The following is a 144,179-nucleotide window of genomic DNA, read 5'->3' on the forward strand; positions in this document are numbered from 1 at the left end:
ATGCGATGCTTTGGCTGGGGGCCTAGTTACGAGTGTATCTTGTATTGGGGTAACACGTGAGCACTTTAGATTGTAGTCTAGTGGTTTAGGAAGTCTAGTTGAGTGTGCGGGTTGTGGCTCGTACGGCGAGGTTTCAAGTGATTGCCCTCTTCAGTGCATGCTGATAGAGTTTTGGTAGTTTGGGAACAACTACAAACTTAGGTTTGTTTTGGGGAGCTCCAATTGGTGTCACGGTGAGATGCTGTGGCAAAGTTATTCCTACGTGTGGACTATCAAGTGGTGGCCTATAGTCGGAGGGGCGAGTAGAGACTCGTGCAACAAAGATCGATCATTGATCTCACCTGAAGGGTATAGAAACGATAGACGTCTAATGCAAGTGCTGGAAGTGGAGAAGAAAGGAAAAAGGGAGAAGAATACTAACCCGAGTTTTAATGTTGAGATGTTGTATTTATTAGTGTTTTTGTTTGGTTTTATTTACATGAACTCACCCTATCTGCGTGTGTGGCGATGATCATGTAACTTGTTACATGGGAGTAGATGTTGATGCAGGCTGACGCATAGAGACGGAGTAGGGATCTCTTGGGAATTTATCACTGTTTTATTTTGTTGGACTATGGATCTATTGTAATAGTTTTTATGGACAATTATATTTGTAATACGATATTGCCGCGAATTAATTTTTTATCTTTTTTGGCGCGTTGAAACTTGAGGATTTAAATATTTCTCGCGTTTTGGGAAATTGTTGAATAATAAATGAGATTGTTTTTATTAAAATTTATTTTTGTTTATTTTAATAAGCAATTTCCGGTAAGGACGTTACGTGGACCAACTGAATTTAGGATGAATATGTTGGAGATTATAGATCTAAGTTTGGGCTGTAAGCTGTTCAGAGTGCTTGAAATTATGTACTGCGTGAGGTACTGGTGTGGCACCTGGGAGAGAGGGAGGTTCTAGTGCGAGTGGCGCCTGGCAGAGATGGAGGTTCCGCCAGGCATAGCGTTAGAAGTAGAGGACTATTGGAGTGCGTGTGCCTAGCGATGGAGATTTTCTGCCAGGCGGTACCTATAGCTTTGAGTGGTTCTGAGGCACTTGGCGCCTGGCGGTACGCGTCCCCCGCCAGGCGGTCAGGAAGCGAGTTGCGCGTAGCGTCACGTGTCCCCTGCCAGGTGATTTTGCTATTGTATCTTCAGGTGGTTGATTCTGTATGCGTGATCTACAAGGCTTTTGGTGATGCTCCAAAGGTGGGGTTGTTGGTGTTCCTTGAGTTGTGGCTCAAAACGTATCCCTTGAGTTGTGGCTCGGGATGGGGGTTAAAGCACGTGGTATTCCTTGAGTTGTGGCTTAGAATAGAATCTCATGTGTTGTGGCTCGGGAAGGCGGATGAACACGAGGAACTCTTGAGTTGTGGCTCGAGTTGGCGAGTGATGCCGGTGTGAGTGTGCTAGTTGTGGCCAGTACAGATGGGTCCAGATAGATTGCCCTCCTCAATAGTTGACTAACGAGTTTGGTAGTCTTGGGACGTTACGAACTATGTTCGTATTTGGGAACTCCACCTGGCGTTACGGTGTATGATTTGTAACATGGTTTCCCGCACGTGCTATATCGCTTGTGGCCAATAGGTTTGGCAGCAAGTCATCTTGAAGTAATCATTAGAAGATGTAGAACACGAATAACCTGGTTGTGGCCAGGTGGTATGAATCAAAGGAAGGGAAGTCCTTTGGAATGTTTGTGTAGTTTATATTGACATGTGGTATATGTGTATATATATTTGTATATGTTTTATCTGTTAAGCTCACCCTATCTTTTTGTGTTTGCCGATGATCGTGTACGCGGTACACGTGGACAGATGATGTTGATGCAAGTGGTTCTAGTGAGACTTAGCCACGCAGCAAGGATAGCATGGGAGCTATAGATATATCTTTTGTTTTGGGACCTATAGATATATCTTATGAGAGGTTTTTTTTTATTATTTTCCTTTTATAAACTATGGATTTTGGAATTTTATTTGGAAATAATAAAGTTTTAAATTTCCGGTGCTTTATGGGAAATGAGGTATTATTAATTGCAATGTAATTATTGTTTTATCTATTTTATTTATTTTAAATCCATAATATCCTGACAGAATGTTACAGAGATGATGAATTCAAGTGGATTAGAGTGTGAAGCTTGTCTTTTTTACTTTAAGGGGATTAAAGGTGAAAGTGAGATGATTTAGAGTAAATTTTGTTGAAGTTTTTGAGTGATTTGATGGATATGATAAAATAAAAATTATATTTAAATCAAGAAAAAATAAGATTACCGAATTGTCCTTTATTTTAAATATGATTAGCAATTATCATTATCAAAGTTTGATTTGTTGTAGAAAAAAATATTAATATGTATAAATGAAAATAACATATTTCATTAAAAAATATTTATAAAATAATGTAATAAAAAAATTTATAATTAATAATTACTTTTTAAACCTTATTTTATTAGAACTTTAAAGTTTTCGTTATTAATTATTTTTGTAGAAATAATTTCAAAAGGCATATTTTTACATCATTTTCCTAATTAAGCTGTAAAATAAATTGCGGACATAATAGTAATCTTTACATCACCCTCAAATCATTGCATAACAAAGATGATTGAAAAATAGAGGAATTTCTATCTTCCTTCCCCTCTCTCTGTCAATTGGAAGGAGAGGGAGATGATCAATTCAAGTGGATTAGAGTGTGAATTTTGTGTTGTTCACTTTAAGTAGATTCAAGTTGAAAGAGGGTGGTTTTAGAGTAAAATTTGTTAAAGTTTGTGAGTGACTTGATGGTGTGATAGATTAAAAATTATATTTAAATCAAGGAAAAATAAGATTACCAAATTGTGCTTTATTTTAAAGATGGTTAAAAATTATCATTGTATAAGTTTGATTTGTGGTAGAAAAAATAATATTATGTAAAAATGAAAATAAAATATTTTAATAAAAAACTATTTATAAAATAATGTAATAAAAAAATCTATAATTAATAATTACTTTTTAAACCTTATTTTTGAACAATTTTCAAATTTTTGTTATTAATTATTTTTGTAAAAATAATTTCAAATGCCATATTTTTACATCATTTTCATAATTAAGCTGAAAAATAAATTGCGGACATAATTGTAAACTTCATATCACCCTCAAACCATTGCATAACAGAGATGATTGGAAAGTAGAAAAATTTCCATCTTCCTTCCCCTTTCGCTCCCTCAAGGTTGATTGGAGGGAGAGGGAAATGGTGAATTCAAAGGGATTAGAGGATGGTTTTAGAGTAAAGTTTGTTAAAGTTTGTGAGGGATTTGATGGTGTCATAGATTAAAAATTATATTTAAATCAAGGAAAAATAAGATTACCAAATTGTGCTTTATGTTAAAAATGGTTAAAAATTATCATTGTATATGTTTGATTTGTGGTAGAAAAAATATTATTATGTATAAATGAAAATAAATTATTTTAATAAAAAAATATTTATAAAATAATGTAATAAAAAATTTATAATTTATAATTACTTTTTAAACCTTATTTTTGAACAATTTTCAAATTTTCGTTGCTAATTATTTTTGTAAAAATAATTTCAAAAATCATATTTTTACATCATTTTTATAATTAAGCTGAAAAATAAATTGCAGACATAATTGTAATCTTTATATCAACCTCAAACCATTGCATATTAGATATGATTGAAAAATTGTAAAATTTTCATCTTCCTTCCCCTCTCTCCGTCAAGGTTGATTGGAGGGAGAGGAAGATGATGAATTCAAGTGGATTAGAGTGTGAAGTTTGTGTTGTTCACTTTAAGTGGAATAAAGGTGAAAGAGGGAAGATTTAGAGTAAACTTTGTTGAAGTTTGTGAGTGATTTGATGGATGTGCTAGATTAAAAATTATATTTAAATCATAAAAAAACAAGATTACCAAATTGTACTTTATTTTAAAAATAATTTAAATTTATCATTATATAAGTTTTATTTATCCAAGAAAAAATATGAAAATGTATAAATGAAAGTAAAATATTTTAATAAAAAAATATTTAAAAGATAATGTAATAAAAAAGTTTATAATTAATAATTACTTTTTAAACCTTATTTTAGAACAATTTTCACATTTTCGTTATTAATTATTTTTGAAAAATAATTTTAAAATCCATATTTTTACATCATTTTCATAATTTAGTTGAAAAATAAATTGCAGATATAATTGTAATCTTGATATCACCCTCAAACCATGACATAACATAGATGATTTAAAAATAGAAGAATTTCCCTCTTCCATCCCCCTCTTTTTCACTCAAGGTTAATTGGAGACAGAGGGAGAGGATGGCTTCAAGTGGATTACACTGTGAAGTTTGTGTTGTTCACTTTAAGTGGACTAAAGTCAAAAGTGGTGGAGTTAGAGTAAAGTTTGTTAAAGTTGATGAGTGATTTATTGGATGTGATAGATTAAAAATTATATTTAAATCAAAGAAAAACAAGATGACCAAATTATCCTTTATTTTAAAACTAATTAAAAATTATGATTATATAACTTTGATTTGTCGTAGAAAAAATATTAATATGTATAATTGAAAGTAATATATTTTAATAAAATAATATAATAAAAAATTGTATAATTAATAATTACTTTTTAAACCTTATCTTAGAACAATTTTTTAAATTTTTGTTATTAATTATTTTTGTAAAATAATTTCAAAAGCCATATTTTTACATCATTTTCATAATTAAGCTGAAAAATAAATTGCAGACATAATTGTGATCTTGATATCACACTCAAACCATTGCATAACATAAATGATTGAAAAATAGAGAAATTTTTTCTCTTTCTTCCCATCTCTCTCCCTCAACGTTGATTGGAGGGAGTGGGAGAGAATGAATACAAGTGGATTAGAGTGTGAAACTTGTCTTGTCCAATTTAAGGGTGTACCACACCTAGCCAATTCGACCAAATAATAATAACAAACGTCCACCATACCTACACTCGAAGTTATTCAGGAAATCGGCCCAAGCTAACCTAATCCTAACTGGCCTAAACCGATACCGTAGGACACTAAGTACCAGCCCAAGACCATGCATCAAGCGATAGCGGCACGAGCCGCTGAGGAGGTAATCGGCCTACGCCGACCACCTCGGTACGCTTAATGGAACCAAGGCACTCCCAAGATTCAGCAAGCCCATAATAACCAGACTAAGGGCCTGAGCTAAGGCCCAGACCCACCTATGGCCCAAGCCAAGGTCCCTCAACCCATCCCACTCACTTCCCCTCCACCCAACCAGGGCACACCGCGACCTCTACCCCTGCCGCTACCCTCCCCACCACCTAGGTCCACTACAATATACCCACCACCCTACACACTACCCATGCCCCACCTTACAACACACACTACCTCCCTGCAACCCACATCCCACTCACAACTTCACCTCCACCTTTCCCACTCTTATCGACAATCCCATTGCCCCCATCCACTACCACCACACCAACCCAGACGCCGCAACCCCTTCACCGACTTCATTGCCAACACCCCCCTTCCCGCCCAGTGGGAACCCTTCACACTGGACCGCTACACTGGTGAAACCGACCCCGACGAACACCTTAAAGTCTACATCACCCATGTTGCCCTGTACACCTCCCAAGACACAGTCTTCTGCAAAGCCTTTCCCACCACCCTCAAAGGCCCTGCTCTCGAATGGTTCACAACCCTCCCACCTTACTCAATCGACAACTTCGACGCCCTCTCACACATGTTCTCAACCCATTTCGCTGGCAGCCGCCCACATCAAACTACTACAATCTCCCTCCTAGGCATCAGGCAAGAACAAGGTGAGCCGCTCAGGGCATTTATCGATCATTTCAGTAAGGCAACCCTTCGCACCCCACACCTCAACCAGGAAATGATCCTCCAATGTATGGCCCTTACCCTCCAACCCGGCCCCTTCGCCAACAATGTCTACCTTCACCCACTTGCCTTTATGCACGAGCTCAAGTTGCGTGCTGCCGACTATGTTCGCATGGAGGAAATGCAGACCCTCCACACCAATTTCTGCAATGACTATGCAGCCACCACCGCCAACCCCACCCCACCCCACCACCCCTCCCCCCCGTCTTGATCCCAAACTACGAGAGCCCCGCCAACCCCGCTTTACTAGATATGCTCCCCTTAATGTCCCTAGATCCCGCCTCCTTGATGAGGCCTTACAAGCTGACCTCATCCCGCCACCACGCAAGATGACCACTCCCCCCAATACTGATATGACCAAATATTACCGCTACCACCGCAATCATGTCCACACTACAGAGGACTACAAAGCACTCCAGGATAAAATTGAAGAACTGGTTTGTGCCGGTCACTTTCACCGCTTCATCCGCGGAGATGATCATCCCTCTCGAGCCCGTCACCCTCCTCGATCTGACCATAGACGCCCTCCTCGATCTGACCACAGACGCCCTACCCAACCCACTAACCAGGACCCTCAACCGGCTCGCACCGATGTTACCCCTGTCGACCCTTCCCTATGGGGCACTATCAACACCATCTCTGGTGGTTTCGCTAGTGGAGGATCCACCTCTTCTGCAAGAAAGAAACACCTTCGCCGTATCCAATCCATCAACCATATTACCCATTCCCATCACAAACGCTGCATGCCTCCCATCACCTTCACGGACGACGACTTCCATGACCTCGATCACCAACAAGACGACCCCATGGTCATCACTGTTGAAATCGAAAACTACACAGTCAAGAAAGTCCTTGTCGACTAGGGCAGCTTCGTTGACATCCTCTCCTAGGTAACATATCAAAAACTCCAACTCCCAAACACTGCCATGGTCCCGTATGATGAACCAATCTATGGCTTTTCTGGAGAACAAGTTTCCACCCCAGCTACATTGACCTTCACACCGTATTTCGTGACGGAGCCCAAACTAAAACCATTCCCATCCGCTTCCTCATCGTTGACGTACCCACATCCTATAATGTCCTCCTTGGTCGTCCCTCGCTCAACACCCTCGGTGCCGTCGTCTCCACTCCTCACCTGGCCATGAAATTCCTTTCCCCTTCTGGCAACATTCTCACCGTCCATTGCGACCAACGCCTTGCACGCGAATGCTACATGGCCAGCCTACGCCCACAACTCCGAATCCAGCAAACCAACCACATCGAGCGACCACCTGGCTCCGGGATCGCAATATCGGGCGAAGATCTAGACCTAGAGTGGGTCGAGATGTTCATCTCGAACCTGTTGAAGAAACCTCCCCCCTGGATCTTCCGAATGGCCACTCCATTAACCTAGGCACCGGATTAAACTCTGACGAGCGTGCCATCATCACACCTGTTCTAGTCGGCAACATGGACCTTTTCGCTTGGTCAGCTACTGACTTACTTGGAGTAGAGCCTCTGGTAGCATCCCACAAGTTATCCATCTACAAAGAAGTCCGCTATATCTCTTAGAAAAAATGCAAACTCGGTGAGGAATGAAGCCTAGTGGCAAAGGCTGAGGCCGATAATTTACTGAGCGCAGGATTCATTGAAGAAGCTCAATACACCACTTGGCTTTCTAATGTAGTCTTGGCGAAGAAAGCCAACGATAAGTGGCGGATGTGTGTCGATTACACAAATCTAAACAAAGCCTGTCCTCGAGATGCCTACCCCTTACCCAACATTGACCGACTTGTTGACGGCGCGACGGGAAATAAAGTACTCAATTTCCTGGATGTATATTCCGGTTACAATCAAATCCCCATGACCGCATCCGACATGAACAAGACCTTCTTCATCACAAACGACGCCAGAGCAACCTACCAACGGTTGATGGACAAAGTTTTCAGTCATTTGATGGGTCAATGTGTCGAAGTATACGTCGATGACATGGTTGTCAAATCTCCAAGCCATCACCAACACGTGCAGGACCTCTCAGCAATCTTCTCCGCATTACGCCAATACAACCTTCGCCTCAACCCCGACAAGTGTGTATTCGGTGTCGATCGCGGTAAATTCTTCGGATTCATGCTAACCCAACGCGGCATAGAGCCCAACCCTGAAAAGTGCAAAGCGATTATCGATATGCGTAGTCCCACCAACATCAAAGAAGTTTAACACCTCATAGGCCGCCTTACAGCCATTTCCAACTTCATGCCCAAACTAGCTGAACAAACCCAACCCATAATACAACTTCTCAAAAAATCCGCCAAGTTCACGTGGACTAATGACTGTGAACAAATTTTCCAAAAGCTGAAAACCACCCTTACCTCACCACCTATCCTCCACGAGCCGGATACTCATCAACCCCTGCTGGTTTACATCACAGCCACATATCACACCGTTAGCGTCGTGCTTGTTCAAGATGTAGGCGGCACGCAACATCCTATTTACTTTGTCAACAGAACACTGCAAGATCCTGAAACTAGATACCAAATGATGGAAAAGTTGTCCCTATCCTTGGTGCACGCAGCTCGCCACCTGCGTCCATACTTCCAAAACCACTACATCACCGTCAAAACCGATTACTCGATCCAGAAGATATTGCAAAAACCAGACCTGGCAGGACGAATGTCATCTTGGGCCGTTGAGTTGTCCGAATTTAACATTTGTTATGACCTCATGGCCCCATAAAAGCCCAAGGCCTCCAAGACTTCGTTAATGACCTCCAACAAACACACACAGAGGACCAATGCATACTTCATGTAGATGGTTCTTCAAATCCGAAAGGTGCTGGCGTTGACATCGTGTTAGAAGGCCCCAATGATATCCTCATTGAGAAATCCCTCCACTTCGCCTTCAAAACATCCAACAACCAAGCTGAATATGAAGCCATCCTCGCCGGCCTTTCCCTGGCCCACGAAGTTGGCGTCAAATCTTTAACGTGCAAAACCGACTCCAAGCTTACTGTGGGCCACCTGAATGACGAATTCCAAATCAAGGACCCCACCCTTTTACAATATTACCATCTAGTCTGTGTGGTCATTCAATCCGCTTTTGACCATGTCCGCATCGAACATATCCCCAGGACCAACAACATCAGAGCCGACATCCCATCCAAATTAGCCAATACCAAATTAAAAAGTCGTCACCGATCCTTATTGCAACAAACACTATCCATACCTTCCATCATAAATACTTGCCACAACCTAACCCACACCATAGCTGACAACCTCACCCATCCCCAAGCCCACAACTGGACCACCCCTTATATCCAATATCTCCAAACCGACAACCCCCCACCAAATGCTGACAAAACTTGGTTGGCTAAGGCCGCCAGATATACCATGATAGGCGATGATCTTTACAAACGCGGATATGGCCAATCGCTTCTCAAATGTGTCGCTGCAGAACAAGTGATGAAGGATTGACCCCAACCAAGGATGAAGGCACATGCTTAAGAAGACTAAGCATGTTTAGAAAGGAAGTTCACTAATCCTTCATCCCTTTCATTTGTGTTAGTTAGTTTTTATTCCCAAAGTTGACTTAGTTGAATCAACTTTAGTTGACTTGTTGACCTTTGACTAGGTTTGACTTGTTGACTATAGTTGACTTGACTTAAGCTAGCATGCTAATCTATGTTTATTTGCTTTGTAGGTTAATTAGGAGTAAGAAAGCAATGCTAGGTGGCGCATAGTGATTGGGGAGCATAAATGATGTGGATGAGAGAGTAAAGCAAAGGCATAAAGCATAAAGTAAAAGGCATAAAACAAGTGTACCAATGTACCTTTGTTCTCCTTTGTTTTTAGCACACTTTGGCCAATTTTTGGAGACATATGAGACACATTCTTTGTCTCCTTTTGTGCTAGAACGAAATTAGCCTCGCACACACCATAGTTGGCTCTTTTGTCTCTCATTTTTGTAACCTTATTTGACCTAGTTTCTAGAAGCTAGGGTTAGGTTTTTGTAGAGACATCCTTAGGTATCTTTTATTTGCTTAGAGGCCCCTAAACTCTTCTATATAAGGGGTGCTCCTAGACATGTAAAAGGTTGTTGAACATTTTGATGTAAAAACACTCTTGTGTTTCAACCATTTGTGAGAGTTTCCTCCCTTGGGAGTGAATACTTTTAAGCCTTATCTTGCATGGCAAGTGGCGCACACATCCACTCATCTTCAAGGTTGTCATGGCTTCTAGCCTAGCCTTGTAGTGGCGTGCTTCTCACATTTCTTACCATTTCTTTCCTTTTCATTTTATGTTTTCTTCTTCCTTGAATTCTTCTTGGTTTTCTATGGTTTATGTGATTTCCATTTCCTTTTTGTTTTGAATCAATCCATCATCTTCTTCTCTTGAGCTTTGTGAAAGGAACTTTCACATCTAGATAGCTTGCTATCTTAATGTCCAGTGGGGATTTCACTTAGCCTTCTTAATCAACTCACACCATATTCAATAATCTTAAAAAGAAACAACATAATCCTTCATCAACAAGCGCAGTACATCATTAAGGAGTTGCATGAAGGCATTTGCGGCTACCATTCCGACGCACGCACTATGGCTACCAGAATCCTTCGCGTCAGTTACTTCTAGCCAACCATAGAAGCGAAATGCCAGGACTTCGTCAAAAAATGCAAACCATGTCAAAAACAGGGCAACCTCATCCACCAGAAACAAGAACAACTTCATTCTATACTATCCCCGTGGCCCTTCGCTAAATGGGGGATGGATATCCTCGACCCCTTCTCCCCCAGCAAGGGCCAGGTAAAATTCTTAATAGTAGTCGTTGATTATTTCACCAAGTGGATAGAAGCCAAACCACTGACCACTATCACAGCTCAACAAGTCCAGCAATTTGTTTGGAAAGATATTATATGCCGATATGGTGTTCCACATACCATCATCACCGACAATGGCCAACAATTTATAGATAAGGAACTAGCCAAATTCTACACTGGTCTGGGCATCAAACACATAACCAGTTCTGTGGAACACCCACAAACCAATAGAGAGATAGAGGCGGCCAACAAAGTTATCCTAGTAGAACTATGCAAGCGGTTAGACAGCGCCAAAAGACGATGGCCTGAAGAACTGGTAGAAGTACTATGGGCTTATAGGTGCACCCCTCAGTCAACAACAAACGAGTCCCCATTCAGCCTAGTATACGGTGCAGACGACATGATACCCGTCGAAATTGGCAAACCATCCCTGCACCGAGAACTATATGACCCAACCCACAATCATCAAAACATGGCCGCTCACCTCGACGTCCTACCCGAGCTTAGAGAAAAAGCTCAGAGACGCAACTTAGTCACCAAATAAAGAGCTGCTAGAAAGTATAACGCCAACCTATGCCCATGATCGTTCATAAGAGGAGACTTAGTGTGGAGAATAGCCAACAGTGCAAGAAAGAAGGATGGCAAGTTCTCCGCCAATTGGGACGGCCCATACCGAATACATGAAGACGCTGGAGGAGGAGCATATCGCCTGGAGCATTTATCTGGGGAAGAAATACCCAATACATGGAATGTGTCTCATCTCAAGTTCTACTTTAGTTAAAAACATTTATTGTATCGCACCAAAACACTTGTAACCCTGGGTGTACTCTTTTTTCTCACCTGCTCTTTTTTCCCTTAGGAGGGTTTTGGCCGGGGAGGTTTTAACGAGGCACCCCAGAATCAATGAATAATACAAAGGGTTCCCAACTTTACGACCATTCTTTACTTCATTTCTCATATTCGTTTAAGTTCCCCACCCTTACCACAAGTAAGCGGCCTGGGTCGAACACCCTTAACTTGTTGGTTAATTCGTTTAAGTTCCCCACCCTTAACACAAGTAAGCGGCTTGGGTCGAACACTCTTAACTTGTTGGTTAATTCATTTAAGTTCCCCACCCTTACCACAAGTAAGCGGCCTGGGTCAAACACCCTTAACTTGTTGGTTAATTCGTTTAAGTTCCCCACATTTACCACAAGTAAGCGGCCTGGGGTCGAACACCCTTAACTTGTTGGTTAATTCGTTTAAGTTCCCCACCCTTACCACAAGTAAGCGGCCTGGGTCGAACACCCTTAACTCGTTGGTTAATTCGTTTAAGTTCCCCACCCTTACCACAAGTAAGCGGCCTAGGTCGAATACCCTTAACTTAATGGTTAATTCGTTTAAGTTCCCCACCCTTACCACAAGTAAGTGGCCTTGGTCGAATACCCTTAACATCTTGGTTAATTTTTTTTAAGTTCCCCACCCTTACCACAAGTAAGCGACCTGGGTCGAAAACCCTTAACTTGTTGGTTAACTCGTTTAAGTTCCCCTCCCTTACCACAAGTAAGCGGCCTGGGTCGAACAGCCTTAACAAACAACTAAATTCGCCAAACATAACATCAATACTATTGACATCCGACAAATAAGATAGCATACTTAAAGTGTTAATCATATTAAAATAAAAGCAAAGAAATGTACGAAGTGCCACAGATATAATGTACCAATTATTACAAAGATAGGCTCAATAACGATTTCGAATCATAAAAGATAAAATTCCTATTCTTCTGTGTCGTTTCCCCCCTCCACGGCAACCTCCATCTCCTTCTCTTCCTCAATCGCTCCCTTCTCTGCCTCTCCATCTGGACTACTCTCGTTCTCATTGATAAGCTGCCCATCAACCACATCCTTATTAACATCAAATCTTGAATCAGCTGCATCAACATCCTGGTGAAAGAAGGTTGCCTGCCGCAAACCCTTCTGGAAACCGTTAATATGCTCTTGGATGATGCAACCCTTCAAGTCATCAAGCTCCCCTTCAACACCATCATACTTCTCCTTCAGCTCGTCATAGTCCGCCTCCAGATCTGATATCCTCTTATTAAGTTTTCCCTCCGAATCCAAGCAACAAACTTTCCAAGTTCCCAACCTTTTCCTCTCCTCCTCCCAACTTTCCCTCTCCTTCTTCCAAGTGGCCCTCTCTTCCTCAAACTTATCAACTTTTCCATGCAATTCCTCCACCTTTTCCCTACCTCCCTCTTTCACTTCTCGTCGGTACAAAGACCCAACCCGGCGACTTAGTATCAATGCTTTGCTTCCAAATTCAACCATGGTCCTTACAAGATGATCCGTCTCCATACCGTCGATAGAGTTGATGATTGTCTCTGGAAGATTGATAGCAATATCTTTCCTAACAGACGTTTCTGGCAACTCAATCAAACCAGACTCTGGCCCTTTTGTCCCACTGGATGACCCCGCCCCAAGCAATGCCGCCCTGGACTTCTTTACATCTTTACCCTTGTCGGGTCTAGCCGGCAACTCGGCCTTTCTCTTAGTGTTGCCGTGCACGTGCACCTCAACCAGCGACTCCTGCAAGTTGGGAACATCAGTGTTCCCGGCTGTTTTGGCCTTCGCGGCCATCTCATTTCTCAACGCTTGGAAAAGTGCCAAGTTTTTCTCTCCAGATTAAGCTATGTGCCCTACAACAACGCATCAAGACCTGGTTAAGTCAACATAGAAGCATTAATACAGTTTAAGTAATAAACAGATACCTTCAATATCAATAATCGGGTGAATCGAATTATAAACTCTAACTAGACCCTTAGTGGGCAACTTATTAGAAAACTTCATCAAGACCTTCACCACCTCCTTATCCACCGCCGACAACTCATCAGTGCCCATGTCCTTATATCGAGAAGGGCTTCCCGTCCAGCTAAGCGGGAACTTTGTGCTCCGATCTACATTTAGGAAATGGGACCTGCCCTCCTCTTTCACCACAACTTTAAAGTATCCGTCCTTGAAATGCTTGAAAGACTAAGAGAACGGGTCCAATCTGCTGATGCTAGGGCGACTCACCAAAGATAGCCAAGTCTACCTATACTCCTCCTGGACTCCATACTCTCACTATTGGACGAAGACAACGACACACTATCACTACTAGACATACTTTTTTTGTGAAAAGCTGACGGCAGGAACTAGGAACTAGTCGGACAAGTATAACACACAAAAGATCTCTGATTGTGAAATTTTCGCAAATAAACCAACAAGCATGCACCTATCGTAAAATCCACATTTATAGGTGTGAATCCCAAACGATAAAACCTCTTCCCGCCAAAATCACAATCCATACCAATCGACACAATTATCTCAAAAGCCATGAGTATCAGAAACGACGGCGCAAAAACCCCTCTTTGATTTGACCTTTGACACCCCTTCACTTACTACCTACTTTTTCCTATCTCCAGCCTTAACATTGTTCATCACACTTAAAGTCTGAGAGACTGATGTACCACACCTAACCGGCCTCGTTGGCATATCTACACATATCATCTTTCACTGACATACCTGTATCGGTAAAGGCTGGGAGACTGGTGTACCACACCTAGCCAATTCGACCAAATAACAATAACAAACGTCCACCATACCTACACGCGAAGTTATTCAGGAAATCGTCCCAGGCTGACCTAATCCTAACAGGCCTAAACCGGTACCCTAGGACACTAAGTACCAACCCAAGACCATGCATCAAGCGATAGCGGCACGAGCCGCTAAGGAGGTAATCGGCCTATGTCGACCACCTCAGTACGCTTAATGGAACCAAGGCACTCCCAAGATTCAGCAAGCCCATAAAAATCAAACTAAGGGCCTAGGCTAAGGCCTAGACCCATCTATGGCCCAAGCCAAGGTCCGACCCATGAAATGGTCAGACATTAATAATCTATAAATACACATGGACCCCACAAATTAAAGGTATGCATTCATTACTCCATTAATCACCTGATTTGACTTTTGAGAGCTTTGGCTGACTTAAGCTTCGGAGTCCCTTCTGCAAGTAACCCCTCCTAGGTCCAAGCCGATATATACAAAAAGGGGATAAGCCAATGGAGGAGATAGCGGATATGGGTAAGGTGGTACTTGTGCCTACCTGATCTTATTTGTCCCTTCTGCAGGAACAAAGGGGATTAAAGTGTGTATATTTAGAGTAAATTTTATTGAAGTTTGTGAGTGATTTGATGGATGTGATAGATTAAAAATTATATTTAAATCAAGAAAAAACAAGATTACCAAATTGTCCTTTATTTTAAATATAATTAAAAATTATCATTATATAAGTATGATTTGTTGTAGAAAAAATACTAATATGTATAAATGAAAATAACATATTTCATTAAAAAATATTTATAAAATAATGTAATAAAAAAATATATAATTAATAATTACTTTTTAAACCTTATTTTATAAGAATTTTCAAATTTTCGTTATTAATTATTTTTGTAAATATAATTTCAAAAGCCATATTTTTTCATCATTTTCATAATTAAGCTAAAAAATAAATTGCGGACATAATTGTAAAATTTATATCACCCTCAAACCATTGCATAACAGAGATGATTGAAAAATAGAGGAATTTCCATTTTCCTTTCTCTCTCTCCATCAAGGTTGATTGGACAGACATGGAGATGATGAATTCAAGTGAATTAGTGTATGAAGTTTGTGTTGTTCACTTTTGTGATTTAAAGGTGAAAAAGGGTGGATTTGGATTAAAGTTTTTTAAAGTTGTAAGTGATTTGATGGATGTGATAAATTAAAAACTGTATTTAAATCAAGGAAAAACAAGATTACTAGAGTGTCCTTTATTTAAAAAAATGATTAAAAATTATCATTGTATAAGTTTGATTTGTTGTAGAAAAAATATGAATATGTATAAATGAAAATAAAATATTTTATTAAAAAAAATAATCTACTATAAATATAAGAACCCAAACTGGTAGGGATATTACCCAAATACCCATACTTAATTTTTTGACAGCTGTCCAAATAGATGGGTTTTAAGTCATTTCCATTTTTATTGTTCCGTTTATATCCATTATCTTATTTGAACAGTTGTACTCAGTCATGGTCTTTTTGTCATTGTATTGGTGGCATTGCTGCTTTACTAATGTACCCCTGCTTTAGTTTTGAAGAAGTGCATCTTTAATGGCAATTTTGTCTTTTCCAGAATTTTGTGATATGACGCAAAAGCAGAGACTACAGTTGATAGACGTAATTGGGCTCTCAATTCAAATGTATGAGAAAAGAGTTTCAAATGCAAATGGTTCATTCTCGCTCTTTTCCCCATTATTTCTTCTCTCTGTTTCGTGGCTCTATATATCCCTTTTTCTTTCTTCTCTACCAGAACCTAGATGAAAAACTTGATGAACAACAATCTGTACTTCCTAAAACTTACGAGGTTTCCATTGAAAGATTTAGAGGTCACAAAACGGTTAGATGTTTCTTTACCCCATTTCTTCCAACACTATCATGGTTTTTTGATTATTTGCTTTTTTATTATGGTTTTTCGATTGTGGTTTTACTTGGTGTCTACATTTTCGATTATAGTTTTACTTGGTGTTTACATTTTCGATTATGGTTTTATTTGATGTTTACCGTCTTAGGGTTTGTGGTTTTGTTGGTATATTTTTTAGGGTTTTAATCTATTATTGTACATTCTTCTTCTACTCCTATTTTACGTATGTTGTGTTGTGTTTGTAAGTATTTTTGTTACGTTTTCGGTGCAGGGCTTTATTCATCCAAGAATAATACAATGGTAGTGTTACCGAAAAAGGTATTTTTTTAGCATTTGAGGTTTTATTTTCTTAATATATCTTATGCTTTTAATTTTTATTGTCAATTTTAGTTGGTATGTGGTATATACTTACAGTTTTGAAGGGTTTACAAATCAGAAGCTGCGAAAATAAGTTCAGACATTCACCATTGAAGCATTCGCAGAATTGTAGTTGACAAGTTGAGGTTATAAGGTTAGATGTTCTTTTAACCCCATTTACTTGAACTACTACCATGGTTTTTTTATTATGATCTCTGGATTAGTTGTGATTTATGGTTGAAATGCTAAATAAATATTAGTTTTTGGTATTTTGGTTGTTACAATTGGTGTTTTTCTATTTTTTGGTTTGTGATCTTTTGATATGTTTTTCATAGTTTAGGGTTTGTTAAGGTTCCTTAACATATTTTTTTTTTTAACCTTTTGATAATTTGTGCTTTGTGGTTATATGCTTGATAAAGCTTTTTTCTTTTGTATTTTGGTTCTTATGATAGGAGTTGAATATTGATTACCCAAAACAAGTTAAATCGTTTTTTTATAATGTTTGCTATTGTGTCATTATTTGTCGGATTCTGTTTGTGATGTTTTGGGATTTTTTGGGATTCTGTTTTAAGTTGTGGCAAAAACCATATATCTTTAAAATATTTTTGATTGAGAAATTGTTTTCTTAGTGTACGAATCAATTGGTTATTCATTAAAAAATATGTCTTTAAGTGTAATATTTTTCTAGGTTGTTTAAGTGTTTTTTGTTTAAATTGTTTTTTCTAACTATCTTTAAGTGTATTTGGTTATGTTTCTTGATTATTTATGTTTATTTACCATTTAACTTTTTTTTTCTAGGGGTCTCTAAGTAGCAAGGAAGCCTACAAAATAGGGTAAGATTTTTGCATTTCGGAAACCAATATTACATGCTTATTACTTAATGCAAGTATATTGCACTTGTATTTGAAATGATATTACATATATGTATTTCACTGCAGTTGTCTTTCATATTACTTATATGTATACTATTTTTATCTCTTATTTTAATAGTAACAATCCTAACTGAAAGTTTACCTTTTAATGACAGAAATATGGTAGTTTTCTATCAGAAGATGTATATTCATATATTGCTACAAAAGCCTAACAAACACCCCCACTGAGTTCTTATGCCAAACTTTTGACTGCCAGTAACATGAGAATACATGGTGCCTTTGCTGTTCCACACAGCACAACAAAAAAACTCTTTCCTCCATTGATATGACTTTAGCTATTTATATAAAATTGTGCAAATACCTTGTGGTTTTAAGGCAAAAAATGATAAAATTGTTTGGGTTTTCGTAAACAACTATCATGTTTGCAAATACCTTTTGTCGTTCATTTTGGTTTGTATGTGTTATGAATTTATATTCATGTAGAACTTTGTGGATTCTACTTCTATATTATTGTGATTTTTTTCTTTATCTTTTTTATATTGGACTTTGTTGAAAAAGATCCAATACTATTGGTACCTTTCCCCAAAAAGGTGATATTTAGGGTTTGTGATTTTGTTTCAATTTTTTTGTATGTACTAATGATGTATGCAGGTGTTGTTTATGGTTACATCGGTGTTCGTTTGAAGTTTGTGTCGGTAACATAATTTTCATTGGATTCATTAACTGCATGTTGCTTCATTCTTTTTGAAATGTTGCATACATAGATATATCTTATAATTTTGATGGTCTTTTGAAGTTCTATAATGCTAACGTGTTATTTCATTGTGGTTGATTTCATTGTTATTAGGCTTAAGAAGATCCTTTTAGAGTTAATATGGACAACATCCTAGAAGAAAAAGATCCTAAATTTGATGCTATGCTTGGTCAAATGGTTAGTAGAATTAAATCAAAGCCTGGGAAAGCCTGAGATGGGTGAGGTAAGTTTAAATCAAATTGGTTTTTACTCTTTCAATATAATATAAGTTGATGTAGAAATGTCATTATGTTGTATGTATTAATGGATAACTCAAACATTTCAAATTGTTTTATTCTTCACTTTTTTTCTATGAAATTCTTCTAATGTTGGATGTTGAGTATCATTAAAGTTTGTCATTGTATCCAAAGTACAAAAATGATACTATTGGCAATAAACACCAAGGAAACCCAATTTTCTATATTGGTGTTTTCATCTGCGGTAAAAAAAAAAAAAGGAAATCTGCCAACATAATCCTTCCTACAGTTTTTTCCTTATTTTTCTTGAGGACAATATCTATCTTCATGGGGAACTTTGAGGTTCACGTAGGTATGAAAAGGTTTCATGTGCAGTTGTTCCATTAAATGCCTTAAATTTATACGGGATTACTATTCAAAATATAATCTGGTGGGTGATTATCAACTTAATACATGGAAGTTTGGGGTTTTCTTCTCACCTTGCCAGTGATATTTAATGTATGAACAATTAGTTTATTTTGCCTATAGTTTTGTAAATGTGTAAACATCCCTTTACAATTAGTGTATATGAGAAATTTAATTAGCTAGGTGCCTTAGTTTCAAACACTAAAAATGTTTTGCAGAACATTTATTCATTGATAATTCTTTTAAAACCCTAGCAGATTTATCTTGTGATTTGTTATAGGGTTTAACTATTCTTGGTGAAATTTCAGGGAATACAATTCTTCTGCCCAATATTAAACATCAATGTTAAAATGTTTCTGTTTAAAAAAAAATTGGTTTACCTTCATGTTTTGATCTCTTCAAGATAAGATTTCTTTAACATTTTATTAGAATTTATTTTTAACTGTCGTTGAGCATGCGTTATAGGCTTCAAGCTAAGGCATACATTATCATGATGTACCTTTGGTATGGCTCAACTATTTTCTTTGTTGTATCCTGGATAAAAAAAAATAAGGAAGACATCTACCTGAGGCTAATAACAGAAGAAAACCATTACATGTTTATCTGTGGAGTGAACATTGATCTTGATTTTATTTAATTTAAGACTATATCTTGCTTGGATTAATAATGTGCTTTATGTGTTTAATAAAACATGTCTCTTTCCTTTTCCTTTGTACATGTTGAAACAATTAAGAAGACATGAGAGTATGTGACTCAACTGACAAGGGTTGAAAGGGTCACGATATTTTTTGCTTCCATTATTTCTTATATTGGTTGACCAAATTTGCCTTTCATGTATAATAACTTCTACTTACATTTATGTTTTGTGCCTTGCAGGTGTGTGCACTTTGATCAAAGTTTGTTTCATGATAAACAAGTGCTTGCTTGAACTTTAATAGTTTTTATTAATGTTTTTTTACATTTTCTTTTCAATTATATTTTGGGACTGATTTCTAATTTTGAAGTAGTATTTAAATGTTTTTCATTTGTTTCTTATTACTTATCTTTTTTTAAAGTTAAAGTTAAATCTCAAACATGTTTGCAATAATTAAGCTACACGCTTGTATAAAAGTATTGATAAGCAACCATATACAGAATTCAACGTTGATTTATTCTTATAAATAGAATTATAATGATTCTTATAAATACACACATGTATAAAAGTATTATTATTATTACTATTGTTTTTATTATTAATATTATTGTTATTCTATTATTATTATTGTTTCGTACAAGATCTCTTATCCATAATATGTCTACATTTTATTTTGGCAATAATAGGTGCATACGTATTTCATCTTATTATAACTTTCTAAATTTTATTTTTGTGATTTCGTATTGTCAATTCATTTTAAATATTGGTTTAAGTTTTATTATAACCATGTTTTTGTTAACAAATTTTAACATTAATTTCGTTTTTTATTTTACGGGATCCATAATGCATAATATACTTAAATTTTATTTTAGCAACTATCCATGTATACACATTTCATTTTAATATAATATACAACTTAAAAGTTTAATTATAAATTTTAATTATAAAAAATATTGTTTTATTACACGTAATTAATATTATTAGTATTAATATGATTAGGATTAATAAATATTTATTATTATTATTATTATTATTATTATTTTGTGGGACATTCATAATCCACTTAATATCAACATCATTCTACTATTGGTATTATTATTATTATTATTAATTTTATTGTTATATTTTTTTTACAGGATCCATAATACACAATCTACACATCCTACTATTCAATATTGTAATTATTTTTATTTTTAATATTACTATTATTCTATTATTATTATTATTATTATTATTATTGTTGTTGTTATTATTATTGTTTCGTAGATCTTTTATTCATAATATGTCTACATTTTATTTTGGTAATAATTACCTATTTCATCTTAACTACCATAAATTTTCGTATTATATGAGATTTGTTTTTGCAAATTTTTTAAAAGAAATTGCAAAAAAATATTTTTTTCTGCCATTTTTTCAAAGAATCTAAATTGACAGATAATTTCTTTGTAGATAATTATTTCCTACACTTTTATATAATTCGCAAGTATTTTTTTCAATTTTTGTTGCGAAAAGTGTTTTATACAAAATATTTTACACTAAAATTGGTAGTAATTTCTTGCAATTTTTTTTTCACAACAAAATTTTTAAGTGTTTCATATAAAAAAAATTCAAAACAAAATTGGCAAGAAATATGAATTTTTTTTAGTATTGCTTATTATAACTTTTAAAATTCTAAATGGTTATTACATGTTACACTATCTTACATATTTTATATATATATATATATATATATATATATATATATATATATATATATATATATATATATATATATATATATTATATTGATTATAATAATTTATATACATTTAACTCCATATTCGTATGATTTCATATCGCCAATTCATTTTAAATATTAATTTAAGTTTTACCTCCATGCTTTTGTTAACAAATTTTAACATTAACTTCGTTTTGTATTTTACGAGATCCATAATACACATTATACTTACATTTTATTTGAACTACGATGCATGCATACGCATTTCATTTTCGTGTAATATATAACTCAAAAATTTAATTATAAATTTTAATCATATAAAACTATAGTTTCACTACACGTAATTAATAATATATTACTATTATTAGTATTAATAAGTATTTATTATTATTATTATTATTATTATTATTATTATTATTATGTATTATTATGATTATTTTGTGAGACATTCATAATCCACTTAATATCGACATTATTTCATTATTTAGTATTGTTATTATTTTTATTATTAATATTATTGTTATTCTACTATTATTATTTTTTTTTACTGATCCATAACCCTATATGTTCATGTTATTCTACTATTTTGTATTATAATTATTTTTGTTATTAGTATTAATATTTTATTATTATTATAATAATAATAATTATTATTATTATATTTTCATACGGGATCTCTTATTCATAATATATCTACGTTTTATTTTAGCAATAATGCGTGGGTATGTATTTCATATTATCATAATTTGCTAAACTCTAGATGAGTATTAAATGTCACACAATCTTACATTTTATATATATATATATATATATATATATATATATATATTTTTTTTTTTTTGTTTTGAGTAGAATAATTTATGTTTAACTACATATTTTTATAATCCCATATCACCAATTCATTTTAAATATTGGTTTAAGTTTGATGTCCATGCTTTGTTAACAAATTTTAACGTCAACTTCATTTTGTATTTAACGGGATTTGTAATGCATAATATACTTACATTTTTTTAACAACAAAATGATTCGTTTATACGCATTTCATTTTAATATAATATATAATTAGACATAGTTATACATAATTATAATACTTAAATATAATTATATAATTAAATTATTTATTTAAATAAATTAATAATTACAGTAATATTTTTAAAACAAATTAAAAGGAAAAAAAATTCTAACCACACAATAATAACTAATTAAAAATATTATTAAAAACTCAAATATCTTAACACGTTCTACCATTTCATCAATTAATGTTGTTTTTTACATCAACCAAACTAAATCAAGAAAATACTATAAATAATTACTAAGATCAATTCAAAATATTCAATCCGCTACATTTATTACATTAATTTTAAATAAATATTAAATTATTATTGTTATAAAAATATACACAAAAATTAATTTAACTTTCTTATAATTTTAAATTTAAATATTATATTTATAATAAAATATAATAATAACACGTAATCAAATTACACAATTTTTTTAAATATATTAAATATTTATTACTCTTCTTCACATAATTAAAAAAAAAACATCAACCCCGTGCGTAGGCACGAGTCAAGATCTAGTGTAATAAGAAATTTTATAATTAATAATTACTTTTTAAACCTTATTTTAGAACATTTTTCACATTTTCGTTATTAATTATTTTTAAAAAATAATTTTAAAACCACATATTTTTACATCATTTTCATAATTAAGCTGATAAAAAAATTGCGGACATAATTGTAATCTTGATATCACCCTCCAGCCATGACATAACAAAGATGATTTAAAAATAGAAGAATTTCTCTCTTCCTTCCCCTCTTTCTCCTTCAAAGTTGATTGGAGGGAGAGGGATAGGATGACATCAAGTGGATTAATCGGTGAAGTTTGTATTGTTCACCTTAAGTGGATTAAAGGTGGAAGTGGGTGGATTTAGAGTAAAGTTTATTAAAGTTGGTGAGTGATTTATTGGATGTGATAGATTAAAAATTATATTTAAATCAAAGAAAAACAAGATGACCAAATTATCCTTTATTTTAAAAATAATTAAAAATTATGATTATATAAGTTTGATTTGTCGTAGAAAAAATATTAAAATGTATAATTGAAAGTAACATATTTTAATAAAAAAATATCTATAAAATAATATAATAACAAAATTTATAATTAATAATTACTTTTTAAACCTTATTTTATAACAATTTTCAAATTTTCGTAATTAATTATTTTTGTAAAAATAATTACAAAAGTCATATTTTTACATCATTTTCGTAATTAAGTTGAAAAATAAATTGCGGACATAATTGTAATCTTGATATCACCCTCAAACCATTGCATAATGATTGAAAAATAGAGGAATTTCCTTCTTCCTTCCCCTCTCTCTCACTCCCTCAAAGTTGATTGGAGGGAGAGGGTGAGGATGAATTCAAGTGGATTAGAGTGTGAAGCTTGTCTTGTTCACATTAAGGGGATTAAAGGTGAAAGTGAGTGGATGTAGAAGAAATTTTGTTGAAGTTTGTGAGTGATTTTATAAATGTGATAGATTAAAAAATATATTTAAATGAAGGAAAAACAAGAATACCAAATTGTCCGTTATTTTAAAAATAATTAAAAATTATCATTATATAAGTTTTATTTGTCGTAGAAAACATATTAACATGTATAAATGAAAGTAACATATTTGGATAAAAAAATATTTATAAAAAAACGTAATAAAAAATTTTATAATTAATAATTACTTTCTAAACCTTATTTTATAAAAATTTTCAAATTTTCATTATTAATTATTTTTTTAAAAATAATTTCAAAAGCCATATTTTTACATCATTTTCGTTATTAAGCTTAAAAATAAATTGCGGACATAATTGTAATCTTGATATCACCCTCAAACCAATGAATAACATAAGATGATTGAAAAATAGAGAAAATTCCATCTTCCTTACCCTCTCTCTTCCTCAACGTTGATTGGATGCAGAGAGATGGTGAATTCAAGTGGATTAGAGTGTGAAGCTTGTGTTGTTCACTTTAAGGGGATTAAAGGTGAAAGTGATTTGATTTAGAGTAAAGTTTGTTGAAGTTTGTGAGTGATTTGATGGATGTGATAGATTAAAAATTATATTTAAATCAAGAAAAAACAAGATTACCAAATTGTTCTTTATTTTAAATATGATTAAAAATTATCACTATCTAAGTTTTATTTGTTGTAGAAAAAATATTAATGTGTATAAATGAAAATGACATATTTTATTAAAAAAATATTTATGAAATAATGTAATAAAATATTTTATAATTGATAATTACTTTTTAAATCTTATTTTATAACAATTTTCAAATTTTTGTTATTAATTATTTTTGTAAAATTAAGTTCAAAAACCATATTTTTACATCATTTTCATAATTAAGTTGAAAAATAAATTGCGGACATAATTGTAATATTGATATCAGCTTTAAACCATTGCATAACAGATATGATTGAAAAATAGAGGAATTTCCATTTTCCTTCCCTTCTCTCCGTCAAGGTTATTTACAGGGAGAGGGACAAGATGATATCAAGTGGATTACGGTGTGAAACTTGTCTTGTTCACTTTAAAGAATTAAAGGTGAAAGTGAGTGAATTTAGAGTAACTTTTGTTGAAGCTTGTGAGTGATTTGATGGATGTGATAGATTAAAAATTATATTTAAATCAAGAAAAAACAAGATTTCCAAATTGTCCTTTATTTTAAATATGATTAAAAATTATCATTCTATAAGTTTGATTTGCCGTAGAAACAATATTAATATGTATAAATGAACAATAACATATGTCATTAAAAAAAATAGTTATAAAATCATGTAATAAAAAATTTGATAATTAATAATTATTTTTTAAACCTTATTTTATAACAATTTTAAAATTTTCGTAATTAAATGTTTTTGTAAAAATAATTTCAAAAGCCATATTTTTACATCATTTTCATAATTAAGCTGAAATATAAATTGTGGACATAATTATTAGCATGATATCACCCTCAAACCATTGCAGAACATAGATGATTAAAAAATAGATGAATTTCCCATTTCCTTTCCCTCTCTTTCCCTCAAGGTTATTTGGAGGGAGAGGGACAGGATAATATCAAGTGGATTACAGTGTGAAGTTTGTGTTGTTCACTTTAAGGTGATTTAACGTGGTTTTAGAGTAAAGTTTGTTAAACTTTACGAGTGATTTGTTGGTTTGATAAATTAAAAATTATATTTAAGTCAAGCACAAACAAGATTACCAAATTTGTCCATTATTTTAAAAATAATTGAAAATTATCATTATATAAGTTTGATTTATCGTAGAAAAAATATTAAAATTTATAAATGAAAGTAAGATAGTTTAATAAAAAAATATTTTTAAAATAGTGTCATAAAAAATTTAATAATTTAAAATTACTTTTTAAACCTTATTTTATAACAATTTTCAAAATTATGTTATTATCTATTTTTGTAAAAATAATTTTAAAATCCATGTTTTTACATCATTTTCACAATTAAGTTGGAAAAAAATGGGGCTATAATTGTAATCTTGATATCACCCTCAAAACATGGCATAACCGAGATGATTGAAAAAGATGGGAATTTCTCGCTTCCTTCCCCACTCTCTCCCTCAAGGTTGATTAGAGAGAGAGGGAGAGGATGACATCAAGTGGATTATGGTGTGAAGTTTGTGTTATTCACTTTAAGTGGATTAAAGGTGATAGTGGGTGGATTAAGAGTAAAGTTTGTTAAAGTTTGTGAGTGATTTGATGGATATGATAGATTAAAAATTATATTTAAATCAAGAAAAAACAAGATTACCAAATTGTTCTTTATTTTAAATATGATTAAAAATTATCACTATCTAAGTTTTATTTGTTGTAGAAAAAAATATTAATGTGTATAAATGAAAATGACATATTTTATTAAAAAAATATTTATGAAATAATGTAATAAAATATTTTATAATTGATAATTACTTTTTAAATCTTATTTTATAACAATTTTCAAATTTTTGTTATTAATTATTTTTGTAAAATTAATTTCAAAAACCATATTTTTACATCATTTTCATAATTAAGTTGAAAAATAAATTGCGGACATAATTGTAATATTGATATCAGCTTTAAACCATTGCATAACAGAGATGATTGAAAAATAGAGGAATTTCCATTTTCCTTCCCTTCTCTCCGTCAAGGTTATTTACAGGGAGAGGGACAAGATGATATCAAGTGGATTACGGTGTGAAACTTGTCTTGTTCACTTTAAAGAATTAAAGGTGAAAGTGAGTGAATTTAGAGTAACTTTTGTTGAAGCTTGTGAGTGATTTGATGGATGTGATAGATTAAAAATTATATTTAAATCAAGAAAAAACAAGATTTCCAAATTGTCCTTTATTTTAAATATGATTAAAAATTATCATTCTATAAGTTTGATTTGCCGTAGAAACAATATTAATATGTATAAATGAACAATATCATATGTCATTAAAAAAAATAGTTATAAAATCATGTAATAGAAAATTTGATAATTAATAATTATTTTTTAAACCTTATTTTATAACAATTTTAAAATTTTCGTATTTAAATGTTTTTGTAAAAATAATTTCAAAAGCCATATTTTTACATCATTTTCATAATTAAGCTGAAATATAAATTGTGGACATAATTATTAGCATGATATCACCCTCAAACCATTGCAGAACATAGATGATTAAAAAATAGATGAATTTCCCTCTTCCTTTCCCTCTCTTTCCCTCAAGGTTATTTGGAGGGAGAGGGACAGGATAATATCAAGTGGATTACAGTGTGAAGTTTGTGTTGTTCACTTTAAGGTGATTTAACGTGGTTTTAGAGTAAAGTTTGTTAAACTTTACGAGTGATTTGTTGGTTTGATAAATTAAAAATTATATTTAAGTCAAGCACAATCAAGATTACCAAATTTGTCCATTATTTTAAAAATAATTGAAAATTATCATTATATAAGTTTGATTTATCGTAGAAAAAATATTAAAATTTATAAATGAAAGTAAGATAGTTTAATAAAAAAATATTTTTAAAATAGTGTCATAAAAAATTTAATAATTTAAAATTACTTTTTAAACCTTATTTTATAACAATTTTCAAAATTATGTTATTATCTATTTTTGTAAAAATAATTTTAAAATCCATGTTTTTACATCATTTTCACAATTAAGCTGGAAAAAAATGGGGCCATAATTGTAATCTTGATATCACCCTCAAAACATGGCATAACCGAGATGATTGAAAAAGATGGGAATTTCTCGGTTCCTTCCCCACTCTCTCCCTCAAGGTTGATTAGAGAGAGAGGGAGAGGATGACATCAAGTGGATTATGGTGTGAAGTTTGTGTTATTCACTTTAAGTGGATTAAAGGTGATAGTGGGTGGATTAAGAGTAAAGTTTGTTAAAGTTTGTGAGTGATTTGATGGATATGATAGATTAAAAATTATATTTAAATCAAGGAAAAACAAGATTTCCAAATTGTACTTTAATTTAAAAATAATTAAAAACTATCATTATATAACTTTGATTTGTCGTAGAAAAAATGTTAAAATATATAAATCAAAATAACATATTTTATTAAAAAAATAATTTTAAAATAATGTAATAAAAAAATTTATAATGGATAATTACTTTTTAAACCTTATTTTAGAACAATTTTCAAATTTTCGTTATTAATTATTTTTGTAAAAAGAAATTGAAAAGCCATAATTTTACGTCATTCTCATAATTAAGCTAAGAAATAAATTGCGGACGTAATTGTAATCTTGATATCACCCTGAAACCATGGCATAACATAGATGATGGAAAAGACGGGAATTTCCCTCTTCCTACCCCTCTCTCACCCAAGGTTGATTGGAGAGAGGGGGAGAGGATGACATCAAGTGGATTTTAGTGTGAAGTTTGTGTTGTTCACTTTAAGTGGATTAAAGGTGAAAGTGGGTGGACTTAGAGTAAAGTTTGTTAAAGTCTCCGAGTAATTTGATGGATATGATAGATTAAAAATTATATTTAAATCAAGGAAAAACAAGATTACCAAATTGTTCTTTATTTTGAAAATAATTAAAAATTATCATTATATAAGTTTGATTTACCGTAGAAAAAATATTAAAATGTATAAATAAATGAAAGTAACATAATTTAATAAAAAAATATTTATAAAATAATGTAATAAAAAATTTTATAATTAATAATTTTTTTTAAACTTTATTTTAGAACAATTTTCAAATTTTCGTTATTGATTATTTTTGTAAAAATAATTTCAAAAGCCATATTTTTACATCATTTTCATAATTAATTTAAAAATAAATTGCGAACATAATTATAATTCTGATATCACCCTCAAACCATTGCATAACATAGATGACTGAAAAATAGAGGAATTTCCCTCTTCCTTCCTCTCTCTCCCTCGACGTTGATTGGAGGGAGAGGAAAAGGATGGATTCAAGTGGATTAGGGTGTGAAGCTTGTCTTCTTCAATTTAATGGGATTAAAGGTGAAAGTGAGTGGATTTAGAGTAAGGTTTATTGAAGTTTTGAGTGATTCAATGGATATGATAGATTAAAAATTATATTTAAGTCAAGAAAAAACAAGGTTACCAAATTTTCCTTTATTTTAAATATGATTAAAATTATCATTATAAAAGTTTGATTTGTTGTAGAAAAAATATTAATATGTATGAATGAAAATAAAATAGTTTATTAAAAAATATTTATAAAATAATTTATTTAAAAAATTTGTAATTTATAATTACTTTTTAAACCTTATTTTGTAACAATTTTAAAATTTTCATTATTAATTATTTTTGTAAAAATAATTTCAAAAGCCATATTTTTACATCATTTTCATAATTAAGCTGAAAAATAAATAACGGACATAATTGTAATCTTGATATCACCCTCAAATCATTGCATAACAGAGATGATTGAAAAATAGTGGAATTTCCATCTTCCTTCCCCTCTCTCGGTCAAGGTTGATTGGAGGGGGAGGGAGGTGATGAATTCAAGTGGATTAGAGTGTGAAGTTTGTGTTCTTCATTTTAAGTGGATTAAAGGTGAAAGAGAGTGGATTTAGAGTAAAGTTTGTTAAAGTTTGTGAGTGATTCGATGGATGTGATAGATTAAAAATTATATTTAAATCAAGAAAAAATAAGGTTACCAAATTTTCCTTTATTTTAAAAATAATTTAAAACTATTATTATATATGTTTTAAATATTAAAATGTGTAAATGAAAGTAACATAATTTAATAAAAAAATATTTATAAAATAACGTAATAAAAAAATTTCTAATTAATTATTTTTTAAACCTTATTTTAGAACAATTTTCAAATTTTCGTTATCAATTATTTTTGTAAAAATAATTTTAAAAGCCATTTATTTCTAAACATGCTTAGTCTTCTTAAGCATGTGCCTCCTTCCTTGGTTGGGGTCAATCCTTTATCATCTTGTTCACTTTAAGGGGATTAAAGGTCAAAGAGGGCAGATTTAGAGTAATGTTGGTTGAAGTTTGTGAGTGATTTCATGGATGTGATAAATTAAAAATTATATTTAAATCAAGAAAATACGAGATTACCAAATTGTGCTTTATTTTAAATATGATTAAATTATCATTATATAAGTTTGATTTGTTGTAGAAAAAATAGTAATATGTATAAATGAAAATAAAATATTTCATTAAAAAAATATTTATAAAATAATGTAATAAAAAATTTCATAAGTTATTATTACTTTTTAAACCTTATTTTAGAACAATTTTAAAATTTTCGTTATTAATTATTTTTGTAAAAAGAATTTGAAAAGTCATATTTTTACATCATTTTCGTAATTGAGCTGAAAAATAAATTGCGAACATAATTGTAATCTTGATATCACCCTCAAACCATTGCATAACAGAGATGATTGGAAAATAGAGGAATTTTCATCTTCCTTCACCTCTCTCTTTGTCAAAGTTGATGGGAGGGAGAGGGAAATGACGAATATAAGTGGCTTAGAGTGTGAAGGTTGTCTTTTTCACTTTAAGGAGATTAAAGGTGAAAGAGGCTGGATTTAGAAAATATGTATGAATGAAAATAAAATATTTTATTAAAAAAATATTTATAAAAAAATATAATAAAACAATTTAAAATTAATAATTACTTTTTAAACCTTATTTTAGAAAAATTTTCAAATTTTCGTTATTAATAATTTTTGTAAAAATAATTTAAAAAGCCATATTTTTACATCATTTTCATAATGAAGCTGAAAAATAAATTGCGGACATAATTGTAATCTTGATATCACCCTCAAACCATTGCATAACAATGATGATTGCAAAATAGAGGAAGTTTCATCTTCTTTCACCTCTCTTTGTCAAACTTGATGGGGAGGAGAGGGAGATGATGGATTCAAGTGGATTAGAGTGTGAAGCTTATCTTTTTCACTTTAAGGGGATTAAAGGTGAAAGAGGTTGGATTTAGAGTAAAATTTGATAAAGTGTGTGAGTGATTTGATGGATGTGTTAAATTAGAAATTATATTTAAATCAAGGAAAAACAAGATTACCAAATTGTCCTTTATTTTAAATATGATTAGAAATTATCATTATATAATTTGATTTGTTGTAGAAAAAAAATTAATATGCACAAATCAAAATAACGTATTTCATTAAAACAATATTTATAAAATAATGTAATAAAAAAATTTAAAATTAATAATTATTTTTTAAATCTTATTTTATAACAATTTTAAATTTTTGTTATGAGTTATTATTGTAAAAATAATTTCAAAAGCCATATTTTTACATAATTTTCATAATTATGCTGAAAAATAAATTGTGGATATAATTGTAATCTTGATATCACGCTCATATCATTGCATAACAGATATGACTCAAAAATCGAGGAATTTTCATCTTCCTTCCCATCTTTCATTGTCGAGGTTGATTGGAGGGAAAGGGGATGATGAATTTAAGTGGATTAGAGTGTGAAGTTTGTTTTGTTACTTTAAGTGGATTAAAGGTTAAAGAGGGTGGATTTAGAGTAAAGTTTGTTAAAGTTTGTGAGTGATTTGATAGATGTGATAGATTATAAATTATATTTAAATCAAGGAAAAACAACATTACCAAATTGTCCTTTATTTTAAAAATGATTAAAAATTATCATTGTATTAGTTTGATTTGTTGTAGAAAAAAATATTAATATGTATGAATGAAAATAAAATATTTTATTAAAAAATATTTATAAAAAAATGTAATAAAACATTTTATAATTAATAATTACTTTTTAAACCTTATTTTAGAACAATTTTCAAATTGTCATTATTTATTATTTTTGTCAAAATAATTTCAAAAGCCATATTTTTACATCATTTTCATAATTAAGCTGCAAAATAAATTGCGGACATAATTGTAATCTTGATATCACCCTCAAACCATTGCATAACAATGATGATTGCAAAATAGAGGAAGTTTCATCTTCCTTCACCTCTCTCTGTCAAAGTTGATGGGAAGGAGAGGGAGATGATGGATTCAAGTGGATTAGAGTGTGAAGCTTGTCTTTTTCACTTTAAGGGGATTAAAGGTGAAAGAGGTTGGATTTAGTGTAAAATTTGATAAAGTTTGTTAGTGATTTGATGGATGTGTTAAATTAGAAATTATATTTAAATGAAGGAAAAACAAGATTACCAAATTGTCCTTTATTTTAAACATGATTAGAAATTATCATTATATAATTTGATTTGTTGTAGAAAAAATATTAATATGCACAAATCAAAATAACGTATTTCATTAAAACAATATTTATAAAATAATGTAATAAAAAATTTTAAAATTAATAATTACTTTTTAAATCTTATTTTATAACAATTTTAAATTTTCGTTATAAGTTAATAGTGTAAAAATAATTTCAAAAGCCATATTTTTACATCATTTTCATAATTAAGCTGAAATATAAATTGCAGATATAATTGTAATCTTGATATCACCCTCAAATCATTGCATAACATATATGTCTCAAAAATCGAGGAATTTCCATCTTCCTTCCCATCTCTCACTACCAGGGTTGATTAGAGGTAGAGGGGATGATGAATTCAAGTGGATCAGAGTGTGAAGTTTGTGTTGTTACTTTAAGTGGATTAAAGGTGAAAGAGGGTGAATTTAAAGTAAAGTTTGTTAAAGTTTGTGAGTGATTTGATGGATGTGATAGATTAAAAATTATATTTAAATCAAGACAAAAGAAGATTACAAAATTGTCCTTTATTTTAAAAATGATTAAAAATTATTATTGTATAAATTTGATTTGTTGTAGAAAAAAATATTAATATGTATGAATGAAAATAAAATATTTTATTAAAAAAATATTTATAAAAAAATGTAATAAAACATTTTATAATTAATAATTACTTTTTAAACCTTATTTTAGAACAATTTTCAAATTTTTGTTATTTATTATTTTTGTAAAAATAATTTCAAAAGCCATATTTTTACATCATTTTCATAATTAAGCTGAAAAATAAATTGCGGACATAATTGTAATCTTGATATCCTTCTCAAACCATTGCATAACAATGATGATTGCAAAATAGAGGAAGTTTCATCTTCCTTCGCCTCTCTCTGTCAAAGTTGATGGGAAGGAGAGGGAGATGATGGATTCAAGTGGATTAGAGTGTGAAGCTTGTCTTTTTCACTTTAAGGGGATTAAAGGTGAAAGAGGTTGGATTTAGTGTAAAATTTGATAAAGTTTGTGAGTGATTTGATGGATGTGTTAAATTAGAAATTATATTTAAATGAAGGAAAAACAAGATTACCAAATTGTCCTTTATTTTAAACATGATTAGAAATTATCATTATATAATTTGATTTGTTGTAGAAAAAATATTAATATGCACAAATCATAATAACGTATTTCATTAAAACAATATTTATAAAATAATGTAATAAAAAATTTTAAAATTAATAATTACTTTTTAAATCTTATTTTATAACAAATTTAAATTTTCGTTATGAGGTATTAGTGTAAAAATAATTTCAAAAGCCATATTTTTACATCATTTTCATAATTCAGCTGAAAAATAAATTGTAGATATAATTGTAATCTTGATATCACCCTCAAATCATTGCATAACATATATGTCTCAAAAATTGAGGAATTTCCATCTTCCTTCCCATCTCTCACTGCCGAGGTTGATTAGAGGTAGAGGGGATGATGAATTCAAGTGGATCAGAGTGTGAAGTTTGTGTTGTTACTTTAAGTGGATTAAAGGTGAAAGAGGGTGAATTTAAAGTAAAGTTTGTTAAAGTTTGTGAGTGATTTGATGGATGTGATAGATTAAAAATTATATTTAAATCAAGACAAAAGAAGATTACAAAATTGTCCTTTATTTTAAAAATGATTAAAAATTATCATTGTATAAATTTGATTTGTTGTAGAAAAAAAATATTAATATATATGAATGAAAATAAAATATTTTATTAAAAAAATATTTATAAAAAAAGTAATAAAACATTTTATAATTAATAATTACCTTTTAAACCTTATTTTATAACAATTTTCAAATTTTCGTTATTAATTATTTTTGTAAAAGTAATTTGAAAAGTCATATTTTTACATCATTTTCATAATTAAGTTGGAAAATAAATTGCGGACATAATTGTAATCTTGATATCACCCTCAAACCAAGACATAACAATGATGATTGTAAAATAGTGGAATTTCCATCTTCCTTCCCCTCTCTCCGTCAAGGTTGATTGGAAGGAGGGGGAGATGATCAATTCAAGTGGATTAGAGTGTGAATGTTGTATTGTTCACTTTAAATAGATTAAAGGTAAAAGAGGGTAGTTTTAGAGTAAACTTTGTTAAATTTTGTGAGTGATTTGATGGTATGATACATTCAAAATTATATTTAAATCAAGGAAAAACAAGATTACCAAATTGTGCTTTATTTTAAAAATGATAAAAAATTATCATTGTATAAATTTGATTTGTTGTAGAAAAAAATATTAATATGTATAAATGAAAATAAAATAGTTTATTAAAAAATATTTATAAGATAGTGTAATAAAAAAATTTATAATTAATAATTACTTTTTAAACCTTATTCTATAACAATTTTAAAATATTTGTTATTAATTATTTTTGTAAAAGTAATTTGAAAAGTCATATTTTTACATCATTTTCATAATTAAGTTGGAAAATAAATTGCGGACATAATTGTAATCTTGATATCACCCTCAAACCAAGACATAACAGAGATGATTTAAAAATAGAAGAATTTTTCTCTTCCTTCCACTCTCTCTCCCTCAAGGTTGATTGGATAGAGAGGGAGAGGATGATGATGAAGGATTGACCCCAACCAAGGATGGAGGCACATGCTTAAGAAGACTAAGCATGTTTAGAAAGGAAGTTCACTAATCCTTCATCCCTTTCATTTGTGTTTGTTATTTTTGATTCCCTAAGTTGACTTAGTTGAATTAACTTAAGTTGACTTGTTGACCTTTGACTAGGTTTCACATGTTGACTATAGTGGACTTGACTTAAGCCAACATGCTAATCCATGTTTATTTGCTTTGTAGGTTAATTAGGAGTAAGAAAGCAATGTTAGGTGGCACATGGTGATTGGGGAGCATAAATGATGTGGAAGAGAGAGTAAAGCAAAGGCATAAAGCATAAAGTAAAAGGCATAAAATAAGTGTACATATGTACCTTTGGTCTCCTTTGTTTTTAGCACACTTTGGCCACTTTTTGGAGACATATGAGACACATTCTTTGTCTCCTTTTGTGCTAGAACGAAATTAGCCTTGCACACACCATAGTTAGCTCTTTTGTCTCTCATTTTTGTAAACCTTATTTGACCTAGTTTCTAGAAGCTAGGGTTAGGTTTTTGTAGAGACATCCTTAGGTATATTTTATTTTCTTAGAGGCCCTTAAACTCTTCTATATAAGGGGTGCTCCTAGACATGTAAAAGGGTTGAACATTTTGAAAAACACTCTTGTGTCTCAACCATTTGTGAGAGTTTCCTCCCTAGGGAGTGAATACTTTTAAGCCTTATCTTGCATAGCAAGTGGCGGCACACATCCACTCATCTTCAAGGTTGCCATGGCTTTTAGCCTAGCCTTGTAGTGGCGTGCTTCTCACATTTTTATCATTTCTTTCCTTTCCATTTTATGTTTTCTTCTTCTTTTAATTGGTCTTGGTTTTCTATGGTTTATGTGCTTTCCATTTCCTTTTCATTTTGAATCAATACATCATCTTCTTCTTTTGAGCTTTGTGAAAGGAACCTTCACATCTAGATAGCATACTATCTTAATGTCTAGTGGGGATTTCACTTAGTTTTCTTAATCAACTCACTCCATATTCAATAATCTTAAAAAGAATCAAAGATAATCCTTCATCATTTGGTATCTAGAGCCTGGGTTATCTTGAATATGGTGTTTTTCATGTGCTAACCTTGTCTTGTTGTAGGTATCTTTGTATGGTTCGAATCCACTTCCATTACACACAAAAAGTAGTGTTGGCAGAAAACGTGACCAATTTAAAACATTAACCTTCACCAGCTTATCGGTCCAAAAATTACATTTTTGGTGTCAAAAGAAAGCTTTTTGAGTCTAGTTTCCAGAAAAAAGAACCAAACCATTTGGAGTTTTGTGGAGAAAGTTATGATCAAATTAGTGAGCAAAGGTCAGATCTGCCAAGAATACGTGAATCAGCGTTTTCAGGTTCTGTTGTGGCAGTTTGGCTACGGTTTTTACACCTCTTTAAGCTCCTAAATGTGGTTAGATAACATTCTTTGGATGCTTAGTCTTTGAATCTCAAATCCATGAGTTTAAATGCATGATAGCTACATGTTTGTATCTTTGTGTATGTCATGTTGTCTTTAAATGTGCCTAACTTTTGTTTGAGTCATGTCATATGTTAACTTGAAGTTTTCTTATTCTTGTTTTTCCAAGTATTTGAATCTTGCTTTCACTTTATGTCTTGCTTGATGTATGCTCCATGAAATTGATTTTGGCCAAAAACTTGAGGAACTAAGTGTCCAAGCCACCTAAAACTCTTTCTCACCATTTTATGAAACTAGTTGTGAAAGAAAAAAATTTTGCACCAATTTTTGCCTAAAAACCGAGAGCAACCTTGCTCCTTGGTGAACTAAAAGTGTGTTTTTCACTAGGTGTTATGCTACTAGTTTTCATACTTGAGAATTGGGTGATATTGGCTAATTAGCTCCATGCTTTAACTTGGTTATGATCTTTCTTGGTGTATGCATGATTTAAGACTTGAAGATGCTTGTCAAGTGCTTTCCATAAAGTCTTTAAAATGTGTTTTTCTTGTTTTAGTCTTGTTAAAAGTTTTGTCTCAAACTTTTCTTCTATAGAGTTTAGCTTTCCTTGTTTTTGTGCTTTTCTTGCTTGTCACTAGGTGTTCTTTGTTTTGTCTTAATAGTTTTCTTTTCTTGAAACTCTTGGGATGTTGTGGCCGAATCACTTGTCTTGCATTTGAAAGGTTTTGAACAAGTTTTTAAAAGTGTTTGCTTCACTCCTTTGGTGGATTTTGAGTGCTAGCCTTGCCTTGTTACTTTGGGAGAGTGATCTAAACACTTGGGTTACATTTGGTCTTGGTTTTCATGTTGTCTAAGCCTAATTCATTTATTTTGTCTTGGCTTTGAGTGTTTTGTTGTAGGAATCATGGCAAGTTCATCAAATGCACCTACTCTAAACAAAAACAATAACATTGATGAGATTGCTTCGGGATTTGGAGTTGTCTAGGAAGGAGTCCTTTGAACAATTGAGAAAAGAAAAGGAGCAAAGTGACCTAAGAATCCAAGAGCACATTCAAAGGCTTGAAGCTAAAGAGCAAGAAAGAGAGGCTAGGAAAAGAGGGCATTCTAGGCGCAATCCATCACAAGATAAGCAAACTCCAAAGATTCCTAGGTTCAAAGGAGAAAATGACCCAAATATCTACATTGAGTGGGAACCAAAAGTGGACCAAATTTTTACCATTCATGTAGTTAGTGATCAAAAGCAAGTAGATTTGGTAGTCTTAGAGTTTGAGGATTATACAATGACTTGGTGGCCTCAATTATGTATGGACAATATTAACCAAGAGTCACTCGCGACTTCTTACAAGGACCTTAAAAATTTGATGCGCGCTAGATTTGTTCCTTCCTACTATAGGAGGGAGACTCTTTTGAACCTCCAAATGCTTCAACAAGGGTCCATGTGTGTGGATGAATATTACAAGTTAATGGAGTCCATACTTCTAAAAGTAGGACTCCAATTTGAAAGTGAAGAGGAAAAGGTAGCTAGATTTGTGAGGGGGTTAAGGAGGGACATACAAGATTTAGTAGAGTTATATGAGTACTCCTTTCTTAACAAAGTTTTACATTTGGCCATCAAAGTTGAAACTCAATTGAAAAAGAAAAAAGAGGCCAAGAGGAGTGGTTCATACAATGACTACTATTCTAGTACTTGGAAAGGTAAAGAAAGAAAACATGATAAATCACCACCCAAGAGTTCGCAAGACCCACCTCCTAAGACTAATTCGTCTAGGCCTTCTAATGAAACTCCTAATTCTTCTCAAGGTACAAGGACAAGTTCTATAAAATGTTTTAAGTGTTTGGGATATGGGCACATAGCTTCAAATTTTTCTACCAAAAGAACCATGGCCTTAAACCTTAAAATAGAAGTAGAGAGTGAACATTCTTCTCCCCCTTCCCCTAAAAGTACTTCTTCCCTCACTTCTTCTTCAAGTGAAAACTATCCCTCATGCCAAGCCCTACAAGCTATAATAGCTTAAGGAAGAAGACATTAAAGTAACTCAACAAGTCCTCATTAACTTTTTAATTGTGAGATTTTAAAGATGAGGTGTTATGTGATGTTGTGCCTTTGGAAGCAACTCATATTTTGCTAGGTAGGCCATGGAAATTTGATAGAAAAGTCTTTTATGATGGCCATGCTAATACCTATGCTTTCTTCTTCCAAGGAAAGAAGTTCACACTCCTACCTCACTCACCCAATCAAGCAAATGAAGACCAAAATAAAGTGAAAGATAAGAGAAAAGATGAAAAAGAAAAAGAGCAAGTTACCTCCAAAGTGTTACTTGCCTCCAAAAAAAGATTTCCAAAGCAAGATGGACATCACCATTCTTCCTTCTCTTCCAAGGCTCAAAAGGAAGACCCAATGCGCAAGCATGAGAGGAAGAATGGTCTAGAAAAGAGGGATGGCCTAACCAAAGCTAAGGGTAATACCCTTACCAAGGATGGAACAAGAGCTCATAAAAGGGAGGTGTAAATCCTGTTAAAATGGATCTGTCTAAACACCTTAACCACAAAGGGATCCGAATTGATTAATGAGTTTTTCACTTATTTAATGTGAATCTTGAAGGAGTCTTTAAGGTTTAAAACTCAATTAATCAATTTCGCAGTTCTGGGTTAATGGACTGTTTAAATCAATCAAGAAAGATTAAGAGAGAGAAGAAAGAATCAAGACACACAATTTATACTGGTTCAATTCAATGCGAATCTACATCCAGTCTTCTCCTAAGTAACACACTTAGGAGGATTCCACTAAATAGAAAGGTTCCAAGAATTACAAGCACACCTATGTAATTCTAACCCCCAAAACCCAAGAACTTGATTCAACAATCAAGAACTCCCCTTAGGAGCAATGCATCCACACAATTGCACCTAGGTCCACACTTAAACACTGAAGCAACTGTAATCAGAAAATACAGAAAACAAAAAAAGAAACGAATACACCTCAGCTGTGCAGATTTGACTTGATGCTCCTTGAATCAAGCAAGATCCATCATGGTAGAATCAACCATCAATTCTTCTTGGATCTGTACTTGAGTTATCTTGCAGAATCTTCTGAAACTTTGTGTCTCTCAGATGGCTCTATCTCAGATGATGACTGCGTGATCTTTCTAATTTTTCCAGACCCAAAACAGATTCCAAAACAACTTTTATACAAAGGTTTTTGCTGTCACTAATTCGATTAGCAATTTACCTAATCGATTATCGTGAGTATACTTTCACTTACTTTGTACCATACTCACAGCTAATGCATTAGTTAAAAAACTAATCATATGCAGAATTACACAGCAGGCCTGAAATACATTTGATAAAGAGAAGCTAATTGCCTAATGCATATCCTAACTGAACCAAGCTATGTTTTATCCTAGATCAGTAGACATCATCAAAAATGTTCTTCATTTATGGATGAAAGGCTCCCCCTTCCAACAATCTCCCCCTTTTTGATGATGTCCAAAACATGGACTGTGATAAGCCTACCTGCAGCACATTAAGCAAACAACAACAGCAGTACAGGCACACAAAGCAAACAACTGCATAGGCATATAACAAATATCATTTTCATTACATACTCCCCCTACCAATAAACCATCAATATATCAAATTCTCCCCCTTTTTGGACATTAGCAAAAAAATCAGACAGATTTAGGATGCAATACAGGACAACAGGAAAATTGTATCTAAACAGCGCAGCAATGTAAGAGATGCAGCAAGAGATAATGCATAACAACCAGGATAACAACCAGAATGCATAACAATTTCGCATAATGGATTAGCGAGTTCCTTTTGAGAAATTAAGTAGCAACTATGTGATGCAGAACTTAACACAGACTAAGCTTCAGACAGAACACGATAATGGATTAAGGCCAAGGTTAGGCAAGCAGCTACACAGTTTGAACACAGTAGGCATACAAAGTATGACAATACCAACAACGCAGCATGTGAAATCAGTAGCGCGGGTTAACATCAGAGTGCAGACAGCCATAAATCAAATCAACAATTAAGAATTGCAATATCAGTTTAAATCAGTTGCAATATCACAATAGAAGAGGAACTTTTCACCTTGGCAATGCCTAAAATTTGACCTTTGTTATTAACACCTCTTGTAACATGACCAATAATTGGCTTTGTAAGATATCCTGCAGAAGTTCTTCACATCTCCTTTCATGTGTCTTGAGCATCCATTACATAAAAGCTACATTGTTTTCCTTGCATCAAGACACACCTGAAACAAAGATTAAAGAGAAGATGCAGGTACCCAATTGAACTTGGGTCCTTTCATGTTAGTGGTTTAAGGTGTTCCTTTAGGTACCCATTTGTACTCTCCTTTAGGAACCCCACAATTTTTAAAGTAGCAGGAATTAGAAAAATGGCCAGGTTCAGAACAGTAAGTGCAGATAATAGAGGATGGTTTACTGATGTTGAGGAAATTTCTACACGATAATCGATTAGAGTTGCCATTGTAACCAATTCCCTCTTTATTCAGCACACTCCTTTGAGATCCTAGTACAGCATCTAGGTTGGATCTTCCTAGGGTAAATTTTGAGAGAGTTTTCATCAAATACTCTATCTTTTCTAGCTGTCCTGGGTAGTGCTCACATCTGGACCTAGGATGCTTTTCAGATTTTTCTAATTTCTCCAAGCAAGTTATTAGATTCCCATTTTCCTCTTCTAACTGTTTTATCCTACCCTCAAGCCATTTAATCTCTCCTTTACGCTTGCTATTTGACTTTTGCAGTTTTGTAGCTTCCTTATGCAGTTCACTAAATGCATCAAGCAGTTCATAGTAATTATTTTCCTCATGTTCAGATGTGAAACTACTCACACTGCTTTTGGATGATTCTGCTTTAGCCATCAGACACAGATTATTTTCCTCTTCAGTGCTGTCATCAGATTCACTGGATGTGCTGGAATCATTTTCTTCCCAGGCAATGTAGGCTTTCTTTTTCTTCAGGTGCTTCTCTACCTCATTTTTCTCTTCCAGTTTCTGCTTCATCTTCAGCACAGGGCAATCTGCCTTGATGTGTCCTGTCTTGCCACACTCATAGCAGGTTTGAGTTCCAGATCTGGACTGCTTCTTGTTTCCTGCATGACTGTTATTAGTTTTATTCTTATACTTCAGAAATTTTGAGAACTTTTTCACCATTAGTCTCAAGGCTTCACTGTCAGAGTTGTAATCATCATTAGAGTCATCTACAGTTTCTGCTTTCTTCAGTTTTGCTGCAGATTTTACAGCACTCTTCAAGGCTATTGTGTGCCTCTTTTCTCCATCCTCTTCTTCCTTGAGTCTTCCAAGCTCTAATTCATGTTCCTCAATTTTCCAAAGAGAGTGGCTATGCTCATGCTAGTGAGATCTCTAGATTCAGAAATTGCTGTCACTTTGGGCTGCCATGTCCTATTTAAGCTCTTCAAAATTTTGATATTGAGTTCCTCTTTGTCAAAGGTCTTGCCAAGAGCTAGGAGGTGATTTACTATATGTGTAAATCTTTTCTGCACATCACAAATGCTTTCTCCAGCCTTCATTCTGAACATCTCATACTCTTGAATGAGAGTATTCTTTCTTGCCCTTTTGACTTCATTCGTGCCCTCATGGGTTACTTCCAAGACATCCCACATTTCTTTGGCTGATTCACACACAGATACCCTATAAAATTCATCCAAAGTTAGTGCAGAAGATATAATATTTTTGGCTCTAACATCATAGTGTGCCCTCTTATTCTCATCAGGGGTCCATTGTGAGAATTCTTTAGGAAAAGTCTCTTCATCCACTATTTTAATTGGTTTAAAAGGTCCATTTACCACTGCATCCCATACCCCTTTATCTACGGATTCAAGAAAGATTTTCATTCGAATTTTCCAGAAGGGATAGTTTTCCCCAGCAAACAGAGGGGGCCTATTAATGGATGCCCCTTCAGCAAAGGTTTGAGATGTATTAGACATAACAGGATCTTTCAAATCGATTAGCGTGCGATTAACCAGCTCTGGTGCCAATTGTTAAAATGGATCTGTCTAAACACCTTAACCACAAAAGGATCCGAATTGATTAATGAGTTTTTCACTTACTTAATGTGAATCTTGAAGGAATCTTTAAGGTTTAAAACTCAATTAATCAATTTCGCAGTTCTGGGTTAATGGACTGTTTAAATCAATCAAGAAAGATTAAGAGAGAGAAGAAAGAATCAAGACACACAATTTATACTGGTTCGATTCAATGCGAATCTACATCCAGTCTTCTCCTAAGTAACACACTTAGCAAGATTCCACTAAACAGAAAGGTTCCAAGAATTACAAGCACACCTATGTAATTCTAACCCCCAAAACCCAAGAACTTGATTCAACAATCAAGAACTCCCCTTAGGAGCAATGCATCCACACAATTGCACCTAGGTCCACACTTAAACACTGAAGCAACTGTAATCAGAAAATACAGAAAACAAAAAAAGAAACGAATACACCTCAGCTGTGCAGATTTGACTTGATGCACCTTGAATCAAGCAAGATCCATCATGGTAGAATCAACCATCAATTCTTCTTGGATCTGTACTTGAGTTATCTTGTAGAATCTTCTGAAACTTTGTGTCTCTCAGATGGCTCTATCTCAGATGAAGACTGCGTGATCTTTCTAATTTTTCCAGACCCAAAACAGATTCCAAAACAGTTTTCATACAAAGCTTTTTGCTGTCACTAATTCGATTAGCAATTTACCTAATCGATTATCGTGAGTATACTTTCACTTACTTTGTACCATACTCACAGCTAATTCATTAGTTAAAAAACTATTCATATGCAGAATTACACAGCAGGCCTGAAATACATTTGATAAAGAGAAGCTAATTGCCTAATGCATATCCTAACTGAACCAAGCTATGTTTTATCCTAGATCAGTAGACATCATCAAAACTGTTCTTCATTTATGGATGAAAGGCTCCCCCTTCCAACAAATCCTCCCCCAAATCAAGTCAAGCTCTATCTACAAAGGCTTAAAGAAATTGTGGTCAAATTCTCTCCAAGGAGGGAAGGATAATGAAGGATTGACTCCAACCAAGGATTAAGGCACATGCTTAAGAAGACTAAGCATGTTTAGAAAGGAAGTTCACTAATCCTTCATCCCTTTCATTTGTGTTTGTTATTTTTGATTCCCAAACTTGACTTACCTGAATCAACTTTAATTGACTTGTTGACCTTTGACTAGGTTTGACTTGTTGACTATAGTTGACTTTACTTAAGCCAACATGCTAATCTATGTTTATTTGCTTTGTAGGTTAATTAGGAGTAAGAAAGCAATGCTAGGTGATTCATGAAGGATTGACCCCAACCAAGGATGGAGGCACATGCTTAAGAAGACTAAGCATGTTTAGAAAGTGTACCTATGTACCTTTGGTCTTCTTTGTTTTTAGCACCGTTTGGCCACTTTTTGGAGACATATGAGACACATTCTTTGTCTCCTTTTATGCTAGAACGAAATTAGCCTTGCACACACCATAGTTAGCTCTTTTGTCTTTCGTTTTTTGTAACCTTATTTGACCTAGTTTCTAGAAGCTAGGGTTAGGATTTTGTAGAGACATCCTTAGGTATCTTTTATTTGCTTAGAGGCCCCTAAACTCTTCTATATAAGGGATGCTCCTAGACATGTAAAAGGGTTAAACAATTTGAAGTAAAAACACTCTTATGTCATAACCATTTGTGTGAGTTTCCTCCCTTGGGAATGAATACTTTTAAGCCTTATCTTGCATAGCAAGTGGCGGCACACATCCACTTATCTTCAAGGTTGCCATGGCTTCTAGCCTAGCCTTATAGTGGCGTGCTTGTCACATTTTACCATTTATTTCCTATCCATTTTATGTTTTCTTCTTCATTTAATTGTTCTTGGTTTTCTATGGTTTAGGTGCCTTCCATTTCCTTTTTGTTTTGAATCAATCCATCATCTTCTTCTCTTGAGCTTTATGAAAGGAACCTTCACATCTAGATAGCATGCTATCTTAATGTCCAGTGGGGATTTCACATAGCTTTCTTAATCAACTCACACTATATTCAATAATCTTAAAAGAAAACAACATAATCCTTCATCAATGGTGCATGGTGATTGGGGAGCATAAATGATGTGGAGGAGAGAGCAAAGCAAAGGCATAAAGCATAAAGTAAAAGGCATAAAACAAGTGTACCTATGTACCTATGGTCTCCTTTGTTTTTTGCACACTTTGCCCACTTTTTGGAGACATATAAGACATTCTGTCTCTTTTTTGTGCTAGAACGAAATTAGCCTTGTACACACCATAGTTAGCTCTTTTGTCTCTCATTTTTGTAACCTTATTTGACCTAGTTTCTAGAAGCTAGGGTTAGGTTTTTGTAGAGACATCCTTAGGTATATTTTATTTGCTTAGAGGCCCCTAAACTTTTCTATATAAGGGGTGCTCCTAGACACGTAAAAGGGTAGAACATTTTAAAGTAAAAACATTCTTGTGTCTCAACCATTTGTGAGAGTTTCCTCCCTAGGGAGTGAATACTTTTAAACCTTATCTTGCATAACAAGTGGCGGCACACATCCACTCATCTTCAAGGTAGCCTTGTAGTGGCGTGCTTCTCACATTTTTACCATTTCTTTCCTTCCATTATATGTTTTCTTCTTCCTCTAATTGTTCTTGGTTTTCTATGGTTTATATGCTTTCCATTTCCTTTTTGTTTGAATCAAGCCATCATCTTTTTCTCTTGAGCTTTGTGAAAGGAACATTCACATCTAGATACCATGTTATCTTAATGTCCTCTGGGGATTTCACTTAGTTTTCTTAATCAACTCACACCATATTTAATAATCTTAAAACGAAACAAGATAATCCTTCATCAGATTTGATGGATGTGATAGATTAACAATTATATTTCAATCATAAAAAAACAAGGTTACCAAATTATACTTTATTTTAATAATAATTAAAAATTATCATTATATAAGTTTGATTTATCGTAGAAAAAATATGAAAATGTATAAATCAAAGTAACATATTTTAATATAAAAATATTTAAAAAGATAATGTAATAAAAAAATTTATAATTAAAAATTACTTTTTAAACCTTATTTTATAACAATTTTCAAATTTTCGTTATTAATTATTTTTCTAAAAATAATTTAAAAAGTCATATTTTTACATTATTTTAATAATTAAGCTGAAAAATAAATTGAGGACATAATTGTAATCTTGATATCACCCTCAAACCAAGACATAACAGAGATGATTTAAGAATAAAAGAATTTCCCTCTTCCTTCCGCTCTCTCTCCCTCAAGGTTGATTGAATGGAGAGGGAGAGGATGAGATCAAGTGGATTACAGTGTGAAGTTTGTGTTGTTCACTTTAAGTGGATTAAAGGTGAAAGTGAGTGGATTAAGAGTATACTTTGTTAAAGTTTGTGAGTGATTTGATGGATGTGATAGATTAAAAATTATATTTTAATCATAAAAAAACAAAATTACCAAATTATACTTTATTTTAAGAATAATTAAAAATTATCATTATATAAGTTTGATTTATCGTAGAAAAAATATGAAAATGTATAAATAAAAGTAACATATTTTAATATAAAAATATTTAAAAATATAATGTAATAAAAAAATTTATAATTAAAAATTACTTTTTAAACCTTATTTTATAACAATTTTCAAATTTTCGTTATTAATTATTTTTCTAAAAATAATTTAAAAAGTCATATTTTTACATTATTTTAATAATTAAGCTGAAAAATAAATTGAGGACATAATTGTAATCTTGATATCACCCTCAAACCAAGACATAACAGAGATGATTTAAGAATAAAAGAATTTCCCTCTTCCTTCCGTTCTCTCTCCCTCAAGGTTGATTGAATGGAGAGGGAGAGGATGAGATCAAGTGGATTACAGTGTGAAGTTTGTGTTGTTCACTTTAAGTGGATTAAAGGTGAAAGTGGGTGGATTAAGAGTATACTTTGTTAAAGTTTGTGAGTGATTTGATGGATGTGATAGATTAAAAATTATATTTTAATCATAAAAAAACAAAATTACCAAATTATACTTTATTTTAAGAATAATTAAAAATTATCATTATATAAGTTTATTTATCGTAGAAAAAAAAATGAAAATGTATAAATGAAAGTAACATATTTTAATAAAAAAAATTTAAAAGATAATGTAATAAAAAAAATTTATAATTAAAAATTACATTTTAAACCTTGATTTATAACAATTTTCAAATTTTCTTTGTTAATTATTTTTCTAACAATAATTTAAAAAGTCATATTTTTACATCATTTTAATAATTAAGCTGAAAAATAAATTGAGGACATAATTGTAATCTTGATATCACCCTCAAACCAAGACATAACAGAGATCATTTAAAAATAGAAGAATTCTCCTCTTCCTTCCGCTCTCTCTCCCTCAAGGTTGATTGAATGGAGAGGGAGAGGATGAGATCAAGTGGATTACAGTGTGAAGTTTGTGTTGTTCACTTTAAGTGGATTAAAGGTGAAAGTGGGTGGATTAAGAGTATATTTTGTTAAAGTTTGTGAGTGATTTGATGGATGTGATAGATTAAAAATTATATTTAAATCATAAAAAAACAAAATTACCAAATTATACTTTATTTTAAAAATAATTAAAAATTATCATTATATAAGTTTGATTTATCGTAGAAAAAATATGAAAATGTATAAATGAAAGTAACATATTTTCACAAAAAATATTTCAAAGATAATGTAATAAAAAAATTTATAATTAAAAATTACTTTTTAAACCTTGATTTATAACAATTTTCAAATTTTCGTTATTAATTATTTTTCTAAAAATAATTTAAAAAGTCATAATTTTACATCATTTTAATAATTAAGCTGAAAAATAAATTGAGGACATAATTGTACTCTTGATATCACCCTCAAACCAAGACATAACATAAATGATTTAAAAATAAAAGAATTACCCTCTTCCTTCCCCTCTCTCCCCCTCAAGGTTGATTGAATGAATAGGAACAGGATGAGATCAAGTGGATTACATTGTGAAGTTCGTGTTGTTCACTTTAAGTGGATTAAAGGTGAAAGTGGGTAGATTTAAAGTAAAGTTTGTTGAAGTTTGCGTGTGATTTGATGGATGTGATAGATTAAAAATTATTATTATATAAGTTTAATTTATCGTAGAAAAAATATGAAAATATATAAATGAAAGTAACATATTTTAAATAAAAAATATTTAAAAGATAATGTAATAAAAAAATTTCTAATTAAAATATACTTTTTAAACATTATTCTATAAAAATTTTCTAATTTTTATTATTTTTATATCGTTTTCATAATTATGCTAAAAAATAAATTGCGTACATAATTATAATCTTTATATCACCCTCAAACCATTGTATAACATACATGATTGAAAAATAGAGGAATTTCTCTCTTCCTTCCCACTCTCTCCCCCTCATCATTTAGTGGAGGCAGAGGGATAGGATGAATTCAAGTGGATTAGAGTGTGAAGCGTGTCTTGTTCACTTTAAGGGGATTAAAGGTAAAGGTGAGTGAATTTAAAGTAAAGTTTGATGAAGTTTGCGAGTGATTTCATGGATGTGATAGATTAAAAATTAAATTTAAATTAAAAATAATTTTGATTAAAAATTATACCAAATTATACTTTATTTTAAAAATAATTAAAAATTATCATCAATATATAAGTTTCATTTATCGTAGAAAAAAATATGAAAAGGTATAAATGAAAGTGTTAAGTTGTGAGTTGGAGTGGCTTACAGTGTTAAGTTTGTGTTGTTCAATTTAAGTGGACTAAAGATGAAAGTGGGTGGATTAAGAGTAAAGTTTGTTAAAATTTGTGAGTGAGTTTATGGATGTGATAGATTAGAAATTATATTTAAATCATAAAAAAAAAGATTACCAAATTGTACTTTATTTTAAAAATAATTAAAAATTATCATTATATAAGTTTGATTTATCGTAGAAAAAATATGAAAATGTATAAATGAAAGTAACATATTTCAATAAAAAAATATTTAAAAGATAATGTAATAAAAAAATTTATAATTAAAATATACTTTTTAAACATTATTCTACAAAAACTTTCTAATTTATGTTATTTTTATATCGTTTTCATAATTATGCTAAAAAATAAATTGCGTACATAATTATAATCTTGATATCACCCTCAAGCCATTGCATAACATACATGATTGAAAAATAGAGGAATTTCCCTCTTCCTTCCCTCTCTCCCCTTATCATTTAGTGGAGGGAGAGGGATAGGATGAATTCAAGTGGATTAGAGTGTGAAGCTTGTCTTGTTCACTTTAAGGGGATTAAAGGTGAAGGTGAGTGGATTTAAAGTAAAGTTTGATGAAGTTTACGAGTGATGTCATGGATGCGATAGATTAAAAATTATATTTAAATCATAAAAAAAAATACCAAATTATACTTTATTTTAAAAATAATTAAAAATTATCATTATATAGGTTTGATTTATCGTAGAAAAAAAATATGAAAATGTATAAATGATAGTAACATATTTTAATAAAAAAATATTTAAAAGATCATGAAATAAAAAATTTTATAATGAAAAATTACTTTTTAAACCTTACTTTATAACAATTTTAAAATTTTCGTAATTTATTATTTTTCTAAAAATAATTTAAAAAGTCAAAATTTTACATCATTTTAATAATTAAGGTGAAAAATAAATTGAGGACATAATTGTAATCTTGATATCACCCTCAAACCAAGACATAACATAGATGATTTAAAAATAAAAGAATTACCCTCTTCCTTCACCTCTCTCCCTCATGGTTGATGGAATGGAGAGGAACAGGATGAGATCAAGTGGATTACAGTGTGATGTTTGTGTTGTTCAATTTAAGTGGATTAAAGGTGAAAGTGGGTGGATTAAGAGTAAAGTTTGTTAAAATCTGTGAGTGAGTTGATGGATGTGATAGATTAGAAATTATATTTAAATCATAAAAAAACAAGATTACCAAATTGTACTTTATTTTAAAAATAATTAAAAATTATCATTATATAAATTTGATTTATCGTAGAAAAAATATGAAAATGTATAAATGAAAGTAACATATTTCAATAAAAAAATATATAAAAGATAATGTAATAAAACAATTTATAATTAAAATATACTTTTTAAACATTATTCTACAAAAAAATTCTAATTTATGTTATTTTTATATCGTTTTCATAATTATGCTAAAAAATAAATTGTGTACATAATTATAATAATCTTGATATCACCCTCAAGCCATTGCATAACATACATGATTGAAAAATAGAGGAATTTCCCTCTTCCTTCCCTCTCTCCCCTTATCATTTAGTGGAGGGAGAGGGATATGATGAATTCAAGTGGATTAGAGTGTGGATTAAGAGTAAAGTTTGTTAAAATTTGTGAGTGAGTTGATGGATGTGATAGATTAGAAATTATATTTAAATCATAAAAAAACAAGATTACCAAATTGTACTTTATTTTAAAAATAATTAAAAAATATCGTTATATAAGTTTGATTTATTATAGAAAAAATATGAAAATGTATAAATGAAAGTAACATATTTCAATAAAAAAATATTTAAAAGATAATGTAATAAAAAAATTTATAATTAAAATATACTTTTTAAACATTATTCTACAAAAACTTTCTAATTTATGTTATTTTTATATTGTTTTCATAATTATGCTAAAAAATAAATTGCGTACATAATTATAATCTTGATATCACCCTCAAGCCATTGCATAACATACATGATTGAAAAATAGAGGAATTTCCCTCTTCCTTCCCTCTCTCCCCTTATCATTTAGTGGAGGGAGAGGGATAGGATGAATTCAAGTGGATTAGAGTGTGAAGCTTGTCTTGTTCACTTTAAGGGGATTAAAGGTGAAGGTGAGTGGATTTAAAGTAAAGTTTGATGAAGTTTACGAGTGATGTCATGGATGCGATAGATTAAAAATTATATTTAAATCATAAAAAAAATTACCAAATTATACTTTATTTTAAAAATAATTAAAAATTATCATTATATAGGTTTGATTTATCGTAGAAAAAAAATATGAAAATGTATAAATGATAGTAACATATTTTAATAAAAAAATATTTAAAAGATCATGAAATAAAAAATTTTATAATGAAAAATTACTTTTTAAACCTTACTTTATAACAATTTTAAAATTTTCGTAATTTATTATTTTTCTAAAAATAATTTAAAAAGTCAAAATTTTACATCATTTTAATAATTAAGGTGAAAAATAAATTGAGGACATAATTGTAATCTTGATATCACCCTCAAACCAAGACATAACATAGATGATTTAAAAATAAAAGAATTACCCTCTTCCTTCACCTCTCTCCCTCATGGTTGATGGAATGGAGAGGAACAGGATGAGATCAAGTGGATTACAGTGTGATGTTTGTGTTGTTCAATTTAAGTGGATTAAAGGTGAAAGTGGGTGGATTAAGAGTAAAGTTTGTTAAAATTTGTGAGTGAGTTGATGGATGTGATAGATTAGAAATTATATTTAAATCATAAAAAAACAAGATTACCAAATTGTACTTTATTTTAAAAATAATTAAAAATTATCATTATATAAATTTGATTTATCGTAGAAAAAATATGAAAATGTATAAATGAAAGTAACATATTTCAATAAAAAAAATATATAAAAGATAATGTAATAAAAAAATTTATAATTAAAATATACTTTTTAAACATTATTCTACAAAAACTTTCTAATTTATGTTATTTTTATATCGTTTTCATAATTATGCTAAAAAATAAATTGCGTACATAATTATAATAATCTTGATATCACCTTCAAGCCATTGCATAACATACATGATTGAAAAATAGAGGAATTTCCCTCTTCCTTCCCTCTCTCCCCTTATCATTTAGTGGAGGGAGAGGGATATGATGAATTCAAGTTGATTAGAGTGTGGATTAAGAGTAAAGTTTGTTAAAATTTGTGAGTGAGTTGATGGATGTGATAGATTAGAAATTATATTTAAATCATAAAAAAACAAGATTACCAAATTGTACTTTATTTTAAAAATAATTAAAAAATATCGTTATATAAGTTTGATTTATCATAGAAAAAATATGAAAATGTATAAATGAAAGTAACATATTTTAATAAAAAAATATTTAAAAGATAATGTAATAAAAAAATTTTTAATTAAAATATACTTTTTAAACATTATTCTATAACACTTTTCTAATTTTTGTTATTTTAATATCGTTTTCATAATTATGCTAAAAAATAAATTGCGTACATAATTGTAATCTTGATATCACCCTCAAACCATTGCATAACATACATGATTGAAAAATAGAGGAATTTCACTCTTCCTTCCCTCTCTCCCCCTTATCTTTTAGTGGAGGGAGAGGGATAGGATGAATTCAAGTGGATTAGAATGTGAAGCTTGTCTTTTTCACTTTAAGGGGATTAAAGGTGAAGGTGAGTGGATTTAAAGTAAAGTTTGATGAAGTTTACGAGTGATTTCATGGATGCGATAGATTAAAAATTATATTTAAATCATAAAAAAACAAAATTACAAAATTATACTTTATTTTAAAAATAATTAAAAATTATCATCATTATATAAGTTTAATTTATCGTATAAAAAATATTAAAATGTATAAGTGAAAGTAACATATTTTAATAAAAAAATATTTAAAAGATAATGTAATAAAAAATTTTATAATTAAAAATTAATTTTTAAACCTTACTTTATAACAATTTTAAAATTTTCGTTATTAATTATTTTTCAAAAAATAATTTAAAAAGTCATAATTTTACATCATTTTAATAATTAAGCTGAAAAATAAATTGAGGACATAATTGTAATCTTGATATGACCCTCAAACCAAGACATAACAGAGATGATTTGAAAATAAAAGAATTTCCTTTTTCCTTCCCCTCTCTCCTTCAAGGTTGATTGAATCGAGAGGAACATGATGAGATGGAGTGGCTTACAGTGTGATGTTTGTGTTGTTCAATTTAAGTGGATTAAAGATGAAAGTGGGTGGATTAAGAGTAAAGTTTGTTAAAATTTGTGAGTGAGTTGATGGATGTGATAGATTAGAAATTATATTTAAATCATCAAAAAACAAGATTACGAAATTGTACTTTATTTTAAAAATAATTAAAAAATATCATTATATAAGTTTGATTTATCATAGAAAAAATATGAAAATGTATAAATGAAAGTAACATATTTTAATAAAAAAATATTTAAAAGATAATGTAATAAAAAAAAATTAATTAAAATATACTTCTTAAACATTATTCTATAACAATTTTCTAATTTTTGTTATTTTAATATTGTTTTCATAATTATGCTAAAAAATAAATTGCGTACATAATTGTAATCTTGATATCACCCTCAAACCATTGCATAACAAACATGATTGAAAAATAGAGGAATTTCCCTCTTCCTTCCCTCTCTCCATCTCATCATTTAGTGGAGGGAGAGGGATAGGATGAATTCAAGTGGATTAGAGTGTGAAGCTTGTCTTGTTCACTTTAATGGGATTAAATCTGAAGGTGAGTGGATTTAATGTAAAGTTTGATGAAGTTTGCGAGTGATTTGATGGATGTGATAGATTAAAAATTATATTTAAATCATAAAAAAACAAAATTACCAAATTATACTTTATTTTAAAAATAATTAAAAATTATCATCATTATATAAGTTTGATTTATCGTAGAAAAAAATATGAAAATGTATAAATAAAAGTAACATATTTTAATAAAAAAATATTTAAAAGATAATGTAATAAAAAAATTTATAATTAAAAATTAATTTTTAAACCTTACTTTATAACAATTTTGAAATTTTCGTAATTAATTATTTTTCTAAAAATAATTTAAAAAGTCATAATTTTACATCATTTTAATAATTAAGCTGAAAAATAAATTGAGGACATAATTGTAATCTTGATATCACCCTCAAACCAAGACATAACAGAGATGATTTAAAAATAAAAGAATTACCCTCTTCCTTCACCTCCCTCTCCCTCAAGGTTGATTGAATGGAGAGGAACTGGATGAGATCAAGTGGATTACAGTGTGATGTTTGTGTTGTTAAATTTAAGTGGATTAAAGGTGAAAGTGGGTGGATTAAGAGTAAAGTTTGTTAAAATTTGTGAGTGAGTTGATGGATGTGATAGATTAGAAATTATATTTAAATCATAAAAAAACAAGATTACCAAATTGTACTTTATTTTAAAAATAATTAAAAAATATCATTTTATAAATTTGATTTATCATAGAAAAAATATGAAAATGTATAAATGAAAGTAACATATTTTAATAAAAAAATATTTAAAAGATAATGTAATAAAAAAAATTTTAATTAATATATACTTTTTAAACAATATTCTATAACAATTTTCTAATTTTTGTTATTTTAATATCGTTTCCATAATTATGCTAAAAAATAAATTTCGTACATAATTGTAATCTTGATATCACCCTCAAACCATTGCATAACATACATGATTGAAAAATAGAGAAATTTCCCTCTTCCTTCCATCTCTCCCCCTCATCATTTAGTGGAGGGAGAGGGATAGGATGAATTCAAGTGGATTAGAGTGTGAAGCTTGTCTTGTTCACTTTAAGGGGATTAAAGGTGAAGGTGAGGGGATTTAAAGTAAAGTTTGATGAAGTTTGCGAGTGATTTGATGGATGCGATAGATTAAAAATGATATTTAAATCATAAAAAAACAAAATTACCAAATTATACTTTATTTTAAAAATAATTAAAAATTATCATTATATAAGTTTGATTTATCGTAGAAAAAAAATACGAAAATGTATAAATGAAAGTAACATATTTTAATAAAAAAATATTTAAAAGATAATGAAATAAAAATTTTTATAACTAAAAATTAACTTTTAAACCTCACTTTATAACAATTTTAAAATTTTCGTTATTAATTATATTTCTAAAAATAATTTAAAAAGTCATAATTTTACATCATTTTTATAATTAAGATGAAAAATAAATTGAGGACATAATTGTAATCTTGATATCTCCCTCAAACCAAGACATAAGAGAGATGATTTAAAAATAAAAGAATTACCCTATTCCTTCACCTCTCTCCATCAAGGTTGATTGAATGGAGAGCAACAGGATGAGATCAAGTGGATTACAGTGTGATGTTTGTGTTGTTCAATTTAAGTGGATTAAAGGTGAAAGTGGGTGGATTAAGAGTAAAGTTTGTTAAAATTTGTGAGTGAGTTTGTGGATGTGATAGATTAGAAATTATATTTAAATCATAAAAAAACAAGATTACCAAATTGTTCTTTATTTTAAAAATAATTAAAAAATATCATATATAAGTTTGATTTATCATAGAAAAAATATGAAAATGTATAAATGAAAGTAACATATTTTAATAAAAAAAATATTTAAAAGAGAATGTAATAAAAAAATTTATAATAAAAAATTACTTTTTAAACCTTATTTTATAACAATTTTAAAATTTTCGTTATTTATTATTTTTTTTTAAAATACTTGAAAGAGTCATATTTTTACATCATTTTAATAATTAAGCTGAAAAATAAATTGCGGACATAATTATAATCTTGATATCACCCTCAAACCGAGACATAACAGAGATGATTTGAAAATAAGAGAATTTCCCTCTCCCTTCCCCCCTCTCCCCCTCAAGGTTGATTGAATAGAGAGGGAGAGGATGACATTAAGTGGATTACAGTGTGAAGTTTATGTTGTTCACTTTAAGCTAATTAAAGGTGAAAGTTGGTGGAATTAGAGTAAAGTTTGTTGAAGTTTGTGAGTGATTTGATGGATGTGATAGATTAAAAATTATATTTAAATCATAAAAAAACAAGATTACCCAATTATACTTTATTTTAAAAATAATTAAAAATTATCATTATATAAGTTTGATTTATCGTAGAAAAAATATGAAAATAATAAATGAAAGTAACATATTTTAATAAAAAAATATTTAAAAGATAATGTAAGAAAAAAATTTATAATTAAAAATTAATTTTTAAACCTCATTTTATAACAATTTTCAAATTTTCTTTATTAATTATTTTTGTAAAAGTAATTTGAAAAGTCATATTTTTATATTATTTTCATAATAAAGTTAACAAAAAATAAATTGCGGACATAATTGTAATATTGATATCACCCTCAAACGAAGACATAATAGAGATGATTTAAAAATAGAAGAATTTCCCTCTTCCTTCCCCTCTCTCCCCCTCACGGTTGATCGGATGGAAATGGAGAGCATGACATCAAGTGGATTAGAGTGTGAAGTTTGTGTTGTTCACTTTAAGTGGATTAAAGGTGAAAGTGGTTGGATTTAGGGTAAAGTTTGTTAAAGTTTGTGTGTGATTTGATGGATGTGATAGATAAAACTTATTTTTAAATCATAGAAAAACAAGATTACCAAATTGTAGTTTATTTTAATAATAATTAAAATTTATCATTATATAAGTTTGATTTGTCGAAGAAAAAGTATGAAAATGTATAAATGAAAGTAACATATTTTAATAAAAAATATTTAAAAGATAATGTAATAAAAAATTTATAATTATTTTTCTAATTATTTTCTAATAAAACAAATAAATCATATTTTCTAATTTTCTAATAAAACAATTTTCTAATATGAAAATTTGTAATAAAACAATTTTCTAATTTTCATTATTAATTATTTTTGTAAAAATAATTTAAAACGTCATATTTTTAAATCATTTTAATAATTAAGCTGAAAAATAAATGTCGGACATAATTGCAATCTTGATATCACCCTCAAAGCAAGACATAACAGAGATGATTTGAAAATAAAAGAATTTTCCTCTTCCTTCTCCTCTCTCCCCCTCAAGGTTGATTGGATATAGATCGAAAGGATGACATCAAGTGGATTACAGTGTGAAATTTGTGTTGTTCACTTTAAGTGGATTAAAGGTGAAAGTGGTTGGATTTAGAGTAAAGTTTGTTAAAGTTTGTGAGTGATTTGATGGATGTCACTACACCATTTTTTGCTTTAGACAACACTAAACTTACCAACACATAAAAAAATGTTACCTAAAAACATAAAAGGCAACAATTTTATAGATGTGGTTTAAAAAAATATCAATGACCACACTTCTTTATAAATGTGGCTTAAAAATTATCAAAGACCACACTTTTTTACTAATGTGGTTTAAAATAATATCAATGACCACATTTTTTTACATATGTGGCTTAAAAATGATCAAAGACCACACTTTTTACAATGTGGCTTAAAAATTATCAAAGACCACACTTTTTTTACAAATATGGTTTATAAATTGTGTACATAATTGTAATTTTGATATCACCCTCAAACCATTGCATAACAAACATGATTAAAAAATAGAGGAATTTCCCACTTCCTTCCCTCTCTCTCCCTCATCGTTGATTGAAGGGAGATGGATAGGATGAAGCTTGTTTGTTCACTTTAAGGGATTAAAGCTGAAAGTGAGTGGATTTAAAGTAAAGTTTGTTGAAGTTTGCGAGTGATTTGATGGATGTGATAGATTAAAAATTATATTTAAATTATAAAAAAACAAGATTACCAAATTATACTTTATTTTAAAAATAATTAAAAATTATCATTATATAAGTTTGGATTATCGTAGAAAAAAAAATATGAAAATGTATAAATGAAAGTAACATATTTTAATAAAAAACTATTTAAAAGATAATGTAATAAAAAAATTATAAATAAAAATTACTTTTTAAACCTTATTTTATAACAATTTTCAAATTTTCGTTATTAATTATTTTTGTAAACATAATTGAAAAAGGCATATTTTTACATCATTTTAACAATTAAGCTGAAAAATAAATTGAGGACATAATTGTCATCTTGATATCACCCTCAAACCAAGACATAACAAAGATGATTTAAAAATAAAAGAATTTCCCTCTTCCTCCCCTCTCTCCCTCAAGGTTGATTGGATAGAGAGGGAGAGGATGACATCAAGTGCATTACCGTGTGAAGTTTGTGTTGTTCACTTTAAGTGGATTAAAGGTGAAAGTGGGTGGATTAAGAGTAAAGTTTGTTAAAATTCGTGAGTGATTTGATGGATATGATAGATTAAAAATTATATTTAAATCATAAAAAAACAAGATTTCCAAATTGTAGTTTATTTTAAAAATAATTAAAAAATATCATTATATAAGTTTTATTTATTGTAGAAAAAATATGAAAATGTATAAATGAAAGTAACATATTTTAATAAAAAATATTTAAAAGATAATGTAATAAAAAAATTTATAATTAAAAATTACTTTTTAAGCCTTATTTTATAACAAGTTTTAAATTTTCGTTATTTTTACATCTTTTTCATAATTATGCTAAAAAATAAACTGCGGACATAATTGTAATCTTGATATCACCCTCAAGCCAAGACAAAACAGAGATGATTTAAAAATAAAAGAATTTCCCTCTTCCTTCCACTCTCTCACTCAAGGTTGATTGGATGGAGTGGGAGAGGATGACATCAAATGGATAACAGTGTGAAGTTTGTGTTGTTCACTTTAAGTGGATTAAAGGTGAAAGTGGGTGGATTAAGAGTAAAGTTTTTTAAAATTTTTGAATGATTTGATGGATGTGATAGATGTAAAATTATATTTAAATCATAAAAAAATGTTATCAAATTGTACTTTATTTTAAAAATAATTAAAAAATATCACTATATAAGTTTGATTTATCATAGAATAAATATGAAAATGTATAAATTTAAAGTAACATATTTTAATAAAAAAATATTTAAAAGATAATGTAATAAAAAAATTTCTAATTAAAATATACTTTTCAAACCTTATTTTATAAAAATTTTCAAATTGTCGGTATTAATTATTTTTGTAAAAATAATTTAAAAAGTCATATTTTTACATCATTTTAGTAATTAATCTGAAAAATAAATTGCGGACATAATTGTAATCTTGATATCACCGTCAAACGAAAACATAATAGAGATTATTTAAAAATAGAAGAAAATATCTCTTCCTTCCCCTCCCTCTCCCTCAAGGTTGATCGGATGGAGAGGGAGAGGATGACATCAAGTGGATTAGAGTGTGAAGTTTGTGTTTTTCACTTTAAGTGAATTAAAGGTGAAAGTGAGTGGATTTAGAGTAAAGTTTGTTAAAGTTTGTGAGTGATTTGATGGATGTGATAGATAAAAAATTATATTTAAATCATAAAAAACAAGATTACCAAATTGCAGTTTATTTTAAAAATAATTCAAAATTTATCATTATATAAGTTTGATTTATCGTAAAAAAATATGAAAATGTATAAACGAAAGTAACATATTTTAATAAAAAAATATTTAAAAGATAATGTAATAAAAATTTTATAATTAAAAATTAATTTTTAAACCTTATTTTATAACAATTTCAAATTTTCGTTCTTAATTATTTTTGTAAAAGTAATTTGAAAAGTCATATTTTTACACCATTTTAATAATTAAGTTGACAAAACATAAATTGCGGATATAATTGTAATATTGATATCACCCTCAAACCAAGATATAACAGATTTGATTTAAAAATAGAAGAATTTCTCTCTTCCTTCCACTCTCTCCCTCAAGGTTTATTGGATGGAGAGGGAGAGGATGACAACAAGTGGATAACAGTGTGAAGTTTGTGTTGTTCACTTTAAGTGGATTAAAGGTGAAAGTGGGTGGATTAAGAGTAAAGTTTGTTAAAATTTGTGAGAGATTTGATGGATGTGATAGATTAAAAATTATATTTAAATCATAAAAAAACAAGATTACCAAGTTGTACTTTATTTTAAAAGTAATTAAAAAATATCATTATATAAGTTTGATTTATCGTAGAAAAAATATGAAAATGTATAAATGAAAGTAACATATTTTCATAAAAAACTATTTATAAGATAATGTAATAGAAAAATTTCTAATTAAAATATACTTTTTTAACCTTATTTTATAACAATTTAAAAATTTTCGGTATTAATTATTTTTGTAAAAATAATTTAAAAAGTCATATTTTTACATCAATTTCATAATTAAGCTGAAAAATAAATTGCGGACATAATTGTAATCTTGATATCACCCTCAAACCAAGACATAACAGATTTGATTTAAAAATAAAAGAATTTCCCTCTTCCTTCCCCTCTCTCCCTCAAGGTTGATCGGATGGAAAGGGAGAGGATGACATCAAGTGGATTAGAGTGTGAAGTTTGTGTTTTTCACTTTAAGTGGATTAAAGGTGAAAGTGGGTGGATTTAGAGTACAGTTTGTTAAAATTTGTGAGTGATTTATGGATGTGATAGATTAAAAATTATATTTAAATCATAAAAAAACAAGATTACCAAATTGTGCTTTATTTCAAAAATAATTATAAATTAATATTATATAAGTTTGATTTATCGTAGAAAAAATATGAAAATGTATACATGAAAGTAACATATTTTAATAGAAAAAGATTTAAAAGATAATGTAATAAAAAGTTTTATAATTAAAAATTACTTTTTAATCCTTATCTTATAACAATTTTCATATTTTCGTTATTAATTATTTTTGTAAAAGTAATTTGAAAATTCATATTTTTAAATCATTTTCATAATGAAACTAAATAATAAATTGCGGACATAATTATAATCTTGATATCAGCCTCAAACCAAGACATAACAGAAATGATTTAAAAATAGAAGAATTTCTCTCTCCTTTCCCCACTCTCACCCTCAAGGTTGATCGGATGGAATGGTAAAGGAAGAGATCAAGTGGATTACAGTGTGAAGTTTGTGTTGTTCACTTTAAGTGGATTAAAGGTGAAACTGGGTGGATTAGTTGTAAGTTTGTTAAAGTTTGTGAGTGAGTTGATGGATGTGATAGATTAAAAATTATATTTAAATCAAAGAAAAACAAGGTTATCAAATTGTACTTTATTTTATAAATAATTAAAGATTATTATTATATAAGTTTGATTTATAGTAAAAAAATATATGAAAATATATAAATGAAAGCAACATATTTTAATAAAAAAATATTTAAAAGATAATAAAATAAAAAATGATAATTAAAAATTATTTTTTAAACATTATTTTATAACAATTTTCAAATTTTCGTTATTTTTACATCGTTTTCATAATGATGCTAAAAAATAAAGTGCTACATAATTGTAATATTGATATCACCCTCAAATCATTGCATAACAAACATGATTGAAAAATAGAGGAATTTCCCTCTTTCTACCCTCTTTCTCCCTCATCGTTGATTGGAGGTGGAGAGATAGGATGAATTCAAGTGGATTAGAGTATGAAGCTTGGATGAAGGCATCTTAAAGCAGACAAAAATCCTATGCTGATCAGAGGAGAAGACCTTTGGAGTTTGTAGTGGGAGATCATGTTTTCTTAAGGATTACCCCAACCACTGATGTGGGGACGGCTATTCGCTCAAGGAAGCTATCTCCTAAGTTCATCGGTCCATATCAGATCCTGAGGAAGATTGGACCAGTGGCTTATGAGATCGCCTTACCTCTTCAGTTATCCAACCTTCACTCCGTATTCCACGTCTCTCAGCTCAGAAAATATGTGTTTGATCCCTCTCATGTGCTCGAAGCAGAAGATCTACAGGTTAGAGGAGATCTCTCAGTGGAGGTTCAGTCGGTTAGTCTTGGTGATAGTCAGACAAGGCAGCGCAAGGGAAAGTTGGTCAGTCTAGTCTAGGTCATCTGGGATAAGAGAATGGGGGATTCCACGTGGGAACTTGAAGAGGAAATGAAGGAATCATATCTACACCTATTCTCCGGTGAGTCTTAATTTTCGGGACAAAAATTTTTGTTGTTGGGGAGATTGTGAGAACCTAATTTCTTTTTTCAGCCCTTTAATCTCTCTTCTCTCTCTACCAACCACACCACAGAACAACACTACATTTCACTGCACCTTTCTCCCTCTCCTCTTCCTCTACCTTCTCTCTACCAAAAATCTGAATTTCTCTCCCTCTGCTGCAGAATCCAGACCTGAGGCTGGTTCAGGACCTCTCCTCTCAACTACAATTCCTTTTCCTCCATGTAAGTTACTCCCAACCTTTACATCCCTCTTTAATTCGAAATTTGTAGAACCCCATTCCTGCTGAGTTAATTTGGGAACCATTCTCATACTTTGAACCTGCATTTCTAGCTCACTAAGTGGTACAACTGAAGTGCTCTTGGCTGGGAGGATTCTAGCTAGTAGAAATATATAGAGGTAAGGGAAGCTAACCACTCTTCTTAATTTGAATAGAAAGTTCGTAGATGAGCTTGAATTACACATTTGATTAATGAATTGGTGTTTGAATTACATGATTTGGTGAATAATTGATTTGTGATTGAGAAAGACTGATCTGCTGCATGTGGAAACAGGTTCGTGACCTGGTATTTTCGCCTAGGCGAGTTACTCTCGCCTGAACGAAAACACCAGGAGACGCACCTCTGTTCCTGTGCGAAGTCTCGCCTAGGCGAGCTGGAGTCACCGTAGCGAGAGATGAGCTCGTCTAGGCGAACCAGCCTAGCCTGAGCGAGAGTTCGCCCATGTTTTCTCTTTTTGCCACTGTTAGTGTCTCGCCTAGGCGAGACTAGCTCGCTTGAGCGAGATGAACTCTCGCCTAGGCTAGACTTTTTAGCCTGAGCGAAAGCTACTGCAGTAGTAGTGCTCTAATTCTATTTTCATTAGTGGAAATGTATGTTTTAATGAATCATTATGCAACTTAAGCCCTGTGTGGTTGGAATGCTACCATTGATGTATTGTATGATTAAATTGAATTAATACAAATTATGAGAAGATGAGGTTGAAATGGAATTTCAAGGGAAATCCAAGTGAAATGGTAGTGTGTGTAAGGATGTAAGGAATCGATAATGGTTGGTATCCTAGAACTCCAATAATCATTCAAGCTCAGATAGAGCAGAATGGATTATGTCGTGAGGAGTATAAGGAGGTCCTCATCGTTGGACTTGATCCAGTCCTAGATGTAAAGGGGACTTACCCTGGGAACGGTCAGGTGAATACTCCATGTGTCCAGACTCTGCAGAGTCTGGGAACCGTTACAAGTGCACGCCACCAAGAGTTCCAACGTCACTTACACAATCCGGATATCGAGTCTAGAACTTATAATTGAATTATATGCTATGAATGATCTTTCTAACTGTGAAGTATATCAATGTTTCTCATTTCAGTTAGCTTACCCTTCTTGTTTGTGTTTTCTTGCTTTGTATATTATCCTTTTGCAATGATCACCTATGGTGGGTGTGAGCAGAGCAGAAACCAGAAGGAGTTGAAGCCTTGCTGGGAGTGTTCGCTATAGTCATAGGTTACTGCTGTACGTTTTGGAGTTTGTGTAGTTTAGTATCTTTTCTACCTACTCTTACCTTATATATATATATATATATATATATATATATATATGTATATACATATGTATATATGTATATACATATATATATATATATATATATATATGTATATATGTATATATGTATATATGTATATATATATATATATGTGTATATATGTGTATATATGTATAAATGTATATATGTATATATATATATACATATATACATATATACACACACACACATATATATATATATATATATACATACATATATATATATATATATATATATATATATATATATATATATATATATGTAGTAGTGTGGAGGACTGTACTAGATTCATATACTATGTGTGTATGCCCGTTATCCCTATTATCTACTATGTTTAATCATGATATAATGTTTTATTTGATAGTGTGAGGAACTATTAAATGGCATGTTACAATGGATGTGTTAGATTAAAACTTATATTTAAATAATAAAAAAACAAGATTACCAAATTGTAGTTTATTTTAAAAATAATTAGAAATTATTATTATATAAGTTTGATTTATCGTATAAAAAATATGAAAATGTATAAATGAAAATAACATATTTTAATAAAAAATATTTAAAAGATAATGTAATAGAAAATTTTATAATTAAAAATTACTTTTTAGACCTTATTTCATAACAATTTTAAAATTTTCGTGAACACTTATTTTTGTAAATATAATTCGAAAATTCATATTTTTACATTATTTTGATAATTAAGCTGAAAAATAAATTGCACACATCATTGTAATTTTGATATCACCCTCAAACCAAGACATAACAGACATGATTTAAAAATATAAGAATTTCCCTCTTCCTTCCCCTTTCTCTCCCTCAAGGTTCATTGGATGGAGAGAGAGGATGACATCAAGTGGATTACAGTGTGAAGTTTGTGTTGTTCACTTTAAGTCAATTAAAGGTGAAACTGGGTGGACTAAGAGTAAAGTTTGTTCAAGTTTGTGAGTGATTTGATGGATGTGATAGATTAAAACTTATATTTAAATCATAAAAAAACAAGATTACCAAATTGTACTTTATTTTAAAAATAATTAAATATTATTATTATATCAATTTGTTTATCGTAGAAAAAATATGAAAATGTATAAATAAAAATAACATATTCTAATAAAAAAAATATTGAAAAGATAATGTAATAAAACCTTATTTTATAACAATTTTAAAATTTTCGTGATTAATTATTTTTGTAAAAATAATTTGAAAATTCATATTTTTACATCATTTTCATAATTAAGTTGAAAAATAAATTGTGGACATCATTGGAATCTTGATATCACCTTCAAACCAAGACATAACCGACATGATTTAAAAATAGAAGAATTTCCCTTTTCCTTCCCCTCTATCTCCCTCAAGGTTGATTGGATGGAGAGGAAGAGGATGACATCAAGTGGATTACAGTGTTAAATTTGTGTTGTTCACTTTAAATGGATTAAAGGTGAAACTGGGTGGATTAAGAGTAAAGTTTTTTCAAGTTTGTGAGTGATTTGATGGATGTGATAGATTAAAACTTATATTTAAATCATAAAAAAACAAGATATCCAAATTATCGTAGAAAAAAATATTAAAATGTATAAATGAAAGTAACATATTTTAATAAAAAAATATTTAAAAGATAATGTAATAAATAATTTTATAATTAAAAATTAACTTTTAAACCTTATTTTATAATAATTTTAAAATTTTCGTGATTAATTATATTTGTAAAAATAATTTGAAAGTCATATTTTTACACCATTTTCACAATTAAGTTGAAAAATAAATTGCAGACATAATTGTAATCTTCATATCACCCTCAAACCAAGACATAACAGAGATAATTTAAAAATAGAAGAATTTCCCTCTTCCTTCCCCTCTTTCACTCAAGGTTGATTGGATGGAGAGGGAGAGGATGACATCAACTAGATTACAGTGTGAAGTTTGTGTTGTTCACTTTTAGTAGATTAAAGGTGAAAGTGGGTGGATTAAGAGTTAAGTTTGTGAGTGATTTGATGGATGTGATAGATTAAAACCTATATTTAAATCATAAAAAAATAAGATTACCAAATTGTACTTTATTTTAAAAATAATTAAAAATCATTACTATATAAGTTTGATTTATCGTAGAAAAAATATGAAAATGTATAAATGAAAATAACAGATTCTAATACAAAAATATTTAAAAGAAAATGTAATAGAAAATTTTATAGTTAAAAATTACTTTTTAAGCCTTATTTTATAACAATTTTAAAATTTTCGTGATTAATTATTTTTGTAAAAATAATTTGAAAATTCATATTTTTACATCATTTTCATAATTAAGTTGAAAAATAAATTGTGGACATCATTGGAATCTTGATATCACCTTCAAACCAAGACATAACCGACATGATTTAAAAATAGAAGAATTTCCCTTTTCCTTCCCCTCTATCTCCCTCAAGGTTGATTGGATGGAGAGGGAGAGGATGACATCAAGTGGATTACAGTGTTAAATTTGTGTTGTTCACTTTAAATGGATTAAAGGTGAAACTGGGTGGATTAAGAGTAAAGTTTTTTCAAGTTTGTGAGTGATTTGATGGATGTGATAGATTAAAACTTATATTTAAATCATAAAAAAACAAGATATCCAAATTATCGTAGAAAAAAATATTAAAATGTATAAATGAAAGTAACATATTTTAATAAAAAAATATTTAAAAGATAATGTAATAAATAATTTTATAATTAAAAATTAACTTTTAAACCTTATTTTATAATAATTTTAAAATTTTCGTGATTAATTATATTTGTAAAAATAATTTGAAAGTCATATTTTTACACCATTTTCACAATTAAGCTGAAAAATAAATTGCGGACATAATTGTAATCTTCATATCACCCTCAAACCAAGACATAACAGAGATAATTTAAAAATAGAAGAATTTCCCTCTTCCTTCCCCTCTTTCACTCAAGGTTGATTGGATGGAGAGGGAGAGGATGACATCAACTAGATTACAGTGTGAAGTTTGTGTTGTTCACTTTTAGTAGATTAAAGGTGAAAGTGGGTGGATTAAGAGTGAAGTTTGTGAGTGATTTGATGGATGTGATAGATTAAAACCTATATTTAAATCATAAAAAAATAAGATTACCAAATTGTACTTTATTTTAAAAATAATTAAAAATCATTACTATATAAGTTTGATGTATCGTAGAAAAAATATGAAAATAACAGATTTTAATACAAAAATATTTAAAAGAAAATGTAATAGAAAATTTTATAGTTAAAAATTACTTTTTAAGCCTTATTTTATAACAATTTTAAAATTTTCGTGATTAATTATTTTTGTAAAAATAATTTGAAAATTCATATTTTTACATCATTTTCATAATTAAGTTGAAAAATAAATTGTGGACATCATTGGAATCTTGATATCACCTTCAAACCAAGACATAACCGACATGATTTAAAAATAGAAGAATTTCCCTTTTCCTTCCCCTCTATCTCCCTCAAGGTTGATTGGATGGAGAGGGAGAGGATGACATCAAGTGGATTACAGTGTTAAATTTGTGTTGTTCACTTTAAATGGATTAAAGGTGAAACTGGGTGGATTAAGAGTAAAGTTTTTTCAAGTTTGTGAGTGATTTGATGGATGTGATAGATTAAAACTTATATTTAAATCATAAAAAAACAAGATATCCAAATTATCGTAGAAAAAAATATTAAAATGTATAAATGAAAGTAACATATTTTAATAAAAAAATATTTAAAAGATAATGTAATAAATAATTTTATAATTAAAAATTAACTTTTAAACCTTATTTTATAATAATTTTAAAATTTTCGTGATTAATTATATTTGTAAAAATAATTTGAAAGTCATATTTTTACACCATTTTCACAATTAAGCTGAAAAATAAATTGCGGACATAATTGTAATCTTCATATCACCCTCAAACCAAGACATAACAGAGATAATTTAAAAATAGAAGAATTTCCCTCTTCCTTCCCCTCTTTCACTCAAGGTTGATTGGATGGAGAGGGAGAGGATGACATCAACTAGATTACAGTGTGAAGTTTGTGTTGTTCACTTTTAGTAGATTAAAGGTGAAAGTGGGTGGATTAAGAGTGAAGTTTGTGAGTGATTTGATGGATGTGATAGATTAAAACCTATATTTAAATCATAAAAAAATAAGATTACCAAATTGTACTTTCTTTTAAAAATAATTAAAAATCATTACTATATAAGTTTGATTTATCGTAGAAAAAATATGAAAATAACAGATTTTAATACAAAAATATTTAAAAGAAAATGTAATAGAAAATTTTATAGTTAAAAATTACTTTTTAAGCCTTATTTTATAACAATTTTAAAATTTTCGTGATTAATTATTTTTGTAAAAATAATTTGAAAATTCATATTTTTACATCATTTTCATAATTAAGTTGAAAAATAAATTGTGGACATCATTGGAATCTTGATATCACCTTCAAACCAAGACATAACCGACATGATTTAAAAATAGAAGAATTTCCCTTTTCCTTCCCCTCTATCTCCCTCAAGGTTGATTGGATGGAGAGGGAGAGGATGACATCAAGTGGATTACAGTGTTAAATTTGTGTTGTTCACTTTAAATGGATTAAAGGTGAAACTGGGTGGATTAAGAGTAAAGTTTTTTCAAGTTTGTGAGTGATTTGATGGATGTGATAGATTAAAACTTATATTTAAATCATAAAAAAACAAGATATCCAAATTATCGTAGAAAAAAATATTAAAATGTATAAATGAAAGTAACATATTTTAATAAAAAAATATTTAAAAGATAATGTAATAAATAATTTTATAATTAAAAATTAACTTTTAAACCTTATTTTATAATAATTTTAAAATTTTCGTGATTAATTATATTTGTAAAAATAATTTGAAAGTCATATTTTTACACCATTTTCACAATTAAGCTGAAAAATAAATTGCGGACATAATTGTAATCTTCATATCACCCTCAAACCAAGACATAACAGAGATAATTTAAAAATAGAAGAATTTCCCTCTTCCTTCCCCTCTTTCACTCAAGGTTGATTGGATGGAGAGGGAGAGGATGACATCAACTAGATTACAGTGTGAAGTTTGTGTTGTTCACTTTTAGTAGATTAAAGGTGAAAGTGGGTGGATTAAGAGTGAAGTTTGTGAGTGATTTGATGGATGTGATAGATTAAAACCTATATTTAAATCATAAAAAAATAAGATTACCAAATTGTACTTTATTTTAAAAATAATTAAAAATCATTACTATATAAGTTTGATGTATCGTAGAAAAAATATGAAAATAACAGATTTTAATACAAAAATATTTAAAAGAAAATGTAATAGAAAATTTTATAGTTAAAAATTACTTTTTAAGCCTTATTTTATAACAATTTTAAAATTTTCGTGATTAATTATTTTTGTAAAAATAATTTGAAAATTCATATTTTTACATCATTTTCATAATTAAGTTGAAAAATAAATTGTGGACATCATTGGAATCTTGATATCACCTTCAAACCAAGACATAACCGACATGATTTAAAAATAGAAGAATTTCCCTTTTCCTTCCCCTCTATCTCCCTCAAGGTTGATTGGATGGAGAGGGAGAGGATGACATCAAGTGGATTACAGTGTTAAATTTGTGTTGTTCACTTTAAATGGATTAAAGGTGAAACTGGGTGGATTAAGAGTAAAGTTTTTTCAAGTTTGTGAGTGATTTGATGGATGTGATAGATTAAAACTTATATTTAAATCATAAAAAAACAAGATATCCAAATTATCGTAGAAAAAAATATTAAAATGTATAAATGAAAGTAACATATTTTAATAAAAAAATATTTAAAAGATAATGTAATAAATAATTTTATAATTAAAAATTAACTTTTAAACCTTATTTTATAATAATTTTAAAATTTTCGTGATTAATTATATTTGTAAAAATAATTTGAAAGTCATATTTTTACACCATTTTCACAATTAAGCTGAAAAATAAATTGCGGACATAATTGTAATCTTCATATCACCCTCAAACCAAGACATAACAGAGATAATTTAAAAATAGAAGAATTTCCCTCTTCCTTCCCCTCTTTCACTCAAGGTTGATTGGATGGAGAGGGAGAGGATGACATCAACTAGATTACAGTGTGAAGTTTGTGTTGTTCACTTTTAGTAGATTAAAGGTGAAAGTGGGTGGATTAAGAGTGAAGTTTGTGAGTGATTTGATGGATGTGATAGATTAAAACCTATATTTAAATCATAAAAAAATAAGATTACCAAATTGTACTTTCTTTTAAAAATAATTAAAAATCATTACTATATAAGTTTGATTTATCGTAGAAAAAATATGAAAATAACAGATTTTAATACAAAAATATTTAAAAGAAAATGTAATAGAAAATTTTATAGTTAAAAATTACTTTTTAAGCCTTATTTTATAACAATTTTAAAATTTTCGTGATTAATTATTTTTGTAAAAATAATTTGAAAATTCATATTTTTACATCATTTTCATAATTAAGTTGAAAAATAAATTGTGGACATCATTGGAATCTTGATATCACCTTCAAACCAAGACATAACCGACATGATTTAAAAATAGAAGAATTTCCCTTTTCCTTCCCCTCTATCTCCCTCAAGGTTGATTGGATGGAGAGGGAGATGATGACATCAAGTGGATTACAGTGTTAAATTTGTGTTGTTCACTTTAAATGGATTAAAGGTGAAACTGGGTGGATTAAGAGTAAAGTTTTTTCAAGTTTGTGAGTGATTTGATGGATGTGATAGATTAAAACTTATATTTAAATCATAAAAATACAAGATTAACAAATTGTACTTTATTTTAAAAATAATTAAAAATTATCATTATATAAGTTTGATTTATGGTAGAAAAAATATGAAAATGTATAATTGAAAGTAACATAGTTTAATAAAAAATATTTAAAAGATAATTTAATAAAAAAATTTATAATTAAAAATTACTTTTTAAACCTTATTTTATAAGAATTTTTAAATTTTCGTTATTAATTATTTTTGTAAAAGTAATTTGAAAAGTTATATTTTTACATCATTTTCATAATTAAACTGAAAAATAATGCAGACATAATTGGAATCTTGATATCACCCTCAAACCAAGACATCAGAGAGATGATTTAAAAACATATGAATATCCCTCTTCCTTACCCTCTCCCTCCACCAAGGTTGATTGGAGAGAGAGGGAGATGATGAATTCAAGTGGAGTAGAGTGTGAAGTTTGTGTTGTTCACTTTAAGTGGATTAAAGGTGAAAGCGGGTTGATTTAAAGTAAAGTTTGTTAATATTTGTGAGTGATTTGATGGATGTGATAGATTAAATATTATATTGAAATCAAAGAAAAACACGATTACCAAATTGTACTTTATTTTGAGAATAATTAAAAATTATCATTATATATGTTTGATTTATCCTAGAAAAAATATGAAAATGTATAAATGAAAGTAACATATTTTAATTGTTGAAAGGGGGAGCCTTTCATCCATAAATGAAGATCAATTTTGATGATGTCTACTGATCTAGGATAAAACATAGCTTGGTCCAGTTACGATATGCATTAGGCAATTAGCTTCTCTTTATCAAATGTTTTTCAGGCCTGTTGTGTAATTCTGCATATGATTAGTTCTTTAACTAATGGATTAGTTGTGAGTATTGTACAAAGTAAGTGAAAATATACTCACGATAATCGATTAGGTAAATTGCTAATTGAATTAGTGACAGCAAAAACCTTTGTATAAAAGCTGTTTTGGAATCTGTTTTGGGTCTGGAATTTTAGAGAGATCACGCAGTCTTCATCTGAAAGAGAGCCATCTGAGAGACACAAAAGCTTCAGAAGATTCTGCAATAACTCAAGTACATATCCAAGAAGAATTGAGGGTTGATTCTACCAAGATGGATCTTGCTTGATTCAAGGAGCATCAAGTCAAATCTGCACAACTTAGGTGTATTCGTTTCTTGTTTTGTTTTCTGTATTTTTGATTACAGTTGCTTCAGTGTTTGAAGTGTGGACCTAGGTGCAATTGTGTGGATGCATTGCTCCTAGGGGGAGTTCTTGATTGTTGAATCAAGTTCTTGGGTTTTGGGGGTTAGAATTATATAGGTGTGCTTGTAATTCTTGAATCCTATCTGTTTAGTGGAATCCTCCTAAGTGTGTTACTTAGGAGAAGACTGGATGTAGATTCGTCCTGAATCGAACCAGTATAAATTGTGTGTCTTGCTTCTTTCTTCTCTCTCATAATCTTTCTTGATTGATTTAAACAGTCCATTAACCCAGAACTGTGAAATTGATTAATTGAGCTTTAAAACCTAAAGATTCATTCAAGATTCATCTTAAACAAGATAAAAGCCTATTAATCAATTCAGATCCCTTTGTGGTTAAGATAATTAGACAGATCTGATTTTGACAATTGGCACCAGAGCTGGCTAATCGCACGATAAGCGATTAGAAAGATCCTGATATGTCTAATACATCTCAAACCTTTGCTGAAGGGGCATCCATCAACAGGCCACCTCTGTTTGCTGGTGAAAACTACCCTTTTTGGAAAATTAGAATGAAAATTTTTCTTGAATCAGTGGACAAAGGGGTCTGGGATGCTGTAGTTAATGGACCTTTTCAACCCATTAAAGTTGTGGAAGGCAAAACTGTTCTTAAAGAGTTCTCACAGTGGACTCTTGATGAAAATAAAAGGGCACACTATGATGTTAGAGCCAAAAATATTATATCCTCTGCACTAACTTTGGATGAATTTTACAGGGTATCTGTGTGTGAATCCGCCAAAGAGATGTGGGATGTTTTGGAGGTCACCCATGAGGGCACGGATGAGGTAAAAAGAGCAAGGAAGAACACTCTCATTCAAGAGTATGAGATGTTCAGGATGAAGTCTGGAGAAAGCATTTGTGATGTGCAGAAAAGATTTACACATATAGTAAATCACCTCCTAGCTCTTGGCAAGACTTTTGACAAAGAGGAACTCAATATCAAAATTTTGAAGAGCTTAAATAGGATATGGCAGCCCAAAGTCACTGCAATTTCAGAATCCAGAGATCTCACTAGCATGAACATGGCCACACTCTTTGGGAAACTAAGGGAACATGAACTAGAGCTTGGAAGACTCAAGGAAGAAGAGGATGCAGAAAAGAGGCACACAATAGCCTTGAAGAGTGCTGTAAAATATGCAGCAAAACTGAAGAAAGCAGAATCTGCAGATGACTCTAATGATGATTATAACTTTGACAGTGAAGCTTTGACACTAATGGTAAAGGGGTTCTCAAAATTTCTAAAGCACAAGAACAAATCTAACAGTAATTCTGCAGAAATTAAAAGATCTTCTAGGAAACAAGAAAAACATGTTCCAACCTGCTATGAGTGTGGAAAAATGGGACACATCAAACCTGAATGCCCTGCCCTCAAGCTGAAGCAAAAACTAGAAGAGAAAGGTGAGGCAGACAAGCACAAGAAGAAAAGGAAAGCTTACAATAGTGACTCTAGCTCATCCAGTGAATCTGATGGAAGCATTGAGGAAGAGACCAACCTCTGTCTTATGGCTGGAACAAGCTCTTCTAAGAGCAGTGTGAGTAGTTTCAACTCCAATGATGATGAAAATAACTACTATGAATTACTTGATGCTTTTAATGAATTGCATAAGGAAGCCACAAAATTGCAAAAGTCAAATAATAAGCGTAGAGGAGAAATTAAATGGCTTGAAGGTAGAGTAAAACAACTAGAAGAGGAAAATGAAAATTTGATAACAAGTCTTGAAAAACTAGAGAAATCTAAGAAACACTCTAGGTCCAAAGATGACATAAGCTCTCCCCAATGTGAAAAATGCCCAAGACAGCTAGAAAAGATAGATTACCTAATGAAAACTCTCTCAAAATTCACTTTGGGAAGATCAAACCTTGATGTAGTGTTAGGATCTCAAAAGAGTGTGCTTAATAAAGAGGGAATAGGTTACAGTGGCAAATCTAATCTATTAGGCACCAGAAGTTTTCTAGATATGAGTAAACCAACATCTGTCATTTGCTCCTACTGTTCTGAACTTGGTCATTTTTCTAATTCCTGCTACTTTAAAAATTGTGGGGTTCCTAAAGGAGAGTACAGATGGGTACCTAAAGGAACACCTCAAACCACTAACATGAAAGGACCCAAGTTCAATTGGGTACCTGCATCTTCTCTTTAATCTTTGTTTCAGGTGTGTCTTGATGCAAGGAAAACAATGTAGCTTTTATATAATGGATGCTCAAGACACATGAAAGGAGATGTGAAGAACTTCTGCAGGATATCTTACAAAGCCAATTATTGGTCATGTTACAAGAGGTAAAAATAACAAAGGTCAATTTTTTATCCATCACATTGGTCTTGGTTTTTATTTGCTCTATACTTCTATAAATGTCTGCACTCTGATGTTAACCTGTGCTATTGATTTCACCTGCTGCGTTGTTAGTATTGTCAAACTTTGTATGCCTACTGTGTTCAAACTATGTAGCTGCTTGCCTAACCTTGGCCTTAATCCATTATCGTGTTCTGTCTGAAGATTAGTCTGTGTTAAGTTCTGCTTCACATAGTTGCTACTTAATTTCTCAAAAGGAGCCCGCTAATCCATTATGCGAAATTGTTATGCATTCTGGTTGTTATCCTGGTTGTTATGCATTATCTCCTGCTGCATCTCTTACATTGTTGCGCTGTTTAGATACAATTTTCCTGTTGTCCTGTATTGCATCCTAAATCTGTCTGATTTTTTTGCTAATGTCCAAAAAGGGGGAGAATTTGATATATTGATGGTTTATTGGTAGGGGGAGTATGTAATGAAAATGATATCTGTTATATGCCTATGCTGTTGTTTGCTTTGTGTGTCTGTACTGCTGTTGTTGTTTGCTTAATGTGCTGCAGGCAGGCCTATCATAGTCCATGTTTTGGACATCATCAAAAAGGGGGAGATTGTTGAAAGGGGGAGCCTTTCATCCATAAATGAAGATCAATTTTGATGATGTCTACTGATCTAGGATAAAACATAGCTTGGTCCAGTTAGGATATGCATTAGGCAATTAGCTTCTCTTTATCAAATGTTTTTCAGGCCTGCTGTGTAATTCTGCATATGATTAGTTCTTTAACTAATGGATTAGTTGTGAGTATTGTACAAAGTAAGTGAAAATATACTCACGATAATCGATTAGGTAAATTGCTAATTGAATTAGTGACAGCAAAAACCTTTGTATAAAAGCTGTTTTGGAATCTGTTTTGGGTCTGGAATTTTAGAGAGATCACGCAGTCTTCATCTGAAAGAGAGCCATCTGAGAGACACAAAAGCTTTAGAAGATTCTGCAATAACTCAAGTACAGATCCAAGAAGAATTGAGGGTTGATTCTACCAAGATGGATCTTGCTTGATTCAAGGAGCATCAAGTCAAATCTGCACAACTTAGGTGTATTCGTTTCTTGTTTTGTTTTCTGTATTTTTGATTACAGTTGCTTCAGTGTTTGAAGTGTGGACCTAGGTGCAATTGTGTGGATGCATTGCTCCTAGGGGGAGTTCTTGATTGTTGAATCAAGTTCTTGGGTTTTGGGGGTTAGAATTATATAGGTGTGCTTGTAATTCTTGAATCCTATCTGTTTAGTGGAATCCTCCTAAGTGTGTTATTTAGGAGAAGACTAGATGTAGATTCGCCCTGAATCGAACCAGTATAAATTGTGTGTCTTGCTTCTTTCTTCTCTCTCATAATCTTTCTTGATTGATTTAAACAGTCAATTACCCCAGAACTATGAAATTGATTAATTGAGCTTTAAAATCTAAAGATTCATTCAAGATTCATCTTAAACAAGATAAAAGCCTATTAATCAATTCAGATCCCTTTGTGGTTAAGATAATTAGACAGATCTGATTTTAACATTAATAAAAAAATATTTAAAAGATAATGTAACAAAAAATTTTATAATTAAAAATTACTTTTTAAACCATCTTTTATAACAATTTACAAATTTTCGATATTTTTACATCATTTTCATAATTATGCTAAAAACAATTGCGGAGATTATTGTAATCTTGATATCACCGCCGAACCATTGCATAACAGACATGATTGAAAAATAGAACAATTTCTCTCTTCCTTCCCCCCTCTCTCCCTCATCGTTGATTGGAGGGAGAGGGTTACGGTGAATTTAAGTGGATTGGAGTGTGAAGTTTGTCTTGTTCACTTTAAGGGGATTAAATGTGAAAGTGAGTGAATTTATAGTAAAGTTTGTGAGTGATTTGATGGATGTGATAGATTAAAAATTATATTTCAATGATAAAAAGACAAGATTACCAAATTGTACTTTATCTTAAAAATAATTAAAAAAATTTATTATATAAGATTGATTTATCGTAGAAAAAATATGAAAATGTATAATTGAAAGTAACATAGTTTAATAAAAAAATATTTAAAAGATAATTTAATAAAAAAATTTATAATTAAAAATTACTTTTTAAACCTTATTTTATAAGAATTTTTAAATTTTCGTTATTAATTATTTTTGTAAAAGTAATTTGAAAAGTCATATTTTTACATCATTTTCATAATTAAACTGAAAAATAATGCAGACATAATTGGAATCTTGATATCACCCTCAAACCAAGACATCATAGACATGATTTAAAAACAGAAGAATATCCCTCTTCCTTACCCTCTCCCTCCACCAAGGTTGATTGGAGAGAGAGGGAGATGATGAATTCAAGTGGAGTAGAGTGTGAAGTTTGTGTTGTTCACTTTAAGTGGATTAAAGGTGAAAGCGAGTTGATTTAAAGTAAAGTTTGTTAATATTTGTGAGTGATTTGATGGATGTGATAGATTAAATATTATATTGAAATCAAAGAAAAACACGATTACCATATTGTACTTTATTTTGAAAATAATTAAAAATTATCATTATATATGTTTGATTTATCGTAGAAAAAATATGAAAATGTATAAATGAAAGTAACATATTTTAATAAAAAAATATTTAAAAGATAATGTAACAAAAAATTTTATAATTAAAAATTACTTTTTAAACCTTATTTTATAACAATTTACAAATTTTCGATATTTTTACATCATTTTCATAATTATGCTAAAAACAATTGCGGAGATTATTGTAATCTTGATATCACCGCCGAACCATTGCATAACAGACATGATTGAAAAATAGAACAATTTCTCTCTTCCTCCCCCCCTCTCTCCCTCATCGTTGATTGGAGGGAGAGGGTTACGGTGAATTAAGTGGATTGGAGTGTGAAGTTTGTCTTGTTCACTTTAAGGGGATTAAATGTGAAAGTGAGTGAATTTAGAGTAAAGTTTGTGAGTGTTTTGATGGATGTGATAGATTAAAAATTATATTTCAATGATAAAAAGACAAGATTACCAAATTGTACTTTATCTTAAAAATAATTAAAAAAATTTATTATATAAGTTTGATTTATCGTAGAAAAAATATGAAAATGTATAATTGAAAGTAACATAGTTTAATAAAAAAATATTTAAAAGATAATTTAATAAAAAAATTTATAATTAAAAATTACTTTTTAAACCTTATTTTATAAGAATTTTTTAATTTTTGTTATTAATTATTTTTGTAAAAGTAATTTGAAAAGTCATATTTTTACATCATTTTCATAATTAAACTGAAAAATAATGCAGACATAATTGGAATCTTGATATCACCCTCAAACCAAGACATCATAGACATGATTTAAAAACAGAAGAATATCCCTCTTCCTTACCCTCTCCCTCCACCAAGGTTGATTGGAGAGAGAGGGAGATGATGAATTCAAGTGGAGTAGAGTGTGAAGTTTGTGTTGTTCACTTTAAGTGGATTAAAGGTGAAAGCGGGTTGATTTAAAGTAAAGTTCGTTAATATTTGTGAGTGATTTGATGGATGTGATAGATTAAATATTATATTGAAATCAAAGAAAAACACGATTACCAAATTGTACTTTATTTTGAAAATAATTAAAAATTATCATTATATATGTTTGATTTATCGTAGAAAAAATATGAAAATGTATAAATGAAAGTAACATATTTTAATAAAAAACTATTTAAAAGATAATGTAACAAAAAATTTTATAATTAAATATTACTTATTAAACCTTATTTTATAAGAATTTACAAATTTTCGATATTTTTACATCATTTTCATAATTATGCTAAAAACAATTGCGGAGATTATTGTAATCTTGATATCATCGCCGAACCATTGCATAACAGACATGATTGAAAAATAGAACAATTTCTCTCTTCCTCCCCCCCTCTCTCCCTCATCGTTGATTGGAGGGAGAGGGTTACGGTGAATTAAGTGGATTGGAGTGTGAAGTTTGTCTTGTTCACTTTAAGGGGATTAAATGTGAAAGTGAGTGAATTTAGAGTAAAGTTTGTGAGTGATTTGATGGATGTGATAGATTAAAAATTATATTTCAATGATAAAAAGACAAGATTACCAAATTGTATTTTATCTTAAAAATAATTAAAAAATTTTATTATATAAGTTTGATTTATCGTAGAAAAAATATGAAAATGTATAATTGAAAGTAACATAGTTTAATAAAAAAATATTTAAAAGATAATTTAATAAAAAAATTTATAATTAAAAATTACTTTTTAAACCTTATTTTATAAGAATTTTTAAATTTTTGTTATTAATTATTTTTGTAAAAGTAATTTGAAAAGTCATATTTTTACATCATTTTCATAATTAAACTGAAAAATAATGCAGACATAATTGGAATCTTGATATCACCCTCAAACCAAGACATCATAGAGATGATTTAAAAACAGAAGAATATCCCTCTTCCTTACCCTCTCCCTCCACCAAGGTTGATTGGAGAGAGAGGGAGATGATGAATTCAAGTGGAGTAGAGTGTGAAGTTTGTGTTGTTCACTTTAAGTGGATTAAAGGTGAAAGCGGGTTGATTTAAAGTAAAGTTCGTTAATATTTGTGAGTGATTTGATGGATGTGATAGATTAAATATTATATTGAAATCAAAGAAAAACACGATTACCAAATTGTACTTTATTTTGAAAATAATTAAAAATTATCATTATATATGTTTGATTTATCGTAGAAAAAATATGAAAATGTATAAATGAAAGTAACATATTTTAATAAAAAACTATTTAAAAGATAATGTAACAAAAAATTTTATAATTAAATATTACTTATTAAACCTTATTTTATAACAATTTACAAATTTTCGATATTTTTACATCATTTTCATAATTATGCTAAAAACAATTGCGGAGATTATTGTAATCTTGATATCACCGCCGAATCATTGCATAACAGACATGATTGAAAAATAGAACAATTTCTCTCTTCCTTCCCCCCTCTCTCCCTCATCGTTGATTGGAGGGAGAGGGTTACGGTGAATTAAGTGGATTGGAGTGTGAAGTTTGTCTTGTTCACTTTAAGGGGATTAAATGTGAAAGTGAGTGAATTTAGAGTAAAGTTTGTGAGTGATTTGATGGATGTGATAGATTAAAAATTATATTTCAATGATAAAAAGACAAGATTACCAAATTGTATTTTATCTTAAAAATAATTAAAAAATTTTATTACATAAGTTTGATTTATCGTAGAAAAAATATGAAAATGTATAATTGAAAGTAACATAGTTTAATAAAAAAATATTTAAAAGATAATTTAATAAAAAAATTTATAATTAAAATTACTTTTTAAACCTTATTTTATAAGAATTTTTAAATTTTCGTTGTTAATTATTTTTGTAAAAGTAATTTGAAAAGTCATATTTTTACATCATTTTCATAATTAAACTGAAAAATAAATTGCGGACATAATTGGAATCTTGATATCACCCTCAAACCAAGACATCATAGAGATGATTTAAAAACAGAAGAATATCCCTCTTCCTTACCCTCTCCCTCCACCAAGGTTGATTGGAGGGAGAGGGAGATGATGAATTCAAGTGGAGTAGAGTGTGAAGTTTGTGTTGTTCACTTTAAGTGGATTAAAGGTGAAAGCGGGTTGATTTAAAGGAAAGTTTGTTAATATTTGTGAGTGATTTGATGGATGTGATAGATTAAATATTATATTGAAATCAAAGAAAAACACGATTACCAAATTGTACTTTATTTTGAAAATAATTAAAAATTATCATTATATATGTTTGATTTATCGTAGAAAAAATATGAAAATGTATAAATGAAAGAAACATATTTTAATAAAAAAATACTTAAAAGATAATGTAACAAAAAATTTTATAATTAAAAATTACTTTTGAAACCTTATTTTATAACAATTTACAAATTTTGATATTTTTACATCATTTTCATAATTATGCTAAAAATAATTGCGGAGATTATTGTAATTTTGATATCACCGCCGAACCATTGCATAACAGACATGATTGAAAAATAGAACAACTTCTCTCTTCCTTCCCCCCTCTCTCCCTCATCGTTGATTGGAGGGAGAGGGTTACGGTGAATTTAAGTGGATTGGAGTGTGAAGTTTGTCTTGTTCACTTTAAGGGGATTAAATGTGAAAGTGAGTGAATTTAGAGTAAAGTTTGTGAGTGATTTGATGGATGTGATAGATTAAAAATTATATTTCAATGATAAAAAGACAAGATTACAAAATTGTACTTTATTTTAAAAGTAATTAAAAAATTTCATTATATAAGTTTGATTTATCGTAGAAAAAATATGAAAATGTATAATTGAAAGTAACATAGTTTAATAAAAAAATATTTGAAAGATAATTTAATAAAAAAGTTTATAATTAAAAATTAATTTTTAAACCTTATTTTATAAGAATTTTTAAATTTTCGTTATTAATTATTTGTAAAAGTAATTTGAAAAGTCATATTTTTACATCATTTTCATAATTAAACTGAAAAATAATGCAGACATAATTGGAATCTTGATATCACCCTCAAACCAAGACATCATAGAGATTATTTAAAAACAGAAGAATATCCCTCTTCCTTACCCTCTCCCTCCACCAAGGTTGATTGGAGGGAGAGGGAGATGATGAATTCAAGTGGAGTAGAGTGTGAAGTTTGTGTTGTTCACTTTAAGTGGATTAAAGGTGAAAGCAGGTTGATTTAAAGTAAAGTTTCTTAATATTTGTGAGTGATTTGATGGATGTGATAGATTAAATATTATATTGAAATCAAAGAAAAACACGATTACCAAATTGTACTTTATTTTGAAAATAATTAAAAATTATCATTATATATGTTTGATTTATCGATGAAAAAATATGAAAATGTATAAATGAAAGTAACATATTTTAATAAAAAAATATTTAAAAGATAATGTAACAAAAAATTTTATAATTAAAAATTACTTTTTAAACCTTATTTTATAACAATTTACAAATTTTCGATATTTTTACATCATTTTCATAATTATGCTAAAAACAATTGCGGAGATTATTGTAATCTTGATATCACCGCCGAACCATTGCATAACAGACATGATTGAAAAATAGAACAATTTCTCTCTTCCTTCCCCCCTCTCTCCCTCATCGTTGATTGGAGGGAGAGGGTTACGGTGAATTTAAGTGGATTGGAGTGTGAAGTTTGTCTTGTTCACTTTAAGGGGATTAAAAGTGAAAGTGAGTGAATTTAGAGTAAAGTTTGTTGAAGTTTGTGAGTGATTTGATGGATGTGATAGATTAAAAATTATATTTAAATGATAAAAAGACAAGATTACGAAATTGTACTTTATTTTAAAAATAATTAAAAATTTTCATTATATAAGTTTGATTTATCGTAGAAAAAATATGAAAATGTATAAAAGAAAATAACATATTTTAATAAAAAAATATTTAAAAGATAATGTAATAAAAAATTTATAATTAAAAATTTCTATTTAAACCTTATTTTATAACAATTTTCAAATTTTTTTTATTAATTATTTTTGTAAAAATAATTTAAAAAGTCATATTTGTACATCATTGTCATAATTATGCTGAAAAATAAATTTCCCTCTTCCTTTACCTGTCTCTCCCTCAGGGTTGATCGGATCGGATGGAGATGGAGAGGATGACATTAAGTGGATTACAATGTGAAGTTTGTGTTGTTCACTTTAAGTGGATTAAAGGTTAAAGTGGGTGGATTAAGAGTAAAGTTTGTTAAAGTTTGTGAGTGATTTGATGGATGTGATATATATTAAAACTGATATTGAAATCAAAGAAAAACAATATTACTAAATTGTACTTTATTTTAAAAATAATTAAAAATTATCATTATAAAAGTTTGATTTATAGTTAAAAAAATGAAAATGTATAAAAGAAAGTAACATATTTTAATAAAATAATATTTAAAAGATAATTTAACAAAATATTTTATAATAAAAAATTACTTTTTAAATCTTATTTTATTATAATTTTCAAATTGTCGTTATTAATTATTTTTGTAAAAATAATTTGAAAAGTCATTTTTACATCATTTTCATAATCAAGCTGAAAAATAAATTGCGGACATAATTGTAATCTTGATATCACCCTCAAACTAAGACAGAACAGAGATGATTTAAAAATAGAAGAATTTATCATTTCCTTTCCCTCTCTCTCCCTCAAGGTTGATAAGATGGAGAGGGAGAGGATGACATCGTGGATTACAATGTGAAGTTTGTGTTGTTCACTTTAAGTGGATTAAAGGTGGAAGTGGGTGGATTTACAGTAAAGTTTGTTAAAGTTTGTGAGTGATTTGATGGATGTGATAAATTTAAAATTATATTTAAACCAAAGAAAAACAAGATTACCAAATTCTACTTTATTTTAAAAATAATTCAAAATTATCATTATATAAGTTTGAATTATCGTAGGAAAAATATGAAAATATATAAATGAAAGTAACATACTTTAAAAAAAAATTAAAAGGTAATGTAATAAAAAATTTATAATTAAATATTACTTTATAAACCTTATTTTATAACAATTTAAATTTTCGTTATTTTTACATCGTTTTCATAATTATACTAAAAAATAAATTGCGGGCATAATTATAATGTTGATATCACCCCCGAACCATTGCATTACAAACATGATTGATAAATAGAGCAATTTCATCCTTCCTTCCCCTCTCTCCCTCAAGTTTGATGGCAGGGAGAGGGATGGGATGAATTTAAGTGGATTGGAGTGTGGAGCTTGTCTTGTTCACTTTAAGGGGATTAAGAATGGAAGTGAGTGAATTTAGAGTAAAGTTTGTTGAAGTTTGTGAGTGATTTGATGGACGAGATAGATTAAAAATTATATTTAAATCATAAAAAAACAAGATTAACAAATTGTACTTTATTTTAAAAATAATTAAAAATTATTATTATATAAGTTTGATTTATCGTACAAAAAATATGAAAATGTATAAATGAAGGTAATATATTTTAATAAAAAAAATATTTAAAAGATAATTTAATAAAATATTTATAATTAAAAATTACTTTTTAGACCTTATTTTAAAACAATTTTCAAATTTTTATTATCCATTATTTTTGTAAAAATAATTTAAAAAGTCACATTCTTACATCATTTTCATAATTAAGCTGAAAAATAAATTGCGAACATAATTGTAATCTTGATATCACCCTCAAACCAAGACATGATAGAGATGATTTAAAAACAGAAGAATATCCCTCTTCCTTCCCATCTCCCTCCGTCAAGGTTGATTGCAGGGAGATGGAGATGATGAATTCAAGTGGAGTAGAGTCTGAAGTTTGTGTTGTTCACTTTAAGTAGATTAAAGGTGAAAGTGGGTTGCTTTAGAGTGATTTGATGGATGCGATAGATTAAAAATTATATTGAAATCAAAGAAAAACACAATTACCAAATTGTACTTTATTTTAAAAATAATTAAAAATTATCATTATATAAGTTTGATTTATCGTAGAAAAAATATGAAAATGTATAAATGAAAGTAACATATTTTAATAAAAAAATATTTAAAAGATATTGTAACAAAAAATTTTATAATTAAAAATTACTTTTTAAACCTTATTTTATAACCATTTTCAAATTTTCGTTATTTTTACATCGTTTACATAATTATGCTAAAAAATAAATTGCGGACATAATTATAATCTTGATATCACCCCCGAACCATTACATGACAAACATAATGGATAAATAGAGGAATTTCACCCTTCCTTCCCCTTTCTCTCCGTCAAGGTAGATTGGAGGGAGAGGGATATGATGAATTGAAGTGGAATAGAGTGTGGAGTTTGTGTTGTTCACTTTAAGTGGATTAAAGGTGAAAGTGGATTGATTTAGAGTAAACTTTGTTAATGTTTGTGAGTGATTTGGTGGATGTGAGAGATTAAAAATTATATTGAAATCAAAGAAAAACACGATTACCAAATTGTACTTTATTTTCAAAATAATTAAAAATTATCATTATATAAATTTGATTTATCGTACAAAAAATATGAAAATGTATAAATGAAGGTAATATATTTTAATAAAAAAAATATTTAAAAGATAATTTAATAAAATATTTATAATTAAAAATTACTTTTTAAACCTTATTTTAAAACAATTTTCAATTTTTGTTATTCATTATTTTTGTAAAAATAATTTAAAAAGTCACATTCTTACATCATTTTCATAATTAAGCTGAAAAATAAATTGCGAACATAATTGTAATCTTGATATCACCCTCAAACCAAGACATGATAGAGATGATTTAAAAACAGAAGAATATCCCTCTTCCTTCCCATCTCCCTCCGTCAAGGTTGATTGCAGGGAGAGGGAGATGATGAATTCAAGTGGAGTAGAGTCTGAAGTTTGTGTTGTTCACTTTAAGTGGATTAAAGGTGAAAGTGGGTTGCTTTAGAGTGATTTGATGGATGCGATAGATTAAAAATTATATTGAAATCAAAGAAAAACACAATTACCAAATTGTACTTTATTTTAAAAATAATTAAAAATTATCATTATATAAGTTTGATTTATCGTAGAAAAAATATGAAAATGTATAAATGAAAGTAACATATTTTAATAAAAAAATATTTAAAAGATATTGTAACAAAAAAATTTATAATTAAAAATTACTTTTTAAACCTTATTTTATAACCATTTTCAAATTTTCGTTATTTTTACATCGTTTACATAATTATGCTAAAAAATAAATTGCGGACATAATTATAATCTTGATATCACCCCCGAACCATTACATGACAAACATAATGGATAAATAGAGGAATTTCACCCTTCCTTCCCCTTTCTCTCCGTCAAGGTAGATTGGAGGGAGAGAGATATGATGAATTGAAGTGGAATAGAGTGTGGAGTTTGTGTTGTTCACTTTAAGTGGATTAAAGGTGAAAGTGGATTGATTTAGAGTAAACTTTGTTAATGTTTATGAGTGATTTGGTGGATGTGAGAGATTAAAAATTATATTGAAATCAAAGAAAAACACGATTACCAAATTGTACTTTATTTTCAAAATAATTAAAAATTATCATTATATAAATTTGATTTATCGTAGAAAAAATATGAAAATGTATAATTGAAAGCAACATATTTTAATAAAAAAATATTTAAAAGATAATTTAATAAAGCTTTTATAATTAAAAATTACTTTTTAAACCTTATTTTATAACAATTTTTAAATTTTCGTTAATAATTATTTTTGTAAAAATAATTTGAAAATTCATATTTTTACATCATTTTCATAATTAAGCTTAAAAATAAATTGCGAACATAATTGTAATCTTGATATCACCCCCAAACCAAGACATAACAGAAATGATTTAAAAATAGAAGAATCTCCCTCTTCCTTCCCCTCTCTCTCCCTCAAGGTTGATACTTCAAGGTTGATCAGATGGAGAGGGAGAGGATGACATCAAGTGGATTACAATGTGAAGTTTGTGTTATTCACTTTAAGTGGATTAAAGGTGAAAGTGGGTGGATTAAGAGTAAAGTTTGTTAAAGTTTGTGAGTGATTTGATGTATGTAATAGATTAAAAATTATATTTAAATCAAAGAAAAACAAGATTAGCAAATTGTACTTTAATTTAAAAATAATTAAAAATTATCATAATATAAGTTTGAATGATCGTAGAAAAAATATGAAAATGTATAATTAAAAGTAACATAGTTTAATAAAAAAAATACTTAAAAGATAATTTAATAAAAAAATTTATAATTAAAAATTCCTTTTAAACCTTATTTTATAAGAATTTTTAAATTTTTGTTATTAATTATTTTTGTACAAGTAATTTGAAGAGTCATATTTTAACATCATTTTCATAATTAAGCTGAAAAATAAATTGCGGACATAATTGTAATCTTGATATCCCCTCAAACAGAAACATAACAGGGATGATTTAAAAATAGAAGAATTTCCCTCTTCCTTCCCCTCTATCTCCCTCAAGGTTGATCGGATGGAGAGGGAAATGATGACATCAAATGGATTACAGTGTGAAGTTTGTGTTGTTCACTTTAAGTGGATTAAATGTGAAAGTGGGTGGATTAATAGTAAAGTTAGTTAAAGTTTGTGAGTGATTTGATGGATTTGATAGATTAAAAATTATATTTAAATCAAATAAAAAGAAGATTACCAAATTGTACTTTATTTTAAAAATAATTAAAAATTATCATTATATAAGTTTGATTTATCGTAGAAAAAATATGAAAATGTATAAATGAAACTAACTTATGTTAACAAAAATATATTTACAAAGTAATGTAATAAAAATATTTATAATTGAAAATTACTTTTTAAACATTATTTTATAACAATTTTCAAATTTTCGTTATGAATTATTTTCGTAAAAATAATTTCAAAAGGCATATTTTTACATCATTTTCACAATTAAGCTTAAAAAAAGTTTCACACATAATTGTAATCTTGATATCACCGTCAAATCATGACATAACAGAGATGATTGAAAAATAGAGGAATTTCTCTTTTCCTTTCCCTCTTTCTCCCTCAGAGTGTGTTTGGATAGAGTATTTTAATGAAGCAATTCATTTTTTTGAAGAATTTAGATTTCTTTGTAATGAAATATTTTGTTTGGATAGAGAAATTAAAAAGCATTTCAAATGCAAACATTTTTTTGAAGGATTTCAATTAGCAAAATTAGTAGAAATTCAAATATCCTCAAAATAGGTGGAATTTGAAATTCTTCTCACTCAACCTCACATTCTAGACGATCCGGACGAGCACGACGACCCGAACTTGCCCGACAACCCGAACGTGCTCGACGACCCGGATGAGCCTGACGACCCGGACGGGCTCGACGACGTGGACGAGCCCGACGAACCGGACGGTCTCGACGATCCAGACGGGCCCGACGACTCGTACGGGCTAGACTATCCAGACAAGCCTGACGACCCAAACGGACCCAACTGTTTGAAAGGGACCGTACAAGAAATTGAAATGTAAGGTATTTTAATTTTCTTATCCAAACAAGTTATTTAGAAAATGAATGGAATTTAATTGCAAGCAATTCAAATGCAAAGCATTTCAATTTCTAACCATTGTTGAAATGCTCCATCCAAACACAAGGTCAAGGTTGGTTGATTGGAGGGAGAGGGAGAGGATGACATCAAGTAGATTATAGTGTGAAGTTTTTGTTGTTCGCTTTAAGTGAATTAAAGATGAAAGTGGTTGGATTTCAAATAAGTTTGTTAAAGTTTGGAATGACTTGATGGATGTGATAGATTAAAAGTTATATTTAAATCAAGAAAAAACAAGATTACTGAATAGTCCTTTATTTTAAAAATAATTAAAAATTATAATTATATAAGTTTGATTTGTCGTAGAAAAAATATTAAAATGTATAAATAAAAATAACGTATTTTAATAAAAAATATTTATGAAATAATGTAATAAGAAATTTTATAATTAATAATTACTTTTTAAACCTTATTTTATAAAAATTTTCAAATTTTCGTTATTAATTATTTTTGTAAACATAATTTCAAAGGTCATATTTTTACAATATTTTCATAATTAAGCTGAAAAATAAATTGCGGACATAATTGTAATCTTGATATCACCCTCAAATCATTTCATAACAGAGATTATTGAAAAATAAAGGAATTTCCCTCCTGCTTCCCCCCTCTCTCTCAACGTTGATTGGAGGGAGAGGTTGATGAGTGCGTTTTTATTCCCTCATTTAGTATTTAATTATGAGTATTTAATTGAATTTGTGTGTTTAAAGAGTGATTTAATTAACAATTCTGAAAATTAGGCTATTTAACTTGTGTGATAAAAATGTCTTAAAAAGTGATTTTTAGCTGCATAAATTATTTGTGGATATTTTAACGTTTGTTGATGCAGTTGAAGTTAAGATTAAGCTCATTTAAGGTGGAAAAATTAATTCATTGAAGTTACAAACCACCTTTAAATAAGGCTAAAATCAGCAAGTTTTGGCAAAATCACTTTTGCACCCCATACATTACTTATACACTCCCCTCCTTCCAAATGGGCTACAGAAAACTTACTTCTACACCCCTACCTTTGTCTATTTTCACCCCTTTTTCCACTCATAAACTAAGATGCACTCAGATATGCCATGTGGCAATCCTCCAATTATTAAATTAAGCAATTAGAGAACGACACGTGGCGACATCCAAACACTCAAAATTCAGCCAACCAAATGGTGCCACGTCAAAATCTTCATCTCTCCCATGAGAAACACTAGCTTCTCCTCTTGCACCATGGCCACCACCGTCATCCATTGAAGCCGACAGCCATTGCTTTGCCACCACCGTCCCTGCACTGTACCACGAGAACTACATCTGCAACGCACTCACGCCAGCAGCCATGGAAACCACCTTCTCTATCGCGCGCCTGTTTGAACCTGTGGAAGAAGAAGGCATCACCATCCTCGCACCTGAACACACATCATCACGTAGTTGCAGCTTTGCTGGAAAACACGAAACAACAACGTTAAGCACTACTCCCTCATCTGCACTCACAGATCTGCAGCCTTCATCTCTGCGAGCGAGCCACCAACATTCTGCAGCCACGCCACCTGCAACAGTGCATCCATAACGAACAATAGTCTCCATTTTCGCATCATGTAGTGAACATGAACCATAACAGCTTCCCTGCAACTATCGCAACACCTTCATTCTTCACCACTACAAATCGAACCAGAACCTCCATGCCTGAGCCAAATCGGAGCATAACGCAATTGCAACGCCATCAACATTCCTGCACTCACGAGCCAGATCAGAGCAGCAACATTTCTAACTACATCACAACAGCGTGTCTCCAGCAATAGTCCGTGAGCCAACAACCACATCGTTGGAGTCTATCAGCCGCCGGAAACCCTCCATGTCGTCACGCGGAGCCAAAGGAGGAAGGAGGAGCAAACCCTAATTCTAGAGAGAGTGTCTTTGCGCCATGTGTCAGCATGTGAGAGGATAGTCAAACTGGTCAACATTGGTCAAATGGTCAAAGCCAGCAATCAACTATGGTCAAAACTGCAAAAATGGTTAAACAAGAGGGGCAGAATTGGAAATTGGACAGAAATTAAGTTGCTAATTAATTAAATAAAAATAAAAGATTTTAGCAACCGACAAATAAAGCCCAAAGTCCAATAGAAGCCTATATAAAGAGACCAAGGGGGAAGCAAAGAAACAAGCTCGGGACTTCGGAGTTTTGGAACCCTTAGGGGGGCCTAATTTCGTTTCTTTTCTCTCTCTATTCTTCTCTCTATTTTTATTTTATTTTGTATTTCATGGAGTGCTGAACTTCTTGGGTTGATTCCATTATAATTACTTAATTGGATTTTGAGGTTAGATCAATTAATTTGTTTGTTCTTTTGATTCTTGTTGAGATTTATTTTCATCTATGTCTTTTGGTTTTTAATTTAGTAAAAGTAATGATTTTTACATTGTAGCAAGTTAGCACGGTGTTAAATCTACATAACATAACAATCGTATGAGTCCAAGGTTTTTAAATTTTAATATAGAAGTTACTTTGATTAACTTTAGAAACTTTCATATGATTGAATGAGTTTTTGCTAATAATTAAGAAGTTACTTTGATTAAAGGTGAAAACCTAGATTAGAATTAATCAAGAAGTTACTTTGGTTAATTAGCTTTTTATTAGATATAAGAGGTAAAAGAATGGACATGATTAGGATTAGTAATATTTAATTGAGAAGTTACTTTGGTTAAATTTCCTAAGATTAATCTACAAAGTCTTTACTTTTGGTTGAAAGTAAGGACGCCAACAAATTAATTGAGAAGTTACATTGATTAATTTAAAGTCTTAAACAAGAAATCAATAACAATAATCTTTAGGAAACCAATGATGAATCCTATTTTGAAAAAGCAGTGGCATCGACCTATTTTTCTGTACTATTGTTTTTGTCTTTATTATTTTATTTGACTAACCATTTTGTATAGATTTTATCAAAACTAACATGTTAAAAATCAATTCTATGTTCATTGGGAGACGACTTAGGGTTAACTTAACCTATACTAATATTTTGGCTACTTTCTTAACAATACTGAAGTTGTTATAGATAACTAGTATTAATTTGATCGCTTGACGACAGCGTTATTAGAGGGTGAGGATGAATTCAAGTGGATTAGAGTGTGAAACTTGTCTTGTTCACTTTAAGAGGATTAAAGGTGAAAGTGAGTGAATTTAAAGTAATGTTTGTTGAAGTTTGTGAGTGATTTGTTGGATGTGATAAATTAAAAATTATATTTAAATCAAGAAAAAACAATATTACCAAATTGTCTTTTATTTTAAATATGATTAAAAATTATCATTATATAAGTTTGATTTGTTGTAGAAAAAATATTAATATGTATAAATGAAAATAACATGATTTATTAAAAAAATATTTATAAAATAATTGAATAAAAAATTTTAAAATTAATAATTACTTTTTAAACCTTACTTTATAACAATTTTCAAATTTTCGTTATTTTTACATCATTTTAATAATTAAGCTAAAAAATAAACTGCGGACATAATTGGAATATTGATATCACCCTCAAACCATTGCATAACAGAAATGATTGAAAAATAAAGGAATTTTCATCTTCCTTCCCCTCTCTTTGTCAAGGTTGATTGGAGGGAGAGGAAGATGATCAATTCAAGTGGATTAGAGTGTGAAGTTTGTGTTGTTTAATTTAAGTTGATTAAAGGTGAAAGTTGGTGGATTTAGAGTAAAGTTTGTTAAAGTTTGTGAGTGATTTAATGGATGTGATAAATTAAAAATTATATTTAGATGAAGGAAAAAAAAGATTACCACATTGTGGTTTATTTTAAAAACAATTAAAATTTATCAATATATAAGTTTTATTTATCGTAGAAAAAATATTAAATTGTATAAATGAAAATAACATATTTTAATAAAAAAATATTTATAAAATAATGTTATAAAAAATTTAATAATTGAAAATTACTTTTTAAACATTATTTTATTAAATTGTCAAATTTACGTTATAATCTATTTTTGTAAAAGTAATTTCAAAAGACATATTTTTACATCAATTTCATAATTAAGCTGAAAAAAAATGGAGACATAATTGTAATCTTGATATCACCCTCAAATCATGACATAACAGAGATGATTGAAAAGAGAGGAATTTCTCCCTTCCTTTCCCTCTCTCTCCCTCAAAGTTGATTGGAGAGAGAGGGAGAGGATGGCATAAAATGGATTATGGTGTAAAGTTTGTGTTGTTCACTTTAAGTGGATTAGAGGAGGAAGTGGGTGGATTTAGAGTAAAGTTTGTGAGTGATTTGATAGATATAATAGATTAAAAAATATATTTAAATCAAGGAAAAACAGAATTACCAAATAGTCCTTTATTTTAAAAATAATTAAAAATTATCATTATAGAAGTTTGATTTGTTGTAGAAAAAATATTAAAATGTATAAATGAAAATAACGTATTTTAATAAAAAATATGTAAGAAATAATGTAATAAAATTTTTTATAATTAATAATTACTTTTTAAACCTTATTTGATAAAAATTTTCATATTTTCGTTATTATTTATTTTTGTAAAATTAATTTCAAAAGTGTTATTTTTACATAATTTTCATAATTAAGCTAAAAAATAAATTGCGGACAGAATTGTAATTTTGATATCACCCTCAAACTATAGCATAACAAAGACAATTGCAAAATAGAGGAATTTCCCTCTTCTTTCCCCTCTCTCTCCCTCAACATTGATAGGAGGGAGAGGGAGAGGATGAATTCAAGTGGATTAGAGTGTGAAGCTTGACTTGTTCACTTTAAGGGGATTAAAGGTGAAAGTGAGTCGATTAAGAACAAAGTTTGTTGAAGTTTGTGAGTGATTTGATGAATTTGATAGATTAAAAATTGTATTTAAATTAAGAAAAAAGAAGATTACGAAATTGTCCTTTATGTTAAGTATGATTAAAAATTATCATTACATAAGTTTGATTTGTTGTAAAAAAATATTAATATGTATAAAAGAAATTAACATATGTTATTAAAAAAATATTTATAAAATAATGTAATAAATAATTTTATAATTAATAACTAATATTTAAACCTTATTTTATAACAATTTCCAAATTTTTGTTATTAATTATTTTTGTAATAATAATTTGAAAGGCCATATTTTTACATCATTTTCATAATTAAGCTGAAAAATAAATTGTCGATATAATTGTAATCTTAATATCACCCTCAAATCATTGCATAACATAGATGATTGAAAAATAGAGGTAATTTCCTCTTCCTTCCCCCTCTCTCTCTATCAACATTGATTGGAGGGAGATGATGAATTCAAGTGGATTAGAGTGTGAAGCTTGTCTTGTTCACTTTAAGGGGATTAAAGGTGAAAGTGAGTGGATTTAAAGTAATGTTTGTTGAAGTTTGTGAGTGATTCGATAGATGTGATAGATTAAAAATTATATTTAAATCAAGAAAAAACAAGATTACCAAATTGTCTTTTATATGAAATATGATTAAAAATTATCATTATATAAGTTTGCTTTGTAGAAAAAATATTAATATGTATAAATGAAAATAAAATATTTTACTAAAAAAATATTAATAAAATAATGTAATACAAAACTTTATAATTAATAATTACTTTTTAAATCTTTTTTAGAACTATTTTCAAATTTTCGTTATTAATTATTTTTGAAAAATAATATCAAAAGCTATATATTGACATCATTTTGACAATTAAGTTGAAAAATAAATTGCGGACATAATTGCAATCTTTATATCACTCTCAAACCATTGCATTTGAAAAGTGGAGGATTTTCTCCCTTCCATCCCTTCTCTCTCTCAAGTTTGATTGGAGAGAAAGGGAGAGGATTGCATCAAGTGGATTATAGTGGGAAGTTTGTGTTATTTAGTTTAAGTGGATTTAAGGTGAAAGTGGGTGGATTTAGAGTAAAGTTTGTTAAACTTTGTGAGTGATTTGATGGATGTGATAGATTAAAAATTATATTTAAATCAAGGAAAAATAAGATTACCAAAATGTCCTTTATTTTAACAATAATTAAATATTATCAATATATATGTTTGATTTGTCGTAGAAAAAATATTAAAATCTACAAATTAAAATAACATATTTTAATAAAAATAGTTATAAAATAATGTAGTAAAAAATTTTATAATTAATAATTACTTTTTTCATCATTTTCATAATTAAGCTGAAAATTAAATTGCAGACATAATTGTAATCTTGATATCACCCTGAAACCATTGAATAACCTAAGATGATTGAAAAATAGAGGAATTTCCACTTCCTTCCCTTCTCTCTCCCTCAACGTTGATAGGAGCGAGAGGGAGAGGATGAATTCAAGGGGATTAGAATGTGAAGCTTCTCTTGTTCACTTTAAGGAGATTAAAGGTGAAAGTGATTTGATTTAGAGTAAAGTTTGTTGAAGTTTGTGAGTGATTTGAAGGATGTGATAGATTAAAAATTATATTTAAATCAAGAAAAAACAAGATTACAAAATTGTCCTTTATTTTAAATATGATTAAAAATTATCAGTATATAAGTTTGATTTGTTGTAGTAAAAATATTAATATGTATAAATGAAAATAACATATTTTATTAAAAAAATATTTATAAAATAATGTAATAAAAAATTTTATAATTAATAATTACTTTTTAAACCTTATTTTAGATCAATTTCCAAATTTTCGTTTTGAATTATTTTTGTAAATATAATTTTAAAATCTATATTTTTACATCATTCTCATAATTAAGCTGAAAAATAAATTGTTGGTATAATTTTAATCTTGATATCACCCTCAAGTCATTGCATAACAGAGATGATTTAAAAATAGAGAGGTATTCATCTTCCATTCCTCTCTCCATCAACGTTGATTGGAGGGAGAGGGAGAGGATGAATTCAAATGGATTATAGTGTGAAGTTTGTGTTGTTCACTTTAAGTGGATTAAGGGTGAAAGTGGATGGAATTAGGGTAAAGTTTGTTAAATTTGTGAGTGATTTGATGGATGTGATATATTAAAAATTATATTTAAATCAAGGAAAAATAAGATTACCAAATTGTCCTTTATTTTAAAAATAATTAAAAATTATCATTATATAAGTTTGATTTGTCGTAGAAAAAATATTAAAATGTAAAAATGAAAATAACATATTTTAGTAAAAAAATGATTATAAAATAATGTAATAAAAATTTGATAATTGATAATTACTTTTTAACCCATATTTTATAGTAATTTTCAAATTTTAGTTATTAATTATTTTTGTAACAATTATTTCAAAACCCATATTTTTACATTATTTTAATAATTAAGCTATAAAATAAATTGCGGACATAATTGTTATCTTGATATCACCCTAAAACGACAAAGATGATTGAAAAATAGAGGAATTTCCCTCTTCGTTCCCTTCTCTCTCCCTCAAAGTTGATTTAGGATGAAGGAGATGATGAATTGAAGTGGATTAGAGTGTGAAACTTGTGTTGTTCACTTTAAGGGTATTAAAGGTGAAAGTGTGTGGATTTAGAGTAAAATTTGTTGAAGTTTGTGAGTGATTTGATGAAGTTTGATTTGTTGTAGAAAAAATATTAATATGTATAACTCAAAATAACATATTTTTTTTAAAATATTTATAAAATAATGTAATAAAAAAATTTATAATTGATAGTTACTTTTTAAACCTTATTTTATAACAATTTTAAAATTTTCGTTATTAACTTTTTTTGTAAAAATAATTTCCAAATTCTAAATATTTTCATTATTTTCATAATTAAGCTGAAAAATAAATTGCGGAGATAATTGTAATCTTGATATGACCCTGAAACCATTGCATAACCTAAGATGATTGAAAAATAGAGGAATTTCCACTTCCTTCCCTTCTCTCTCCTCAACGTTGATAGGAGGGAGAGTGAGAGGATGAATTCTAGTGGATTAGAATGTGAAGTTTGTCTTGTTCACCATAAGGGGATTAAAGGTGAAAGTGATTTGATTTAGAGTAAAGTTTGTTGAAGTTTGTGAGTGATTTGAAGGATGTGATAGATTAAAAATTATATTTAAATCAAGAAAAAACAAGATTACAAAATTTTCCTTTATTTTAAATATGATTAAAAATTATCACTACATAAGTTTGATTTGTTGTAGTAAAAATATTGATATGTATAAATGAAAATAACATATTTTATTAAAAAAATATTTATAAAATATTGTAATAAAAAAATTTATAATTAATAATTACTTTTTAAACCTTATTTTAGATCAATTTCCAAATTTTCGTTTTGAATTATTTTTGTAAAAATAATTTTAAAATCTATATTTTTACATCATTCTCATAATTAAGCTGAAAAATAAATTGTTGGTATAATTTTAATCTTGATATCACCCTCAAGCCATTGCATAACAGAGATGATTTAAAAATAGAGGGGTATTCATGTTCCATTCCTCTCTCCATCAACGTTGATTGGAGGGAGAGGGAGAGGATGAATTCAAATGGATTATAGTGTGAAGTTTGTGTTGTTCACTTTAAGTGGATTAAAGGTGAAAGCGGGTTGATTTAAAGTAAAGTTTCTTAATATTTGTGAATGATTTGATGGATGTGATAGATTAAAAATTATATTTAAATCAAGGAAAAATAAGATTACCAAATTGTCCTTTATTTTAAAAATAATTAAAAATTATCATTATATAAGTTTGATTTGTCGTAGAAAAAATATTAAAATGTAAAAATGAAAATAACATATTTTAGTAAAAAAATGATTATAAAATAATGTAATAAAAATTTGATAATTGATAATTACTTTTTAAACCATATTTTATAGTAATTTTCAAATTTCAGTTATTAATTATTTTTGTAACAATTATTTCAAAACCCATATTTTTACATTATTTTAATAATTAAGCTATAAAATAAATTGCGGACATAATTATTATCTTGATATCACCCTAAAACGACAAAGATGATTGAAAAATAATTTCCCTCTTCGTTCCCTTCTCTCTCCCTCAAAGTTGATTTGGGATGAAGGAGATGATGAATTGAAGTGGATTAGAGTGTGAAACTTGTGTTGTTCACTTTAAGGGTATTAAAGGTGAAAGTGTGTGGATTTAGAGTAAAGTTTGTTGAAGTTTGTGAGTGATTTGATGAAGTTTGATTTGTTGTAGAATAAATATTAATATGTACAACTCAAAATAACATATTTTTTTTAAAATATTTATAAAATAATGTAATAAAAAAATTTATAATTGATAGTTACTTTTTAAACCTTATTTTATAACAATTTTAAAATTTTCGTTATTAACTTTTTTTGTAAAAATAATTTCCAAATTCCAAATATTTTCATTATTTTCATAATTAAGCTGAAAAATAAATTGCGGAGATAATTGTAATCTTGATATCACCGTCAAACCATTGCATAACCTAAGATGATTGAAAAATAGAGGAATTTCCACTTCCTTCCCTTCTCTCTCCTCAACGTTGATAGGAGGGAGAGTGAGAGGATGAATTCAAGTGGATTAGAATGTGAAGTTTGTCTTGTTCACTATAAGGGGATTAAAGGTTAAAGTGATTTGATTTAGAGTAAAGTTTGTTGAAGTTTGTGAGTGATTTGAAGGATGTGATAGATTAAAAATTATATTTAAATCAAGAAAAAACAAGATTACAAAATTGTCCTTTATTTTAAATATGATTAAAAATTAATAGTATATAAGTTTGATTTGTTGTAGTAAAAATATTAATATGTATAAATGAAAATAACATATTTTATTAAAAAAATATGTCCTAATCAATAGTGTTCCTGCAGAGAACAAATAAGATGAGTTAGGCACAAGCGTCACCTTACCATGTAGTCCGCTGTCTCCTCAGTTGGCCTCTTCCCGGTTGATACATGTCAACTTGAACCCAGGAGAGGTTACCTGCAGAAGAGTCTCCGAAGCTCAAGTAAGTCAAAGTTCTCAAAGAGTCAAACCAGTGATTAATGAATGCGTACCTTTAATTCTTGGGGTCCACGCGTATTTATAGAGCATTAATGATGTTTGATTACCTCATGGGCCGGGCCTTAACTTGGGCTATGGCTTGGGCCATGAGTGGGCTTGGGCCCCAACCCAGGCCCATAAGACCTATTGAATACAAGGGCTTCTATTTTCACTAAGTTTATTGGAGTTGTCGGCCTGGGCTCTAATCTTATCGGGTCTGTTGTCCGCTGGAGTAGCTGGCTTGGACCGATTACTTGATGACTTACATTGGTTATACAAGGTGTAGGTTATTCTTCTATATATATAAGTTGAAACCGGTATAAGTTAGGGCAACTCGGCCTAGGCTGAATACTTGGCTGCCTTGATATATGCATTGTTTGCTTATATGGTCGAGTTTGGCTAGGTGTGGTACACTAGTCCCCCAGCCTTGTCCGATATGAGGTGTCGGTCAAGGGTGATATGTGTTGGTATGCTAGCGGAACCGGCTAGGTGTGATACACCAGTCCCCCAGCCTTTAAGTGTGGTGAACAGTGTTAAGGCTAAAAAGGTGGTAACCGTCAGAAGGTAGGTGAAGGGGCGTCAGTGGTCAAATCGAAAAAGTTTTGGCGCCGTCATTTTGAAGTGTCACATCCTTCGCAATGATGGTGTCGATTGGCCTGGGGTATTATTTTGGCGGGAAGAGTTTCGTCGTTTGGGATCGTGGACTATAAATATGGGTTTGAAAACAGATGAGGGGTTACTTGTTTCATTTGCGAGAGTTCTGAATTCAAAGATATTTTGCGTGTAATACTGCCGACTAGTCCTCAATTTCGACCGACATCTTCTCGTAAAAAATGAAACCAGGTATGTCTAGTAGTGGTAGCGTGTCTACGTCTAGTAGTAGTGAAAGTACCGAGTCAGATAGAAGTAAGGATATGCAACTTGGCGGAAAAGGTACGAGTTCTGGAGTTGTTACGAGCGGGATGCCAATGGAGGTTGTGAGGGAGGTTCGAGAGGATCCCCCCGAAGAGTTGGAGGAGAGCAACTGGCCGGCGAAAGGCGGCTATGGGTGGGCTGCTGCTGACGTTCGTGACCAATAATCTTTATTCAGATGGTCCCGTCTACTGAACTCTTGGCTAAACTGCACACCCGTCATCTCCAAGGGTGTCAGTGGAGACATTGTTTCGCTAGAGAGGGTGAGTGCTGTTGACCGGGTATGCCATGGGCAAGAGGGGGCTACCGAGAAGTTCTTCTACATGTATATGTGCCACTTTTCTCAGCTTCATGTGTGATTACCCTTAGATGATTTCACTATGGGTGTGTTGCGGGCATTGAATGTGGCACTTACCCAGCTACATCCGAATAGTTGGGCCTACTTGCAGGCTTTCGGCATTCTGTGCAAGTCCTTATATTTGGAGCCCACTCCCTATGCTTTCTTGTATTTTTACGACACCAGACCTCGGCGGCTGGCTACTTGGCTCTCTTTGATTAGTCGCCCCAGCGTTAGTAGACTGGATGCTTTCTCCCAGTCTTTCAAGCATTTCAAGGATAGGTACTTCAAGGTCATCGCCAAGGAAAGAGGAAAAGCTTATTTTTTGAACACAGACGAAAGTCCCAAGTTCCCTTTGAGTTGGACAAACAATCCTTCTCGGTATAAGGACATGGGGATGGATGAATTGTCGGTTGGTGATAAGGAGGTTGTGGAGACCTTGTTGAAGTTTGTCGATAAGTTGCCCACTAAGGGCCTAGTTAGGGTTTATAATTCGGTGCACCCGATAATAGATATCGAAGGTATCTGTTTATTACATAAGCTGTGTTAATAATGCTAAGTTGTTTTGATCCGAGTTGTGATGTGTTATTGTAGGGCATATGGTGCAGTCTGGAAAGAAGAATCTAGCGCTTTTTCAGACGTTGAGAAAAGAAATGGTCGCTAAGGCCAAGGCGGCTGAGAAGACTGATGTTTCCAACTTACAAGAATCGGTGGTGGAGGTGCACGTCCACGGCGGGACAAAGAGGAAGGCTGAGCTTCCGCCTCGACCCGGGAAGGCAAAAGATGTGAAGAAAGTAAGGGCGACCCTGCTTGGAACGAGGTCGGCTAGCGGGGAGAAGGGGCCGGAAGCTGGGCTGATCGAGTTGCCAGAGATATCCGTGAGGAAGGATATCTCGATTACCCTCCAGAGATTATCGTAAACTCTATTGACAACATGGATGTGGAGCACATTGTGAGAACAATGGTGGAATTTGGGAGCAAGGCTTTAGTTTTGAGCCGGCGTGTTGGGTCGCTTTATAGGAGGGAAGTGAAGGAGGGTGGTCGGGAAAAAGTGGAGGAATTGCAGGGGATGGTGGATAAGATGGAGGAGGAGAAGGCTGCATTGGAAAAGGCAAAAGAAGGGTGGGAAGCGGAGAGGAAAAGGTTGGCAACATGGAAGGTGCGTTGCTTGGACTCTGAGGAAAATCTGAATAAACGTATAGGGGAATTGGAGGAGGACTATGATGATTTGAAGGAAAAGTATGATGGAGCTGTCGGTGAGCTTGATGATCTGAAGAACAGCATCATACAAGAGCACATCAATGGTTTTGAGAAGGGATTGCGGCAGGCAACTTTTTTCCATCAAGATGTGGACGTGACAGACTCGAGGTTTGATGTAAATAAGGATGTTATTGATGGGAAGTTGGTCCAGGAGGATGAGGAGAGTGGGAATGAGGAGGCGCAGGAAAAGGCGGTAGAGGACGAGAAGAAGGCGGGTGATGCCAAGGAGGTGGCACCTGACGCAGCGAAATAGGATCTCAGTTTTAATTGATTTGAAAATATTTGAGCCTATGTCTGTAATAGCCGATAATTATGTTACGTTGGTATACTTGCGTTTATGTTTAATGCGATTAATGTTCTGTATGTTATGTGTATGTTGAGTTTTGATGATATGTGATGTATGTGTGACACGATGAATTGTATGTTAAGGGTGTTCGACCCAGTCTGCTTACTTGTGGTAAGGGTGGGGAACTTAAACGAATTAACCACGAGTAGAGGGTGTTCAACCCAGGCCGCTTACTTGTGGTAAGGGTGGGGAACTTAAACGAATTAAAGTGAAAAACACATAGAAAGTCGTATAGTTGGGAACCCTTCTTTTTTATTTATTGAATATGGATGCCTCGTTAAAACCTCCCTGGCCAAAACCCTCCTTAGGGAAAAAAGACCAAGTGAGGGAAAAGAGTACACTCGGGGTTACAAGTATTGGTTCGATTACAATACAGATTCAGCTGAAGAAGAACTTGAGGTGGGATACATTCCAAGTGTACGGGTCATCCCAATTGGCGGAGAACTTGCCATCCTTCTTTCTAGCACTGCTGGCCATTCTCCATACTAGGTCCCCGATGACGAATGATCGTGGGTGTAGTTTTGCATTATATTTCCTGGCAGCTCGCTGTTTGGTAGCTAAATTGCGTATTTAGGCTTTTTCTTTGAGTTCGGGTAGAAGATCGAGATGTAAGGCCATGTTTTGGTGGTTGTGGGTTGGGTCGTATAGTTCTCGGCGCAGGGATGGTTCGCCAATTTCTACTGGTATCATGGCGTCTGCGCCGTAGACTAGGCTGAATGGGGATTCGTTTATTGATGATTGGGGGGTGCATCTGTAAGCCCATAGAACTTTTATTAACTCTTCGGGCCATCGGCCTTTGGCGGTATCCAATCTCTTGCGAAGCTTTACGAGGATGACTTTATTTACCGCCTCCGCTTGCCCATTGGTTTCGGATGTTCTACAGAACTTGTGATGTGCTTGATGCCTAGGCCAGTATAGAATTTGGCTAACTCCTTGTCAATAAATTGTCGGCCATTGTCTGTGATGATGGTATGTGGTACGCCACATCTGCATATAATGTCTTTCCATACGAATTGTTGGACTTGCTGGGCCGTGATGGTAGTTAGGGGCTTGGCTTCGATCCATTTAGTGAAATAATCGACGGCTACAATTAGGAATTTTACCTGCCCCTTGCCGGGTGAAAAGGGGCTGAGGATGTCCATTCCCCATTTAGCGAATGGCCATGGGGACAATATGTGGTGTAGGTGTTCTTGTTTCTGGTGAATAAGGTTGCCATGTTTCTGACATGGCTTGCATTTCCTGATATGATTCTGGCAGTCTGCTTCTGTGATCGGCCAGAAGTATCCGGCTCTTAGGACTCTGGTAGCCATGGTGCGTGCACCGGAATGGTAACCACAAATTCCTTCGTGTAGTTCTTTGATGATATATTGGGCTTGCTTTGCTGTGACACACTTAAGTAGGGGTTGGCCATATCCGCGCTTGTAAAGGTTGTCTCCTATCATGGTGTACCTGGCGACCTTAGCAAGCCAAGTTTTGTCCGGGTCGAGGGGGGGTTGCCGGTTTTGAGGTATTGAATGTAGGGGGTGGTCCAGTTTTGGCTTTGGAAGGGGGTGACGTTGTTGGTTGGGGTGTGGGTTAAATTTAGGCAAGTGTGTGTGATGGAAGGTGTGGATAGTGTTTGTTGTAGTAAGGATCGGTTACGGTTTTTGAGCTTGGTGCTGGCCAATTTGGAAAGGATGTCGGCCCTGACGTTGTCGGTTCTTGGGATGTGTTCGACGCGGACTTGTTCGAAGGCAGATTGAATAACTGCACGGACCAGATGGTAATATTGTAGAAGGATGGGGACTTTGATCTGAAACTCGTCATTTAGATGACCTACAGTGAGTTTGGAGTCGGTTTTGCACGTTAACTTCTTGATGCCTACTTCACGGGCTAGGGAAAGGCCGGCGAGGATGGCTTCGTATTCGGCTTGGTTATTTGACATTTTGAAAGCAAAGTGAAGGGATTTTTTGATGAGGATGTCGTTGGGGCCTTCTAAGACGATGCCGGCGCCAGCACCCCTTGGATTTGAGGAACCATCTACATGAAGTGTCCACTGGTCCTCAATGGGTGTTTGTTGTAGGTCGTTGACGAAGTCTAAAAGACACTGGGCTTTGATGGGGCCGTGGGGTTCATAGCGAATGTTGAATTCTGACAGTTCCACGTCCCAAGATGACATGCTTCTGGCTAGATCTGGTTTTTGCAATATTTTTGGGATTGGGTAGTCGGTCTTAACAGTTATGGTATGGTTTTGGAAATACGGGCGAAGGCGGCGTGCCGCGTGGACCAAAGATAGGGCTAGTTTTTCTACCATCTGATATCTGGTTTCAGAATCTTGCAGTGTTCTACTCACAAAATACACAGGATATTGTGTGCCTTCTATTTCTTGAACAAGCGCGGCACTGACGGTATAGTCGGTGGTCGTGATGTATACCAGCAGGGGTTGGCTGGTGTCCGGCTTGTGGAGGATAGGTGGGGAGGTTAAGGTTGTTTTAAGTTTTTGGAAGATTTGTTCACAATCATCAGTCCACATGAACCGGGTGGATTTCTTTAGGAGTTGGATTATGGGTTGGGTTTGTTCGGCCAGTTTGGGTAGGAAGCGAGAGATGGCTGTGAGACGGCCGATGAGACGTTGGACCTCCTTGACAGTAGTGGGGCTGCGCATTTTGATGATAGCCTTGCATTGTTCAGGGTTAGCCTCTATGCCGCGTTGGGTTAACATAAAACCAAGGAATTTGCCCCGGTCAACGCTACACATTTATCGGGATTGAGGCGAAGGTTATATTGGCGCAGCGCGGAGAACACTGCTGACAGGTCTTCAGTGTGTTGGTGATGGCTTGGGGACTTGACAACCATGTCATCGACGTATACTTCGACACAGTGTCCTGTTAGGTGGCTGAACACCTTGTCCATTAGTCGTTGGTAAGTTGCCCCAGCGTTTTTGAGGCCAAAGGGCATGACCTTATAGAAGTAGTTGGCATCGTCCGTGATGAAGGCGATTCTGTGCATATCTGGTGCGACCATGGGGATTTGGTTATACCCCAAATATGCATCCAAAAAGCTAAGTACCTTGTTTCCCGCCGCACCGTCGACGAGTCGATCAATGTTGGGTAAGGGGTAGGCGTCGCGAGGGCAAGCCTTGTTCAAGTCCGTGTAGTCTACGCACATCCACCATTTGCGATTGGCTTTCTTCACCAAGACAATGTTAGAAAGCCAAGTGGTGTATTGAGCTTCTTCTATAAATCCTGCGCTCAGTAGCTTGTCGGCTTCGACCTTGGCCGCTTGCCGATGTTCTTCACTAAGCTTGCGTTTATTCTGGGATACATAGCGGGCTTCTTTATATATGGATAGTTTGTGGGATGCCACCTGGGGGATCTACTGCAGGGAGGTCGGCGGCCGACCAAGCGAAAAGATCTGTGTTGTTGATGAGGATAAGTGTGATGGTGGCATGCTCGTCAGAGTTTAAATCGGTGCCTAGGTTAATAGAGTGACCATTGGGAAGCTCTAGAGGAGTGGTGTCCTCAACTAGTTCGAGGCGGACATCCCGGCCTATTCTAGGGTCAAGGTCTTCGCCGGATATGGCTATGTTGGAACCAGGGGGTCATTCGATATGGTTGGTTTGTTGGATTGGGAGTTGTGGTCGCAAGCTTGCCATGTAGCATTCGCGTGCCAAGCGCTGGTCGCAGTGTATGGTCAGGATGTCGCCGGATGGGGCAGGGAATTTCATGGCCAAGTGAGGGGTGGAGACGACTACGCCAAGGGTATTGAGGGAAGGACGACCTAGGAGGATGTTGTAAGATGTTGGCGCATCGACAATAAGGAAGGGGATGGGGATGGTTTTGGTTTGGGTTCCATCCCAGAAGATGATGTGGAGGTCTATATAGCCCCGGGTGGATACCGGTTCGCCGGAAAAGCCATATATTGGCTCGTCATATGGGACCATGGCGGTGTCAGGAAGTTGGAGTTTTTGATAAGTGGCCCAATAGAGGATATCAACAGAGCTGCCCTGATCAACAAGGACTTTCTTAACGACATAATTCTCGATTTCGACAGTGATGACCATGGGGTCATCTTGTTGGTGGTCGAGGCCGTGGAATGGGTGATGTGGTTGATGGATTGTATAAGGCGGAGGTGTCTTTTTCTGGCAGAAGAGGTGGAGCCTCCGCTTGCGAAGCCACCAGAGATGGTGTTAATGGTGCCTCGTAAGGAGGGGTCGGCAGGGGTGATGTCGGTGCGGTCGGGCTCTAGGTGTTGATTGTTGGGTTGGGCGGGGTGGTTGTTGTGATGGGAGTCATTTGGTGGACGTCTGTGGTTAGGTCGCGGGGGGGTGACGGGATCGAGAGGAGGAGGAATGGTCGTCTCTACGGATGAAGCGACGAAAGTGGCCAGCACGGACCAGTTCTTCTATTTTGTCCTAGAGTGCTTTGCATTCTTCTGTAGTGTGGCCATGGTTGCGGTGGTAACGACAATATTTGGTCATGTCGGCGTTGGGGGTGTGGTTGTCTTGCGTGGTGGAGGGATTCGATCGGCTTGGAGGGCTTCGTCCAGAATGCGGGAACAGGCTATTGTAAGGGGGGCGTATCTGGTGAAGCGAGGTTGGCGGGGTTCACGTGGGCGGGTATCAGGGCGTGGGTTAGGTTCCGGGGTGGGGTTGGCGGTGGTGGCTGCGTAGTCGTTGCAGAATTTGGTGTGAAGTGTCTGCATTTCCTCCATGCGGACGTAGTCGGCTGCACGCAACTTGAGTTCGTGCATGGAGGCAGGTGGGTGGAGATAGACGTTGTTGGCGAAGGTGTGGGGGGTGGGATTGTATTCACTTTCTTCCTCTGTAGGCTGGAAAGCCGAAGACTTCACAGCTTCAGAGGTTTCTTTGGCTTTTCCCTTCAGGTTGGGATCAGCCTCGATCTTTCGCCTGAGGCGAGAGTTTTCTTGTCTCAATGCCTCCATTTCTTCAGCACTGCGTTTCTTCAGATCCGCGAGTTCCTGTTGCATCTTTGCTTGGCCGTCTAGGATGGCGGCCAGATCAGGGGTGATGCCAGGAGGTCCACGGGGACCAGCATCCGCTTGGTTGTTCGCTCCAGCTTTGCTACAGGTGGAAACGATCTTCAGAGAAAAATAGGTACTAAAGGTGTTCGTCTCGTGCCCCACGGTGGGTGCCAATTGTTACTGTAGAGAACAAATAAGATGAGTTAGGCATAAGCGTCACCTTACCATGTAGTCCGCTGTCTCCTCAGTTGGCCTCTTCCCGATTGATACATGTCAACTTGAACCCAGGAGGGGTTACCTGCAGAAGAGTCTCTGAAGCTCAAGAGTCAAAGTTCTCAGAGAGTCAAACCAGTGATTAATGAATGCGTACCTTTAATTATTGGGGTCCACGCGTATTTATAGAGCATTAATGATGTCTGATTACCTCATGGGTCGGGCTTTAACTTGGGCCCCAACCCAGGCCAATACGACCTATTGAATGTGAGGGCTTCTATTTTCACTAAGTTTATTGGAGTTGTCGGTTTGGACCTTAATCTTATCGGGTTTGCTAGGGTAGCCGGCCTGGACCGGCTACCTATCTGAGGTTACATGAGGTGTAGGTTATTTTTCTAGAGGTATAGGTTAAAACCGGTACAAGTTAGGCTGACTCGGCCAAGGCTGAATACTTGGCTGCATTGATATATACATTGTTTATTTATCTGGTCGAGTTTAGTTAGGTACGGTACACCAGTCCCCCAGCCTTGTCCGATAAGATTTGTTGGTCAAGGGTGATATGTGTTGGTATGCTAGCGGAACCGGCTAGGTGTGATACAATGACATTTGATATTCCAAATGTGCCGACGCTAAGACAAAAATGTTTGTCATCGGTGGCTGAGAAATTTCGTGGTTTTAAGACCAAGTTGATGTCTAGGTATGTCTTTGGACATAAAAAGAATGAAAAACCATTGTTGAAATACACTTGGATTGATGAAGACACATGGCGTCAGTTTCTTGAGCTTCAAACATCTGAGGGATGGCAGGTATGTTTATTTGAAATCATCAATAACACAATTGATAATTATGCAAAATTTTAACTAATTCATAAAGTGGGTTTTATATGTTACAGGTAAAGAGAAAAAAGGCTCAAAGCATAAGTGCTCAAAATAAAAACCCGCACATATTATCTTGTGGTGGGTATAGAAAACTTGAAGAGAAGATAATGACAGAAAAGAAAAAATCTAGGCCCCCACCTTCTGAGGGTGAAGATACTGAGCCTCCTTCACTACCATCACGTCATCAGAAGTGGAAGTTAGCCCGTTTACGCTCATCGGGCAACTACACTTCTGACTCTGCACGAGAAATCTCTGAGAAAATTGTAAGATACAATTCTTATCTAAATTGCTCATTCATGTTTTATATTGTATTTTTATTTATAAATTTTTTGTTACATTGTAGGATTCGTTGGTTGAGCAAACCTCCCAAGGAGGATTCATTCCAGAAGGTCGTCATGACATACTTGCTGCTGCAATTGGACGACCTGAGCACCCTGGACGTGTGCGTGGTGCTGGATCAGGAGTCGGCATACGCCAATTTTTTGGTTCCTCCTCTCGTCAGTCTTCATGCAGTCATGGTGCTGATTATGAATAAAGACTAAAGGAAATGATCACGGTGCAGGTGAGAGAAGAACTAATGCACCAATTTGAGCATTATGGCATTTGTTCGCAAGTGGATCATCTGCCAGAACTAGACCCATTTGTGCCACCCACGGGTAAATTTGTTTTCTATAAGTTATGAATTGAATAAATGATATTTAATAAAGTAATTGAATAACATTAATAAATCGTTGACTCTAACAGGTAGAAGCAGAAAGGGTAGTTGTTCAGCTCCACTCGGGGATGACATGGATGACACTCATCCATGTCAGCTATATATTTGGGATGGTACAGAGAAGACACTAGTGGCTCGTGGAAAAGTATTTGACGCAGCCACAGTTCTTCATGGCATGGAGTTATCAGAGGATGAGGTTAAGGTCCCAGTAGAGGAGGTTCTCATGCCGTATGCTTTAGTTCCTGTGCCAACAGATGAGGTGTATACTGTGGCACATGCATTCTAGTGTTTCCTCGCCTGTCCTAGAGATTTGGTTGATACTGACCCCCCGGTATAGACTCTTAAACCCACAAATATACTACATTTTTAAGTTTACATGTTTATTATATTCAAACTTAAATTATATTCCATTTTAACTGAAATTGCATCAATATAGGAAAAACCTCAATCAAAGAAGATTCTTCTCTCTTTGGACGATCCTCTTGGTGCATTGCTCCAACTTGCAGAAATCATATCTGATAAGCTGATGCAGGTTTCTTGGGATGCTAACATTTTTGGGAGAGATCTTGACATCCCACTTTACTTGCATTCCCAAGATGTCTTGGAGCTTGCACGGGGATAAGAGGAACTCAATATTACCATTATTCAGTTATGGATGATGTAAGACTTTTAGTCATTATATATAGTTATTTGATATATTAATCTATTTACTTATATCAAATCAATTTTTGGTTTAGTTATCTGAAACTATGGGCTGAATGATCTATATGGGTTTATAGACCCCCAACTCACCCATGAAGGCAACAAGTTTGATGACATCCAAGCATGTGTGACCAAATGCTTTCAACGTGGAAAAGAAATTTATTTTGTCCCTTATGTTGTTGGGTAAGTCATTTTTGTTAACTTATGAATATAATCAGTCATTTTAATGCATAACAATGAATTTATTTTCTTATCAGTCATCATTGGCAGTTACTTGTGGTTTCCCTAAGGGAGAACCTTGCTGTGTGGTTTTGCTCTTTGCATCGCCCTCCCCCCAACCATCTTAGACAAGTGATAGATTGGTAAGAACCTTAATATCAATCTTATGAATATGACATGTTATATAAAAATATCCTAACTTATTCCCTATATCATAGTTCAATTGCTGCACATAACATGTTGTTAGGGAGATCAACGGCTAAGGCAAAAGGTCTTGTATGGTGTTCTCTCCAGGTTTGATATTTCTATCCATATCTTCATAATTGTTTGTTTGATTTTCTTCCTTAATTAATTGTAACGTTGTTAATATAATGTAGTGTAATAGACAAACCGACTCATATGAGTGCGGTTACTATATAATGCAATGGATGACAATCACTGTGCGTGCTCGTATTACAACAAATTGGGAAACGATAATATATATTTGAATTAAACGAATACTTTGCAATATTTCCTTTTTATATACTAACTTAACTTAATCTATTATTTTGTAGACATTCAAGAGTCCTGCCTGCAATTCCCGCAAAGTCCATCAAGTTTGGTAGGATAGCATATGCCAAATATATAATTGAAATGTATAATACTATTTGTACCACACCTAGCCAAACTCGACCATATAAGCAAACAATGCATATATCAAGGCAGCCAAGTATTCAGCCTAGGCCGAGTTGGCCTAACTTATACCGGTTTCAACTTATATATATAGAAGAATAACCTACACCTCGTATAACCAATGTAAGTCGTCAAGTAATCGGTCCAAGCCGGCTACTCCAGCGGACAACAAACCCGATAAGATTAGAGCCCAGGCCGACAACTCCAATAAACTTAGTGAAAATAGAAGCCCCCACATTCAATAGGTCGTATGGGCCTGGGTTGGGGCCCAGGCCCACTCGTGACCCAAGCTAGAGCCCAGTCAAGGCCCGACCCATAAGGTAATTAGGCATCATTAATGCTCTATCAATACACGTGGACCCCAGTAATTAAAGGTACGCATTCATTAATCATTGATTTGACCTTCTGAGAGCCTTGACTTACTTGAGCTTAAGAGACTCTTTTGCCTCAGGCGAGAGTTCTCTTGTCGTAGCACCTCCATTTCGTCAACGTTGCGTTTCTTCAAATCTGCTAGCTCTTGTTGCATCTTTGCTTGGCCGTCTAGGATGGCGGCCAGATCAGGGGTGATGCCAGGAGGTCCAGAGGGATCGGCATCCGCCTGCTTGTTCATTCTAGCTTTGCTACTGGTGGAAACCATCTTCAGAGAAAAACGGGTACTAAAGGTGTTCGTCTCGTGCCCCACGGTGGGCGCCAATTGTTCCTGCAGAGAACAAATAAGATGAGTTAGGCACAAACGTCACCTTGTCATGTAGTCCGCTATCTCCTTAGTTGGCCTCTCCCCGGTTGATACATGTCAGCTTGGACCCAGGAGGGGTTACCTGCAGAAGAGTCTCCGAAGCTCAAGTAAGTCAAAGCTCTCAGAAGGTCAAATCAGTGATTAATGAATGCGTACCTTTAATTACTGGGGTCCACGTGTATTTATAGAGCATTTATGATGTCTGATTACCTCATGGGCTAGGCCTTGACTTGGGCTCTAGCTTGGGCTGTGAGTGGGCCTGGGTCCTAACCCAAGCCCTCAAAACTTATTGAACACGGGGGCTTCCATTTTTACTAAGTTTATTGGAGTGGTCGGTCTGGGCTTTAATCTTACCGGGTCTGTTCAGGTAGTCGGTCTAGGCCGAGTACTTGACTCCTTTGTATGTATTGTTTACTTGTTTGGTTGAGTTTGGCTAGGTATGGTACAATTACCATCTGGTCCGTGCAGTCATTCAATCCGCCTTCGAACAAGTCCGCATCGAACACATCCCAAGGACCGACAACATCAGGGCCGATATTCTCTCCAAATTGGCCAGCACCAAGCTAACAAATTGTCACCGATCCTTACTACACCAAACACTATCCACGCCTTCCATCACACACACTTGTCAAAACTTAACCCTCACCCCAGCTAATAACGCCACCCCCTCCCAAAGCCAAAACTGGACCACCCCCTACATCCAGTACATCAAAACCGGCAAACCCCCTAGATGCGGATAAAACTTGGCTGGCTAAGGCTGCCAGGTACACCATGATCGACGATGACCTCTACAAACGCGGATATGGTCAACCCCTCCTTAAGTGTGTCACGGCAGAGCAAGCGCAATATATTATCAAAGAACTACACGAAGGTATTTGCGGTTATCATTCCGGCGCACGCACCATGGCTACTAGAGTTCTTAGAGCCAGATATTTCTGGCCGACCATAGAAACAGATTGCCAAGTTTATGTCAAAAAATGCAAACCATGTCAGAAACATGGCAAACTTATTCACCAGAAGCAAGAACAACTACACCACATACTATCCCCATGGCCATTCACTAAGTGGGGAATGGACATTCTCGGCCCCTTAACACCCAGCAAGGGGCAGGTAAAATTCCTAATTGTAGTTGTCAATTACTTCACTAAATGGATAGAAGCCAAGCCGCTAACTACCATCACGGCCCAACAAGTTCAACAATTCGTGTGGAAGGACATTTTATGCAGATATGGTGTGCCACATACCATCATCACACACAATGGCCGACAATTTATTGACAAAGAGTTAACCAAATTCTACACTTGCCTTGACATCAAGCACATCACAAGTTCTGTAGAACATCCACAAACCAATGGACTAGCAGAGGCGGCACATAAAGTTATCCTCGTAGAGCTGCGCAAGAGATTGGATACCGCCAAAGGCCGATGGCCCGAAGAATTAATAGAAGTACTATGGGCTTGCAGATGCACCCCTCAATCATCAACAAACGAATCCCCATTCAGCCTAGTCTACGGCGCAAACGCCATGATACCAGTAGAAATTGGCGAACCATCCCTACGCCGAGAACGGTACGACCCAACCCACAATAACCAAAACATGGCCTTACATCTCGACCTTCTACCCGAACTCAGAGAAAAAGCCCAGATACGCAATTTAGCTGCCAAACAACGAGCTGCCAGGAAATATAATGCAAATCTATGTCCACGATCATTCGTCATCGGAGACCTAGTATGGAGAATGGTCAGTAGTGCTAGAAAGAAGGATGGCAAGTTCTCCGCTAATTGGGACGGTCCGTACCGCATACGCGAAGATGCAAGAGGAGGAGCTTATCGCCTAGAACACTTATCTGGGGAAGAGATTCCCAACACTTGGAATGTATCTCACCTCAAGTTCTACTTTAGCTAAATGTATATTGTAATCAAACCAATACTTGTAACCCTGGGTGTACTCTTTTTCCTCACCTGGTCTTTTTTCCCTAAGGAGGGTTTTGGCCAGAGAGGTTTTAACGTGGCACCCCTATTCAATAAATAAAAAGAAGGGTTCCCAACTATACAACTTTCCCATGTGCTTTCTTTCACATTTGTTTAAGTTCCTCATCCTTACCCAAGTAAGTGGCCTGGGTCGAACACACTCTACTCGTGGTTAATTCGTTTAAGTTCCCCACCGTCACTCCAAGTAAGCGGCCTGGGTCGAACACCATCTACTCGTGGTTAATTCGTTTAAGTTCCCCACCCTTACCCCAAGTAAGCGGCTTGGGTCGAACACCCTCTACTCGTGGTTAATTCGTTTAAATTCCCCACCCTTACCCCAACTAAGCGGCCTGGGTCGAACACCCTCCACTCGTGGTTAATTCGTTTAAGTTCCCCACCCTTACCCCAAGTAAGTGGCCTGGGTCGAACACCCTCTACTCGTGGTTAATTCGTTTAAATTCCCCACCCTTACCCCAAGTAAGCGGCCTGGGTCGAACACCCTCTACTCGTGGTTAATTCGTTTAAATTCCCCACCCTTACCCTAAGTAAGCGGCCTAGGTCGAACACCCTTAACATACAATTCATCGCGTCACACATACATCACATATCATCAAAACTCAGCATACACATAACATACAGAACATTAATCGCATTAAACACAAATGCAAAGTATACGAACGTAACATAATGTACCGGCTATTACAGACATAGGCTCAAATAATTTCAAATCAATAAAAGTTAATGTCCTATTCTGCCGCATCAGGAGCTATCTCTCCAGCATCAACCGCCTTATTCACCTCTTTAGCCGCCTTCTCCTCCACCCCCGCTTCTGGTTCCTCACCATCACTGCCTTCATCTTCATTCACAAGCCTCCCGTCAATGACATCCTTGTTAACATCAAACTTCACGTCCGTAACATCGATTCCCCCATGAAAAAATGCTGCTTGGCGTAGCCCTTTCTCAAAATCGTTAATGTATTCTTGTATGATGTTATTCTTTAGATCATCAAGCTCACCAACAGCTCCGTCATACTTCTCCTTCAAATTTTCGTAATCTTTCTCCAATTCCCCTATTCTCTTGTTTAATTTCTCCTCAGAATCTAGACAACGAACCCTCCATGTCATCATCCTCTTTCTCTCTACATCCCAACACAGTTTAAGTAATAAACAGATACCTTCGATATCTATTATTGGATGCACCTAATTATAAACTCTAACTAGGCCCTTAGTGGGCAACTTATCAACAAACTTCAACAAGATCTCCACCACCTCCTTATCACCAGCCGACAATTCATCCATCCCCATGTCCTTATACCGAGAAGGATTGCCTGTCCAACTAAAAGGGAATTTGGTACTCCCGTCTGCGTTCAAAAAATGAGCCTTGCCTCCTTCTTTAACGACAACCTTGAAGTACCCGTCCTTGAAATGCTTGAAAGACTGGGAAAACGCATGCAGTCTGTTGATACTGGGGCGACTAATCAAGGATAGCCAAGTAGCCGGATGGCGGGGTCTGGTGTCGTAAAAGTACAAAAAACGTAAGGAGTGGGCTCCAAATATAAGGATTGGCACAAGATGCGGAAAGCCTGCAAGTAGGCTTAACTATTCGGATGCAGCTGCGTAGGTGCCACATTCAATGCGCGTAATACGCCCATAGTGAAACCATCTAACGGTAACCGCACATGAAGTTGAGAAAAATGGCACATATACATGTAGAAAAACTTCTCTGTAGCACCCTCTTGCCCTTGGCATACCCGGTCGATGGCATTAACTCTCTCCAAGGAAACAATGTCCCCATTGACGCCCTTGGAGATGACAGGTGTGCAGTTTAACCAGGAGTTCAGTAGACGAGACCACTAGAACAAAGACGATTGGTTGCGGACGTCGGCAGCCGCCCACCCATAGTCGCCTTTAGCCAGCCAGTTACTTTCTGCCAACTCCTCAGGGGGATCTTGTCGAACCTCCCTCACCGTCTCCATTGGAATACCACTTGTCATGCCCCCAAAACTTGTACCCTCTTCGTCAAATTGTCTACCCCTACTTTTCTCCGACTCAGTACTCTCATTACTACTAGACGTAGATAACGATATACTATCGCTACTAGACATACCTGTTTTCGTGTTTACGGGGAGATGTCGGCTGAATTTGAGAACTAGTCGGACAGTATGATGCGCACAAAATCTCTGAATTCAAAACTCTCACAAATGAACCAAGTAACCCCTCACCCGTTTTGAAACCTATATTTATAGTCCAGAATCCCAAACGACGAAAACCCCTTCCCGCCAAAATAATACCCCAGACCAATCGACACCATCATTGCGAAAGATATAACTTTTAAAAACGACGGCGCCAAAACTTCTTGATTTGACCCCTAACACCCCTTCACCTACCTTCAGGCGGTTACCACCTTTTAGCCTTAACACTGTTCATCACACTTAAAGGCTGGGGGACTAGTGTATCACACCTAGCCAGTTCCGCTAGCATACCAACACATATCACCCTTGACCAACAAATCTTATCAGACAAGGCTGGGGGACTGGTGTACCGCACCTAACCAAACTCGACCAAATAAATAAACAATGTATATATCAAGGCAGCCAAGTATTCAGCCTTGGCCGAGTCAGCCTAACTTGTACCGGTTTTAACCTATACCTCTACAAAAATAACCTACATCTCATGTAACCTCAGATAGGTAGCCGGTCCAGGCCGACTACCCCAGCAGACCCGATAAGATTAAGGCCCAGACCGACAACTCCAATAAACTTAGTGAAAATAGAAGCCCCTGCATTCAATAGGTCTCAGGGGCTTGGGTTAGGGCCCAGGCCCACACGTGACCCAAGCTAGAGCCCAAGTCAAGGCCCAGCCCATGAGGTAATCATGCATCATTAATGCTCTATAAATACACGTGGACCCCAGTAATTAAAGGTACGCATTCATTAATCACTGCTTTGACCTTCTGAGAGCTTTGACTTACTTGAGCTTCAGAGACTCTTCTACAACTAACCCCTCCTGGGTTCAAGATGACATGTTTCAACAGGGGAGAGGCTAACTGAGGAGATAGCAGACTACATGGTAAGGTGACGCTTGTGCCTAACTCATCTTATTTGTTCTCTGCAGGAACAGTCATCAACAATATTTATCATATTATCAACAAAATCAAAGTATAACGTTAATAACATTAATATTAGTTACTAATAAATCTTGCCATATCATTTCCCGATCAGCTTCAGTGACATGATCAAAAGATGGCGTAAGGATTCATATTCTCTCTCGTGCCAACATTCCTAAATAGCTTTTGAAGACGTCCCCAGAACGACCACTAGGCTCACCAGTGTCAATGTTAATATCAACATGTGTTTTCTGACCTTTAGCTCTTCTAATTAAGAGCTCTCTCAACCTAGTGGCTCCTCTGGTGGGTCTCTTAGTAGGTGCTTCATCCTCTGATGAAGTATAATGTTCAGCCATGTATCTGTGAAATGAAAACATAAAAAAACATTAATAAGCAACTGGAAAAATAATATATAAAACATTATTTAACAAAACACCTAAATTTTAACAAGAATATGAAATTCATACATAAACTTATTGATTGGTCATATGTATATTCCTTCATCGTGATCTTCTCGAATTGCATATACATCATCAACTAGATGGATTTCATCAACATTTATCGTTCTTCTAAATGGGTGGGTGACAACAATATTAAGATCACTCATATTCTCTTCATTAGGATCAATCTGTTTTTTCCCATGAAGAGCGACAAACCAATGTTCAGACGCAGGATCTTTAACATAGAAAACCTGAGATGCTTGTTGTGCCATGATAAATGGCTCGTCTCGATAACCCACCTTTCGAAAATCCAGTAGAGTCATTCTTGATTCATCTATTTTGACACCACTCTTATTGTCAATCCACTTACATTTGAACAGTGGAGTAATAAACATGGTATAATCAACCTCCTATATCTCTTATATTACACAGATTTTTATCTTTAGATGTAGAAAATTGTAGCGACTCAGCTTCAAGACTGACTCCACTATTTTTATTGTGCTTTTATCATCAAGAGACTTTGTATAGAATGTGCAATTATTGATTTCATAACCTGTACAACAAATGACATCAAATTTCAACCCATTTGCTAACCACATCAAAGTCTCAAAGCATTGCGAATCTTTCAAAACCTCAGATTTAAACCAAGGCATGAATGTTCTATTATGCTCCATCAAATGCCATTTCTTTGATTGTCTTGGATTGTTCTCTTTCACAATGACTTTGTGTGCAGACAAGTAAGGCATTACCTCATTTGTGTTGTTCAATATGTATAGGTGTGCTTGCATCAACTCTTCACGATTTTTGGTAACCACACTCACACCTCGTTTGTTGTTACTTATAGAACACCTGTTCAACCATGATCTATGAGGAACTCCTTTCGGTTTTGCTTTTGCCATGTAATCTGAACAAAAATCGACACTTTCTTCAGCAATATATCTTTCGATCATTGAAGCTTCTGGACGATATTGATTTTTCACATATCCTTTCAAAATCTTCATGTAACGTTCAATGGGATACATCCATCTTAAGTATACTGGTCAACAAAACTTGATTTCTCTCACCACATGAACAAGTAAATGTACCATGATGTCAAAAAATGATGGAGGGAAAAACATCTCTAGCTGACACAAGATGATAACAATTTCGGCTTGAAGTTCATCTAACTTTAAAGGATCAATGACTTTGCTACAAATTGAAGAGAAGAATGCACACAAACGCGTTATAGTTTGTCTAACATTTTTGGGTAAATTCCACGAATAGCTACAGCTAACAATTGTTGCATTAAGATGTGGCAATCGTTAGACTTTAGGCCAACAAGCTTCAAGTCTTGCATGGACACTAAACTCTGAATATTTGAAGAGTATCCTTGAGGTACCTTGACACTCTTTAAACATAAGCAAAAACTTATCTTCTCTTGTCTGGACATAGTGTAACATGCAGGGGGCATATAAGTGTGCCTACCAACCTCCCTTGGTGCCAAGTCTTCTTGGATCTTCATTTCAACCAAATCCAAACGAGCATTTACTCCATCTTTTGTCTTTCCCTCAATGTTGAGTAGTGTACCAATCAAGTTATCACACACATTCTTCCCTACATGCATGACATCTATGCAATGCCTAACTTCTAACTTCGACCAATATGGAAGGTCAAAGAATATTGATTTTTTCTTCCAAGGGCTCGATGCAGATGACTTCTTGGACGTTTTACCAAATACATGATGTACTTTATTAACTTTTTCATGAATTTGAATGCCAGTTAATGGAGTTAGTGCTTTGTCATTCTCTTGATGTCCATTGAATGCTTTCTTTAACCTTCGATAAGGATGATTAGCTTGTAAAAACCTTCAATGGCGCAGATACACAGTCTTCCTTCCATTTTTCAATTGATGAGATGCAGTGTTTTCTTCACATGTAGGACATGCTTTATGACCCTTGACACTGTACCCTGACAAATTACCATAAGCTGGAAAGTCATTAATGGTGCAAAATAACATTGCATGCATCATGAAAGTTTCAGAAGCAACAACATCAAATACTTCAACACCATCAACCCACAACAACTTCAAGTCTTCAACTAGAGGATTGAGATATACATCTATGTCATTTCCAAGCTGCTTTGGACCAGATATCATCATAGACAACATCATGTATTTTCTCTTCATGTAGAGTCCAGGAGATAAGTTGCAAATGAATAATATCACAGGCCAACAACTGTGGTTTGTACTTAAATTACCAAATGGATTCATTCCATCGGTAGCTAAGCCAAAACAAATATTTCTACATTCTTCACCGAACATGGGAAATTCCTGAACAATATTTTTCCATTGCATTGAATCAGTTGGATGACGAAGGAGTCCGTCACATCTTCTCTCAATTGCATGCCATCTAAGGTTTTTAGCGTCTTTAGGATTTGCAAACAAACGCTTAAGTCTGGGCACGATTGGAAGGTACCAGACTACTTTCAAAGCAGATCCTTCCTTCTCTATTTGACCATTATCTTCACTGTTTCTTTTCTGCTTGTACCGTGATGACCCACACTTTGGACATTTTTTCAAATCTTCAAATTCTTTTCTGTATAATATGCAATCATTAGGACATGCGTGTATCCTTTTATACTCCATACCTATCGGACAAAGAATTTTCCTGGCGTCATAGTTTCGAGTGGGTAGAGTATTTCCTTCGGGAAGCATTTCATTCAAGAGCACGAGCAATTCTGTGAAGCTTTTATCTGTCCAACCATTGGTCGCTTTCAAATTCATAAGTCTTAAAACCGCTGATAATCCCGTGAACTTAGTTGAAGCAACATACAACAAAGTTTCCGCATCAGCAGACATCGTCTCATACACATGCGCTTGTGCAAAAGCTTCTTCACCAACATCCCGTATCATGTCCTCCATATTGTCTTCTTATACTTCTACTCGCTCTTCAAATTGCTCTTCCCGTCGCTCTTTCCGTCGCTCTTTCATGGAGGAATTGCCAAGATATTCAGTCCGAGAAACAGTTGGAATGTGTATTAATTCGCCGTGCCATGTCCATATTGTATAACTTCTAAGGAAACCATCATAAATAAGATGTTCCCTAACTTGAGTTGCATTCAATTTTCTTCCATTCAAACAGTTGACACAAGGACATCTGAACTTCACCTCATCATCACTTCTCCCCTCATAACGTTGCGCAAATTTTATAAATTCCTCTACTCCATTCTCATACTCAACGCTAATACGTGGTAAATTAATCCAATCTCGATCCATACTGCAATTGCGTGAACAATTTCAGTAATCTTTGAATCAATGCTCATGTCGTAATGAAGGTGTGACCCTATCCCATTTAAGAAGATTCACTTTCTTTATTTTATTGGTACATATTACTTTTAAAATACATATCTTCAATTTCACGAAATTTTGCCAGCATTTCGCATTGGCCTTCAGGATACACGAAATGAAAGTGATTATAACCACAATCAAATATGCACCCGAAGATCAATACAAAACACAATTGACAAATATTCATGAATTTTAAGATATGTATTTTAAAATATATATATATATATATATATATATATATATATATATATATATATATATATATATATACACGAAATGAAAGTGATTATAACCACAATCAAATATGCACCCGAAGATCAATACAAAACACAATTGACAAATATTCATGAATTTTAAGATATGTATTTTAAAATATATATATATATATATATATATATATATATATATATATATATATATATATATATATGCACTAATAAATTACTAGAAAGTGATTAATCTTCTTAAACTGTCCAATCCGACAATTCAAGATTCAATACATTTAAATTATTAGTATTGTATCCCCTTATATCTAATTTAAAAAAATGTAGTTTTTTCAAAATGAAAACTCGGGGACAACACATAATTTTCATATTGAATCTCAAACGGGAAACTAAGGCTAACTCACAAATAAAACAAATATTTAAGTAAATAATAAACCACATATGTATAACATATTACTTATGCATAATAGACAACAAAATCTTACAAAATAATAGAATTAGGAACCTGGGAGCGTGAAAATTGAATGACAATGGAAGATGATGCACACCCACGATAATGAGGTCTTCAAGAGCTATAAGAGGCAATAAAATAAATAAGAGACCGTAAAAATAGCAAAAGAACAATGCAAAAATCAACCAAAAACCTCATCAAAATGCAACACAGTTACCTAAATCATAAAAAAATATACAAAACGAAAGAAAAAATAACGCGTTTTGAATTACCCTGGGCAGAATTGGCGGTGCAACGGTGGCTAGAAACGGCGAAGGAGGCACAAAATACTCACCGGAGCAGTCACACGGAGCAGCAGCGCAACGTTTGTCGCCAAGTGGTGGCTGTGGGGGACCGTGGCGAAGTGGGGCGACGGAGGCACGACGGAGGGAGAGCGTGACGGAGGGAGGGAGTGACGTACGCGCGAAAGAGGGATCTTTATTGTGTTAGTGGAATCCTCCTAAGTGGGTTTACTTAGGAGAAGACTGGACGCAGATTCTTTTTGAATCGAACCAGTATAAACTGTTGTGTCTTGATCTATCTCTTCTCTTACAATCTTTCTTAATTGCCTTAAATAGTCCATTAACACAAAACTGTGAAATTCATTAATTAGGTTATAAGACTTAAAGATTCTTTCAAGATTCAACTCATTAACCAATTCAGATTCCCTTCTTGGTTAAGATTATTAGACAAATTTGTTTTAACAATTGGCACCAGAGTTGGTTAATCGCACGATAATCGATTAGAAAGATCCTGATATGTCTAATACATCTGAAACCTTTGCGGAAGGGGCATCCATCAACAAGCCACCTCTGTTTGCTGGTGAAAACTACCCGTTTTGGAAAATTAGAATGAAAATATTTCTTGAATCAGTGGACAAAGGGGTATGGGATGCTGTGGTGAATGGACCTTTTAAACCAATTAAGATAGTGGAAGGAAAAACTATTCTTAAAGAGTTCTCACAGTGGACTCTTGATGAAAATAAGAGGGCACACTATGATGTTAGAGTCAAAAATATTATATCTTTTGCACTAACTTTGGATGAATTTTATTGGGTATCTGTGTGTGAATCAGCCAAAGAAATGTGGGATGTCTTGGAAGTAACCCATGAGGGCACGAATGAAGTTAAAAGGGCAAGGAAGAACACTCTCATTCAAGAGTATGAGATGTTCAAGATGAAGTCTGGAGAAAGCATTTGTGATGTGCAGAAAAGATTTACACATATAGTAAATCACCTCCTAGCTCTTGGCAAGACTTTTGACAAAGAGGAACTCAATATCAAAATTTTGAAGAGCTTAAATAGGACATGGTAGCCCAAAGTCACTACAATTTCATAATCCAGAGATCTCACTAGCATGAACATAACCACACTCTTTGGGAAACTAAGGGAACATGAACTAGAGCTTGGAAGACTCAAGGAAGAAGAGGATGGAGAAAAGAGGAACACAATAGCCTTGAAGAGTGCTGTAAAATCTGCAGCAAAATTGAAGAAAGCAGAATCTGCAGATGACTCTAATGATGATTATAACTCTGACAGTGAAGCTTTGAGACTAATGGTAAAGGGGTTCTCAAAATTTCTAAAATACAAGAACAAAACTAACAATAATTCTGCAGAAATTAAAAGATCCTCTAGGAAGCAAGAAAAACATGTTCCAACCTGCTATGAGTGTGGAAAAATGGGACACATCAAACCTGAATGCCCTATCCTCAAGCTGAAGCAAAAACTAGAAGAGAAAGGTGTGGCAGGCAAGCACAAGAAGAAAAGGAAAGCTTACAACAGTGACTCCAACTCATCTAGTGAATCTGATGGAAGCATTGAGGAAGAGACCAACCTCTGTCTTATGGCTGGAACAGGCTCTTCTAAGAGCAGTGTGAGTAGTTTCAACTCCAATGATCATGAAAATAACAACTATGAATTACTTGATGGTTTTAATGAATTGCATAAGGAAGCCACAAAATTGAAAAAGTCAAATAATAAGCTTAGAGGAGAAATTAAATGGCTTGAAGGTAGAGTAAACGAACTAGAAGAGGAAAATGAAAATCTGATAATAAGTCTTGAAAAACTTGAGAAATCTAAGAAACACTCTGATGAAGGATTGACCCCAACCAAGGATGAAGACACATGCTTAAGAAGACTAAGCATGTTTAGAAAGGAAGTTCACTAATCCTTCTTCCCTTTCATTTGTGTTTGTTATTTTTGATTCCCTAAGTTGACTTAGTGGAATCAACTTTAGTTGACTTGTTGACCTTTGACTAGGTTTGACTTGTTGACTATAGTTGACTTGACTTAAGCCAACATGGTAATCTATGTTTATTTGCTTTGTAGGTTAATTAGGAGTAAGAAAGCAATGCTAAGTGGCGCATGGTGATTGGGGAGCACAAATGATGTGGATGAGAAAGTAAAGCAAAGCCATAAAGCATAAAGTAAAAGGCATAAAACAAGTGTACCTATGTACCTTTGTTTTTAACACACTTTGGCCACTTTTTCGAGACATATGTGACACATTCTTTGTCTCCTTTTATGCTAGAACGAAATTAGCCTTGCACACACCATAGTTGGCTCTTTTGTCTCTCATTTTTGTAACCTTATTTGACCTAGTTTCTAGAAGGTAGGTGATGAGTGCGTATTTTTTCCCTCATTCATTGTTTAATTCTGGGTATTTAATTGAATTTATGTGCATAAAGAGTGATTTAATTGATAATTCTGATGATTAGGCTGTTTGAGATTGTGTGATAAAATTGTCTTAAAAAATGATTTTTAGTTGCATAAATTATTTTTGGATATTTTAACGTTTGTTGATGCAGCTCAAATTAAGATTAAGCTCATTCAAGGTGGGAAAATAAATTGATTGAAGTTACATAACACCTTTTAAATAAGGCTGAATTTAGCAAATTATGGAAAAATCACTTCTACACCCCAGTTTTTACTTATACACTCCCCTCTTTCTAAAGTGGACCACCAAAAATCTGTTCTGCACCCCAGTTTCTACTAAGTTGCACCCCTGCTACCACTTAAACCCATTTCAACCAGATGCTGCCATGTGGCAATCCTCCACTATTTGAGTTGACCAACCAGAAGAAGCCACGTGGCCATAATCCTTGCACATGCATGTGAACCAATCGCGGCGTGCCACGTCATCATCTCCTCCATCTCTCACATGAAACCCTAACCCTAATTTTTTCCTCTCCTTCGATCACCATGGTAGCCGCCACCCTTGCCGACAGTAGGTTTTCCGACCATCGCGAGCCACCAGCACCACCACGTCGTCCACCATTGACGCATCTTCATCCTTGCTAGAAAACGGAGAGCACAACACCGTTTCTACATCTTCACGCTGCCGCCACCACGTAACAACAGCGAACACAACTTCCAAACCACCTGCACCAGCCGCCATGCTTGACGAGCCACCACTGCATCTGCACCATGCGAGAACCACCAGATCAGACCTGTAGCCACCACAAATCATCGTCAGCCATGGATGCGCGTCCTTCATTGTAGTTGTTCGAACCTGCGCACATCAGATCGGAGAAGAAGAACGATGCAACACCATCTCCGCAACAACCACCATGAGCCACCACGTTCAGCAGTCGTCATTCTCGAACCTACTGCAGAAACGGAAACCCTAATTTGAGAGAGAGAATGAGCTGCCACGTGTCATCCTATCATTGCACAGTCAAAGTCAAAGCTGGTCAAACAGTCAACTCTGGTCAAATATTCAAATCTGGTCAAAGACTGGTCAAACTAGAGGGGTTTAATTGCAAATATTGATATTTTTGGATGTCCCTGCAAATTTGGACTACATGATTAAAAATGGCTTATTTAGAAAATTAATACAAATATTATTTGGTGATAATTTATCAGATATCTTTAAATAATTAATTTATTTAATTATATAATAAATTATTAACCAATTATATTTGTCAAATAATTTATATCTCTCCAAATATTTTTAAACATTTATCTTTATCTTTATTTTAAAAGATATTTGAGAGATTTTAGCAACAGAAAAGTTCAGTCCAATTCCTATATAAAGAGACGAAGGGAGAAGCAGAAGAAAAACAAGCTCGGGACTTTGGAGTTTTGGAACCCTTAGGGGTGCCTAATTTCGTTTCCTTTCTCTCTCTTTTCTTCTCTCTATTCTTCTTTTGTATTCCATGGATTGCTAAACTTCTTGGGTTGATTCCATTATAATTTCTTAATTGGATTCTGAGGTTAGATTAATTAATTTCTTTGTTCTTTTTATTATTGTTGAGGTTTTAATTCATCTATGTCTTTTATCTTTAAATCACGTAAAAAGTATATATGCATGTTGATCATATGAGTTCAAGGGTTTTTAAATCTAATTGAGACTTTACTTTGATTTTATTTAGAAACTTTCATGTGATTGAATGAGTTTTTACCAATAATTGATACTTTACTCTGGTTAAAGGTATTTACTCTAAAGAAAATTAATCGAGACTTTACTTTGATTAATTAAGCTTTTTATTTGGTGAGAAGATAAAAGAATAGACATGATTAGGCATAGTAAAATTTGATTGAGACTGTACTTTGGTTCAAAGTGAGAACGCCAACAAATTAATTGAGACTTTACATTGATTAATTTGTAAATCTATAACAATAATTAATTGAGCAATAATCTTTAGATAACCGAGGATGAATCTATTTTGAAAAAGCAATGGATTCAATCTATTTTCTTTACTATTGTTTTTATTTCTTTTTATCTTTTAAATTTTATTTCTATCTTTGTTTATCTTAATCCCCTATATTTTTTATTTTATTTGACTAACTCATTTATATAGTTTTATAAGAACTAATTTGTTAAAAATCAATTTCGTGTTCGTTGGGAGACGACTTAGGGTTACTTTACCCTTTCTATTTTCTTGACTACTATCTTAGCAATACTGAAGTTGCTATAGTTTAGTAGTATTAATTTGATCATGTCAACGACAGCGTTATCACTAGGTTTAGGTTTTTGTAGAAACATCCTTAGGTATCTTTTATTTGCTGAGAGGCCCCTAAACTCTTCGATATAAGGGGTGCTCCTAGACATGTAAAAGGGTTGAACATTTTGAAGTAAAAACACTCTTGTGTCTTAACCATTTGTGAGAGTTTCCTCCCTAGGGAGTGAATACTTTAAGTCTTATCTTGCATAGCAAGTGGCGGCATACATCCACTCATCTTCAAGGTTGCCATGGCTTCTAGCCTAGCCTTGTAGTGGCGTGCTTCTCACATTTTTACCATTTCTTTCCTTTCCATTTTATGTTTTCTTCTTCCTTTAATTGTTCTTGGTTTTCTATTGTTTATGTGCTTTCCATTTCCTTTTTGTTTCAATAAATCCATCATCTTCTTCTCTTGAGCTTTGTGAAAGGAACCTTCACATCTAGATAGCTGGCTATCTTAATGTCCAGTGGGGATTTCACTTAGCTTTCTTAATCAACTCACACCATATTCAATAATCTTAAAAAGGAACAAGATAATCCTTCATCACACTCTAGGTCCAAAGATGACACAAGCTCTCCCCAATGAAAACTCTCTCAAAATTTACTTTGGGAAGATCAAACCTTGATGCAGTGTTAGGATCTCAAAGGAGTGTGCTTAATAAAGAGGGAATAGGTTACAGTGGCAAATCTAATCCATTAGGCACCAAAAAGTTTCTAAATATGAGTAAACCAACATCTGTCATTTGCTCCTACTGTTCTGAACTTGGTCATGCATCAAATTCCCGCTATTTTAAAAATTGTGGGGTTCCTAAAGGAGAGTACAAATGGGTAACTAAAGGAACACCTTAAACCACTAACATGAAAGGACCCAAGTTCAATTGGGTACCTGTATCTTCTCTTTAATCTTTGTTTCAGTTGTGTCTTGATGCAAGGAAAACAATGTTGCTTCTATATAATGGATGATCAAGACACATGCAAGGAGATGTGAAGAACTTCTGTAGGATATCTTACAAAGCCAATTAATGGTCATGTTACGAGAGCGGATAATAAAAAAGGTCAAATTCTAGGCATTGCCAAGGTGAAAAGTTCCTATTCTATTGTGATCAAGTATAATTGTTGGTTGAAGTACTCCTACATTTTGAATTTACTACGTGTTTGTTCACTAAAAAGGAAGTAAAATGTGCCTTTTTTTTCATATTTCTGCATAAATTAATCCATTAGGTAATTCTCTAATGGATTATCGTTTTCCTGCTATGGCTAATTTGCTTCTGAACACTACATAATTCATTAGATTAGTCATCTGCTAGTATTGTAATCCATAACTGCCTGTATGCACTCTGATATTCCTATTGTTGGATTTGTTTAGCCATCCCATTGGTCTTGGTTTCTCTTTGCTCTATACTTCCATAAATTTCTGCCCTACTGATTTAAACTGATATTGCAATACTTAATTGCTGATTTGATTTATGGTTGTCTGCACTCTGATGTTTACCTGTGCTACTGATTTCACCTATTGCGTTGTGAGTATTGTCATACTTTGTATTGTTACTCTGGGATGTTCATGGTATGTGCTAGTTTGGTTGTGTTACCCCCCTATGCTCTTTTTGCTAATGTCCAAAGGGGGAGAAAGCTATTTGTTTATGTATTGTAGGACACATAATGCTGCTATGTTATAGGACATATTTTGGCCATCATAAAAAAATGGGAGATTGTTGAAAGGGGGAGCTACTTCAACTCATATGAAGATGGTTCTGATGATGTCCAAGGCTACACTTCATGTGCATTACCAGTTTAGAATTAGTTATGTTTTAGTTAGGTTGTGCATTAGGCTGTTTGTATGAAATTATCAGATGCAAATCAAGCCTCCATTAAGTTGTAATTAACCATCACACTCTTGCTTGTGCAATCATGAATTGATTAGCTCTTTAACTAATGGATTAGCTGTGAGTACTGCACTAAGGCAATGAAAATACACTCACGATAATCGATTAGGTAAATTCCTAATCCATTAATGACAGCAGAGAACTTTGTATAAAAGTTGTTTTTAAAATCTGTTTCAACTCTGGAAAAAGTTACAAATCATTGAAAAACATTATGAGAAACAACCCTCTGAGATTCACAGAGTTCTTAAGCATTCTTGAAGATCATTCAAGTGAAGATTCAAGGAGATTGATGGTTGATTCTACCTTGATGGGTCTAGCTTGAATCTATGAGCAAATTGACAAATTTGCACAACAATAGGTTTATTCGTTTCTTGATTCTTTTTTATTGTATTTCTGATTACAGTTGCTTCACTGTGTGAAATGTAGGCCTAGGTGCAATTGCGTGGATGAATTGCTTCTACAAGGAGTTCTTGATTGGTAGATCAAGTTCTTTGGTTTTTAGGTTCTAGAATTATATAGATGTTCTTGTAATTCTTGGATCTTTATTGTGTTAGTGGAATCCTCCTAAGTGGGTTTACTTAGGAGAAGACTGGACGTAGATTCTTTTTGAATCGAACCAGTATAAACTGTTGTGTCTTGATCTATCTCTTCTCTTACAATCTTTCTTAACTGCCTTAAACAGTCCATTAACACAGGACTACGAAATTGATTAATTGGGTTATAAGACTTAAAGATATGTGCTGGATCATATGGGAAACTAGAATGATGTGCTACCTTTGGTGGAATTCACCTACAATAATAGTTACCACTCCAGTATTGGTATGGCACCCTATGAAGCATTGTACGGAAGAAGGTGTAGAACTTCCTTGTGCTTGGTCCTGAATTTCTACAACAAACGACTAGTAAGATTAAATTGATTCACGATCGGATGCGAGCCACTCAGAGTAGGAAAAAGTCTTATGCTGATAAGAGGAGACGGCCACTTGAATTTGATGAAGGAGACCATGTATTTCTCCGGGTTACTCCAATTACAGGTATCAGAAGGGTTCTTAAGTCAAGGAAGTTGACTCCAAGATTTATATGGCCTTATCAGATTACACGGAGATAGCAGCGGCGTACAAGATCGCTCTACCACCTCACCTATCCAACTTGCATAATATGTTTCACGTCTCACAGTTGAGGAAATACATTGCAAGTCCATATCATGTTTTGGAGTCAGATGAGGTGCAAGTACGCGAGGATCTGACTATGTCAATTGGACCGGTTCGCATATTGGATACTTGGGTCAAGCAACTGAGAGGCAAGGAGTTAAAGATGGTGAAGGTACTCTAGGATGAGACGACACAGGAGATGACTTGGGAGATGGAGGATCTCATGAGGAAGTCTTATCCTCACCTCTTTACTAGTAAGTCCTATTTTCGAGGACGAACACTTTTAAAGGTGGGGGAATTGTAAGACCCGTGAAAATTAATTACTTAAATAATTAATTAATTAATAAATGCAGGTAGAAATAGCTTTTATGGCATTAAATATTGTTTGATGTGATGTGGAAAAGTACTAGCTCAAATGGTTGAGAGTACTTGGTTGTGTGTGAAAGGACTTGGGTTCAAGTCCTATGTATGCCAATTGTGTGTCATTTTATTTATTATTATTTTGTTTTAGTAATGTAATTGTGAATGGTGAGTGATAATATAGTCATAAGATTATAATGGTTATCACAAAACGTGAATTTGCATAGTGGTTGTACTTTGGCCTTATGTTTGGAAGGTCACAGGTTCAAACCTGGTTTAGAGAGGAAAACGAAATTAGGAATTGAGAAGAAGTTTTGGGTGTACAAGGGGGCTGAAGCTAAAGCATTGGTGAGCTGAGGAGGGTCCTTCATCCTTCTCATTTTTAATCCAGAATTCCAATTTAGGGGAGCTGCTCTTTTGTGTGTGTAAATTACATGAATCCAATTTAGGGGAGCTGCTCTTTTGTGTGTGTAAATTACATGAATTATTGCTCTTTTGTGTGTGTAAATTACATGAATTATGTATGGGTCTGGATTGTATGCACTGTGATTAAGAATTGGCTTAGATATTGCTGTTTGCAAAACTCTATTATCCGTTATTGGTTTGAGAATGAGGATTTTGGGTATGGAAGGGTTAGAGCTGAATCAATCTCGACTTGGGGTATTTGAAAGGAGTGATATATAACCTGTTCTGATGATTTCTGGTCATTATTTTGTGTTGAGCAATGTATGAATGGTGTTTTGGTATGGTTGTGGGTCGTTTCGCACAAGACCAGGAGAGGAATACTGCAATTCTCGCCCAAGCGGATCGTTCTCGCCTAAGCGAGAGTTGCAGAGTTTCACTACTGGTTTAGGGGTCGAGCATCTCGCCCAAGCGACTGACTCGGTTTTTTATCAACTTGGTCTCTCGCTCAGGCGAGAGACACAAGCCTAAGCGAGGTCACGACATGACTTGAGTGTTCTGAGTGCGAAAAGTCGTCTAGGTGAGGAGCTTTGTGTGTTGAGCGAACCAGGGTCTCGCCTAAGCGAGATGTCGTGGTCATGTGTGATGTTTTGCTTGCATTGTAGCCCAGGCGAGATTGAATTAGGTGTTTGGGCGAGAGATGATCTCGCCTAGGCGAGGGGATCTCGCCTAAGCGAGATAACGTGATGATGTTGATATTTTAAGCTCACTCAGGCGAGGTGAATTAGCCTAAGCGAGGCTGAGGGCTTAGCTTGGGCAAGAGTCCCTAGCTTAAGCGAGTTTATGCAAAGTTCCATGTTTGTGTATGCTTGTGTGTGTGATTTGGCTGCTTTATCCTAAGTATAGGAAGTATATGCATGTGGTGTGGTATTTAGGCTTGAAGGACTAAGTCCAATAGAGGTCTAGGATGTGCTTGGTGGTTGCACACATGATGGGCATGGAACTGGTTGAGTTCCCGTCATCTACTATTGGGCGAGGAGTCCATAGTATGGTGATTGCGTGCATGTCATGGTCCAAGTCGAGGAGTCTGTAGGGCAAGACTATGAGCAGGATAGGCTCATAGGGTTGGACCATGAATGAGTTAGTTTCGTGGGAGCACAGAGAAGTCCCAAGACCTAGTTCATATAAATGACTCATGAGGGACTATGAGGTCATGGTTGGGTATTTTGAAAATCATGAGATTTTAGTTATGCTATTTTGGGATGGGTGGCATATTTATTTTATGTATCTATTTATATATTGTGCATAGCTCACCCTTTCTGTGTGTGTGTGTGGCGATGATCGGATAACTCGTTATCCGGGAGCAGATGATGTGACAGGTGGGCTAGGAGATGTCTAGAGGTGGAGAGTAGGGGCTACCTGGGCTTTTGAAAACATTTCTTTTATTTTAAGATTTTGATGTAACTTTAATTATATTGAACTTTGGTAAATTTTGTAATAGAATTATGTTACAGTTAGAATTTTGATTAAATTTCCCGTGTTTTGGGAAAATGATATTATACTAAATGAGCTATCTAATTTTCTTTTCTATTTTTATTTATTAAAAATTCGTAATATTCCTTAGGGATGTTCCATTTTATACCTGCACATTCATGATATCGTATAATTAATTTTCAAATTCGTCATGCTTGTATCAACATATTATATGAATAAACACCTTTTGAGGTGCAAGCATCCATTGTATTTTACATTTGACTTAGGCATGTCTTTTACGTTGCATATCATTCTAGTTTTTTATTGAGTGCATGACCATTTTACCATCATGTCATATAAATAAATACACCTCTTGAGGTGTAGACAAGCACCTCATTACATCAAATAATTATATTCCATGCATGTTTTTTAGTGTATCACAATTTTAGTAACTTATCATGTAAATAAGTACCTATTAAGGCGAGCATCTCATTGCATCAGTTAATTGCATGTCATGCAAACCACTTTCAAAATGTGTGACATTCACATCAACATTAGGTGAATAAGTGCCTCTTAAGGCACAAACATGCATTACACATTTTGTCTTCATTCATGAATGATACTTTGTGCATACCTTTTCATATTTATAACACCTTGATTTCACATTTCACATTCCATAATGTTTACCATGCATTCATATTGGTGGCCCTTTACATTGGCATAATTTCTAAATTCATAATAGCATCTTGCATTCTCATGTTTTCTTACATAATGCCTAATATTTATCCATTGTACATATGCATATAGGTAATTTTAAAAGTTTATAACATCTTGAATTTTCATGTCACTTTGCATTCATTTTTTTTCCTCTTCATATCCTGAGATAAAAAAAAACATAAAAATAACGACAAAATCATCTTTTTTTTTCCTTCATATTCTAATATAAAAATAAAAAACTGAAAATAAAGGCAAAACCACCACGACACCCTTGCAGGACTTGTGCTAACCAAAAGATCATGGAAGATTGGAAAAAGGATCAAGCAACAATGAAGGCTGATATAAACCAATTAAAAGACCAAGTGAATCAAATTTTGGAGATCTTAAAAAATCTGAGGACCATGAATAAAACTTTCCCCTCTCAAAGCAAAAAGCAAACCTTTTGTTATCCTCCAAGATTCTATCCTAGAACTCATGCTAACCCTTTGGTATGTATGGCAAAACATAGTGTACACCAACAACGACGAGGAATCCAAGCGCAACCCTTTCCCTTACACGATCTTCCTCCAAGTCATTATAGTAAAAATCAAGCTATACCTACCGCTCATCACGCTAATAAGGCCATACTTAGACTCATGTTCACACATCCGACAAGATGTCTTTAATTAGTGAGGGAGAAGGAAATAAGCTTGAAGCAACTCAAGTTACTAGGAAGGCAAAGGTTTTACATATAACCACAAGAGAGGATTCTCAAGTGAAACCTACATCTAATACTCTTGTACAAGGGATAACAACTAAAGATGCCACTACGATAAGTAAGCTAGAGATCTTAGAAGAGAGATCGAGAGCCATAAAAAGCGAAGGTTGTCCTCAAGGTTTTCACAAGGGAGCTTTAGTCTCGCCTGTTCAATACAATCATAGAGGAAAATGGACTCCAAATTGTGAAGGGCCCTTTGTGGTAAAAAAGTCATTTTCTGGGGGAGCTTTGATTCTTACCAAAATGGACGGAGAAGAATTACCTTTTCCAGTCAATTCTGATGTGCTCAAGAAATATAACGCTTGAAAGAAGTCCCTGATTCTCAGGATTTGCTAGAATTTGCTTTATAGCCAAGTGTCATATGTTGCCTTTCTTTCTATCATACCAATGTTGCCAATATATACCATCAATCTTATGTCTCATAGAACACATTTCACGTCATATATTTTGACTACTCAGAGCTCTATTTTTGGTATAAATGACTTCTACAAGATCTTGGTTGAATCGAGTTCTAAAAGGTGTCGCAAAGGTAAAATAAAAAATAATAAAAATTGTATGTTGGGTTAATTCTTTTTTCTCAAATCATAAAATTTATGATAAAAAATATAATAAAACAAAAATGAAAACAAAAAATATAGATAAGTTAAAAACATAATAATGTCTTAGAATGTCATGTTTCTTCTTAGCCTAATGTTTTAATTGAGGAGAAAGAGCGTAATGTTTTCTTCCAAATATTCACATGCATGTCTCCTAATATCCTTTAGCCTTCTTCATCTCCTAAAACAAAAGAATCTTTTCTACATATTTGGTAGTTTTTTCACCTTGGTATTGAGGAGTATTTGGCTACATTTTTCTCTACAAACCCATTCTTGTCACACTCATGTCCTTATATTCTTGTGACTACTTTTTTTAGGATCATTGATGAATTTACCCCATAATTTGAGTTTTTATCCTGAAAGTTAGGCATTCATTTAAACCAATTCAGACACAATCTAACTACCTATGTTTCCAAATATATCAACTCGAGCATGCATGTGAATTAAGCTTTTTGAAAAAAAATAGTCAATTTAATGACACCTCAATCATTGCACAAGCTAAAAAAAAGAAAAGAATCATGATATTCCCGTGTTCTATTCTCAAAATGATCAATTGAGTTTTTTTTTTAAATGATGAGCTTACACGAATTTGATGATTGTATGAAAAATAATTGATACAAAATACATGCCTTTGTACATAAGAAAATGAAAAATGAGGAACAAGATGAAATAGGACAAATAATCTTATTTTCTCCTTTCATTTCATACATTCATGCATAGCATGTCTCATATATATACTACCATTCATGCTTATTTCTATGTTTAAACTCTAGTTTTTAGTTGACCTTTTCGCTAAAACTCAACTTCTATTGGCATTCATACTTTCACTATTAGTTAAAGCCTAGCTTGTGTTGGTCTATACAATTTTATTTGCATTTAAAGTCCAGCATCCCATTGGCATCAACTTTAAAAGTCCAGGACTGGCACTTGCATTTAAAGTCCAGCATCTGACTGGCACTTGCATTTAAAGTCCAGCATCCGACTGGCACCAGCTTTAAAAGTCCAGCATCCTACTAGCACCTACACTAAAAGCCCAACATCCGACTGGCACCAACATGTTTATTTTTCTGCTAAAGTCCAACATCCGACAGACACCCACTATGAAAGCCCAACAACCGACTAACACCAGCATGTTTATTTTCTGCTAAAGTCCAGCATCCGACTAGCACCCACTGTGAAAGCCCAACATCCGACTAGCACCAATAAGTTTATTTTCTGCTAAATTCCAGCATCCGACTAGAATCTGCATTAAAGTGCAGCATCAGACTGGCATCTACAAGTCCAGCCTCCGATTGGCATCCCCTCTGAAAGCCCAGCCTCCGACTGGAACCAACATGTTTATTTTCTGCTATATTCCAACATCCAGTTGGCACCTACATTAAAAGTCCAGCATCCGACTGGCACCAACATGTTTACTTTCTGCTAAAGTCCAACATTTGACTGGCATCTGCAATAAAGTCCAGCATCTGACTGGCACCAACATGTTTATTTTCTCCTAAAGTCCAGCATCCCACTAGCATTTGCATTAAAGTTCAGCATCCGACTGGTACCCACTATGAAAGCCCAACAACCGACTAACACCAACATGTTTATTTTCTGCTAAAGTCCAGCATTCGACTGGCACCTACTATGAAAGCCTAACATCCGATTGGCACCAATATGTTTATTTTCTGCTAAAGACCAGCATCCAACTAGTATCTGTATTAAAGTGCAGGATCAGACTAGCATTTGCAAGTCTAGCCTATGACTGGCACCCACTCTGAAAGCCCAACATCCGACTGGCACCAACATGTTTATTTTCTGCTATATTCCAGCATCCAACTGGCACCTACATTAAAAGTCCAGCATCCAACTGGCACCAACATGTTTACTTTCTGCTAAAGTCCAGCATTTGACTGGCATCTGCATTAAAGTCCAGCATTCGACTAGCACCAACATGTTTATGTTCTGCTAAAGTCCAGCATCCCACTGGCATCTACATTAGAGTCCAACATGCCACTGGCACCTACATTTAAAGCCTAGCATCCGACTGGCACTAACATGTTTATTTTCTGCTAAAGTACAACATCTGACTGACACCTACATTGAAAGCCCAGCATCCGACTTGCACCAACATGATTATTTTCTGCTAAAGGCTAGCACTCGACTGGCACCTACATTGAAAGCAAAGCATCCGACTAGTACCAACATGTTTATTTTCTACTAAAGTCCAGCATCCGACTGGCAGCAATATGTTCATTTTCTGCTAAAGTCCAGCATCCGATTGGCATCTGCATTAAAGTGCAGCATCAGATTGGCATCTGCAAGTCCAGCCTCCGACTGGCACCCCCTCTGAAAGCCCAGCATCCGACTGGCACCAACATGTTTATTTTCTGCTATATTCCAGCATCCAACTGGCACCTACATTAAAAGTCTAGCATTCGACTGGCACCAACATGTTTACTTTATGCTAAAGTTCAGCATCTAACTAGCATCTGCATTAAAGTCCAGCATCTGCATTAAAGTCCAGCATCCGACTAGCACCAACATGTTTATTTTATGATAAAGTCCAGCATCCGACTAGCATCTGCATTAAAGTCCAGCATCCGACTGGCAGCTACATTGAAAGCCTAGCATCCGATGAGCACCAACATGTTTATTTTCTGCTAAAGTCCAACTTCCGACTGACACCTACATTGAAAGCCCAGCATCCGACTGGCACCAACATGTTTATTTTCTACTGAAGTCCAACATCCGATTGGCACCTACATTGAAAGCCCAGCATCCGACTGGCATCATCATGATTATTTTCTGTTAAAGTCCAGCATCCGACTAGCACCTACATTAAAAGCCCAGCATCCGACTAGCACCAACATGTTTAATTTTCTGCTAAAGTCCAACATCCTACTGGCACCCACTATGAAAGCCCAACATCCGACTGTCACCAACATGTTTATTTTCTGCTAAAGTTCAACATCCGACTAGCATCTGCCTAAAAGCCCAGCATCCGACTGGCACCAACATGTTTATTTTCTACTAAAGTGCAACATCCGATATACTCCCACAATCTAGATTCTCTCCCCATTTTTCTCTCAACCTCTACACACAGTTAATCTTTAGATTATGCTTAAAAATTAGAAAAAAGGTCTCAGGATCTGATAGTCTCTCACGCTCATGTTCGTCCTTCGAGCTCTTTTTTTCTTTTCTCCACTTCATTTAAGAGAGGTTTTTTTCACACAACACATAAGATATACATTTCTCCTTTATCCATGATGATATCACCCTACAAGGCTTTTCAGCTTGGGCTAATGGCCTGGCCCATTTCTTTTAATTTCTTTTATTTCCTTTTATTTTTAATTAAATAAAACTTGTTCTAATTAGGTTTGTTTGCTAAATGCAACCTTTTATTTCTAAGCTGCTCATTGATATTAGGCCTACGGCCCAATTCAACACACCAACGTGAACAACATTTTTTCTTGAAAGTGGCATCTTGAAACCATGCTACGTTGGGCCACTCCAGAATTACAGCCCAAAATCTCTTTCCAAATTGATGCCACGCATGCTTGTTTCGTCTGCACACTTGCACGCTACCCAAATGCTTCCTGCAACCCTTGTCCTGCTGCAGCCAACAACACTATGTTGCAGAATCAAGGATCTTCACGCGTGGCTTGCTTCTTCATCTACACATATCCACACGTCAGCAGAACAACACCTTTGTTATGTGGTTCCGCCCAATTGCTTCCAGCAACACCAATCTATGTTGGGCCGAGACTTGTGCTTAATCTCCAACAGCCCAATTTTGGATTCTCGCACATTCTACAACTTGCATCACGCGTGGACCATAGTTCTTTCTTCTGCCCGCGAGCATTTGTTGCCAAAAGAGTTGTTCCTTTCTTTAATTAGGGTTGCCTCCATTACGCGTGACTTTTCCTGAACAGCGGCCCATCTTCACATTTCATCATCACGCATCACGCAAGCCACACATCTGTGTCGCGTTTTCTCTTGAAGCACCGTTAGGGTTCTCCGCTCATGCATGCCAACCAAAGTCCACATCCAACCTAGGGTCCTTCACGTGTTCCACCATCTGGGTAGCTAGGGCTGTTTTTATTCACGTTTTCATTTCCTTTAGACAAATAGCTTTCGTGCTTCTTCTCTTTATAAAAGGGGTCAGCTACCATTGTATGAAAAAGCTTTGATGAATGAGAGTGATAAATTTCCCCTTTCATCTCAGCTCAACACTAACCCTAGATTAGGTTTTTAACCTCGTCGGGTTACCAATTCAGTGAGAGTTCCCCACTAGAACTCAGTCTTCCGCTGCCTGTTTGGTGGTTTTCCACCGAACGATTGACGATTCACGGCCTTACGGGGATTCGCTGAGGCTCGCTCATCATGTGGTAATCAGAGCTCCGGTTTCGAGCTTGGAGCATGGAGGTCTTCAAAGATGAGTATCTCTGTTCATTTTCTTCTCCATTGTTTGTTTTTGTCTTGTTCCTAATAGATTGCATTTCTGCATCTCTGGTGTTCAATCTTTGTTGAAATGTTTCACTGAAATTGATTCAAATTTGTTGTTCCAAATAGTCTTGAATCAATACTGAAGATATCATGTCTTAAGCTGCCTAATCTGTCGTTCATTGCATGTCAATTAGGTTTTTCAATTTTTTTTACCTAGCTTTAAATTTTCTAATCTCGTGTTTTGTCTTAGGAATTGTTTAGTTGCTTTATATGTCACTAAATTCAATAGCAGTTGTGCCTCCAATGTGTTTTGTTCACTGTTTTGTATTTGTTTTAGTCTCTGTTCTACTTTCAATGATTAATTTCTTATGTTTTGTTGAGTTCTTTAATTGCTAGTAGATCAATAGTAATTTTTGCAGTGTCAATTTCGTTGTTCTGCTATATCGTTGATGAAGGATTATGTTGTTCCTTTTTAAGATTGTTGAATATGGTGTGAGTTGATTAAGAAAGCTAAGTGAAATCCCCACTGGACTTTAAGATAGCAAGCTATCTAGATGTGAAGGTTCCTTTCACAAAGCTCAAGAGAACAAGATGATGGGTTGATTCAAAACAAAAACGAAATGGAAAGCACATAAACCATAGAAAACCAAGAACAATTAAAGGAAGAAGAAAACATAAAATGTAAAGGAAAGAAATGGGAAAAATGTGAGAAGCACGCCACTACAAGGCTAGGCTAAAAGCCATGGCAACCTTGAATATTAGTGGATGTGTGCCGCCACTTGCTATGCAAGATAAGGCTTAAAAGTATTCACTCCCAAGGGAGGAAACTCTCACAAATGGTTGAGACACAAGAGTGTTTTTACTTCAAAATGTTCAACCGTTTTACATGTCTAGGAGCACCCCTTATATAGAAGAGTTTAAGGGCCTCTATGAAAATAAAAGATACCTAAGGATGTCTCTACAAAAACCTAACCCTAGCTTCTAGAAACTAGGTCAAATAAGGTTACAAAATGAGAGACAAAAGAGCTAACTATGGTGTGTGGAAGGATAATTTCGTTCTAGCACTAAAGGAGACCAAGAAGGTGTCTTATATGTCTCCAAAAGTGGCTAAAGTGTGCTAAAAACAAAGGAGAGCAAAGATACATAGGTACACTTGCTTTGTGCCTTTTACTTTATGCTTTTTGCCTTTTCTCTTTCTTCCACCTATGCTCCATCTCATCTCCACTTCTCCACTAAGATTGCGCCACATCACCCACCATAATTAATCTTACTTACACCTACAAAACACATAAATAAGGATTAGCATGTTGGCTTAAGTCAAGTCAACTCTAGTCAACAAGTCAAACCTACTCAAAGGTAACTTGCTCTTTTTCTTTTTCATCTTTTCTTTTATCTTTCACTTTATTTTGGTCCTCATTTGCTTGATTGGGTGAGAGAGGTAGGAGTGTGAACTTCTTGCCTTGGAAGGAGAAAGCATAGGTGTTAGCATGGCCATCATAAAAGACTTTTCTATCAAATTGCCATGGCCTACCTAGCAAAATATGAGTTGCTTCCATTGGCACAACATCACATAACACCTCATCTTTAAAATTTCCAATTGAAAAGTTAACGAGGACTTGTTGAGTTACTTTAATCTCTTCTTTCTTAAGCCATGATAGCTTGTAGGGCTTGGCATGAGGGATACTTTTCAAGCCAAGCTTGTCCACAACCCTTGTGCTAGCCACATTTACACAACTTCCATTATCTATGAGGAGGGGACATAGTTTGTCATTGATATGACACCTTGAATGAAAAAGGTTTTGTCTTTGAGAAGGGTCAAGTTCCTTGGAAACTTGTCTTAGTTGGTGCCTTATCATTAACAATCCACCTTCAAGGGGTTTAATCCTTTCACTTGAAGAAGAAGTATGGGAAGAAGTACTTTTGGGGGAAGGGGGAGAAAAATGTTCACTCTCTACTTCTTTTTTAAGGTTTAAGACCATGGTTCTTTTAGTAGGACAATTTGAAGCTATGTGCCCATATCCCAAACACTTAAAACATTTTATAGAACTTGTCCTTTGTACCTTGAGAAGAATTCGAAGTTTCATTAGAAGGCCTAAACAAATTTATAATTACTAATTACTTTTTAAACCTTATTTTATAAATATTTTCAAATGTCGTTATTAATTATTTTTGTAAAAATAATTTCAAAAGGCATATTTTTACATCATTTTCATAATTAAGTTGAAAAATAAATTGCAGACATAATTGTAATCTTGATATCACCCTCAAATCATTGCATAACATAAATATTAGAAAAATAGAGGAATTTCCCTCTTCCTTCCCCTCTCTATCCCTCAACGTTGATTGGAGGGAGACGGACAGGATGAATTCAAGTGGATTAAAGTGTGAAGCTTGTCTTATTCACTTTAAGGGGATTAAAGGTGAAAGTGAGTGGATTTAGAGTAAATTTTGTTGAAGTTTGTGAGTGATTCGATGAATGTGATAGATTAAAAATTATATTTAAATCAATAAAAATCAAGATTACCAAATTTTCCCTTATTTTAAATATGATTAAAATTATCATTATAAATGTTTGATTTGTTGTAGAAAAAAATATTAATATGTATGAATGAAAATAAAATATTTTATTAAAAAAATATTTACAAAAAAATGTAATAAGAAAAAATTCTAATAAATAATTACTTTTTAAACTTTATTTTATAACAATTTTCAAATTTCTGTTATTAATTATTTTTGTAAAAATAATTTTAAAAGCCATATTTTTACATCATTTTCATAATTAAGCTGAAAAATAAAATATGGACATAATTGTAATCTTGATATGACCCTCAAACCAATACATAACATATATGATTTAAAAATAGAAGAATTTCCCTTTTCGTTCTTCTCTTAATCCCTCAAGGTTGATTGGAGAAGGGAGTGGGAGAGGATGACATGAAGTGGATTACAGCGTGTAGTTTGTGTTGTTCACTTTTGGTGGATTAAAGGTGAAAGTGGATGGATTTAGAGTAAAGTTTGTTAAAGTTTATGAGTGATTTGTAGGATATGATAGATTAAAAATTATATTTAAATCAAGGAAAAAACAAGATTACCAAATTGTCCTCTATTTTGAAAATAATTAAAAATTATTATTATACAAGTTTGATTTGTTGTAGAAAAAATATCAAAATGTATAAATCAGAATAACATATTTTATTAAAAAATAATTATAAAATAACGTAGTAAAAAATTTTATATTTAATAGTTACTTTTTAAACTTGTTTTAGAACAATTTTCAAATTTTCGTTATTAATTATTTTTGTAAAACTAATTTCAAAAGCCATATTTTTACATCATTTTCATGATTAAGTTGAAAAATAAATTACGGACATAATTGTAATCCTGATATCACCCTCAAACTATTGCATGACTTAGATGATTGAAAAATAGAGGAATTTCCCTCTTGCTTTCCCTCTCTCCCTCAACGTTGATTGGAGGGAGAGGGAGAGGATGAATTCAAGTGGATTAGAGTGTCAACCTTGTCTTGTTCACCTTAAAGGGATTAAAGGTGAAAGAGGGTGGATTTAGAGTAAATTTTATTAAAGTTTGTGAGTGATTCGATGGATGTGATAGATTAAAAATTATATTTAAATCAAGAAAAAACAAGATTACCAAATTTTCGCTTATTTTAAATATGATTAAAATTATCATTATAAATGTTTGATTTGTTGTAGAAAAAAATATTAATATGAAATATTTTATTAAAAACATATTTACAAAAAAATGTAATAAAAAAATTTGTAATTAATAATTATTTTTTAAACCTTATTTTATAAGAATTTTAAAATTTTCGTTATTAATTATGTTTGCACAATAATTTCAAAAGCCATATTTTTACATCGTTTTCATAATTAAGCTGAAAAATAAATTGCAGACATAATTGTAATCTTGATATCACACTCAAATCATTGCATAACAGAGATGATTGAAAAATAGAGAAATTTCCATCTTCCTTCCCTTCTCTCCATCAAGGTTGATTCGGGAGGGGGGGAGATGGTGAATTCAAGTGGATTAAAGCGTGAAGTTTGGGTTGTTCACTTTTGGTAGATTAAAGGTGAAAGAGGGTGGATTTAGAGTAGAGTTTGTTCAAGTTTGTGAGTGATTTGATAGATGTGATAGATTAAAAATTATATTTAAATCTAGGAAAAAGAAGATTATCAAACTGTCCTCTATTTTGAAAATAATTAAAAATTATTATTATACAAGTTTGATTTGTTGTAGAAAAAATATCAAAATGTATAAATCAGAATAACATATTTTATTAAAAAAATAATTATAAAATAACGTAGTAAAAAATTTTATATTTAATAATTACTTTTTAAACTTGTTTTAGAACAATTTTCAAATTTTCGTTATTAATTATTTTTGTAAAACTAATTTCAAAAGCCATATTTTTACATCATTTTCATGATTAAGTTGAAAAATAAATTACGGACATAATTGTAATCTTGATATCACCCTCAAACTATTGCATTACTTAGATGATTGAAAAATAGAGGAATTTCCCTCTTGCTTTCCCTCTCTCCCTCAACGTTGATTGGAGGGAGAGGGAGAGGATGAATTCAAGTGGATTAGAGTGTCAACCTTGTCTTGTTCACCTTAAAGGGATTAAAGGTGAAAGAGGGTGGATTTAGAGTAAATTTTATTGAAGTTTGTGAGTGATTCGATGGATGTGATAGATTAAAAATTATATTTAAATCAAGAAAAAACAAGATTACCAAATTTTCGCTTACTTTAAATATGATTAAAATTATCATTATAAATGTTTGATTTGTTGTAGAAAAAAATATTAATATGAAATATTTTATTAAAAACATATTTACAAAAAATGTAATAAAAAAATTTGTAATTAATAATTATTTTTTAAACCTTATTTTATAAGAATTTTAAAATTTTCGTTATTAATTATGTTTGCACAATAATTTCAAAAGCGATATTTTTACATCGTTTTCATAATTAGGCTGAAAAATAAATTGCAGACATAATTGTAATCTTGATATCACACTCAAATCATTGCATAACAGAGATGATTGAAAAATAGAGAAATTTCCATCTTCCTTCCCTTCTCTCCTTCAAGGTTGATTCGGGAGGGGGGGAGATGGTGAATTCAAGTGGATTAAAGTGTGAAGTTTGGGTTGTTCACTTTAAGTGGATTAAAGGTGAAAGAGGGTGGATTTAGAGTAGAGTTTGTTCAAGTTTGTGAGTGATTTGATAGATGTGATACATTAAAAATTATATTTAAATCTAGGAAAAAGAAGATTACCAAATTGTCCTCTATTTTGAAAATAATTAAAAATTATTATTATACAAGTTTGATTTGTTGTAGAAAAAATATCAAAATGGATAAATCAGAATAACAGATTTTATTAAAAAAATAATTATAAAATAAGGTAGTAAAAAATTTTATATTTAATAATTACTTTTTAAACTTCTATTAGAGCAATTTTCAAATTTTCGTTATTAATTATTTTTGTAAAACTAATTTCAAAAGCCATATTTTTACATCATTTTCATGATTAAGTTGAAAAATAAATTACGAACATAATTGTAATCTTGATATCACCCTCAAACTATTGCATGACTTAGATGATTGAAAAATAGAGGAATTTCCCTCTTGCTTTCCCTCTCTCCCTCAATGTTGATTGGAGGGAGAGGGAGAGGATGAATTCAAGTGGATTAGAGTATCAACCTTGTCTTGTTCACCTTAAAGGGATTAAAGGTGAAAGAGGGTGGATTTAGAGTAAATTTTATTGAAGTTTGTGAGTGATTCGATGGATGTGATAGATTAAAAATTATATTTAAATAAAAAAAAACAGGATTACCAAATTTTCGCTTATTTTAAATATGATTAAAATTATCATTATAAATGTTTGATTTGTTGTAGAAAAAAATATTAATATGAAATATTTTATTAAAAACATATTGACAAAAAAATGTAATAAGAAAATTTGTAATTAATAATTACTTTTTAAACCTTATTTTATAAGAATTTTAAAATTTTCGTTATTAATTATGTTTGCACAATAATTTCAAAAGCCATATTTTTACATCGTTTTTATAATTAAGCTGAAAAATAAATTGCAGACATAATTGTAATCTTGATATCACACTCAAATCATTGCATAACAGAGATGATTGAAAAATAGAGAAATTTCCATCTTCCTTCCCTTCTCTCCGTCAATGTTGATTCGGGAGAGGGGGAGATGGTGAATTCAAGTGGATTAAAGTGTGAAGTTTGGGTTGTTCACTTTAAGTGGATTAAAGGTGAAAGATGGTGAATTTAGAGTAGAGTTTGTTCGAGTTTGTGAGTGATTTGATAGATGTGATAGATTAAAAATTATATTTAAATCTAGGAAAAAGAAGATTACCAAATTGTCCTCTATTTTGAAAATAATTAAAAATTATTATTTACAAGTTTGATTTGTTGTAGAAAAAATATCAAAATGTATAAATCAGAATAACATATTTTTTTAAAAAAATAATTATAAAATAACGTAGTAAAAAATTTTATATTTAATAATTACTTTTTAAAACTTATTTTAGAACAATTTTCAAAATTCTTTTATTAATTATTTTTGTAAAAATAATTTTAAAAGCCATATTTTTACATCATTTTCATAATTAAGCTGGAAAATAAATTGCGGACATAATTGTAATCTGGATATCACCCTCAAACTATTGCATGACTTAGATGATTGAAAAATAGAGGAATTTCCCTCTTGCTTTCCCTATCTCCCTCAACGTTGATTGGAGGGAGAGGGAGAGGATGAATTCAAGTGGATTAGAGTGTCAACCTTGTCTTGTTCACCATAAAGGGATTAACGGTGAAAGAGGGTGGATTTAGAGTAAATTTTATTGAAGTTTGTGAGTGATTCGATGGATGTGATAGATTAAAAATTATATTTAAATCAAAAAAAAACAAGATTAACAAATTTTCGCTTATTTTAAATATGATTAAAATTATCATTATAAATGTTTGATTTGTTGTAGAATAAAATATTAATATGAAATATTTTATTAAAAACATATTGACAAAAAAATGTAATAAAAAAATTTGTAATTAATAATTACTTTTTAAACCTTATTTTATAAGAATTTTAAAATTTTCGTTATTAATTATGTTTGCACAATAATTTCAAAAGTCATATTTTTACATCGTTTTCATAATTAAGCTGAAAAATAAATTGCAGACATAATTGTAATCTTGATATCGCACTCAAATCATTGCATAACAGAGATGATTGAAAAATAGAGAAATTTCCATCTTCCTTCCCTTCTCTCCGTCAAGGTTGATTCGGGAGGGGGGGAGATGGTGAATTCAAGTGGATTAAAGTGTGAAGTTTGGGTTGTTCACTTTAAGTGGATTAAAGGTGAAAGATGGTGGATTTAGAGTAGAGTTTGTTCAAGTTTGTGAGTAATTTGATAGATGTGATAGATTAAAAATTATATTTAAATCTAGGAAAAAGAAGATTACCAAATTGTCCTCTATTTTGAAAATAATTAAAAATTATTATCATACAAGTTTGATTTGTTGTAGAAAAATATTAAAATGTATAAATCAGAATAACATATTTTATTAAAAAAATAATTATAAAATAATGTAGTAAAAAAATTTATAATTAATAATTACTTTTTAAAACTTATTTTAGAACAATTTTCAAAATTCTTTTATTAATTATTTTTGTAAAAATAATTTTAAAAGCCATATTTTTACATCATTTTCATAATTAAGCTGGAAAATAAATTGCGGACATAATTGTAATCTTGATATCACCTTGAAACCAAGACATAACATATATGATTTAAAAATAGAAGAATTTCCCTCTTCATTATTCTCTTTATCCCTCAAGGTTGATTGGAGGGACAAGGAGTGGATGATATGAAGTGGATTATAGTGTCTAGTTTGTGTTGTTCACTTTTAGTGGATTAAAGGTGAAAGTGGATGGATTTAGAGTAAAGTTTGTTAAAGTTTATGAGTGATTTGTAGGATGTGATAGATTAAAAATTATATTTAAATCAAGGAAAAAACAAGGTTACCAAATTCTCCTTTATTTTAAAAATAATTAAAAATTATCATTATATAAGTTTGTTTTGTTGTAGAAAAGATATTAATATGTATAAATGAAAGTAACATATTTTAATAAAAAAATATTTATAAATAACGTAGTAAAAAAATTTATAATTAATAATTACTTTTTAAACTTTTTTTAGAACAATGTTCAAATTTTCATCATTAATTATTTTTGTAAGAATAATTTCGAAAGCCATATTTTTACATCATTTTCATGATTAAGTTGAAAAATAAATTACAGACATAATTGTAATCTTGATATCACCCTCAAACTATTGCATAACATAGATGATTGAAAAATAAAGGAATTTCCCTCTTGCTTTCCCTCTCTCTCCCTCAACGTTGATGGGAGGGAGAGGGAGAGGATGAATTCAAGTGGATTAGAGTGTCAACCTTGTCTTGTTCACCTTAAGGGGATTAAAGGTGAAAAAGGGTGGATTTAGATAGAGTTGTCAAAATGAGTTGGAACCCGCAAGCCGACCCCGTTCACCACGGGTTTGGGTCGGGTTGAGTTGAAATTTTTTTACAAATTTCAATACGGGTTGATTTTTGAGTCGGCTCATTTAGAGCCCGGCTCACCCGGGTTGAACTCGTAGTGAGCCAGGTTGGCTCACCAACCCGTACATAAAAGGGTCACCCAAGTGTTTTTTTTTATTAAGTTGGGCTTTACATTTGGGTCATGTTAGGTTATTTTTTTATCCAACACATAAATAATTTGTATTTTTTTTATTTTGGTTTGTAGTTGGATTGTATTAAAGTTTATTTTGATTTTCATTAGAATTACAATTTAGTTTTGACTGAAAAAAAGTTAAGAAAATAATATTTATTTAAATTAAGTGAACCCGTGAGCCAACCCGTTTAACCTGCCAACCCATGGTGGGCCGGGTCGGGTTCGAATTTTTTTGGCTCGTTAAAAAGTGAGCCGGGTTGGGTTGGCTCACTAAATCATCAACCCGTGGTGGGTCGAACCGGGTCGGGTCGGGTTACCTATTTTGACATCTCAAGATTTAGAGTAATGTTTATTAAAGTTTGTGAGTGATTTGATGAATGTGATAGGTTAAAAATTATATTTAAATCAAGGAAAAACAAGATTACCAAATTGTCCTTTATTTTAAAATGATTAAAAATTATCATTATATAAGTTTGATTTGTTGTAGAAAAAAATATTAATATGTATGAATGAAAATAAAATATTTTATTAAAATAATATTTATAAAATAATGTATTAAAAAAATTTAATTAATAATTACTTTTTAAACCTTATTTTAGAACAATTTTCAAATTTTTGTTATTAATTATTTTTGTAAAAATAATGAAAAGTCATATTTTATATGATTTTCATAATTAAGCTAAAAAATAAATTACAGACATAATTGTAATCTTGATCTCACCTTGAAACCATTGCATCAGAGAAATGATTGAAAAATAGAGGAATTACTCTCTTCCTTCCCCTTTCTTTCCATCAAGGTTGATTGGAGGGAGAGGGACATGATGACATCAAATGGATTAGAGTGTGAAATTTCTGTTGTTCACTTTAAGTTGACTAAAGGTGAAAGTGTTTGGATTTAGAGTAAAGTTTGTTAAAGTTTATGAGTGATTTGCTAGATGTGATAAATTAAAAATTATATTTAAATCAAGGAAAAAAAAGATTATCAAATTATTCTTTATTTTAAAAATAATTAAAAATTATCATTATATAAGTTTGATTTCTCTTAGAAAATTATTAACATGTATAAATGAAAGTAACATATTTTAATAAAAAAACTATTTATAAAATAATGTAATAAAAAAATTTATAATTAATAATTACTTTTTAAACCATATTTTATAAAAAAATTTAAATTTTCCTTATTAATTATTTTTGTAAAAATAATTTTAAAAGTCCTATTTTTACATCATTTTCATAATTAAGCTGAAAAATAAATTGCAGAGATAATTGTAATCTTGATATCACCCTCAAACCAAGACATAACAAAGACGATTTTAAAATAGAAGAATTTCCCTCTTCCTTCCCCTCTTTCTCCCTAAGGTTGATTAGAGGGAGAAGGAGAGGATGACATCAAGTAGATTAGAGTGTGTAGCTTGTGTTGCTCACTTTAAGTGAATTAAAGGTGAAAGTGGGTGGATTTAGAGTAAAGTTTGTTAA

At 32.5% G+C, this 144,179-nt stretch overlaps 1 protein-coding gene across 1 annotated transcript; it reads left to right on the forward strand.

Annotated features, from left to right (window-relative positions):
• The first annotated feature begins 124,964 nt into the window (after window positions 1–124,964).
• On the forward strand, window positions 124,965–125,368 carry LOC114171168. The gene is made up of 2 exons (XM_028056375.1): window positions 124,965–125,070; window positions 125,130–125,368. Exons 1-2 carry the CDS (start codon window positions 124,965–124,967, stop codon window positions 125,366–125,368), a joined length of 345 nt encoding a protein of 114 aa, XP_027912176.1.
• The last annotated feature ends 18,811 nt before the right edge of the window (window positions 125,369–144,179 follow it).

The sequence above is a fragment of the Vigna unguiculata genome, unplaced genomic scaffold (assembly GCF_004118075.2).
Source record: "Vigna unguiculata cultivar IT97K-499-35 unplaced genomic scaffold, ASM411807v1 contig_122, whole genome shotgun sequence".
NCBI lineage: Eukaryota > Viridiplantae > Streptophyta > Magnoliopsida > Fabales > Fabaceae > Vigna > Vigna unguiculata.

Bases quoted from the DNA above. Each gene is read 5' to 3' on its own strand.
- LOC114171168 (XM_028056375.1), top strand. From the start codon at position 124,965: ATGCGAGCCACTCAGAGTAGGAAAAAGTCTTATGCTGATAAGAGGAGA. The intron at 125,071-125,129 runs GTATCAGAAGGG...TGGCCTTATCAG, and splicing joins CCGGGTTACTCCAATTACAG to ATTACACGGAGATAGCAGCG.